Here is a 135,260-nt window from a genome sequence, read left to right as displayed (position 1 = left end):
AAGTAGAAGCAAAGAGGTTTTGCCTTCTGATCACTCCATTCCTGTGCATCCCCAGATCATAAAGGCCAGATCATGCTGCCTGCTGGAAGATCTCTCTTGATCTGCCCCTGTATTATGTTAACTTAAAGATCCAACAATGAGGCAATAAACTGAGAAAATAAAGATTAAAGGAATTACAGAGGAATTTAGCATTTGGAAGGCAGCATAGCATGTTCAGATGAGGTCTGATCAAATAATAGTAATGAAAGGATTAAAACATTTGTGAGAGCTTTTGAAAAATCAAGTACACACAACTCTGCACTTGCAGGCAAATAAAAGCACTGGCGTGTAGAATCATGCCTGGAAGATTAAAACTTCTGGTGGCAGCTTTAGAGATTTCAGTCAGCTGCATTTGAACAGGCAGCCAGGTTATCCAGGGAGACATTCTGTGGCATGCTGTGAAAGCAGCTGGAGAAATGCAGCTGGGAGCCCCCAGGAGCAGCCCCAGGTGACACAGCAAACACAAGGAGCAGTCAGAAAATGACCTGTAAGGGCAGAGTGGTCACTGGGCACTGCAGCCCAGCAGCAGAGCTGGGACTAAGGGTGATCATCCAGGGTACATCACATGCAGGTGGAAATTCTCCTCAGGGCAGGAGGAGTTTCTGTCCCAAGGCAAACACAGCAGTCAAACACTCCAATGTTCAGAGCACAAGCCTTGGAGCCCAATTCTTGCTTTCCTCCCACATTACATATCCTTCACCCAGCATTCCTTAATTCCTTGCAGGGCTTGGATTCCATTGTCCACAAGGAGCACCTTTACTATCACAGACAGATAAAGGAATCAAACTACTGCTCTGTAAGCCCAAATGAATGAATGAGGAGCACAAGCTGCAGAATTTTCTTCCTGGAGAAACACAAAAGTCCTTTCCTTCCTGTTCTAAACATTTCTGTGCAAACACTTTGGAGCAAAGTCAGTTCCATGCAAGTTCCAGAAAGCATCACATAGATCCTGTTGACTGAAACTGGTCATTAATGACAACCTTTCATTTACAACATATAATTTCCTCAAGGCAAGGATAAATCAGGCTTCCCTTGTGAAACACAATACCATGAAAATACAAAAAATCTGCCAAAGAAATACAATACATTATGATTGTATTTCATAAATCATAATGAGATGCATGAAGTCAAGAGAATTTAGAAAAGACACAGAAGAAAAACCCAACAACCACGTCCCATTTCCCACCCTCAATCTCTTCAGATCTGTTCAACAGCTGCAATAATGATCTGCACAAATCAATAATCCTGCTGAAGCCTTGGGAGCTCGGTTCCTTGGCTGCTGGGTGAGGAGACAGAGAAGGAGGATGCACACAGGAGTGTGGGACAGCCCCCAGAGCTCACACTAAATGTGCTCTGAGTGTGCAGCCCCAGCCTTGGTGTTTGCTCTGTTACACAGCAGGCAATGGGTTCAGCTCCTCACTGGCAGAATCATTTCCCCAAGATGCTGATGCCAGGAGGAGCAAGTCCTTTCCAGCAGGAGGTCTGGATGTGTTTTGCTGCCGTTTGTGGCTGTGTGACAATCTGTGTCTGAGGTTCCTCGGGCAGCCAGCCCTGCCTGTGCCTGCCCAGGCTCCAAACTGCCTCGTGCTCAGCTCCAGGAAAGCCACAAGGGAACAGGAGTGAAACAAGGAATGAGGCAAACCAAGAGAAATAAAAACCATTCTGAGCATTTCAACCTTCGGGAGCAGCACAGGCAGAGACCCTCACAGCCCTTCTACCACCAACACTCTCATTTTGTCCCTAAGGTCACTCCTTGTGTCCTCTGCCCCGCTGTTACTGCCAGCTCTGCCCCTGTCCAGCGGGACAGGCACATCCTGAGAGGGACTATTGCAGCAAGGTGGTAAGAAAAGAACAACAAACACTGACAAAACCTTTGGGACCGGAGGCTGCATTTGGGAATGCTAAAGCTGCTGGTTCGCATCACTGTGAGGCTGCCGTCAATCAGCTCAAATGTCAGGGCAATCAGAGCAGGTTCTTGATGACTGGAAAAAAGCCAAATGCCGTGTTCAGCTCCCAGAAGGCTGAGGAGGAGGAACTGCAGCATGTTCAGCCTAATCTCGGTCCCAACAAAAACGACACAGGCACACAGACGGACACACGGACGGACACACGGACGGACAGACACACGTCCTGCATGCCTGCTCCTGACAGCACGGGGCAATCCTTGCAGGTGTGCCCGAGCAGGCCCAGCCCAGCCCAGCCCAGGAGTGAAATCCCCGGGCAGAATTCCTCCCTGCGCGTTCCCTGAGGCACAAAACCAGGGGCGGGCACGCCACGCTCACACCTGCCCGTCTTTTCCCAGCCGTATTGACACACGGACTGCGACAAAATGAATGCTCTGAAGCCCAGAAATATCTGCACTGACTATAAATATATTATGAAAGGGCTTTAAACTCTGCCCTAAAGCAGTTCCCATTGGCTGCCTGTGATGTCACACAGCCCGGAGCCGGGGAAGCGCCGGGCTGGGCAGGATCCGCTCCGAGCGCCGGCCGCGGGAGCGCGCACACGGGGGCGAGTGCGCGTGGGCGCGGAGTGACCGGAGTGGAACCGGAGTGGAACCAGAGTGGAACCAGAGTGGAACCAGAGTGGAACCGCGGTGTAACCGCACTGTGTAACCAACGCGTAACCGCGGTGTAACCAGAGATGCCTAAAGGGCGCAGGAACTCAGCCTTCGGGTATTACAGACACACTGAGCCCGTGCAGAACCAGCAGCTCGGTGTTCCCCCACAGTGCTGATCTTACATTTCAAGGCAAAGGTGAGCTCAGCACCCTTCCCTGTCCCAACAGGAACCTGCCCTTCAGTCCTTTGGAATCAAGTGCTATGGGAGTGAGGAGCATTTTACACAAACCCCAACAATACCGCTGTCCAACCCGGCCTTGGGCACTTCCAGGGATGGGCAGCCTGTGCCAGGGCATCACCACACTCGCAGCAAAGAATTTCTTCCCAACGTCCCATCTACCATTCCCCTCCAGCCATTGCCCCTTCTCCTGTCACTCCAGGCCCTTTCAAACAGCCCCTTCCCATCTTTCTTGTTGGCACCTTCAGGTGGAGGCTGCATGTTTTTATCCACAGTTGCTCCCTCTGTCTTTCTTTGCGGTTTCATATTAAAGACAAATGTACTAAAATCAGTCATAGGAAAAAAAAAAAAAGAAAAAAAAAAAACAAAAAAAAAAACACAAAACCACAAGCTCAGTATCTAAAAACCTCCCGCTTTCCTCGATTACTCCTAAAGGATCTCTTGACCGCTGAACCCAGCGCATACCACGGGTTACTTTGGGTGGAACAAGCCCATTAACTTGTAGCCTCTCCTGGGAGGCAGCGGCAGCCCGGCTCCAGCGGAGCCGCAGTCCGTGTGCTCGTACCGCAGCAAAACCGGGACTGCTGAGCAAAGACTCCTCACGGGAGCGAGAGGAGGAGCCCGAGCTCACCCCGCCACGAACTCGGGGCTGGCGGGTTTTCCTCACACCCCGCGCCCGCTCCCCACCCAGCGCAGAGGCACCTGTGCGAACCGGGCTGCTCGGAGCTGCCGCCTGCGAACGGCAGCGCTGGGAAACGGGAAAAAGCAGCGGGGCCGGGCGTGCGGAGCGCGGGGAGGCGCGGGGAGCGCGGGGTGTGAGCACAGGGATGCGGAGGGATGCGCGGCTGGACACAGGGATGCGCGGGTGAGCGCGGGGAGGCGCGGTGAGCGCGGGGATGTGAGCACAGGGATGCGCAGGAATGCGCGGGGATGCGCGGGTGAGCGCAGGGATGTGCAGCTGGACACAGGGATGCGCGGTGAGCACAGGGATGCGCGGTGAGCCCAGGGATGCGCGGGTGAGCACAGGGATGCGCAGGGATGCGCGGGGGCGCTCAGGGATGTGCAGCTGGACACAGGGATGCGCGGTGAGCACAGGGATGCGCGGGGAGCACAGGGATGCGTGGATGAACACAGGAATGTACAGGTGAGCCCAGGGATGCGCGGTGAGCCCAGGGATGCGCGGTGAGCACAGGAATGTACAGGTGAGCCCAGGGATGCGCGGGAGAACACAGGGATGTGCGGGGATGCGCGGGTGAACGCAGGGATGCGCGGGGGCGCTCAGGGATGTGCAGCTGGACACAGGGATGCGCGGTGAGCCCAGGGATGCGCGGGTGAACGCAGGGATGCGCGGGGGCGCTCAGGGATGTGCAGCTGGACACAGGGATGCGCGGTGAGCACAGGGATGCGCGGGTGAACACAGGGATGTACAGGTGAGCCCAGGGATGCGCGGTGAGCCCAGGGATGCGCAGGGATGCGCGGGGACGCTCAGGGGCGCACACGGAGCTGCCGCTGCTGCACAACGAAGCCCCTTTCCCGGAACACCGCGACATCAGCCCAGAGAGCCCGAGGCCAAGGGACCAGTGATGGAATGTGCTTCATTTTGGGAAACAGGCATGGGTTAAATTCATTCTTTTCCTAAATTAGGTTTGCAGTACAACCCCCTTCGCACTCCCTGGGAAACTAAGGAAGATCAATACCTTGCCCCAAAAGTCACACACGGCTGAAAAAGGGGCTTTTGCAGGACATTGATGCACAAACACCTGAGCACAAGGCATTCTTCAGACTGAAAAACATTTCACCTGGTCCCAGATCCTTCATCCTCCACACTCGGCCCTTTTACTGCCAGTCCAGCTCTCCTCTGCACAAAGGAGCCCAGGTGTTTCTTGAATTCACTTTGCCTTTCCAACCCTTCTCTCATTCCATATTAATGAAACCCATATGGTTAAGTATTACTGCCCTCCCTGTTTTCCTCGAGGCTCTTTTCCAGAGATTTGAATTCACTTTATGAGCAGCTTTCCCTGCACTACAAGAAGTAGCAGAGGTTTTATGAACACCTTTCATGATTCTGAAGGCTACTATAAAACAGCTTATATACTTGAGCCTATCTGGACACAAGGAACCAAAGATGAGTCTCCTATTTTCAAAAGTATCCTGGTCCAAGATCACCCCTTTTACAGCTTCCCACTTAAGAGCCACTTCAAGAATTAATGTGGCAGACTGCATATATTAAACTGGAAGCTCAGAGACACAACAGCTTGCATGAAGACAGCTGCAGTGATTTTCAACCCCAAATGAATCCTGAGCATAAATTATGAACTTGTTTTTATAAAGTAAAATGTTTGTAAACAGATAATTTTATGGCTTTTTTTTCTCCTGTGCAGAAATAAAAATAGGAACAGAATAAACACAGCAATTTTTGCTTTTGTCACACTGAGACCACAGTTTCCACAGACATTCCTCTGATGGGACACCATTCCAAAAGTATCCATTACATGGTTACAGAGTAAGGAGAGGAACATAAAATGTTTGGAGTCAATAATCCACAGAATTATGGTAAAACAAAGTTCCCAACACGCTCACCACAACTATGGCTGGCAAGACCAGGAATTCTCAGTGCACTAAAATCCATTTGAAATGTTTAACCCCAACATCACACAGGATGTTCCCTCATCTCAGCTGGAATGTAATGTGTAGCTGGTAGAGCACAGACCCAGAAAAGCAGTATAACCACAGAAACCCTGAAACAGGAAACAGCATCAGCTTCCCTGGTAAATCTAATATTTAGTTCCTTTCTCTTAACAGCAGCTGTGTAAAGGGCACACAGTAACAAAGTTAACCAAGTTCCAGCCCAGGTTTATGGGGAGGAGCCCTGAGCCACGAGTATTTCACACACCTTCTTTTGTAACCGAGCACACCCAGCCTGCCTGACGGTGCAAATGTGGCACTGAGCCTGCACTGCAGACAGAACTGCAAGTACAGACAGCAAAGCTGCTGCAGCTGCAGCCACCCCTGCCCCAGCAGCCAGGCCTGCAGAGCTGCAGTGGAACCTGCAACACTTCCATTGGTGTGAGCAGGGAACACACCAACACTTCCATCGGTGTGAGCAGGGAACACACCAACACTTCCATAGGTGTCAGCAGGGAACACACCAACACTTCCATAGGTGTGAGCAGGGAACACACACAGACACACATTTCCATCCCAGTCTGAGCAGTGGACACACAGACACTTCCATCCCAGTGTGAGCAGGGAACACACACACACACTTCCATCCCAGTGTGAGCAGGGAACACACAGACACTTCCATCCCAGTGTGAGCAGGGAACACACACACACACATTTCCATCCCAGTGTGAGCAGGGAACACACACACACATTTCCATCCCAGTCTGAGCAGTGAACACACACACACACACACACACATTTCCCTCCCAGTCTGAGCAGGGAACACACAGACACTTCCATCCCAGTCTGAGCAGTGAACACACACACACACACACACACACACACACACACACACATTTCCATCCCAGTCTGAGCAGTGGACACACAGACACTTCCATCCCAGTCTGAGCAGGGAACACACACACATTTCCATCCCAGTGTGAGCAGGGAACACACACACATTTCCATCCCAGTCTGAGCAGCAGCTCTGCTCCTGGGTTCCTGTCAGGGGCTGGGGTGAGGAGACAGTTCCTGCACTGGCTGGCAGCAGTACCTGCTCTGTAAGTAATTCTCTTTAACTCTGCAGGGGCAGTGTTATGTAAAACGCTGCCTAAGGAAGATTTTTGCTGCTTTCCAAGAGCAAGCATTAGAGCCAGCACCGTGTGCTGCAGAGTGCATTTCAAGCTGAACTAACCAATAGTCCCTGGCACTGACACGGGGGAGGAGCTCTGCTTCCTATTTTCTGGCACAGATCAGACCAGCTCACAGAAAGGCAGCATTTTACAAATCTTTACGTATGTAGCCAGAAGCTTTTGTCAGTGAGATCCAATTATAGCTTAAAAACAATTCCTATGATAGAAAAGAGACGAGAGCTCTAATGAAGGTGCCTCTCTGACAAATCAAGTTTTTTCTGGTTGTTTTTGTTCATTCATTTGATCTCAGTACTGGAATTTTGTAACAAGAACTGGCTCAGTATCTTTCAAAACATAAAGGACCTAATCCCTCCCATTAGAGAACAGGAAGTCAGAAGCCAATCTTAGCACTGACTAAAAAAAGGAATCTGGATTGTTATTTTAACTTCTTTGTGGCACATAAACGAGACCATTTTTTCCCCTGCTGCCATTGCAGGATGATGGCTCAATCCAAAGCTGATTCTTCCCAAAAAGTGGCACCTGTTTCCAGAGAGCTTTGCCCCAGGTGCAGCTTATTAAAAATATGGCCTGTAGTACTCAGCACTTGAAAATTAATGAGTTTTAAATATGAACATAGTACACCCCCAGTTTTGAAATATTCTGCTCTATTTTCCCTCCTCTCATCTTTCCCATCTGATATGGTTTAGTATTAATTTAACAAATATTTTTCCTCAAGGCAGTCAGAAAAATCTCATAGCACTTTGAAAACACCAAATATTATCTTGTGAGGTAAATTAGGACATTAAAAGTAGCATGACATACATGTGATCACACATTGTCAGTGGCAAAGAACAACAGAAATTGCAATATGTGCTGCTCCAGAGCCTACAAAAAGAGAAACTGCTGATACACAGCAAAGAGTGAGGCTGGCACCTCCCTCGAGTTACATTTGAAGGATGATCTGCAAAAGTCCAAAAGTCAATAAAGAGAGCAAACCTCACCTCAGAGGAGCAGCTGCTGGTCTGCAGATTGCAATATTTGCACAGGTAAAAACCCTCCAGAACAATTATCTAATGAATGTGCACTTTTTCTTCACACCAGAAGCAGGAGATTTTTTTGGAGGTTATATTTTATAGGTCTGCAATTATACAAAGGTTAAAAAATACTTTTAAAAGAAATATTTGACAAGATTCTCAGCCAATGCCATTGAAAGCAAATTTCCAGCTTTAACAACACAACAGGTATTACAAGCTGAAAACAGCAAGAGTTGCTAAAGTGCAGCTTTCTTCCATCAGAAGAGATGAGTGGTTTCTTTAAACTCCACGTGCTGAAGTTCTCTAAAATAGATTTCCTGTCCTTTCTCTAAGACTGCTGCACCCCATTCAGCCAGGGCACAGATAACATCTCTGAATAAAAATGTCTGAAATCAGTTTCTCCCAGTCCAAGTTCAAGGTTTACAGCAGAAAAGCTTTTCTGCCACAGAGCTGCAGACTTCCCAAGAGAAGGTTCCTTGCCCTGTTCTGTTCCCTCTGGAGGTGTTTTATTCTTACAGCCCAGAAGACTTTCCCAGCCATGTTTGTAATTTATATTTAGTACAAGGTCCTTTCTGTCCAGCCCACCTCTGGATCTTCCAAACACAGAGTGAATCCTGATAACTCACTTTTCTCCTAGGGATTAGATTCCTTTCTCTTTTTTTTTTTCACTAATGTCATCATTCCAAGGTGCCTGCAAGCATGAATACACCATTATGCAAAATTTCAATATTTTTCTTTAAAAAAAAGCTAAAAAATGGAAGCACTATATTTGTTCAAGCCCAGCTCAAGGAAGTTTCTGTGTTTCCAGCCTGGCCTTTGTGTTCTGCTGGTGTCCCAGTTACACAACTTTGTTTGTATGGGCAGCCCAGCCCTGCAGAACCTCCAGCTTTGATCTTTTCTCCAGATTGGGTATTTGCTGCAGGTTTAACAACTTTGGAAAGTTTTAGGGAATAAAACCAAATCAATTCAGATAATGAAATTAAGGAAAAGTATGTGTTGTTTAGCTCTTTGGAAAAGCCCTAATGCCTTCACAAGCTACAGCAGAGATTTTAAATTGGCAGAAAACTACCCTCATCTGGGACATATTTTCCCATTTCCAGGAAAATATGATCAAATCTGGCCAAGTTACAATTCTTTACTGAATTCTTTACTCTGTATAAACTGTGTTCTCCTGAGCTGAGGATGAAATCAGTGTGCACCATCTCCTGCCCACACCACTCTGAACAGCCACTGTCGCTTTGGGCAGCTCCTCTTTGCCCTGGACCCACAGGAACTGAATGAATTCTGAATTTGTGCAGGGGCACCCAGTGAATGGAAGGGCTGCCAGGAGCTGAAAGTCTTCTTTAAGCACACAGGAAAGAGTGAGGATCTTTCAGAGAGAACCTGGCACCAGGCTCATAGTGCAGGGAATTCTTTGGGCATTTCCAGATATTTAATCTAGAATCTCAAATAAAGCATAAATGACTGCTGCAGGTCATTTAATCCATGGATCAAGCTTTATAAACTCCAGCAGGTACTTGTACATTTTACTGATTTACTTGTACATTTTAATCCAACAGGTACTTGTACATTTTTACTTCCTAAAAAAAGCAAAGACAAAAATGAATCATGTTTTTCACAAAATGTGACTCATTTGTGTCTTTGCTTTTTTTAGGTAGCTGTGCTTTTAACAACTGAATATAAACAGCACAATATAATATATAATTACTCCTAGTAAGATCTGAGTGTATTTTTATTAGCAGAAGGAGTAGATCAATGCAGGCATACTGATATTTCCTAATGTTAAATCAAAATACAGAATTAATACAGAATGGGGGACATGAGGCAGATTGATTTCAGGTTTGTTCTACTGAATTATTTTGGGGCAGGAAAATCTTCCTCTATCATAACACACATGTGAAGAACAGATTGGTGGGTTGGGTCAGGCTCATATTCAGGTGAACTACACCAGATTAAAATTTGAGCCTGGAATTTCCCAAGGTAAGGTACAAACTTCTAACACTGATGTCAGAAAGGAGCAGGGAAAAGCCACACAGAGTGCTGCTGTAATTGAAATGATAACTGCTGCAACTCTGAACAAGAGCTTGGAACAGAGCCAGGGAGATGGTGCACAAACAAAGGATAACGGCAGAGCTGACAAGAAACAAATTCAAACCACCTTTCTTTGGGGGTAAAAGAGCCAAGAGAGCTGCTGTTGCAGCAGCAGCCTGTGCTGGAAGGAAAGAAATGCAAATTTGATTGCAGAGTGGCTGTGCACAGCCTGCAGAGGCACAGCCAGGTTCTACAGGAGTCAGCAGTGACAAAGGGAAGGGATGCTCTGGGTGCAGCCACTGAAACCCACACCATGAAACAGCATCAATCCCCTTGGGCTGTGTACTTCGTTTTGTCTTACTGAAGATTTACTCAGCACAAACACCAGGGCACAAGAGTCCTTGGGAAAAAAATGTTTCTGTTCCTAGATTTTGCTGTGCTAATTGAAGGAGGGAAGTTTTGACTGAGCTTTATCTTCAAATCAGAAAGATTAAGTTTTGTAGCTGCAGAGGATGGCTGGAGGATCAACACATGCATTTAAAAAAACCAAACAGTATTATCAATTCAAGCAGAGATTTTGTAGCTCTCTGTACATCCTCTTCAAGGACTGGGGAGCCCAGGAAATGGAAATTTCCACATGTAACTAAAGCAGCTGTGCATGTCTGAGTAGACACCTTTTCCAATCATGCTTTAACACAAAACTCCTGTCTCAAAAGGCAACCAGCACTTACCCATGGAAACAGTAAGGGAACAGCAGATACAAGAGCTGGGGTAGGAAAGCCTGGCAAGAGAAGGTTCACAAGAGAATCAAAACTTGTGGGACCCATCTGAACAAAGCTGCCACCTTCCCTTCCCTGGAGCTGCAAATGTGATGGCCCAGGGCACAAGGAACAGAAAAAATCTTAGTGAGTGAACTAAGAGTGAATCAGGCAGGATGGAGTCAGCAGAGCAGAGCTGCTGATCCCACCTGTGCCTCAGAGCAGGTGTGCCCTCACAGAGCCACCAGCACCTTCTGGGAACAACTCCGGGGACTTGTGGAAAAGAAACCAACTCTTCTAAGCCAGGGCAGATGAAATGTGCCGGGCTCCTGGGCATCTGCAGGGGGTGCAGGCCTTTCCAGGGGTCTATGGGGTGTGCAGGTCCACAGGTGTTTGTAGGGCTGTGCTGGGGTGTGTAGGAGTGTTATTTGTGAGGTTCATAGGGGTTTATTTGCAGGGCTGTGTCGGGGTCTGTACCTGTCTGTGGGTGTTTATAGGGCTGTGTCGGGGTCTGTACCTGTTTGCAGGGCCATGTCAGGGTTCAGAGGAGTATTTATAAGGATATTTGTAGGGCCCATAGGTGTTTACAGGGCTCTGTCGGGATGTATAAGGGTAGTTGTAGGTGTTCATTGGTGCTGTTAATCTGGGGGTCTGTACAGGTGTTTACAGGGCTCTGTACCTGTCCCTGTTTGTAGGGCCCATGGGTGTTTACAGGGCTCTGTACCTGTCCCCATCTGTAGGGCCGGTAGGTGCTTACAGGGCTGTGTCGTGCTCTGCACCTGTCCGTAGGTGTTTGTAGGGCCGTGCGGGGCGCAGAGCGCTGTTTTTGGGGTGTTTTTGGGGTGTTTGTAAGGATATTTCAGTGTGTTTATTGCGGGCCCCGCCGCTCCCCTCAGGCAACCGCGCGCGCCCCGGCGCCACCTGGCGGCTGCGGGCCCGCGGCAAGATGGCGGCGGAGGCCTGGAGGGAGCAGGGCTGGGGACAGAGGGGACAGAGCCGGGGACAGACGGGACAGAGCCGGGGACAGAGCCGGGGACAGACGGGACAGAGCCGGGGACAGAGCCCGGGGAAAGAGGGGACTAAGCCGGGGACAGAGCCGGGGACAGAGCCGGGGACAGAGCCGGGGACAGAGCCGGGGACAGAGCCGGGGACAGACGGGACAGAGCCCGGGACAGAGCCCGGGACAGAGCCCGGGACAGAACCCTGGGGACAGCCGGGCCGGGAGGGGACAGAGCCCGGGGACAGAGCCCGGGGACAGAGCCGGGAACAGAGCCCGGGGACAGAGCCCGGGGACAGAGCCCTGGGGACAGAGCCGGGGACAGAGCCCGGGGACAGAGCCCGGGGACAGAGCCCTGGGGACAGAGCCCTGGGGACAGAGCCCTGGGGACAGCCGGGCCGGGAGGGGACAGAGCCGGGGACAGAGCCGGGGACAGCCGGGCCGGGAGGGGACAGAGCCGGGGACAGAGCCCGGGGACAGAGCCCGGGGACAGAGCCCGGGGACAGAGCCCGGGACAGAGCCCGGGACAGAGCCGGGGACAGAGCCGGGGACAGAGCCCGGGGACAGAGCCCGGGACAGAGCCCGGGACAGAGCCGGGGACAGAGCCGGGGACAGAGCCGGGGACAGAGCCCTGGGGACAGAGCCCGGGGACAGAGCCGGGGACAGAGCCCTGGGGACAGCCGGGCCGGGAGGGGACAGAGCCGGGGACAGAGCCCGGGACAGAGCCCGGGGACAGAGCCGGGGACAGAGCCCGGGGACAGAGCCCGGGGACAGAGCCGGGGACAGAGCCCGGGGACAGAGCCCGGGGACAGCCGGGGACAGAGCCCGGGACAGAGCCCGGGGACAGAGCCGGGGACAGAGCCGGGAACAGCCGGGCCGGGAGGGGACAGAGCCGGGGACAGAGCCCGGGGACAGAGCCAGGGACAGAGCCGGGGACAGAGCCCGGGACAGAGCCCGGGGACAGAGCCCGGGGACAGAGCCGGGGGACAGAGCCCGGGACAGAGCCCGGGGACAGCCGGGCCGGGAGGGGACAGAGCCGAGAACAGCCGGGCCGGGAGGGGACAGAGCCGGGGACAGAACCCGAGGACAGAACCCTGGGTAGAGCCGGGCCGAGAGGGGACAGAACCCGGTACAGAGCGCTGGGCACAGCCAGGCTGTGAGGGCAGAGAACCCTGGCTACAGCCGGGCCGGGAGAGGACAGAACTCGGGTACAGAACCCGGGCCATGGGGGGTACACAACATTACGAACTTTCCATCACCACCAGGCTCAGGTGGGATATCGGCTTCCTGCAGGTCACACGGGGAACACTCCCAAGTGCTCCCCACTTTGGGGCTTGGAGCCTTCCTCTCTTTTTTTGGTAGTGGTGGGGAAGTGTCTCAGCCTACGAAGGACAATTCAAAATCTCTGTCTTTGCCTTGAGGGATCCCAGGCATGTCCCGTTCCTTACCAGTGGAGCTCAGAGCTGGAGGGGAGCTGGCTGCACCTCGGATCCTCAAACTGCACATGGTCCCACTGAGTCACACCGGCAGGCTTCAATCCTACAAACCAAATAACCAGGACCAGGCACAGTGGTTGACAAGGGAAAAAGTTCTAAACAAAAGCGTGCAAGCTGAGTAAAGCAGCTCAGCTTTACCCAGCGCTGCATCCCAGCCAGGGGAGTCCCGCAGACCCGTCTGTGCGAACACCGGGAGCTCCCGGAGCATCGGAATATTCCCGGGCGCTCCCCGGTGCGCGCATATTCCCGAGCGCTCCCCGGTGCGCGCATATTCCCGAGCGCTCCCGGTGCGCGCATATTCCCGAGCGCTCCCGGTGCGCGCATATTCCCGGGCGCTCCCCGGTGCGCGCATATTCCCGAGCGCTCCCGGTGCGCGCATATTCCCGAGCGCTCCCGGTGCGCGCATATTCCCGAGCGCTCCCGGTGCGCGCATATTCCCGAGCGCTCCCGGTGCGCGCATATTCCCGAGCGCTCCCCGGTGCGCGCATATTCCCGAGCGCTCCCGGTGCGCGCATATTCCCGAGCGCTCCCGGTGCGCGCATATTCCCGAGCGCTCCCGGTGCGCGCATATTCCCGAGCGCTCCCCGGTGCGCGCATATTCCCGAGCGCTCCCGGTGCGCGCATATTCCCGAGCGCTCCCCGGTGCGCGCATATTCCCGAGCGCTCCCCGGTGCGCGCATATTCCCGGGCGTTCCCCGGTACTCGCATATTCCCGAGCGCTCCCGGTGCGCGCATATTCTCGAGCGCTCCCGGTGCGCGCATATTCCCGAGCGCTCCCGGTGCGCGCATATTCCCGAGCGCTCCTGGTGCGCGCATATTCCCGGGCGCTCCCCGGTGCGCGCATATTCCCGAGCGCTCCCGGTGCGCGCATATTCCCGAGCGCTCCCGGTGCGCGCATATTCCCGAGCGCTCCCGGTGCGCGCATATTCCCGAGCGCTCCCCGGTGCGCGCATATTCCCAGCGGGTGCTTTCCCAGCGCTCCGGGTGCGCTCCGGGCCCGGCTGAGCTCAGCGCACCGAGCGCGGCCCCCGGCGGAGCGGGGCGGGCTCGGCGCTGGTTTTAATCACCGTGAAATTAAAGGGCTGCAGAGGAAAATGCAGCTCTAAGGTGCTCGAAACTTCTCTGTCCCCATTTGTGGGTATTGAAAGGATTTAAAGTTAGAGACATACCTAGCTCACAACTAGGTTTTGTCCTTACAAAAGAAATTCCAGTGTCTCACGAGAACACTCTTCTCATGCCTAGAATTTACTGCCACGGCTGTGAGGGTCTAAAGGCACCAGGCTTGCAGTTAAAGTGAGGATCTTTTCTTTGACCTTTTCTTATACAGCTTAATGGAATAGACAAACCTGTTGCAGAATTACGTTTTCCTTTCTGCAGTGTGCTGGGACTCTCACCTCCTTCATCAGCCCATCTCCCATTTGTTTCCCACTCTTTACTTTTATCTCCCTTTTCTCCTGCAGCTGTGAGTAGTGATGCCACTGATTCGGACAGGACAGACCGTGACACACACCAGCTTTGTGTGTGGTAAGCACAGCAAGCAAATGTCATTTACAAAAGCACAACCCCTGCACTGGGTGGCGTCCCTACCTTCTCTGGCTCCTTCCCCATCAGCTGCTGTTGTCTGTTCCTCAGTTCTGAGCACAATCCATTTGTGATTACACAAAAGCCATTATCAGAACCTGGGCATTGCCAGGTGCTCACGAGAGCACTCTGGAGAAGTCACTGCACCACCCAGGACAAGAACCATGGTCTGATGTGGGGACAATAAATACACTCATACACCTTCTTAAACATAACACCACAGAGCCTGAAACAAGTCTCTCACTGATGAAATGCAAGGTATTTCCTTATGCTATCAGGTAATAAAATAGTAGTTCAATAGAAAGGAATGTTAATTGGAAATGATATCTTATTAGCAACACCACTGAATCTGGGATAAGAACTGCTGGTTTAATAGCACAGCACTTCTTTAATGGCTTTGTGCTTCATGCCTCTAAAGCACTTTTAAATCAAGCACACGACATTAAGTCCCCAGAGACAAATTTATCTCCTGTGAGAGGAAAAGTACACAAGTGATCTGTCAGAGCTGCACAAGGAGTCTGAATTCCTACATCTTGGCTGCAGTCTCGCCTCCCCAAGGACCAGCTGTGCCATTTCCTGCATACCTCTACAGCATCCAAGGATATTGTCACCATCCAACACACCTTCCCTCGTGTTTGCATTGGCAGCCATGTATGAAGCTTAAAGCTGGTTTTTCCTCTCCAGCATTACCACACAGCTACATCCCAGAATCCGAGTGTGACACTTGCATTGCAAGGAACATGTGCTCAGAAGACTTCTGGAAAGTCTGTAACTAGAATGTCACAGATCATTTGAAGATAAGAAAAAAAACTTCAAAGAGGCATTTAGCACTAAATTAGTCTAAATTAGTCTAAACCTTTCTCCTGTTGGTATACCAGGGAGAGTAGGATTTTTACTTGATTACTTATGAAAATCCTGCATCTGTAAGCACCCATGAGTTTTCAATTTCATAAAATAACCCAAGTCCTAATGCCTTGTTAGGAGCTCACCTTGAGCAGTTAAATGCTGCTGGGTTTAAAGGACAGATACAGTTAACAGCTGCATTCCTTCCTCAAGGAGGCAGCAGTAGGGAAAGTTAAGAGTCTTACTTTAAGTAAGTTTCTCAGTTTTCAGGAAACTACTCTAAGGATGAGGGCTCTGTAGAAGCAGCATTGCTGACCTGTGTGAGTGCACCTCGTTCCCTGGTGTGCAGAGCCAGCCCTCTCACCCTCTCCTCAGACACAGGCATTCCCTAAGGAGTTCCTCAGTGGGTGACACCACAGCCCGAGCCAGAGAACACTGCAGAGAGCTCACACCATTCCAGGAATGTCTGATTCCAGCATTCCTTCCAAGTGTCCTGTGCAAAGAGAGGAGAGGAGAACTCCCCCAGCTGCAAGACACACACAGACACACAAACCAGTCCTGCAGCCACGAGGGAACTGTAGCAGAACATGGAAAGCACTGAGCACACACACAGACCAGTCCTGCAGACACAGGGAGGGCAGAGCAGAACATGGAAAGCACTGAGCACACACACAGACCAGTCCTGCAGCCACAGGGAGGGCAGAGCAGAACATGGAAAGCACTGAGCACACACACAGACCAGTCCTGCAGCCACAGGGAGGGCAGAACATGGAAAGCACTGAGCACACACACAGACCAGTCCTGCAGCCACAGGGAGGGCAGAGCAGAACATGGAAAGCACTGAGCACACACAGACCAGTCCTGCAGCCACAGGGAGGGCAGAGCAGAACATGGAAAGCACTGAGCACACACACAGACCAGTCCTGCAGCCACAGGGAGGGCAGAGCAGAACATGGAAAGCACTGAGCACACACAGACCAGTCCTGCAGCCACAGGGAGGGCAGAGCAGAACATGGAAAGCACTGAGCACACACACAGACCAGTCCTGCAGACACAGGGAGGGCAGAGCAGAACTCTGCTCAGCCCCAGAGCAGCAGGACACAAGGCACACGCAGAGGGCTGAGCACAGCCCCAGTCTCTCCTCCCTGGGTAAATGTTTACAGGGGCTGCCAAGGCAAAAGAGGTGGCAGAAAACATTTGCAAGTGAAATGTGTTTGAGCTCAGGCTGTCCCACGGACACTTGCAGATACTCACAGCAGCAGTGACAGCTCCCCAGCAGCTCCTGGTGCAGTGACAGCAGAGGGACCTGAGCCTGGCCCAGCAGCAGTGCAGGGGTCCTGCTGCAGGCAGGGACAGGGCCACCAGGAGAGCACTGCAGGAAAACAGCCTGGTGTGCTGGCCAGGAGAGAAAAACTACACCCACCTGTTGTCACACTTGAGAAAAAGGATACACTCTTCCTCAGTTTGATTTATCTGATGAAGTAGTTGAGAAAAAAAATTTTATTTCTATATCCATTTATTATTTTGGTCTGTAAAAATATAAGACTAATATACAACTACATCTAGCTTGATTTTTGTAAAATCAATCTTCATTCAGTGAGATACCAATGTACATTATACATTAAAGTTGTAAGAAAAATACTGATATTTGACATTTTAAACAAGTTCATTCATGTAAAAATCACATTGCAAGTAAAATTTAATTAGAAAATACATAATATTCACAAAAATACACATGTTAAAGACAGCTTGTGAGAACATTGTCCTAAATTTAATTCAGGTGTGGAAAAAAACATATGATTCACAGTTAGGCTTGACTTCTCCAGTACCATCTCAGAACTTAAAAGTAAATGCATCTTAATTCTATTAAGAATTTGTTCTTCCTATTAAGGTGCACTTAGATCTCCCAGTCACCACGGAGGAATCACCTTCCCCCTCTGTGCATGTACACAACATGTAACACTAGTCAAAGGAAATTTAGTTTTTCACTCCATTCTGAAATAATTTGGAATATCTCATAAATTTATAAAATCTGAATTGAAGATACAATGACACACACAGGATACACAGATTACACCGATAGCAGCGGAATATTGTCACTCATGTGCAGCATCCTCACAGCACTTCTGCATTTTCTTCTCCTCTTTTTAGCTATAGATAAAATCTATATAAAACAGTCAAGCCTTTAAGTATTGTCTTCCAGGGAGAAAACAGTATAGATGTTAAAAATTTAGGAGGTAGTGAATGAAAGGCTAACAACATCAGCATATTTTAAAAAATCTTATACTGAACCCCAGTATTATTTATATATAAAATTAAATTTAGCCACTCATAATCAACCATTAATCATCCTGAAGTAGCAATTTAAAAATCTTTTGTAATTAACAGTGTTTGTATTAGTAAGATATGGAAGAACTTTAGAAACTTTATGGTAACTGCAGCATTAAGCAATTACATGCTGTGCAGTCTGTCACTGTAACTGTAAATACACGCTTTTTAGATTTATTCTTTAAAGTTTTTATCAAGTCCCAAATGCTTAGTTTTACTACATGTCACCAAATTTCTGTGAAACAGAACATGATCTATGTCCAAAAGAACATGGTCTCATGTTTAGATTACTCAGTTTGCAGGAAGGGTCCTAGAGATGAAGTCTCATGCAGTTTAGAGTAGGACCCCAGCTCAATTTCTCCAAGTCCTTAATACTGGCATTAACAAACTCAAACTAGCCGTGCCTGTGCCTGGCAGCACAGCAGCCCCAGGGGGACCTGCCCAGCTCCTGGCCACACCCAGCCCCCCAGGCCAGTCCATCCTCGTGCACCACAGCAGCCCCAGAGTGGATCTGCAGGGAGTGAAAATGTCACACCTGCCTGAAGTGCACTACCAGCTCATTCTCTGTACCTCTGCACCTCTCTTCTCTCCATCCAAGTGCCTTTATTCCTTTGATTATTCACAATACATTCAAGTAAACCAAAGGCACAGAAGTGCAAACTAGCAGAATAATGATTCTCACCCTCCACTGGTGATTTCATACAGGAAGGAAAGTCTTTTGACAAAGGAAAATAAAAAAGATATTTTCAAAGTAAACAATCTTCCATAAAGAAAGGAAGTGTAGAGCAGCGCTGAGAGAAAACATGTACAGGTAAAGTCTCCATGGTGCAGAATGAACATTTCTTTTGCTCACTTTGCACTAAGTGGATGTAGTTACTTCATTTTTAATAATTATTAGCAAAACAAGTGAAACACTTAAAAGATGTTGCTCTTGTAAAAGATTCCAGGGCTCTCCACACACACACAAAGAAACCATAAATAAGTGTGACAAAGGAGCCCCTCACCTGCATTTGCAGAGTACCACTGCCTGCTGTGCCTATCCTCCATAAATCCTAAGGGGGATGAGTGCCTCTCTTGGCATTGAAGGCTTGAGAAAACTACTGCCCATCAGACACTAATTTCAAATGTGCACTTTGTAACATCAAACAGCAGGGATTTGTTTCTGCAGCAGTGTTTGCATCATCACAAAAACCTGAAACAAACACAGGTTTAGCCTCTGATAGTCTGTGACGACTTTTACAGATGCCCTAACATTAAACTTACAGTTGGTCTCCTGTTAGTGAAGTTACCAGAGGTAGATTTTCCTCAAATAGACTGAGGGAAAAAAAGAAAGGGGTCAGTCTCCCTTCCCACTCATCACATCTTCCCAGAGGGTGGAACATTCCCAAGCACCTGGCTGCTGCTCAGGGGAGCACAGGACACACCTGGCAGCACCCCACTCCTCCTGACAGAGGCACAGCATCCCTGGGGAATCCTTCTCCAGTCCTGGCAGTCCCCAGCTCATTCTCCTGCCACAACTTCTGTTCCAGAGGAGGGTCAGGTTGGGAAACAAGGGCCAAAGGGGTAAAGGAAGAGATACAAAAAGGGAAGGGATAAAAACAATGCCAGAAGCCTCCCCTGCAGCTATCCCAGTGAGTGCAGTGTTACACACACACACCTTTGCTCTTGCAGCATCAGGACTTGTCATCAGTGTTTTCACACAGAACAACACTGTAATACCCACAACACCCAGCCAGGGGCACACAGCCATCTGCATTTACAGAGCAGCTCCTAAGAATGAATCAGTTAGTATCACATGGCTCAAACAAGGTCTAGTAAAGCCTCATTCTGATTTAAAACTCTTTAATCCAGGGATTTAACTTGGACTGTTCTAACTTGTTCAGGTTTGAAGGAAGTCACTTTTATATAATCCAGACTCTTTCCAACAAACCTTTGCTAGTAGAAATCTTTACAGTTTCTACTAGGACTGCAATTGTAACAGAGATTACCTCATGCTATTTCCATAGCATTAAGTTTACACTTGATTTGTTTGCAATTTACTGGGATTAGTAACTAAATCCAATGATATTCTTAAATATGGCAAGCTAGAATGAGAACAGGTCTTTGATGCATTAGTGTTAAGACTTTCACATTTGAATTTCAAAATCAGAGTCATTAAAAGCAGTAATGGTGCCTGACTAACGAGCCTGTGGTTGCACATTCACTCAGGAAGAACAGTGCCCTCCAAAGCCCCAGTGCAGGTGCTGCCACACAGCCCTGCTGTCCCTGTGTCACCACCCCCAGCTCTGGCTCTCTCCCAGTTTCCCCTTGCCCAGAGCCCACGCACAGCTCTGGCAGAGGAGCAGCAGCCAGGACAGCAGTGAGGGGGCTGCAGCAGCTCCAGCACACGAGAGCAGCACTTAGAGGAACAGCAGGTGAAAGCACAGTCCATGAGACAGCCAGCCTCACACACGAGGAGGTTCACTTCTATAGAACCAGTAGTGTACAGCATTAAAAAAAACAATAAAAATCAAGTACCTTTAGAAGAAAGCTCACAGCCATCTCTTAGCTATCCTTCATTCTCAATTTAAATCCTCCTCATTCAATTTCAGCTATTTATCAATTATCACCCAGCTTTGTGAATTATTTACATTGAAGTGCAGAATTAATGAAGTTAGTCAACTTATGTGATTTTGAATTTCTTGTATTTACTTTTTTCCCTCCTTTTAATCTAACTGCAGTGCTTGGTAGATGGAGAGGTATAAAATGTGTTACATATCAAGCCCAATTAAAACATGTATGGCATCCTTACTTATCTGAAGTACACCAATGTCATTTCATAGTGTTATTATAGTTCCATCTTCTTCTAAGGACTTTCGGCCCTGCTCTGGTACTTCACACTCCATGCTAATGCTGCCTGCTGAGTGACTCAAGTTCTCACTGGAAGGAAGGAACCCATTTTGTGAGGACTCGTGGAGGAGTTCAATTTGTGACAAGGACTCTATGCTTTCGCTGGTGGGCGCAGCCTTAGGGATCTGCTGTGGCTCACCACTGTCTTCAATAATAATGTCCTCCTCGTCACTCTCCTCCTCTCCCTGCAGGGTGCCCAGGATGTTGGGGGTGCTGCTGGGCAGGCTGGACTCGGTGGACTGGCCGGAGCTGCCCGAAGTCCGACTGTTCCTCACCACGTTGTTCCTCTGGTTGGCGGGTCTGACGGTGATGATCAGGTTGCGGCTGTTTGCGATCATCATGTCTGTAACTTGATCCAGGCTTTTTCCTGACACCTCGATGCCGTTCACCTCCAGCACCTCGTCATTGACAGCCAGCAGCCCGGTGCTCTGGGCCAGCCCCCCGGGGACCAGCCTGGAGATGAAGATGCCGGGCACCTTCTCCAGGCCGTGCGGGGTGACCCTGACGCTGGAGCCGTCGCGGATGTAGAAGCCCAGCGGTTTGTCGGTGCCGTACTTGTAGAGCCGCACCCGCCGGTGCGTCTCGGGCAGGATGTCCACGTCGATGATGGAGGACACGGGCCTGAAGTCCTGGGGCATGCTGATGACAATGTGGGGCTTCTTCCTGTGGTTGTCTGGGCGCAGCACGTTGGATAAGACGTTCTTCTTCCTGGTCATGGTGTCCGTCCCGAAGGCACTGTAGTCTGCATCTTCTGTAAGACAGAGCACAGGGGGTCAGAGCAGGCACAGGGCACACTCTGCCATGGCAGCTCAGCTAGAAGCTGTTAGCCTCACTGTCACAGAAACCCTGCACAGAAACACCCTCTCCACTCTGAAACAAAAGCTTTAACCTTATGAGATTCAAAGTTTGGAATACTTTTGGTTTTCTTCTACCGAAGGAAAGAGTGTGCACAAAAGAAACTAAAGCAAGTTAGCAGCAGCAGACACAAAGAGCTACAGCTGCCTGAGAAAGGGTAGAATGGAAAGAGTGAGTGCATTCCTAGAAACATTTTAATTTTATTCAGAGTAATTCCACTTGCTAGTTTTCTCTCCTCAGGTTTCAGATCATTGGAAAAGAAAGAATGAAAAAGGGAAAGCAGCCAGTGTGCCTATTATTGCCTAGTTACTGGGAGCCAGCCAAGTGACCTGGATTCAAACTCCAGAAAGCTTATTCCATTCTGCACTCTTCCCTGCCCCCACGCCATGTAGGTAAAATGGCTGTGGAGCAGAAACAAAGAGACCTTGCACACAAATACTTCAAGCAAAACTGTTCATGCAAGCAATGCTGTAACTGCCACAACTTGATGCAGGAATAGGCAAATAGCTTAGAGCTTAGAAAAAACCCCAAAAGAAAACATATTAGTCCTACAACTATTTGTAAGGGACGAGAAAACGTGTTCTGTGAAAGCAATACTGATTTCTGAAATGCTTATTTACCAAAGGTTCCAGTTTTCTCTTTAATATGCAGTAACTCACCAAAAACAATGAGCCTAAATACATTCAGATCTGCTCTTCCTCAGATTTACACTTGTACTCGTTGCACACATCTTTGTTCTGCTGGGGAAAACCCCCAGTAATCACACAGAACTGGACTGCACTAACCCTAGCACCCAGGGAAGTTGGGATTTCTTTGTTTTATCCATTCAGAGGCCATTGGTACAGCCAAGGAAGTGGAAGAATGGCTATACATTTCATCTGTGCACTGGGCTGACTGGCAATGCTGCCCTGGTGGCATTTCAGGACAGCTGCCAGCTGCTGAGGAAATCAATGACTGCACTTGTTCCTCAGGCTGAGAGATACAGACATGAACCCCTCAGATTTGGACTCCTCAGATGCTTTAAGCAAAACAGAACAGATAAAGTATTCCTGGAGCAACAGGCAAGCACTACTGCAGTATGCAACACCAACTCCTTCCTTCCCAGCCTTCAGGGCTGGGAAACAACAACAGTCCTGGCTGCTCTAGGAAGGCAGTCTTGGGCCTGCTACTCTGAAAGATAAAGGACAAGAGGAAAAGAAACAAATTTAAATTAGCCCACAAAAAACCTCAAAGGGATTTATTGTCAACTCCTGGCATGTGTGTACACAATAGTTCATCAACATGTTATAGAAAAATGTGTCCTGATGATGGCCTCATTTACATTTCTTTTTTATTTCCTTTGATTAAAAAAAATAATTACACCATAAGGAAGGCAAAGCTCTTGCTTAGCTGTTTGCTAAACACAGAACTTCTTTTGCACTGATGTTTACAGCTAAAGTTGTTAAACAATTTAATTCACACAATCAGGAGTTATTTCTGAAGACACCTGATTGACACAGCCCTACTACAGCCTGAAGTCACTTCCATAGCAATCTCAGTTATGTTGCAATTGAAGGCTTAATTAATATAACATCAGGTCTTAACATCAAGCACAAAGGCTTTTAAAATAGCCTAAAAACTGATCTTCACATGTCTAAGAGTGTTAGGTCAGTTGTGTTGAAGAGTTGGTGCACTAAAACACAATTTAACCTCCCCAACCAAAGCATTTTAACAGGTGACCTGTGTCTGCAGTGAAACACTTACAAAAATGCAAACTCATTTTCTCTTAGAAGGCCCTTTGGGATGTCTAAGATCAGCTGGTTAAACCCTGCACTCCACTGCTGACAAACTAACATGCTGACTCTTCAGCCAACACGGAGCAACTCTTTTCATGTTTGCTAAAAATTTATGATCAAAGAAAAAAGTGAGAGAAGTTTTCCCCTTATCTCTCCTGACAACCCATCCAACCAGTTTCCAGTTAGACATCTGGTGTTTCATTGAAAAGATTTTTGCAATTCAATGAGGTGCAATAATGTCTCTTTTTTTATTTAGAACTACAATTGTTTACAAAACAACCTGGAAAGAACAAATGTGAAATCAGATCCTAGACAGGTCTGGCTTTAAATTCAAGGTAACACTTGCACTCATTCCTGCTCAAGTGCAGGGTGCTTGGTCCCACAGGTGGTGCCAGCCAGGCCCTCTGCTCTGCTGCTCTCAGTGCAACAGCTGCTTTAGGAGAAGACACCAGAGAACAGCACAGCAAAGCTTGGTCAGGATCCATTTTCTCACAAGTGCTCTCCCACGTGCACTGCAACATTAATATGAATTCAATTGGTGGGGTTTTCTCCCAAAATTCAAAGTGCACAAATCCAGAGAATCAGACAGACTGGTATTTTATCCATTCTGTCAGATCAAATATGCCAAGCATTCACTGATCCCTGTAAGGCTTCTTCACCTTCATGGCAAGGCACACACCCTGCAGGAAGTCTGGCACAAACGGGATATACAAACACACATTTATTACAGCCAAGGAGAGCTATCATTTCTTGTAAATGATCAAAGACAGTTCGTGCTCTTTACTCAAGTTAGACTTAGAACTGCTCCCAACTTTCTTCACAGAAATCACCTCCCAGCCTGCCTTCCACAACTATCAGCTGGTAACTTCTGTCCAAATCAATTTTTCCAGGTAGCAGAGAAACATGAAAATCAGCTCCAACAGGACTGCTTTGAAAGAAAAACTATGGAAATGTCTGTATGTGAAATAACAGATTCAAAAGGGTTTTTTAAACAAAAACTAAGAGCAGAATAACATTTATTGGAAAAGAAAGGAAATTTAAGATTCTCTTTCAGAAGACAAATATACAATCAGAAATCTTAAATTGAGCAGGTGCTTTTCTTTTTAGCAACTTTAAGTTACAAAACACATGGCTGAAATAAAAGCATCCCAAAAAACTGCAAGCCAGATGTCAAAACATTTAAGAAACTCTGACACACCAGAGGGTAAGGCTTTTTTCATTATAATGCTCTTAATAATTCAGAACTAGCAGGAACCTTAAGATAGACAGTTAAGGTTAGAGAATTTGTGAGGAAAAAAAACCAGTGAAAGGTTGATAAGCTCATCTCCCCAAATCTCACCAGAACAGCACACTCTGGGTAACCTCTCCTGCACTGTGAACAAGCTCTCTAAAGCAATACTCTCAAGTACAAAGGCATCTTTGTTCTGGCACCTCACTAATCAGTTTAAAGCCCCAGCGAAAAATATTTTGGCCTGAAGCCAAAGGACAAGGTGTTAACTGCAGACAGTGTGAAGGAGAAGGAGCACACGGTGCAGGAAGGATTTCTCCCTCCAGCAGCTTCAAGCTCAAGGTGGCACCAATCTGTACAGACTTATTACATGAAATTGAAAACAAAAGGCCACAAATGCCAAATCTGGTTGCAATTTAACATTATTGAAGACAGATTTAAAAAATATTTTCCTGAACCATTTGCAAATCAATGTAGAATTACCCCTTGAGAATTAAATTTCATAGCCCCCAAAGTAGTTAGTGTATTTTAACAGAGATGCAATTTAGCATTTTTTAAATACAACCCAACAAATCTCCTCTTATTTAATCACAAAATATAACAAAATATGGTTTTAGGAAACCAACCTGTGCTTCTAGCTAGGCTAGTCCACAAAGAGCTGCTTTTAAAGCCAACTGCTCTTACTTCTCACCAAAGCAAAGCTTCTCAGTGACAAAGTCTCTCTCAAGAGGCACAAGTGGATTAATCAAAGAACCCACTTCTCACTAAATACAGCCACACATCCATGCAGAACTTGCAGGAGTTGGATATTGCAATTTAGATTCCTGCAAGGGACTGTTAGGGATATTATAATGAAATGTATCTTCTGTTATCTCCACTGTTCTCCTATTTACAATGCAAAGTTCCCCACATCAAGCTGCCCTGCAGCCTGTGCAGATTGCTCCCCTCCATTTTCTCTTAGAAAGGTTTTTCTCACAGACAGAGTGACTCCCATACATCTGGATTTCATCACAATACATCAGTTTAACCTTTAAATACCAGATGTCAACAGTACCTGTTAATCTGTTAAACTGCAGAATGAAATTCCAGCGAGGAATGTTTTCTGCAAGCTGACAGCCAATCCTGACTTGGGCAACATCAAGGCCCAGTTTAGATATAGCACTGGAGCAGTTTATAAAGTATTTTAAAGGAATTTGGTGAAATACAATTAGAGGAGTCTAAGGTGAATGATATGATTTCATTACAGAATCTCTAGGTTTTTTACTACATCAACCAATGTGACAGAACTTTCAGAAATGGGGAACCAAAATCAAACAGGAGAGAAAAGAGTTCTTACTCTGGCATAACATTTCCCAAATTCTGGAGTCCCATTATCACAACCATTGCTTATTAATAAAAGTAAAACCACCTTGCAGCTCCCATTTCAAGTCCTCAAGGTGTTCCTTGGATGCAATACACTAAGAACACTATTTACATTAGATTTCACTGCAGCCTGCTCATACCTCAGATTAGCTTTGCACAAATTACATGTACTTTCTAAATAGTGAAGACAGAATTATAAAAATTTCATATATTACAAGGCATCAAACACTTTCTTCCCCACAGTGGCTTTTTGTCAAAGAACTTCAATTCCCAACTACTGCTGCTGGAAATGTAAAAGTCAAAGTTCTATTACAAAACCCACAAAAACTTTTCAGCTGATTTAAGAGAATGCATGAAAGCCACAAGCAGTCTCACAGGTGGAAAAGTAACTTGTGTCTCTTATAGTTCCAAACCAGCCCAGATGAAAGCAGCCCCATCAACAGCAGGTATTTGCTCAGGCATTTCTTTTCCATTCCAGAGGCAGTAAGGTTTCTGCAATCCAGGAATTAAGCACACTTAAATCATGTTGCACAAAATATTACCCATCTCCAACTCCACCAATCCAGCTGTGGTTACAGGCAAATCATCACAAATAAAATAGAGAACAAGTTATTTCTGTATTTTCCATGAAACAAATATCTACTCTATACAGCAAAGATGCCAGTGAAGGCAAAGCCCCAGTTTCATCAGCAGATGAGATCAGTGTGATCATAACTAATTCCCAACAAAGTGCAGTGGGGACTGTGGTGCCAGCCTGGGCTCTTTATTCCCTCAAACTCCACAGGCAGAAGGCTCTTGTGTCCAAGGAAAGGCACTGACACCTGGTACTTTCTACACAGCTTTTCCTGCTCATCCATTCTTGTTCTGATAACTAAAATGGATTAATCTTCTACTTTTGTGCATTACATCAACTCCTGGCACCAGAGTAATAACAAATAATCCACCTGGATCAAATCAAGGGAAAAGATGGTAGGAAACTAAAAAGCATTACAAATGTAACACTGGAACAGGCAACATCAGACCTGTCACACCAGGAACAATCTAAAAACATATGGTGTTAAAATATAAACTCAATAATCCCAGTCTGACAAAGTGGCTTATCCCTTCCTGTCATATGGCTACTGTAGGGGATTAGATGGAATCACAGGCCTTGTCTCCCTCCAGGTTGTGCTACAGCAAATGGTTCATGCCTTTGGCATTCCAGCACTGGGAACACAGGCCTTACCATCAACACCAACAAAACAAATGTGTGCCAGCACTCAGCCCCTGCCAAGCAGCCACACTGGTCATGAACATTGGGTTTGTGTCAGGCTCTTGTGGAGCTGTTTAATTTTTGGAGTGGGAGTGGATAAAAGGTTCTGATGCCCAAGCATTTTCAAAGGAAAAGATGCCTGCCTAAGCAACAACCAGGAACAACACCACAAAAACAAATACAAACTTCTAATTGGATTTTTTTCCCTTCATAAACAAAAGCAGATAATAGGAACACACAACCAGAGAAGACAAACTACTTTTAAAGGGAAACCAACAAAGCAAGCAGCCCTCACTCCTGAGATTTGCTAACTGAAATAAGCTTGTCAACTGAAAATTTCAGGATGTTTTATTAGGAAAGTGTGATAAGAGTAGCATATTAAAGTCAGTTCTGAATTTATACTTTAATATTGCATTTAATACTTCATGCAATAACATTTTTAATATTACTTTCCATCCTGTAATGGTTTCTCTTCTTGTCTGGTCAAGATTAGAATTTTAAGTGAAAAGTATGCAACACACAGACTAGAAACCCTTAGAGGTTAAAAGTTTATTTTGATTTGCTTAAATAAAACTAGGAAGAAGCATTTGCTAGAGATTTAACTTGACTTTAACTCAACTAAATATCAGCAAAAAATCACAAAGTATAAATAGGTTACCTGAGGAAGCCCTTGCAAGAGAGACAAGTTGTGAATACCTCTCATGCCCCATAATTATTACAGAATTTGACATGATGAAATAGGACTGAAGGGTTTTTTCCTCCATACATCACACTGTAACTGGACAAACAGATGGTTCACATTCTTCAAGTGCTCTTACCTTTTCTCTGAATGAAAATCCTGAGCAGAGGATTGGCTGTAGAAACTGCTTTGTGATAATTGTCATCATTGTTGATGGGCAGCAGGTCCCCGTGAATGTCGGTGTATCCCACCAGAACATCCACGTTGGGGATCTTGTGCACGTGCTGCAGTAATCCATAGAACTCCTCAAACTTGCCAGGCTTGGACCTCTCCAGAGAAAATCGTCGAAATTCTGCCCCAAACTACAACAAAACATATCTTACATCAGGAATATGGAAGCCACAGAATTATTCTATGTTAAAACAGAAACGTTATGAAATTAAAAGTGCTTTAAAAACTACAACAAACTATTTTGATGTGGTATAAAACAGTCAGTTAAAAGCTGGTTTTCTTCCCCCAAAGTTCTAAAGTTCTAACTAGTTTTGTACCTGGTAAAGGTGTACCTCTGAGCCTGCCAAGGCTGTTTGATTGTTCCATTTAATGGGAGCTCACCAGCAATAGGGTGACAAACCCAAACTGTGAAGGATTCCTGCAGATTGTCACAGGCTCATGGAGCAACCATGCTGGGCAAGGGACAAATGGAGGCAGCACTGCTGTGGTGGCTCAAACAGCACAGTGATTAACATCCTGTGGTATGTGACTACCTGGAATTTGGTTCCAAGAACTAGCAGTGCCCTTGAGAACAGTGTGGAGAGATGGTTGCACAACTGTGGCTCACCCAGCAAGGCTGAGCAGCCCTCACACCCCTGTTTGGGCAGGATGTGAAAATGCCACTGGCACGGGAAGACCACAAAGAGCTGCTGCTGCTTTCAGTACAGCCCAGCTCTGGGGAGTGATCTCAATCCACTCTGCTCCTACCTAGAGAGAGGTAACACAGACAAACAGCCACCACCTCCTAGAGCACTCAGAAGATTCACTTGCATAAGCAAGGCTCAAAACTTGACTGCAACAGTCTTTTAAATCAGGGCTCTATCCAGGGTACAGAACGTGGATTTTCTGAATCTGGCAAAGTTCAGAAAACACAAAAAAATTAGTCACTGACACTTCTTTCAGGGGTAGGGTTTGCTTGTAGTCAACAAAATCATTCAACAAAAAACCCAGCTCACAAATCCACTCAAGCTCAGACTCCTAAACCATCTCTAAAGCAAACACTTATTAAAACATATTGCTTATTAAGGCAATGATACAGTGGGGGCAGGCAGGAGACTGAACCGAATGCCAAGAAAAGGATGAGCATTAGATGTAGACGAGACAAACTGTGATTTTTACCACACGTAGCTAGTGAAGTGTTGGTGTTCTGCCTAAAAAGGACATGACCCAAAGCAAACAGAATATTGGATAAAAATTACTCCAAATCCTCCACAGCAGGCACATACACAACATACCAGAGATGTCAAAAGGAATTCAGAGATAGCAGCAGCCAGGTTACAAAAACCAGAACAGACTGCAAATGAGTCAAAAGGAAAATAAGCTAGTAATTCAAAAAAACCTCAGCTGGCTGCTTTTTTTGTGTGTGTGAATTCTACTTCTGACCCACAGTGAAAATAAAGACTTTAAATAATTTCTTTAGCAAGTTTAGTTTTAAGCAGAGCAGAAGGACACGTGGAACAAAACGCTCTGAGTGCAAGTTGGAGCCTCAGTATCACATACTTTGGTGTGTGTTACACACAGGAGGTGTGGAGGTGCACCTTACCTCACACCTGATTGCAAACTTCTGCAGAATAAAAGCCTTGGAGCTCTCACACACAAAGGACTGGAAATCAGGAGACAAGGACCCCGTTGTTAGCACATCAGCAACGTGCTAACTCAAAACAAGCTACACCTTCAACACCCCGCCTTCCTCCAAAAGATCCAAATAAAGGAATTATCTGGGAACATTCCTGCTCCAAAACACCTGCAATTACCCTGCCATTAACTAATAAAGCAGAAGGGATGATTCATACCTGCTTACAAACAAAAGCCCAGCCCACAGGAGGAACTCCCATCACGTCAGAGGCAGCACAGCTCAATCATGACATCAGAGCAGGACTTTATCCTGTCTCAGATCCTTCCCCACCACGCAGGGCAACAATCAAAATTGTTTGGCTTTCAAGGATTACATAGTTTAAACATAATTCAGTAATAAAAGTTTAAAAAGCCAACAGCCTCACCCTCAGGTTGGAATAAATGTTGAATCTCACCACAACAAGCAAAGGGCCAGATTTTCAAATGTGTGATTTTTTCCCCCATGTTATTTCATACATATTTGGTGCAAATCCGAGAGACTCAATAACCCACTCATACTTCCTAACAGTTTGCTCAGTAATATTAGAAAGCAGGTAAAACACAAGTCCAACTGTGCAATTCCATTATGTGAATCCCTGAAATGCCTGCACCTTCCATCAGATGCTGCCCTCCATCCCATGACAGGCCTGCACTCCATGTTCTGGAGGAGATGAGACACTGGAGGAGTAACTCAAGCAGAGAAGGCTCCTTGCCACCTGAGCTCTTTCCAAGCCCATGCTGTTCCCCTGTAACTCCCCTGGGAGAGGCAGGGGAGCCATGGCAGCACACCAGGAAGGCACAGGGGATGCTCACTTAACACTCATTTATGGATCACATCTTTAAATCCTCTGAAACACAGCATAGAGCTGCTCTATGCAAGTCCCCATCTCTGACAGGATATGAGCTGCAGTGGCCTTCTCTGGCTTACCAGTTACTAAGATTTTACTCAGAAAAAAAATTATTCCAAGTCGTGAGAAAGAGGGAAAATTTGAACATATAGGGAACTAGAAGCTTATTCCATTACCAGGAACTCTAGTCTGGGGTATAAAGTTTTATTCCCTATGACAAGAAAATGGGCTGACTGGAATTCAAGTACCATGGGGAATCGCCAGGGCAAGCTCAGAGCAGTTACCCAAACTGAATAACCTAAACTAACAAAAGGATTGTGCTCATGTAACTGCAACCACAGTTGGGCTGTGCTGGCCCAGCCTCGTCAGCTGAGGCACAATTATTGATCTGGGATATCTAAATAAAGAGCTGTACATCACTAAGCCTTCAAAGCCCAGGCCACTCCACAAGAATGGCTCCCTCCACATCCCACACAGACCTTTCTTCTTTCTCTTCAGAATTGCTCATTTTCATACAAGGAAGATGACTCCTCTGCGATATTAAATTGAGGTGCTATTAAATAATGCATTAGCAGCAAGTAGTTCTAGGAATGCCTTGAATCCTGCTCTGTAATATGCACTTGAGGGACAGTCCTCATTCATTAGGATTGCTTTGTACAAACACCAGGAACACATCACATGGCTGACTCCCTAGAATATTTTAAATCAAAGAAAACACACAGTGGGGAAACAGTGAACCTAGAGTTTTGGGCTGAGGAAAAAAGTTATTTGGGTTTGTAAGCACATCATACTGGTCATTTTCAACCTTATAAGAGCATAAATAAAATATTTCACCATCACAGTACATACTTTAGTGGTATGTGAAATAACAGCTACCACATATCCCTGTGCTTGCTGGTTTAAACCACGTGAAAAATGAACACTGTAAAGAAATCATCCTCACTCCAGCTGTAGAGACCAACCACACACTCCCCAGAAGTTCCAGCACTATGATGTGTTATTCTTAAACATCCACAGAGCTCAGGTCCTGACTGCTCCACCTCACCAGCAGCAAAGGAGGGGACAGAACACACAGAGGCTGCTCCCCACTTCAAAAAACAACCCAAGAGATCCACGTGTCCACCAATGGAAAACACATTCCCATGTGGATGCACTTACAATCTGCCTAGGCAATGAAAAAGGGGATTTAACTCAACATTTATTTAACTAACACTGAGACTCCATGCTGTACATCCAGCAGTTTTACAATTGGAAATTATTACAAATATAAAGCAGAACAAAAAAAAATCTAATTTCTCTCAGAATATCAAAGCTTTGTCAGAAAAGCTTTGCCTAGCAAGCAAATAAAAATTAAAAATAGAAAACTGGATACACACGGGAGAATTTACAGAGGAAAGCTGTGAGCACCCGACACGGGTGATCTCCGCAGGAACACGCAGGTACACACTCCTGAAACACCGCCAGGGTAAAAGTCTCTCGGGGCTCCAAGAGAAGGCAAACTCCACTGTCGGACAAGCTAGCCAGGCTCACCTCTACTGTAAACCTATGCTTACCCCACACAAAGCTACAGAAAGACGTAATCGTTAAGGGAAAAAAGGTAACTACAGAAACAGTTACTAACAAACGCACTCACTGCAATTCGGACGAAGAGCGGGTTTTGATGCTTGTGGATTATCACAGAATTGTCAGGGCTGGAAGGGACCTCTGGAGATCACATATTCCACTCCCCAAGGATGACTTTAAACACCTCCTTTGGCCCAGCAATCTCACACCATCCCATAACACGAATTTCTCTATACGTGTCCAGAAACTTACGGGCCAACTCCACTTACCTGTTTTTTTTTTTAAACCACTGACATTCTCCGCCCGCACCCAGCAGACCCCAGCGGGCTGCGCGGGGCAGGTGCAGCGGGCCCGCCCGCCCGAGCCCGGGCCTGCGGAGCGCTCAGGCCCGGCGGGGCCGTGCCCGGGCCCCTCGGGCAGGTGAGTCAGCAGCTGTCCCCGTCCCTGTCCCCGCAGCGACACCGCCCCACGGCTCCGCAGGGCCGGCCCGATCCTTCCCCCGCGCCCGCGGCCCTCAGGCGGCGGCAGCTCCCACCTTGCTCTTCACCTCCATGGTGCCCAGGCCGCGGCTGCCCGCGGCCCCGCGCTGAGCCCGGTTCATGCCGAGCTGCGTCCGCTGCTCTCGCTGCTCAGTCGGCCGGAGCGCTGCGGGACGGGCAGCGGCGCGGCCCAGCCAAGAGCCCCCGGGAGCCGCGGCCGCTCCGCCGCCTCCGCCCTCAGCGCGGCCGGGCCGGGGCGGGGCCGCGCGCCTCCGGCACCTGCCGGGCACCGGGGCGGGGCCGCGCCTGCGCCGCCTCCGCGGGGCCGCGCACGGGCGGGGCCGCGCACCTGCGGCCGCGCCGCAAGATGGAGGCGGCGGTGCGGGAGCGGTGCGGAGCCGTGCGGGGCTCCCTGCGGGGCTCCCTGCGGGGCTCCCTGCGGGGCTCCCTGCGGGGCTCCCTGCGGGGCTCTGCTCCTGTCCCCCCGCAGGTGCGGGCTGCACCTCGCCGCCGTTGTCCCGCAGCGGTCGGGGCTGGAGCGCGGCTCGGCTCCCGCTGCCTCCTCAGGCACCTCCCCGGGGACCCGCCATCCCGCACCGCGCCTCCTCCCGCGGCCCTCAGGAGCCTCCATGCTGCGCTCCGCTCCTCCACAGCCGTAACCCTAACCCTTCCATAGCCCTCGGGAGCCTCCATGCTGAACTCCGGCTCTTGCACAGCCCTGAGGAGCCAAGCCTGACACTAATCCTTCCACAGTCCCCAGGAGCATCCATACTGAACTGCTCTTGCACAGCCCTGAGGAATGAACCCTGACTGTAACCTTAACCTTTCCACAGCCCTCAGGAGCGTCCATGCCACGCTCCTGCTCTTGCACAGTCCTCAGGAGCTAACCCTGACACTAAGCCTTTGTCAGCCCTCAGGAGCCTCCATGCTGAACTCCCACTCTTGCACAGCCCTGAGGAGCCAAACCTGACCCTGACCCTGACTCTGACCCTGACCCACCCACAGCCCTCAGGGGCCTCCATGCTCTGCTCTCCACTCCTGCACAGCCCCGAGGAGCCAGCCCTGACACTAACCTTGTCCCTGACCCTGACCCTGACCCACCCACAGCCCTCAGGAGCCCCCATGCTCTGCTCTCCACTCCTGCACAGCCCCGAGGAGCCAGCCCTGCCCCTAGCCCTTGCACAGCCCTGGGGAGCCGCCATCCATCCCACAGCCTTCACCCCTCCCAGCCCCGGTCAGCCCGCCCTGAAGGCTCAGACCCCTCGGACACCGAGCTTGGGGATGGACTGAAGCATCTCCAGACAAAGATCTCCCCTTCCAACCCCAGCGATTCGGTGGTTCAGGGTCCCACGGATGTAACACACAAACCTCACCAGTGTTAGTTGGTGTTTGCACATTACATAAACAAACCTTGGTGAGGACAAAAGTCTCCCGCTCAGGAGTCCTCTGTGTCCATCCTGAACATAAAGGTGTTCATGGAGCTTGTTTTCATTTTAGTCACAAATAAAATTGCAGGGTCTGGTAATGCCAGAGCTTCCCTGTTGTATTAATGCTGAGATAAATTCTTTTCATTTAAAGGCCAGTTAGCTACCCTGACAAAAGTGCAAAATCCATGAGAGAAGAGACTGTAAACTGTCTGGACAAAAAAAAAAAAGGACTTCTCACGTGTGTATGGGCAAGAACATGTACATTGATCTCATTATGTCAACAGACCTTTGAATTACTAATCTCTCTATAATCTATAAACCTGAAGAAGAGAAGCCGGTGTGAAGTTTCCTCATGCAGGTCTTGTGTGGATGGCTGTGACGGGAGCTCAAACAATGCCCTGCAATTGAGGAAAAGCCATGGGTGTCTAGTCAGTTCTCAAGTCTCAGCTGGTAATCAGTAATTAAATAAAAAGCATCCAGTGCTGAATCACTTCTAAGTCAGTGCTGATTTTTGTACAGTTGATCTTCCTCCCATCACGCCAAAGGAATTGCAGCTCTCACTCGAGCCAAGACAAGCTGTAATTAGCACAGAGGATATTGTTAATAGTTAAGTATAGTCTGCTGCCAGACGGTGTCTAGGCTGATTCAAGTCTTCTCCTTTACCCAGCATGTTTTGGTTTACATTGCAGAAGGATAAGTGGAGAATTCAGCCTGTAAATTCAGATAGAATCTGTGATCCTGGTGCACTAGAATAGATCACAGCTATGTGAGCAAGAACAGGATAAAACCTCTTATTGTAATTATAACATTGAAGAGTTTAGACTCTGCTTTCCATATCTGTCTTCTACAGCTCTGTGTAATGAGCTGAGCTTGGAGAGGAGTGCAAGAGACAAGGGAACAGTGATTTCTCTGGGGCTTTAAAGCTTTTGGGTTGGCTCTTTTCTCCTGGAGAGAGGGAGGAAAAACCTCCTGAAGCTGGTCTCTGCTTGGAGCCCTTGTGCAGTTAATTTTATTGCTATAGATTTATGAGGTATCGCCTAAGATAATTTGTTTTCTATTGTGCATTCCTAGCATGGCTGGAGTGCCAGGCAGTGGGTGTGGGAGCAAGCCTGAGGAGTCAGGGCAAATTCATTTCAAGTCACTGGAACCAACCTAATAAAATGTATTAATCACTGGCTGGCTTTCATCACAAGGAGCTGACGTATGAGGAAGGAATGTGATGAACAATTTGATCTCAGATAAAGGTGGGCAGTGAGGCAGGCTCTCTGTGCCTGCTGGAAGGGAAGCTTACTGAGCTATTTTAGTCCCAAGTTCTGTACAAGCTGTGATTCAGACTGATCGAGCTATTCGTGGCACGTTCAGTTTCTGTGAAGTTGAAAGACAGGTTGGGTTTCCTGATCTCTGAGCTGCTGGGGAAGTTTTTTTGGGAGGCCTTTTTTTTTTTTTCTTTGTTTGTTTTGGTGTAGAAATTCCATCACTTAGGTCCATCATGCAGTGTAGTGAGATTCTGCTGTGATGTTGCTTTTCTACCCCAGATTTCCCACATTTGGAGAGAATGGCATTCCATACATCCCTCCTGGGAGTTCACAGAGTACCAAGAATAAAGCACTGAAAATTTCTGTCAGCATAGGTTGACTTTGCTATTGATACGACCTAATCTTTTATTGCACTGTTCAGGGCTTATGCTGATTTCATATTTAACATAAAGTAGTCTTTATTTACACTGTCAGTGCCAGCTCAAAGGAGTGATTGTTAGATGCACTAGATTGTAATCTGGTCTTGTCTTGGAATTGATGAGAGACTGGAGAGTTGTTTTTTTTTTTGATGGGTGGAGAAAACTAAAAGGGAAAAAGAGAAGCTTTATTTTCAAAATGATAATAAAAAGGCCTTGCTTTCTTTAAAAAATAAATTCTGTACTTACAGACTTTCTTTTTGCTACCTTCTGCAATTTTGATACATTAATCATGTCCCAGTTACATTTCCCTACAAAGGTGTTTTCAACAGCAGTGCACGCACTTGGATTCTCCATTTTCAGAATATTAGGGACCAGTGTGACCTCAAATTGCTTTTGCCTTCCCCTTGATAAGTGAGTGGTGCAGACAAACCAGTGTTCTCATGGCACTGCTTCCAGTCCCCATGCACCCAGGGAAATGCTTTCCATACCTTTTGCTGATCCTGGGGCAGAATCTGGGAATTCACAAATGCTGCCCCAGAGAGGAGGAATCTGACAAGGGGAGCTTGTTGTATTTAATCTCCATGGAACACCCTCCATACCAACAGCTCTCCACAAACACAGGAGCAGAGTCAGCAGGGAAACCCCAGTGCGTGGCGACTCAGCTGCTTTATTAATAACAGGACTATCCAAATAGCACTCCTGTAATAAAAATGTAATTTCTTACCCTGAAATTGTGACAGTTATAGGATTTTAATTTTGGGATGGTTTTTTTGTTTATTTGTTTGAGTTTTTAAAATTTTATTTTATTGAGGTGGAAACCAATGCTTGGGTTAGTAATGGGTTTTTGTGTTCTGTTTCTGCCTTTGCTTTCTTTTCTGCTGTCAGCAAATCTAGCAGCATTTTTTTCTTCCCCACTCCTCCTCCAGGAACCTTTAGTTGTTACTTTGAGGCAATATTTACTTACCTGTCTGTGACAAAATGAATTGATTGTATTTAAAGTTCATATATGAGATTATTTCCAATAAAATAGTTATAGTTTCCTGGAGTTGGGTTTTTTCTTTCATTTTGCACTTCTGTTTTTTCTGGCTTTGTGGGAAGGGTTCATACCATGTGGGAAGCCTTCATACCATGCTGCCTGTCAAAGAAACATTTGTTTCAGGTGTGTTATAAATCCAGTTATAAACTCAGTCCAGTGATAAACTCTTGAAGTTTTCTGAAAATACTTTCCTAGCAAGTCAAAAGCCAATACTGATACATTAAACTCTCTGAGGTTTCTAACTAAAATAATGAAAAGCTTTTAAAACTTTTTCTTCCCCTTCATCTAGTAATCCATTTGTGTCCAATGACTCTGAATCACTTTGGAATTCCCCCTGTTTAATCAGGGAAGTTCTGACACCTCAGACTGGCTCTCGTGTGTGGGTTTAATGATTTACCTCTCCTGCCCCAGGAAGCCAGGCTGGTGCTGACCTGTCCAGCTCCATAGGTAACAATTCTGGGGTTCTTTACACCAAGGAATTCCTGAACATTTCTGGTTTGCTTTTTCACTACTCACTGAGTATTCCTGGTCCAGAATTTTGGGGGGAAAAAAGGGCAAATCAAATAAATAATTTATACTAGACATTGTTTGGTGCAGATTGAGATTTTACTTTTGTCATATTCTTTGATACAAAGCTCTGCCTAATAAACCTTTTAGAATAAAAGCTTTGCTGTTACCTGGAAAACATGTTATGGCTATTTGTGAAGAAAGCTCTGCCCTCTGCTAGAGACTGTCACCCTGCAAATGTGACATGTGAGGCTTTTAAGTGCCAGCTCTGAATAAGGAGCACTTGTGCCTTTTGCCACAAATGAACATTTTTACACGAGCAGTGCTTGATAGACCTCAAAGTCAAAGTGAAGGAGCCTCTGTGGAGTCTCAGTTTAAATTTTTATAAACTCCAGCTCCTGTTCCACAGTGCCTGTCCCCCAGCTGGTGTGACCTGTGCTGTGCACTATCCCCTGTCCCCCAGGTGCTGGCTGAACACGGGGTTATTCCAACCTCCCTTTGTGAGTCTGTCTTGTGCTCTCCTGCCCAAATCCCTCCTGCCACACGTTTTTGCAGGTGCTGTTCCAGAAACATCATCAAGGCCTTTTCCTGAGCTCCCAAGTTTTGTGTCTGCCTTCTTTCAGAGCTGCTCTAATGAGTTTGTGCCCTGCATTTCTGGGGCAGAAACGCGTGAAGAGGGGAGCTCGTGGCAGGGACTGAGACAATGAATTCATTCCTGCATCCGGTTGCAAAAATAACGCTAGCTTTTATAAAACAGTGAACTATTGCTTGTTGAGATGGAATTATTGTTGGATGCCGCGCCAGTCACGCAGGAGTGCTCCCACAGGCTGAGAGCAGGGGCTGTGCTTGAGAGGCAGAGGGGGATCGCACACCTGATTGGAATTTTGAAGGGAATCCCTGGGGATTGGCCGTTTCCTTGGCTCGCCGCTGTCGCCGCTGTCGCGACTGTCGCCGCTTTCTCGCGGGTGCAGCGGGAGCCGCCGCCGCCAGAGGGCGCTGAGCCCGCGCCGTTCCTGTCACCCGGGGCTGCAGCGACCGGAGCGGCGTCCGCTAATTACACCATCAATTACACCATTAATTACATCATTAATTACACCATCAATTACACCATTAATTACATTAATTACATTAATGTAATTAGCTACAACAGCGGCCTTGCTGCAGCAGACTGCCAGGACAGAACTGCCCCCAGAGCCTTACCTGTGTTTGTAATGGCTGTACCACATCACTCTTACCGTGCCTTAAAATGTCATTCATAAAATCACAGAAGGGCTCGGCTTGGAAGGGACCTTAAGGCTCATCCCATTCCACCCCCTGCCACGGACAATTTCCACTGTCTCAGATTGCTCCAAGCCCCATCCAAGCTGGTCTTGGACGTTTCCAGGGATGCAGCACTCCCAGGGATGGTGCACACTCATTTGATTTCTTTGATTTGCCACAGACTTCTTGTTGTAATCATAAGATGAAGTTACCAAGATTTTAGGAAAATGTAAAACCATTATTAGGAATGATTTAGGGAAATATGAAACTTTTATTGTAATTAGACAACCAGGTTAATTTAGGCTTTTTGGTCTCAGTGTTTTTTGTGTCCATCCACACAAGCCAACCCCCTGTGAGACCCTGGAGTGTGAACACATTAATGCAATAGAAGTGCCCCTGTTTATTAACCAGATAGTGCTGGTGCAGTGGTCATAAGTAAAACTACAGAAGTACAAGCCAAGGAATCTTGAAAAGTAATTCAATTTTTCCATGCATGTCACATTTGGAAAGACTGAATCCTGTGAGTTCAGCCACTGTCCCAGTTGTGTTGAGGTTTTAGAAGATACTCTGCTTCTGTTGGCAGGTCTCTCAGTTTCCCTCCTGAGTTATAATACCAGGGGCTAAAACCTCCAGCACAGATAGATGCACAAAGAGGGAAAAACAATCATGTGCTTGGGGATGTGTATTTAGAGTTTAATCTCACTATAGCCCCTCCTCAGAGGAATGCTCTGTGCAGGGATGGTTTGCTGAACATGTTCTGCAGTTTGTTGTGTTACAGAAATGAGAGTGCCTGGTCCATATATCGATAGACTGAGAGATAATCCACTTCTATGCAGATTACTCCACATTATGGAGATGTGAGGAGCATCCTAAAATTAAAAAAATACAAACTAGACAAGGGTGGGGTGCAGCCACAGGCAAATGTTGGCATACATATTGCTTGCATTAAGAGCAGCAAGAATGATTGTGTCTCCAAGTCAGCCTGGTGCAAAGGATCACAGTAATAGGCCCAGCTACTGAGTTATTAGCTCTTGCTTTTATAAACAGAGTTATGGTTTACAGCAGCCTTTCTAAAAGTCAGTTTAGTCTGGATCTTCCTGAGAAGGCTGGGCTGGGCTGCTCGCAGGGCTGGCTGCCTGTAATCCAGTCCACAAACAAAACCTACAAACAAAACCTATAAACACTAAAGTTATGATTAATCTGATGATGCCAGAACCCTGCTGATGCTGAAACACTGGATGTGTAAAGTTGTTGCAAGCACGGTGAATGCTTTGTTGCAAAATGATCTTTGTGTGTCATTGGCTTGTACTGATGGATGGTGAGTGGCTGGATTTGGGAAGGGTTTTTGTGAAGCGCTCTGAGATCTTGGAGGAAACATGCTGGCATTTTTTTTGTGTCCCTTAAAGTCTGAGACACATCAGAGTGTGTTTTATTTTTTAGCTGTAAATATTATCGTGGTGCCAGCACTGCAGAATTTACTGCTTTTCATATGCGTGAGAATACTAAACATATGTATTTCTAAAGGAAATTCCAGAAGAATGTGAAACTAGCTTGTAGCAATAATTTGTAGGTTTGTGTCCATTGTTTTCAGGAATATGTAAATTGTTACATTATAGAACTCACTTTGAACCCAGCTTCATAATTAGCTGCACTAAACATCAGTATTCAATTTGGGAAATCTGTAGCCAAGTGTTTTATTAGAATTTCGTGGAAAAGGAGAATGTGAACAAAACCATAGAGCAAATGATCTGAAATGCAGTTAAAAATAATGAAAACCAAGCACCAGCCACATAAACACACCAGATGAAGACACAGCAAATGAAGATCATAAAAAAGAAACTGGAATAAAAACACATAAAGCCATTCCTCAGCTGAAGTAAATGGGGACATCTGCACCAGGAGTGAGGGAACCTTGGTCATTGGTGTTTGCTGAGGGGCTGCTCTGTGAATTCTGTTAAAAGGCTCATGGTCAGGAGGAAATGGCATTAACAGTAGTGGCTTTTTGGGCAGCTGGCTGCACAGGGCTCCTGCAGAGATTTGGTGTTGTGACAAATGCCCTCCTGCAAATCCAGCTGATTTCAGCTTGTCCCAGTGTGCCCCAGCCTGCTGTGGGGCCAGCGCTGGGGACAGGGACCTGCTGCAGTGGCAGCTGTGTCCCAGCCCTGTGCTGAGCTGCAGGAGCTGTGCCCGGGGCTGGGGCACACAGCCACTGCTGCCAGCCTGGAGAACCCACAGAGCAGCAGGACAGCTGCAGCTGCATCTGCTGGGGGGGATTCTTCCCCCCCAAAACACCAGGAAAACCAAGCTAAGAGTTAGTGGAGTTAGGATGGTTGGGATGTCACGTACTCACCTGTACAAACCCATGGACTTGCATCTCCTTGCTTGGTTTGCCAGGTACCCAGCTGTGCCATCACTGCCCTCTGCAGTGCTCCCAGCCATTCTGAACACCTGCTGTGAACCCCACTTTTCTTGCATCTTGCACCGTTCTTTCTAACACAAATGAAACCCACAGTGCTTGAATTGATGGCTCAGGCAACTCCATCTGCCCATCTGGTTTTGTGTCTTGCTGCTCTCACTTTCATGTGTGTCGGTTCCCTCAAGCTGTGCAAGAGATGTTCCTCTGCCTCCTTCAAAGCTTTCCTTTAAATATGTGCACAGCAAAATCCCAATCCTGACCATCTTCATAAAGAACTGTGAAAGAAAACAGTAACCCTGCCCTGAGAGGTTCTTGTAGGGGATCTCTGACCAACAGGAGCTTTGAGAGCTTCCCTGTGTGTCTGCAGTGGGGTGGGTTTGAGGATGTGTGTGCTGGATGCTGCAGAGCCTGGTCCAAAGGCAAGCAAACACCATTGCTAACCAAGTTGTGCTAAGGGCATGGCCAGATTCCTTGCAGTCTGCTCATCTTCCCGGGGAGTGTCCTGTGCTGTCCTCAGCACGGGGAAGTGCTGCTAGAAACCAGGGGCAAGAGGAAGGTGGGTGAGCCAAGCAGGAGGGGCTGTGCCCGGGCAGGGACATGTTCGTGTGTGGCGTTTGCAGAAGGCCCGGGCAGGCATTGTTCAGGAGAGGTGTGGGTGTGGGTGGGCACGGGCTGAGACAGGAGCAGGAGATCCCAGCCGGCTTTCCATGGCAGCTTCACCTTCTGCCGGCATTACCTGACAGGTGACTCGGGGCTGGCCGAAAGGAGCTCGTTCTGAGGAGCTGTACCTGCCCCAGCAGCGAGGAGCTCAGTGGTGGGTGCAGCAGGGAGGACTCGAGCAGGATTTGGCCAACAGAGCATCCAAGAGAACAAATTACATCTCCTCAGTGCCAGAAACCTACGGAAGGGCGGGATGGGGAAAGGCAGGAGGCGATGAGTGGAAGGTGGTGATGATGATGATGGTGATGATGATGATGATGATGATGATGATGATGATGATGATGATGAGTAGCGCTGCAAGAGGAGGGAATCTCTAAAGGGATGGTGAAGGGCAATGTGGGGTAAGGGCAGAGGAGGAGGGAGCAGTGGATGGGGAAGGTGGGGAAGGCGGGATCTGGGCAGGCAGCGAAGGTCTGAGCAGGAGGGGTAAGAGCTGGGGGGAATCAGCGGCGGGGCAGGGCCGGTGTCCTGTGGGCTGTGCCGGACTGTCGCTGTCGCTGTCGCTGTCGCTGCCGCTGCCCCGCCGGAGCGAGCAGGGAGCGCCGGGGATGCTCCTGACGAACAGCAGAGGGTCCGGGCCGTGACCGCCCGCTCGGCATGTGCTGGAGCCGCGGCGATCCCAGCCCCCCTGCCAGCACCAGGGGGGTCGGGGGGGGAGCGAGGGAAGGAGGGAGGGAAGGAGGGAGGGAGGGAGAAGGGAAGCAGCGAGCGGGACGGAGCCCGCGGCATCCAGCGGCAAAGCAGCGCTCCGGAGCCGCGGCTTCCTGGAAGCGGAGCCCGGCTGGGCGGCGATAAGCGGCGATAAGCGGCGGCTGTCGGGGCCCTCCCGAGCGCCCGGACCCGCCGCGACAGCCGCGACAGCCGCGACAGCCGCCACGGCAGCGGAGCCGAGCCGCGCTGCGCGCCCGCCGGGCTGAGCGCAGGTGGGCACAGGTACGGACACACCTGGGCACGGCGGGGACAGGGACCGACGGGATGGGGACACCGAGCCGGGACCCGGTCACCTGCGGGGATACGGTCACCTCTGGGGGGATAAAGTCACTTCTGGGGGATACGGTCACATCTGGGGGATGTGGTCACCTCTGGGGGGATATGGTCACATCTGGGGGATGTGGTCACCTCTGGGGGATGCGGTCCCCTGTGGGGCAGCGAGCATCCTAAGTGGGCAATCCTCAAAGGATGCCGGCACTCCTCAGAGGCTGCAGCCTCGCAGAGAGGCTCGGGAGGTTTTTTTCCGGGGTTGAGGCGTTCCCGGCAGGAAACACCCCGAACCCCGGCAGGACAGAACCTGGCTGGAGCAGGTGGGACAGCGAGGGGAGCAGGATGAGGTTCGTGCCATCCTGTAGAGTTTGCCTTTTGGAGGTGTCGTTGTATGAGCTGGTTGTATTTTAGTTAACTCTTTTCGTCTGTGCAAAGATTACATCTTATTTGCTTTTTTTTAATTTTATTGCTTATTAGTGTAAATACAAGTTGAGGTTTTGAGTCACAGCCCAGTTACATTTTGATTCAGACAGAGTTTAATTTCCCCCTTTAAAAAGTGTTTTAAATAAGTTGGGCCATATGGAAGTAGGGTTGTTCATCAACCAAAGAAACTTGAAGGAATTTGAAAAATAAGGTTATAAATTTCTGGAGCCATTTCTTGGGTATTGAACCAGCACCAGTACTCAAACTCTTGATTCAGTCATTTCCTTTGTTGGGATCAAGACTTAATCTGTCCTTACCTGTGTTTTCACAGCTGCAAAATGGGAGTTACACCTATTGATGAGGTGCTTTACATTTTATTTTTTTTGAGAGCACTTAATTAAAAACAAGAAAAGCAGAGGAAGATAATTTGCAAGGGTAGTAAACAATGCAAAATGTGTCTGAGGTAATATTGCATGTTGAGTGGAGAGACACACCTGAGAGATGCTGAGGCTAAAGGAGTGTGCAGTGGGGAACTCCCTCCCTGCTGGATTCCTGTGCCCTGCCCTCCATCCCTCCCTCCCCACAGCAGTGACACAAGCACCACGTGCAGCAGGGCAGGAAAAGCTGCACAAACCCTGCCAAAGGGCTGGGGCTGCTGTGGGGTGGCAGGAACAGCCTCTTTGTGCCCCAGGTCTGGAGAGAAACGTGTGAGCAACGAGCCTTCAGCATCTCCTCCAGCCAGAGCCTGGGCAGCCCTGCAGGGATGGAAGGGCTCCCTGGGCTGGCAGATCCTGGATCCTGAGCCCCATCCTGGGGGCTGCAGAGGGTCTGTCACAGCCCAGAGCAGAGAGGCCCAGCAGGGAGCTGTGTCTGGGCTCCCCAGGGGTGGGGAAGGGTGGGATGGGTTCCTCCTGTCAGGACAAAGAGCAGCTGCACTGTTGCTCTGCAGTGCTCTCCCAAGCCCTGGGCTCCTGAGGAGCAGCCCAGGCTGGGAGCTGGGTCCTGTAACAGCACACTCTCTGTCACTTCATTCACTTTAATGTCATTTTATTCACTTTAATGTCACTTCATTCACTTTAATGTCACTTCTGCAGCCAATTCCTTCACAAATTCACTTTAATGTCACTTTATTCCCTCCTGCAGCCCATTCCTTCACAAATGCTCCTTTTCCTCATAAAGGGTCAGAAGTGGAATAGAACCACTCTGCTGAGAAAGGGGAGCCAGGCTCAGGCTCTGGGAGGGGAAAGTTTTGATGCTCATGTGTCACAGCCCCAGGAGTGACAATGTGGGGTTGCAGAGCAGCAGGACAATGCACAGGTTCTGGCTGTGGAAAGTTATCCAAGATAAAGCAAGAGAAGGGGAACTGTCTTGGAAGGGTTATTAATTTGTTCCATTTGGATGAAATAAATAGAAATACTGGAAATGAAGGAGGCAATTTGTGTCAAATGGTAGGTTTAATATTATTTTAATCTAAGACTTGATCTTGGCCAAAAGGCTGAGAAAGAGGGAACAGACAGAGTTGAATGATCCAGGCTTGTTGGCCAGCACTGGATTTTGGAAGGTGATTGGCTGGTGACAGTCCAAAATCTCAGCCAGTGAGTCGTGCAGAGGACATCAGGCAGCCTTTAATGGCTACAGGTGCTCAGGGCCTGGCTCCAGCTCCCACCCTCAGATGCTGCCTCAGGAAGCACAAAAGGGACACACATATTTATTAAATACCAGCTTTTATCCACTTTTTTTTCCCCCAACTTTTCCATTTCTGCTGCCAGTTTATTCTCCCTGAGGACAGACTGCTTTAAACCAGTATGTCTTCAAAGACAGAATGCCTGAAAATGATCATTTTTAGTCCATTCAACTTTTTAGGGCAAAATCTTGGTTTTTCAGACAGACAAGGCATTTAATCACCAGTAGTTTAGAAGATCAGAACACTAAGATGATCTTGTCATTAATACAGAAATACTCTAAGTGTAGTTAGCAAACAGATTTTTATATAACTGCTCTAGATGTGAATTTAGCTGTTTCAAATTAAAGAATAAAAACTGTTTTATGGAGAACATATGCAATTATTATTGGGACAGTAACTGTGTCAGTGGCATTTTATTGCTCATCAGATATGTTCTTTCCATGAATCCACCCCTGATCTGCTTGATGAAGTAGCAAAAATCTACTTCCATATTTTCCATAATGTGAAATCTAGTGGTGCAGCCCAGGGCTGCATGTTTGGGGAGAGTTTTTTCACTGAAAGGGTTCTCAGGGCTTGGCAGGGAGGTTTGTGTCCCAGGAAGGGCTGCAGGTGGCACTCAGAGCTGGGGACAGGGTGGGGGTCAGGCACAGCTTGGCTGTTCTGGGAGGATTTTCCAGCTTTAATGATTCTGTGGTTCTGGGAGGGGTGACTCCTCAGGGCAGCTGAGCTTTACAGACCTGGGGGCTCAGCTCCCCTGAGAGATGGTGGCAGTGCAGTCACTGTGCACAGCAGTGCTTGGGCAGAGCTGGCAGGTCAGAAATCAGCTCCATCCCACGGGGACAGTCATGGCAGGATCAGGGAATGAACCTCGCTCCCCTTGGCTGGATCATTTCTTTATTTCACACAGAGGAGCGGCAGTAGCAAAGCACTCATAGTTTTATTTTTACAAACCCCTGGCTTGTGGATGGGAGCTCTCTCTAAGCATTGCTGGAATGCTCCAAAACTCCCAGTTTGAGCTGCCCAAATGCCCCTGGCTGGTGCTGTGTGCCTGGCAGGGCAGGAGATGTGTGCTCAGATCTCTGTTCACGTTCCTGCAGACAGAACAACAAAACTTTCTTCTTTCAGGATAGTTAATGTTCTGGCCCACAACTACAGCACCAGATGTGTTGCCACAGAAACCATTTAAAGGGAGAAGGAATTGTGAGCAAATTGTCTTTCTTGTGGAAAATGTTGAGAGCCTCTGCTTGGTTTCCCTGTTTCTATCTGTGTGTGTGCACAGCAGAGAATGAGGGACAACTTTGCTTTTGTTTTGTACATCTGCTAGTGGTTTAAAATTCTCTGTACAGGGTTGAAAATTGAAAAATATTCTATTATGGGCATGACTTGCTTACCTCAGAGACATTTTTTATTAAATCCTGATTCATTTTTAGAAACTTTTTTTCCTTCAAAAATGTGCTGTGTGCTAGCTGATTTACTTACCTCCACTTGCAACATGCTTTGGAAAATATTTGCAGTCACAGTTGTTTCTGTGAAAGTAAGAAAACATTTGAGTTTATGAAGTTATCCCAGATTTTGATGCTGAGAACTAGGATCACATTCTCCTTACTACAACTGACATGCTGATGAAAAGAGAGAATGTTTACAGGAAATATTTTGATTTAATCTTGCCTAGGAAGCCTTAAAGTAGCCCAAGCCCTTGACTTTAGCATTTCTTTTTCTCAAAACAGTGGATGCTCTATTCAACACATTCTTTACTCTTAGGAAAATATTTTTCTGAACAAAATGCAATGTGAATTACCTTAATATGTCCTTTTGACATTTTTGACCACAGCACAGCATTTTGTCCTACAGGTTTGAATTCTGTTTGGGGGGAGTGATGAGAGGAACACCCAGGAAAGTCCCAGCCTTGGCTGAATTCCCAAAGGCCACATGAAGAGCCTCATTCCCACAGCTCTCTGTGCCTTTGGGAGGTCTTTGTCCTGCACATTTTGAAATCCTGCTGGAAGGGCCATAGCTGGTTCATCTCACCAAAAGCCAAGGTGAACTTTGGGTCTCTCTGCAGTGATGAAGGATTTTGCCCTCTGCGGTTGTGTGCAGGGTGCTGCCCGTGGTTTGGGAGGGAATGGACACCCAGGGTGATCCTGAGGAACCTCCTGACCTTATTTGTGTCTTTTGTATTCCCCTCTCTGAGATTTATGATTATTAAATCTATTTTCTCATAGCCAGTCTTTCAAATGCCCCTGAGTCTGGACATACACAATTTATTCCCTTTTTAACTCGTTCTTATCCAGATCTGGGAACTTCCCTTTTCCTTTGATGGAAATAGTTTGTAACAGAAATACATCCAGGTATCCCCGAGTTTGGGGCAGTTGCTTATGCTTCAGAAAGCAGCTTTACCTCACTCCAAGGGTCCTGCCAGGGCTCTGGGTTGAAATCCCTGGAGCTAGGCTGCATGCCATGTCCCAGTTGGAGTTCTGGCAGCTCCACAGGCATCACATCACCCAGCAAGATCTGCCAGGCCGATAAGAAGCTCATTTCTGCCTTGCATTCCTTCTGCAGGCTCAGCTCCAGCCCTGGGTGTGGGAGGAATGCAGGGCTGGAGCTGTGTCTGCCCAGGGTAGATGTGAAATGAGGCTCAGAGCTGGGACACCTCAGCCCAAAGCACCCAGGGCTCTGCTCTGGGAGCCCTTGGGTGGAACCAGGCTGATCTTAATGGGTTCCCATCTCTGCTTTGATCCCAGGGAGCAGCTCAGTCCTTCCTCAGGCACCAGAGCTTTCCCAGACAGGCACTGTAAGCTGGAAATATAGGTACTTGTGATTTTCTTAAAAACCTCCTTTGGGCCTGAAATGTCTTGTGCTTGGTTTCAATCCAGTATTGACTAAGACTGGAAAGTGTGAATAATGTCAGTTCAGCTCTATTGGAGTTATTCAGATGAATTTTAAAACTATGTGCTTTCCACTTATATTTTTCCATAATTCTCTGCACTTACATAACCTCTGTTTTATTATTGAAATTGCTACAGATTTGAAGAGGGAAATATAATTTTCCAGTACTGGGTCTGAACAGATAAACAGGGAGGCAATTCCAAGGCCTCAGTGTACTTTAAAATCTGAATGTTTGCTGTTTAATGTGAATAGGTTTGTACTTTTACTAGTGCAGAGGAAACACCACCTCAATAACCTTCAGTTTCCCTATGCACTGAATTTCTGAAAAGTTTCACTGTGTCATTGAAATCTCACAGAAAGAGTTCAGAAGATTTCTCCAGGTTATAAGGAAGGATTTTGTTTGATGAGATCTGTAAAGCTAAAATGGGATTTTCCAAGGGGATATTCCAAAAGCAGCTGTTGGAGCAATCATTGCTCCAGTGCATGGATGTGGCTGAGACTTGGTCTGTGCAGAAAGTTCATTCAACACTTTTCTGGAGTGCTGAAGGTCTGTAGCAGGTTGGAGGGCTGGTTTTGTACAGAGAGGAGCATTTCCACTGGATGCATCCCATGGAAATTCCTGGGTTTGGGCCCTTCAGGGCTGTGTAGGTTGGTGTAAATGTAGCTGCACGTTTCTCAGTGCAGTGCCAAGTGCCCAGGCTGGGTGGAAATGTGTCTTGGTGCCTGGAGTGGAGCCCCAGCCTCTGAGCTGGAAGGTGAAGAGCCCTGACAGGAATTTCCTTCAGTCAGATCTGTCTTTGTGTGGCTCTGCTGAGGTCACTGCAGCTCCTTCCTGACTTCAGCAGCCCAGCTGTGCCTCTCCCCTTTGCTGAAGGCTTCACATGCCAATGCCTTGTGCAACAGCGTCATTTGTTAACAAATCAAGAATTTAAATAACCTTAGAGAATCAGTGTGGGCATCCCTGCAAACAGCAGAAGTGCAAAACATCTCAGCAGCAATGCAAAGTATCTGAAAACTGCTTGGGCTCGGGTTCTTCAAGAACAAACCCACAGCTGTGAGGAGAACATGCTCTGCTTTGGGTGAGAACACACACTGCACCTTCAGGGAAGGTCTCCAGTTCAGGCAGAATTCCTGTGCAGTTTTCCCCAGAGCTGCAGGAACACACAATGAATCTTTCCCCCATGTGTGTATGGATGGATTTGACAATTTTAGTTTCATTTAAAGCTGTAAGTGAGGATACTTTGACCTGTAATTGTCAAATTCTGTTTACAATACAATAAAACTGTATCTTCTTGTAAAATATCTCTCTTGGGGAAGCCAAGTCCCATGGAGCAGAGCTCATTTCTGTTAGAACCTGGAATGCACTGCCTGCCCTCGTGCTGTAGCTGTCAGAGCCTGGATTCCATTTTCTGGATTCCTTTTTTTTTTTATTTTTCTGGAATCACTTGCCAATATGTTTTGTACTGAATGGCCATTTCTGAGTTTTGAGGATGACCAGGGTGCCTTTCTGCCAGGAAGGTCCCAGCTCTGTGCTTTGCCCTGGCAGCTCTGCAGAGCATCACCAGTGGGCTCAGAACTTCACTGGCCATGGAGAGCAAACCAGCCCAGGGTCTTAGAACAGCTCCTTGTGATGCTGAAAAATAGGAAACACTGAGCAGATGTGGTAGTTGCAGTAAAAGCTTTGGGTCCTCAGGGAACAAACAATTGGGTTCAGAGTCTTTGAAGAAGTCTGAGACAGAGAGCTGATTGATTTTTTTTGTGCACAAAGCTGAAATGCATTTCCATGAGTGACTCTGGTGTTTGTTGATGGTATTCATAACATTTCAAGGGACCTTAAATTACATTAGCCTTTGGCCTAAACCTTTAAGTGGTTTGATCTTGACTGATCCTGCTGAGCAACTTCTGCTTAGCACTTCCAGTAGTGTCTGCCTTTCTTTCCAGTGAGCAGCTCTCGTGCTGGGCTGGGTGTTCTGGGGGCCCTGACATTTCCAGGAATTTGTTATCTCTGGCAGAGGCTCCTCACTGTCAGTCACTGATAAGTGGGAAAGTAAAAACATGTTGCTGATGAGACAGTGCTCCTTCAGTGGCTGAGCACCAGTCTGATTTCACTGCACACTGTGGTTCTCCAGAGAAAAATTCTTCTACCCCTCATTGCCTTTTAAAATAGTCTTTATGGTATGATTTTTGTTATAACTTATCTATTTCTTGCTCCCTTTTAATGTATGTTTTAATGTTTTAATGGTTTTTCTCTTGTTTACAAATTTCAGTCAAGTCAGAACCATCACTTCCTAGTCTTGCTAGAAAAACTTCTGAAATAAGTGTGGCAACGATTTAACCTCTAATGGAAATGAAAAGGGAGTTTTCCCATGAGCAAACAGATCCTTTCTGTTTGCTGCCTGAGAAATGCTTGGATTCAGCAGCAGGGCTGAAGGAAGGGCAGGCAGATCTCAGAGCCTCTCACCCTCCTGGGGAGATTGCTGCCAGAACTGGTTTTGTGAGCCCTCCCTGCCAGCCTGGCAGGAAAAGAGCAGCTCAGGAAAAGCCCCTTGAGACAGCCTTGCTGGATGTGTCCTTCAGGCTGGGGGGATTTCAGGGACACTCCAGGGAGCTGCAGCCACAGGAGGTTCTGGAGAGTTTCCTGGGCAAAGTCAGCACACAGGTTTGCCTCCTCTGATTTTATAACCTTCCAGAGAGGATTCTGCAATTCTGTTTAGGCTTGAACCAACCCAAAGCTCTCTTCTAGGCAGGGCCAGACTGGCTAAACTTGAATATCTGGTTTAAAAGTAAATGTAGTCCAGTTCAGACTGCATTTTCCTCAGCTGCTCGCTGCACCATTTGTATCCTAATGCTCATTAGTCTTTCAGCTCTTTCCAAAGCCATCTCCCTTTGAATGTTTAATATCTAAGAACCAATTAGTTCCATTTTGTTTTCTTTGGATAGTTTGCAATTAAACATTCTTTCAAGTGGGCTTTATTTAGCTAATTCCATCACAAAAATAAGCTCTAAGGGAATGAAGAGAAGTTCAAGCTAGCCAATGTTTATTTTTATTATTAATAATTTATATTATGGGAGTCCCCAGGGGAACTAGGGCCCCACTAAACCCAGTTTTCTCTGCATGTAATGACTGAGTCTCACAAGGCTTTATTCAGCAGAAAATTCCTTTTTGCTGCTGTGGCTCAGTGCAAGGGACCTGCTCCACACTGCAGGAAAGAACTGATGAGGAACACACAAAAACAAATAAAAAATCATTGCTTTAAAGAAGCTCAAGCTAGGCACCAGAGGGAGAATCTGATGCATCTTTTCTAAAAAAGAAAAAAAAAAGCCACACTTATGTATTTTTCCAGTTTGAGTTCCAAATCATGGCCTCCAAGGTCCTGTTGATCATCTCTGAAGTGATGGCAATGCTCCCAGTGACTCTGATGGGAGCAGCACTGGCAGAGAAGTGATGGTCCTAAAAACCTTCTCTCTCCCTGAACTAGCAGAAGAGGACTCTTTACATTTTAAAAACACACTGATGGGCAAAGATAGTTTAAAAAAATCTTTTTGTTTAGTCAGATTTCTCTGACTAGAAGTGATGGTTTCCACAGCATGGGATCCTCAAGAATTGGTGAAATTATGTTTTACAGAAGCCTTGAGAGGAGGAATTGAGAGTCCCTTCAGAGCTGCTGAATGCAGAGGTGCCCCAGAGGCAGCCCCAGGGCTTGGGCAAGGGTGGGACAGAGCCAGAGCAGCTCCATCCCTGGGGATGGGTAAAGGGCAGAGGGATTTTGGGATGAGCAGGGCTGGGGGTGCAGGTGCCTCTGAGCAAGTGCAGATTTTCCTCCTGGGGGAATCACCATCCTCCTGGGGGAATTATCAAATTATCATCCTCCTGGGGGAATTATCATCCTCCTGGAGGAATTATCAAATTATCATCCTCCTGGAGAAATTATCATCCTCCTGAAGGAATCACCCTCCTCCTGGAGGAATCACCATCCTCCTGGAGAAATTATCATCCTCCTGGGGGAATTATCAAATTATCATCCTCCTGGAGGAATTATCATCCTCCTGGGGGAATCACCATCCTCCTGGGGGAATCACCATCCTCCTGGGGGAATTATCATCCTTCTGGGGGAATTATCATCCTCCTGAAGGATTCACCATCCTCCTCCCTCTCCCTTCTGTGGAAGCAGCAGGCTTTGCTCCCTTTCCATAATTCCAAAGGCCAGGCCTAGGCAGGAGCTCCCTGCCCACACCCCTGTCCTCATTAGCTCTGTTAAAGGGGGTCAGACATCTGGTTCCAAGCACAGCTCTGTGGTTAGCATGGAGGGCTTTTTCTCTCCACAGAAAAATCACTAAATCTGGTCATTTAAGGCACAGATTTTATAGGAGCTGGAGCTGGGCTGTGCAAAGTTCACCTCATTAAAAACAAGCCCAAAGCAAATAAAAGCAGAGAGTAACCAAATAAAAAATGTGGGCCATGAATGTCAGAGCATGTGTCTTAGGAATTGGTAAGAAGTGAAGGGAAAAGTACAGATATACCCACATGCATTCAATGTTCTTGGTTTTTTCCACAATATTTGGCTTTAAAGCACAAACCTTTTGTCCCTTCTATTTCTCTCTTCTATCAAATTTTATATATTTTCCCCTTTTTCCAGTGTTCTTTGGGATACTGATCCTAACTTAGCAACTTCTTTATTTCTGGGGCACAAATTATCCTGTTAACATTTGTGGGACAAACCATGGTTGCCACAGGAAGGGGCTGGATGGTTCAGTTCTTAGCAAAGGGACAATTTTCCTGCTCAGGCAGGTCAATGACACAGGGTTTGTCCCATGCAGAAGCAGCAGGACATTGTGAATCACAGCACTCAGTTCTGAAGAGAACAAATTACACCCCCATGCTGTTGGACATCAGATTTCCCTTTTGCTGGGAGTTTGTCTGATTTGGTTAAATACTCTTCTCAGTGTAATAATCAAGGTATTTATCTGAACATCATGGTGCTGCTGTTGAAACTTGGCCTTGGGACTTTGCAGAGCCCTGAGCTGAGGTGAGGGACCTTCCCCATGCCCTGGCTAACCTGGGATGGGCTCCTGATGAGTCTGGCTGGAGTCAGGATCACACTGAGGAGTGTTTGTGGCACTCAGGACAGTGAGGTCTGTGTCACAGAGACTGATCTTGGGGCTCAGCATTCATGAGGAGGAGTCTCCCAAGGCCAGAGCTGCTGGGATCCAGTTCCTTGCTGCCAGGCAAGTTTTCCTTTGTCCCATACTGTGCATCCCTTGTGAGCTGCCCCTCCCTGGAGCCCTGACAGCCCTGCAGGGTGTCAGCAAGCTGGAAACTGGAGCCAGAGGAGCACAGAGGGTCCTGTGCTCACACATCAGCTGGGAATGGGTGAACTGTGCCTCCCCCAGGAGGGCAGCAGGTCCAGAGGGCTCCCAGCACCTGGGGAGCTGAGATGGGGATGATGCAGGGCAGGGCTGGCTGGGGGCAAGCACTGGGGCTTTTCCTAGCCCAAGGCTGCCCAAAGGCCACAGGGGTTTCCAGGCAGCACTGACCCTGTGCCACATTTCCCTGGGGGAAAGGGGAACAGTCCCTGGGGTGATCCATGCTGAGCCCCCCAGAGCTCCCTGGCACCACAGCTTGGAAAATCATTTCCAGCCCATTAACCAGGTCAGGTCAGCTCCTGCTGCTGGATTCTGCTGGGAATCTGGAATAAATGGCTGATGGATTTCCTCTGGATATGAGGGAAAGTGATTGGAATTACAGGAACATTGGGGTGCAGGCTTGGAGAGCAGCTGGCTCTGGACTTGAAATCTGAGTCCTGTGTTCAAAGAGCCCCAGAAATGGAGCATCAGAGCTGACCTCCAGCATGGGATGAGCTGTCTGGGAGCACTGCCTGTGGTATTCACATTTACTGCAGCCTAGGAAGCCTGGACTCCAAAATGCCATTTCCAGAAGCTGGCATGAGGCTACAGGAGAGACTAATGAGTAAAGCAATAACTTGGATCAAAGCTGTTTATCTGATTTTCTTTTAATGGCTTAAGTATGGCTAGGAGGAAAGTATGTCAGTATTTAAATATATATTCAAGGGTTGAATCTGCATAGATAAAATCTGCAAAAGTACCAAAATTAGTTACACACTGAAGTCCTGTCTTTCTAAATAATGCAAGCTCTGAATGCAGTTCCTATTAAAAATCAATTGAAGTAGCTGTTAAGAGCCTAAAGCACCTGTGAGAGTGGGATTATATTCCTGAATCATTTGACATTTTCAAAACAGGACCTGGCAGATGTAAGAGGTGCAGAGTGAAGGGCCCATCTCATAATCTGGGTTACACAGGTCAGGGAGTTCTGTGGAACACGTGCAGCTCCAGAGGGGAGCAGAAGCTTCCACCTGCAGCAGAATGTGATGTAATGGCTCACACTGCTCAATCTTAGCCCAGCAGAAATGTCTGATGAACGGGTGGAAGCTGTTTGTGACCCTTCTGTCCCTTTTCACAAATCTGTTTGACCAGATAAAACTCCATCTCAGGCACACAGGCTCTCCCCTGTGTGTGGGGCAGCCCCAGCAGATCCCAGCAAGGACAGGCACAGGGAATTACCCCAAATCCCTGTGCTGGGACTCCTGCCACAGGCTGGATTTGTCTGAAGCAAAGATCCCTCTTTGGCTGTGATGTTGTTAAAATACCCATTTTGAGATGTATTCTGAGAACTCTGTGTCTCCCTAATTCAGATAGTATTTCTTCTTTTGAAAGAGAAACCTTTTTAGTTCTGCCCATAAATAGAATGTTTGTCAAACCACTTAAGCTGCAAGGGGTCTGGATGATAAATTTGGAATGTTTATGTAGCACAGTAGACATTGCTCCTGAGGTCAATGGTTTTCCTGAGGAATGCTGGAGAGCAGAGGATAAACTCAGAGTGGATTTTCCCAGTGGATTCAGCCCGGGGCTGTGCCCAGAGGGTCACTTCACCCCTGCTTCACCCAGCCTTCATCAGACCCTCATCAGACCCTCATCTCAGCCTTTTTCCAGCCTTCATCCCCCCAGGGTGCCAGGGCTGAGGCACACATCATCACCTCTCACTCATTCCAGCCCTGGGCTCCTCACACATCCAGCCCTGCCAAGGCTCAGACATCCCCACCTGTTCCACACTGCATTGACATGTGACAGGGCTGTAATCAGGGTGGTGATCTGAATTGTTTTCTTTATCAGCATCAGGAAAGACAAATCCCATTGTCTGCTGTGATACCACCCTCAGCAGCACCCAGAAGGGTTAAATCAGTTACATCCTTTGTCCCTGTGTTTTGAAGAAGGAAAATAATTGTGATTACATCAATGTGATGGTAGGCAAACATAGCCCAGTTTGCAGAATCTGTCTTGAATTTAATTTATGCTAAAGATTTTTGGTGTAATTGGGATAGGGTTGTTTTCCACCCATGAAGTCTACAGTAGATATTTCTTTCAGCTAAAACCCTGATCCTCAGGCAGTTGTAGCAGCAAACTCTTATTCTGTTAGAATTGATAATGAATTTGAGGAAGCAGAATGAAAACCATCAGCTTTGACTGACTTTCTCTTGAAACAGCTGATGATCAGCTGGAATCACAGCTCATCCCTGAAGTCCAGAGAAGGTCTCAGCAGGCCCTGAATGTTCCTGCCCTGAATCACTGCAGTGACAGCTGAGTTCCAGCAGAGATGGTGCAGAACCAGCACAGCCCAATTCACCTCTGTCTGGCTGTCATTAATTTTATAAAACCATGCTATAAAAGACATCAATTCCAGGTGGTAACTCTGCAATAAGCTTGCTCTGCTGTGCACAAATCCACCAGGAATCTCCTGGAAGGCACAAATCCAAGCCCCAGATTTTGGCAGGAAGGCTCCAGCCCCTCCAATAAACTGTTGGGTTCCCAGATACTGAATCAAGTATTGTGTTGTGATAATCCAAAATGAAATCAGCTCTGGTTCCCACAACTAGAAGATAAAAGAGCTCTCTTGTCTTTCCAAGTAAAGTGAGTGCAATATTTACAAATGAAATTAGGTGTAAGAATAACAAGGGTCTAAAAATGGAAGGAGAAGGTTTGCACCAGGGGAAGGTGAATTATCCTGATCACCAAATTTATCCACAATCACAAAGCTGAGCCTCAGCACTGAAGTTGTTCACAGCTGAGGTCTGTCAGTAATTGTGTTTATTTTCCACAGTGATTTGCTTGGTCTCAGCCTGGCTGAGGAGCCAGTGAGGAGCAGCAGTGCCCAGTGGGGAGGTCTGGTCTGGAGCCCTGTCCAGGCTGACAGACAGACAGACAGACAGTGCAGGAACACAGCCAGGAGAAAGTGTCTGCTGCCCACTGCCCATCCCAGCTGGGACATTACAAACTTCAGGGAGACAGGAACCTCCCCCAGCCAGGCTCACCTCTCAGAGATGCTAACACAAAAACATGGCACTGGCTTAAAGCACACAGCACCAGCAGGAACATTTTGCAAGAAGTCAGTGAGTCACATTTTCCTCATAAAGCTGTTGAAACCATTGTGCCCAGAAACAATTAAAGATGTGAGTAGGGCTGGAAAAGTTTAGCCATAAACACAAACAGCAGTGTTTTGTTTGTGGAAGGTCACTTGGCTGGAGGAGCACCCTCAGCTAGAGAGGGAGCAGAAGGTGCAGTTTGTGTGTCCCCAGCTGCCTGGGCACACCAGAGCTGAAACACCAAAATCATGGCAAATGTGCCACTGAAACAGGCCCAAACCAACCTACCCATTTCACCTGAGAAAAAAATTCTGCTTTGACTTAAAGATGCATTTCTGAGACCTGGAGTGTCAATTGTATAAATCACCAGTTGTGTTAAACCTCCCAGCCAGTGAGTCCCTGGCAGCTGGAGGTGTGCCCAAGGCTCTCAAGGCTTTTAGGACTCCATGGATGTTCCAGCAGTTTGGTTCTCCAGTGCCCCTGGCAATAGACTCCTTGATTTTCTCCTGTTATTCTTGTGCTCTGCACCTGCAGCCCCTGGCTCACTGCTGTGGGGGGAGCAGTAGAAGGGAGGGAGCTCCTCTGCCTTTAGGAGCTTTGGACACCCTGCCCAGCAGAGGTTTCAGGCTGGAAGGCACATTTGAACTGAGCTTTCCAGGGCTCCTTCTCTCATTTATTTCTGCCCTAAAGGGAGGGTAGAGTTTGAGAAGTGTCCAGATGCTTTTTCTCAGGGGCACTTGTGTAGCTCAGCACTTTTGCACAGACACTCCATCTAGCAAACCCTCTGTTTAAACAACTGCATTTATAAGTCTTTCTTACAAATGAAATGTCTTATTGACATCCAGCTTATGGCCTTCTGCTCAGGAGTGTGAAATGAGCCACAAGATTTCTAGGTCACAACAAAAAATCCATAAGCAAGTGTGCATCAAGAGGCATGGGCTCTGTTGGCATTGTTTTGAAGTGATAACCCTTTGAATGGTGCTGTAATGAATTCTCTGCATTCTTAGGGAGTTGGGAAGATGAAGTTTTGGGAGGAGCAGTGCAGGGTCAGTGGCCTTGGGGACTGAGCTTTGGGAAGTCACAGAAAGCAAATGACCCCAGAGGGGCTGAAATGCTTCTGGCCATGCCCAAAGCATCTCTGCTTCTGCTGAATTGCAGCAGTGCAAATCCAGAATTACCCTGGGTTTATAAACACACGTGGCCAGGTCCAGGCAATCTGGGCAATTTAGGAGTTTTGGGGCTCTATGCATTTCCCACATAGTCCTTCAATCTAGAATTCAGTCCCACAGGTTTTACTTCAGGATCCTTCTCATAATTTTCCACTTTCTGCTCCCTGCCAGGGCTCTGCCTGGTTGTGTTTGTTCCCTATCTGTGTGCTCCAAAGCTTTCAGTGTCAGCTGCTCTTGCACTTTCCTCCTCCCTTATACCCATGAACTGAGTTTCCCAGGTTAAAGAGCTGGAAAACAGATCCTGGGAATCTGGCTTAGCCTTGATGAGGGATGTGGTCAATAACCACAAGGCTATTCCTTTAATTTCTTCCTTTAGCAGCTTGTTATGCAATTACATTTTTCAGTAAGTTGCATGCTTTCTTCAGGCTAATGATCCTTTTGATGGGGTGACAGTTCACAGAGTTACAAACATCTGAAAACTAGAGGGGGAAATGGAAAATATTTTGAAATTTCAGCTGTGATATGATGCAAGTCTGAGCTCTGATTATGGGTGTTAAGGGAGATCTCTTCAAAGCAGGACAAAGTAAGGGCTGTGTGGTTTGTGTGGGAAGAGGCACCTGAATTTTCTGTGTCAGAGATTTCTGTGGATCCTCCTGGGGCTGTGCAGTGCTGGGGGCTCTGCTGCTCTGAGCAGTGAAATTCCTGTGCCCAGCACCTCTGCACAGTGCAGGTGTCTGCTGGGTTTATCACTGTCACATCTTGTCCTGCACTGTTCTCCCTGCTTCCCCAGGTTATTCCTGAGCTTGGCTCAGAGAACAGGCAGGAGAGGGGAGCTCAAACCTCAGCCCAGGGAATGCCTGAGAGCCTTCTGGACAGGCAGGATCTCTGCTCCTGGAAATCCAGGACAGCTCTTGCTCCTGCTTTAGGTGGCCACTGGCACTAACTCCCTGTGCTTGTAGAGTAGCCCAGAGTTGGAAAATACTCTCAAATCCCCTCCTCCTGGGGAGTCTTGAACCCCCAGCTCCTTACAGGCAGGGAGGGGGCTGCTCTCCAAGTTAGTGGCAGAGCCAGGAAAGTCTGACACTGACATTTCTGGGCTTGCAGTGTGGCCAGTGGTAGCCAGGCCAAGGGACAGTGTCAGGGCTGAGGGCAGAGCTGCTCTCCAGCATCCCCCTGATGGACTGAGTGCTCTTCAGAGCACCTTCCACAATGTGGGACAAGGGCTGCATGGAGCCTTCAGAGCTCCTCCTTGGAGTTTGTACTTCTCCCTCCAAACACATCCTCCAGCTTTTTGTTATACCCAGATTTACTCACTTGTGGTGTTTACATTACACCAGCTTGAGGGGGGAAGGAAGGGAATTTTTCTGTATATGAACTGTCTGGGTGATTTTCTACAGCTGCTTTGAAGGATGTGTCTGTTACTTATATTGGGACTTGGATTCTGTAGACATATGGCAGAGAACACAATTCTCCAAAAAGCCAAAGAGTTTGACTGATGGAAAACAAGAGAGCAATCCAAGAGAAACCCTGCCAGAGGAGGAGCATGAACCTGAAATTTGCTGTAGAAACCAGACTTCTGCCTTGGGCTTAAGCAGCAGTTCAGCATGGACTGCAGTGTGCTCTGCACAGATGCAAGGAGCTGCTTTTGGACCTGGCTGAGTCTGGAGTTAAGCATTCTTCTGGCACCCCCCCTGCTTTGGAAATGCTCAGGCTGGCCTGCACTCCTGCAGCTCTGGGACAATTACAGGGATTTTAAGAAGTCAGAAATGCAGAGAGCCTCTGAACTGAGGCTATTCTGGCTTTTGCACAGTGAGTTTGTAAAATCAATCAGAAATGGAAGAGGGCATGAGAGATTTCATTTTAGGCTGTTCAATCCCTTATTAATTGCACTGTGGATGGCAACACAGGAAACAGGAATTGCAGACAAACCTTTTTTCCAATTTATCCTACTGTGTGCTGTTTTGGCTTCCCACTCCCAGGCAGCTCACCCCTCTCAGCACACCAGAGCTGCCAGGAAGGTTTGGCCTGATGTGTTTTTGTGTTTTTTTGTTTTTTTGTGCTTTGTTGCAGGAGGCAGCCCTCAGTGCCTGGGAGCCATGTCGGTGAAGCTCACATTTGTGTCCCCTGGGGACGGGGGTGGCATCAGCAGGAGCTGCTCCTTCACTGGGTTCAGCACTGTGCAGAGCAGGAAACTGGGGTGAGTGACACCTGGGCAGGGCTGGGAGGGACCCAGCACCTGAGGCAGCTCTGTGCTGCTCTGCACTCCCCCTGGACATGGAGTGGGCAGCAGGAGCAGGGAGATCATTCACCTGTACCTGGCACAGGTGAGGTCACACCCTGTGCTAAGTTCTGTCCCCTCAGTTTAGGGAGGACATTGAGACACCTGAGCGTGTCCAGAGGAGGGAACAATTCTGGTGAGGGGCTGGAACACAAACCTGTGAGGAACAGCTGAGGGAGCTGGGGGTGTTTGTCCTGGAGAAAAGGAGACTCAGAGTGACCTGGTCACTCTTGCAGCCCCCTGGAAGGTGGCTGTGCTCAGGTGGGGCTGGTCTCCTTCTCCAGGCAGCACTGACAGAACCAGAGGGCACAGCCTTGAGCTGTGCCAGGGGAGATATGGGTTGGGTATTAGGAAAAAGTTTTTTACAGAAAGAATAATGAAGTATTGGAATGCTTTGCCTGGGGAGGTGGTGGAGTCACCACCCCTGGATGTTTTAAAAAAAAACCCAGACTGGATGTGGCACTTGGTGCTGTGGTTTAGTTGAGGTTTTAGGGCTGGGTTGGACTTGATGGTCTTGGAGGTCTCTTCTAACCTGGTGATTCTGTGGAAATGCAGCCCAGAATTCCATCTCCAGCTGCCTCTGGAGCTGCTGTGCCATCCTGCACTGCTGATCCCCTCTGGCTTTCCATAACTCCAGGACAGCACTGCTCTGTGCAGTAACTGCAGCTTTTCCACCAAAAATCCTGTGCTGTTTGTGAATCCAGCAATCCCTGTAAATCCCTGGAAATCTTGAGTGTCTTTAGAAGTGATGACCTATAAATGGGAAATTAATACAATCTCTGAGTGCCAGTCATGCTAGAGCAATAACAAAGTGAATCACTTAGCAGAAACTTATAGAAGCATTGGGAAGTGTGCCTCAGGAGAATTGTACTCAAAACCACCCTGTTGTGTATCAGCAAAATACCTGACTCATGAAATGAAATATCCTTTCAAAGAACCAGATGGCTGAATGAAACTTTTGGTTAAACACAGCATGGTAGAGCATGACCAAGAAATGAAATCCCTGCATGATGCAATTGAGGAGTCTTCAATTTGAATAAATTAATTTGTTGGTGAAAATTCATGTCACCCCTAGCAAAGATCAGGTATCTAAAATCACACCCAGTGCTAAGATCTGGATAAAAACTCAGTTTATAGAGACAGGCTGGAGCTGCAGCCCAGGGTGGGTCCTTGCAGGGAGAGGATCTACAGGAGCAGTTCTGAGCAGCTGCTTCTGCAACAGTCCCAGGGCTCAGAATAACAATTCCCATTTCTCTTTGGGTTATCCCCTCACTTCTGGCTGCAGAGCTTTCCTTTGTGCCTCTCTTCATGCACTTTCATGAGGCTGCTGTTCAATATTTGAGTGTTTAGACAGACAGCTTTGTTCAGGGATCACTGCAGTAAGGAAGATTTCTGTCCCAGGCACTCAGTCACAGCCCAGTGAAAATGAGAGCCTGCCCTGGCATAGGCAAGAACTGTTTGAATCACCCTTTCCTGACTTATCTCCCCTCAGGCACTGTTGCAAAACCCAGCAGGAGCTGGCAGGGGCCCTGTGCAAGGTCTGTCCAAGGATGACACAAATCAGCCCCACATGGGCATTCTGCAGCAGATGTTAAATGTACTTTTGCTTTTCTTTAGCAGCTTCCCCTTGGGTGTCTCAGCCAGGCACAATTCTGTATTTCCCCACCGTGGTCTCCACAGGAAGTAAATGTTATTGCTGTTATCTGTAAAGTGAGAACTCTGGTCCCCAAAGCATCAGGTTCACAAGGGAAAGCAGCATGAGAACCTCCAGCTTTTATCTCCTGGCCTCTGGATGGGATGGGTGGGAATGGGAGTCCACTCACTGGAATTCCTGCAGCAGCCAGGGGAGATGCTGAGGAGAAGGGGAGAAATCCCACCCCTGTGTGCAGAACTGAGGTGCTGTGCAAGGGAAATCATCTCCAGAACTTGGGAAAATTCACTCCAAAAATCTGAAGGCAAATTCCAAAATGGAACAAAACCCAGGAGTAGTTTGGGCTTTTAATTTCAAAAGAGAATTATCTTGTCTCTTCTATTTGGTATCTTGCTAATTAGATTTCTCCAGAGCCTGAAATTAGATTCTTCTTAGCATGAAAGAATTTTAAGCAGTGAGCATTCTAGGAAATTCTTTCAGCTCTTGTTGGTCACACTGCCCCTTCCAGTGTTATTCCTGTGGAAATTCTCTCACTTTGCATGGAACACCCAAAGATACATTATCATAATAAAGATAAGTCACATTAATGAAGGTTCTAATTTAACAGATAACCTGAGCTCCAAATGGTTTGGTTAATTAATATTTTCCATTAAGGCATCATAATAACCCAAGGTAATCAGTGGTGTGAGGAAATTAAGTATCCAGAAATGTTTGGCAACACCTAGTTCATCAGATTTTTTGCAGAACAGGTGTTAAAAACTGGAGTTAAGTGGAAATTTAGGACAAGAATAATTGGAGTAGGTGCTCAAAGGATTCTCTAATTGGAGCTGGGGCAGCTCTCAGGTGTGCTGGGCTCTCATCACCCAGCACAAGGATCTCCCAGGGCCCAGTTACAAGCTGGAACTGAAACCAGCCACTGCTGAGCCTGGTGGAGCTCATCCTTCCTCCAGGTGAGCAGAATTTAAGAGGGAAATTGCAGAGGAGGTAGAAATCTTTTCAGAGAGTCACTGCCTGGTTTGGCTTGCTGTGGGAGATGGGAAACTTCTCTAGGTAATGTTATTTTAGAGGTTTTACTTATAGGGATGATTACAAAAATGATTATTATTAATGGGGTTATTATTAAAATCATTTAATGTTTATTAAAAAAATAGCCATGACTTAGGGGAGGGTACAGAGAGGGGTAAGCCAGGCAGGAATTCTTTGCAGAGAATTTTTCTGCTTTAGAGGTGTCTCTAACTGATAGTTCAGGGTGTTCTAACTCCTTAGGCTGGCACAAAAAATTCTATGTGGGAGACTTCTGGTAGAAACAATATTTAATTTTGATTTTGAAGGTAATTATCTGGGTACAAGCAGCAGCACTGTGCCCAAAACCGTGGTGATTTTGGGTGGGTGTGCATGGGATTGGGTGGAACTGAACCCTGTGGCATCTCCCAGGTGATGGGCTCTGCACCTGCCCTGAATTTCTATTTTCTTCCCACAGCAAGTCCCTCAGCAGAAGCTCAGTGAGATCAAGGATGTCACTGAAACCCCCCAAGGCCTATAATTCCCTGCAGAAGGGAGCTCTCATCTGGGATCCAAAGCCACTGCAGGTGAAGAAAATTTTTGAAGCTTTGAAGAAAGGACTTAAGTAAGGACTTTTCAATATTGTGATTTCCTTGCCTGGTCTGCTGCCTCAGCCTGTGTCACTGTGCTCTGTCCCCACCTCTGAACCTGGGGTGACCTCCCCTCACCTGGGGAACGAGTTTATTCCTTCTCAGCCTGTTTGCAAAGTGATGTTTCTGTTTATTCAGTTTATTGCACTGTGAAATGGCAGTGGCAGGGAGAACTCTGAGAAATTGTTTTGGGAATCAGTGGAGGTTTTTAGGATGGGGTGGCAGGGTAGGGGTGGGACAGGCAGACCTGGGGAGTGATTGGCAAAAACTTCTGGAGAGGGAACTGTGTGGAGCTAGCTTTGACTCAAAAAGCTTAAACTCTGCTTAAACTGAGTCTGAAAATGAGGGTGTGCCCTGCAAAGGTTCTTCAGGGACTCCTCTCCTCCTTGTGCTAATTCCTGAGCACTTACAGACTGAGCTGTTCTAGATGCTGTCAGGATGGATTTCTTTATTTTCTTCCCTCTTTTAATAAAAATAAACTCTGAAGTTCAAAATTACTCTGTGATCTCCAGGTGTCTTGTAAGGCAAAGCTCTAACCAGGTTCACCTAAAAACTTCAGCTTTTTGATTTCCCATAATATTCTGAGTCTGTCATCACAGGAACTTCATTTACACCCTGCAGCTGCTATCAGAAGATAAAATCCCTTTCCCTGGATTTTAAACCCTGCATCTCTTTCTGCTCCTGACAGTTCCTGCAGGATGTCACTGCTCTCCTCCACGTTTTGCCACTGTTCATTTTGGCCACAGTTTGTTTTCTTCAGCAAAGAACATAAATGCACTCCAGTAACACTTTATAAAATCACGTTTTTAGTCCAATAAAAGACTATGAAGTCTTCACCCTAAAAATACCCACCAATGTCTAAGTAAGGGATTTAGATTTAAAAGAAACAAGGAAACCAAATGTTTTTGCAGAGCTGAGAATTTATCTGGGCTTAGGGAGGAGAAACCATAAAGTGGATCAGAATTTGTTGCCAGTTTTGCAGCCAGTGCCACATGATCAGCCTCCTGCCAAAAGTGAGTGGCTGACTAATTGACTGAAGTAACCTACAGAAAACAACTGTATCAGATAGCACTGCAAAGGCCAAATTTTAAGTAAGTGCAGGCTAAGCCCACTCGGTGCTGGAGTGACTTGAATTTTTAGTGCAGAACATATTTTACATGCCTGGTTCTTTATAGCTATAGAAAATAACTCTTTATTCTGTTACCCATCTGGCTGCCATTCCATCAGGCTGATAATTCCAACATGCTAAAAGTTAAAAGTGGTGGAGCTTTTGTGAAAGGTGGGTGAATGCTTTTCTGCCTCCAGCCTTGGCTGCTCCTGGGCAGGGGTTGAGTGCTGGAGATGTGGGATGTCTGGGGGGAGCTGCTCTTGGAACAGGGGGAAAATGAAATGCATCAGAGCAAATGTGAGGAAGTGTAGCTGCCTAAAATGAAGTTATTTTGGCTGCCCAGAGACTGTGTCTAAGAATGTGGTGTTTACCAGGTGGCTCTGGTTCCCTTTCAAACACGAGAGGAAAAAGTTACCCAAGCCTGCTCCGTGTTAAAAGCAAAGCTGGAAGAGTCTCAGCTGGGAAGGTTTAAAGCCCAGCCCATGTGTGCAAGCAGCTCTAGAGAGGAAAACTGGCACCAAGTGCTTCCCACCTTGCAGAATCCTCAGCCTGGAAAAGGAGGAGCTGCATTCAGGAGGTGCCTGGGCAGGGTTTGCCCAAAGCCCGAGTGGAACCTGCCCCAGCTGGGTTTGCAGTGCAGGTGCTCGTGTGCAGCTCTCTGCTGGGAGCTCCTTTGGTCAGCAGAGCCCTTTGGAGCAGAGATTTCCCCAGCAGATGAACTGTTCTGCTGCCCTGCAGATGGGGCAGGGAGGAGCAGAGCTGTGGTGTGTGTGGTAGAGCTGGGTGTGCTCCTCCTGCAGCTCTCTGTGAACAGCACAGGGTCTGACCTGGGCTGCTTTTCTTGCAGTGAGTACCTGCAGGCACACCAGGCTGAGCTGGATTATCTCTCTGGTCGCCACAAAGACACCAAGAGGAACTCTAGATTGGTAAGGTGTTTTTCAATGTTAAATACTTCAATAAAAATCACAAAAATAGCTGTTTTCTCCCACCTGGGGCTGTCAGTTAAAACACTGAGGTGGGATCCAGCAAAGCAGCACAATCAGAAATTTCCCAAGCCAGGTTTAAGTTAAAATTCCTTATTTTCAATAGCCAGCAGTGCTCCTCAGATTGTTTCTTTACTGGGCTGGATCTCCTTGTGTCTGCTCAGTGATCAGTGTTTGTAGCATTGATTTAGTGCCAGTTAGGTGTCCTATGAGCCCTGCAGTACCTGGAGGATGATGGATGGTACAAACCCTGGTGCTCTCCTCCTCAGCCTGTGCCATTTCTCTTTCAGGCTTTCTACTACGACCTGGATAAGGTAAGGCTGCTGGGGATGGGATGGAATGTTGCAAATAGTGGAAAATGGGTGATTTTCTGTCTGCTGTGTGACCTAATGGCACGTTTAGGAAACAATTTCTTACATCCCTTTCTCTCTCTCTGCTCTCCTCAAAAGCAAATCCGCTCTGTGGAGAGGTACATCAGGAAACTGGAGTTCCACATCAGCAAGGTAAGGGGTTTGTTCCTGCAAGGCTCTGCTCTGTAAGTGATCTATCCACATGGAAAACACTCTGATTTTAATTCATCTGAAGGGGAGAATGCTGGGGGCTTGCTGAAAGCTGCAGCCACTCTTTTTATGGGAGGAGGGGATTTTTATTTATTTATTTTCCTGAATGGTTCTATTCAGGCTGAATGTTTGGCACGACCCAACCTGAGTTTTCCTGTGAAAGCAGTTTGCATTTTCTGCCAGTTTACTCAGAAAATGCTGCTCTGGGAAGCCTGATGTGTTCTCCTTCCCCCAGGGGCAGTTCTGTGTCTGCCAGGGCTGAGCCTCTCCTCTGGCACTGCAGGGTTTCTCTGGGCTCAGGGAATTGCTTTCCTGCTCTGCAGTTCTTGTGAGCAAAGTTTGACTTCTTGTCTTCTACTCTGGAAAAAGCAGAGCTGGTTGTATTCCTGAAAAATGCTTAAAAAATAAAGAATTGAGGAGTAAACTGCTGCACTGTGAGATGCAGGATCTGCAGCACTCTGCAGTGCTCTGTTTGGGATTTTGGGATTTGCTTTGGTTCTTGGGTTTTTTGCCAGGAAACACTGCTGATGTTCCTTTCCAAAACTCCTGAGCCATGCCAGGGTAATTCCAGTTCCTCCTTTCCCTTGTCCCAAAGGTGGAAGAGCTCTATGAGGCTTATTGCATCCAGTGCAGGCTGAGGGATGGGGCCACCAACATGAAACAAGCCTTCTCCCTGTCCCCTTCCACCAAAGCCTCCAGGGAGAGCCTGCTGGAGCTCTACAGGAACGTCCAGGAGTGCACAGAGGTAGCAAATCCTTCACAAAATGCACTGGCAGCTGCTGCTGGCTTTGTTTTCAATGGGTTAAAGAAGTGTGTGAATAAAATGCAGGTACACTGTATGGAAAATCCTGAGTGCTGGGGTCTCCTTTGTGGGTGAGAGTTGGAGGGATGAGCTGTGCTATTTTACAAAACCAGTGATGGAAGTAACTGGCAGGGATGACCTCAAGGATTTCCACTCTTCTGTGGAAGATTTTCTGTTTTACAGAACCATTCATGTTACTGGTCTGCCTTTACTGGTGAAAAATGTTTGTTTAAAAAATGAAAGGAATGAAATCCTTTGAAGGAAATAGGATGTGTGGGGAAGCAGCTGCTCTGCAGGGCTGGTGACTGCAGCCTCTCTTTCAGGACATGTGCTTTATAGAGGGGGCTCTGGAGGTCCACCTGGGAGAGTTCCATGTCAAGATGAAGGGTAAGTTCCTTTCTCCTTTCCTTCAGGGCTCCTTGACTTGGGGTTTTATTGATTCGGGGTTCCTGGGGAGCAATCTGAGCCACTGAGAGTCCAGTTATTCAGAGACCTTTTGTAAAACCTTGGTTTGTGCTCAGTGCTATCAAACAGACCTGCCATGGGATTTTATATTTGAATACAAAGCTGACAAAATTTCTTTTTTCAGCTCAATTAAATGCTGTCCTTTTCAGAGTGTGCTGGGCAGGTGGTGCAGCTGAGGGCAAGAGGGGAGTGTCCCCCTTGATTTGCTGAGGTGTTGGGGGCTTTGTAGGGCTCTGCAGACTTTGGGACTTTTCTTCTCTTTGCAGGGCTGGTGGGCTTTGCTCGTCTCTGCCCAGGAGACCAGTACGAGGTGCAGTACACAACTTCTGTGCATTTTGTCCTTGCTTTCCCTGCAGTGGGAGGGCAGGGTGGAAGATGCAGGAGGAGATCAAACTGTGATACAAGCAGCAGAGCACTGTGCCCTGGGAGGGATGGGGGGCTGGGTGTGGTTTGGGTGCTGTGGGAGGGTTTAAGTGATGCCAGAGGGTGTCTGTCCTGTCCAGCCCAGCTGCCAGGGCTTGGCCTTCAGAGGCAAAGCAGTCCTGCCTTTTTCCTGGGAGCCTGCCCTGGGCAGGGTGTGGATGCACAGTGCCCCCTGCTCCAGCTCTCCCAGTGAGCCCAGCCTGGCTCAGCACCCCAGGGCAGGGCAGGGCAGAGTGCCTGGGCTCCCCTCCAGGGCTGGACGTGGCTTTGGGGCTCAGACCTGCTCCCCATCCCTGCCCTGTGGGCTGGAGGGATGCTCTGGGCTGTGCTGGCCCTGCATCCCCTCCCCTGTGCTCTGCAGGTCTTTGTGCGACTGGGGCGCCAGAAATGGAGGCTGAGAGGCAAAATTGAGACTGATGACAGCCAGACATGGGATGAGGAGGAGAAGATTTTTATACCCAACCTGCACGAGAAGTTTGAGATCAAGGTGTGGTGTGCAGTGGCTGGGGTGGAAGCAGTGGGGTTAGCAGGGCTCTGCTTCCCTCTCAGGCTGCCAAGGCTGCCTCAAAATTCCTCAATGGATTTTTTTCCTAGCCATGTAAAAAATGGCAGTTAGTCCTTGCTGTGCCTGTGGAAGGACATTGCTCCTGATTTCCCTTTTGTCCTGGCACTAGTGACTGTGTCAGTGCATCTGCTTTCCCAGGTTCTGGGTGTGTGGTTGTGTTGGGGGTTTTTTGTTTCCTTATTTTTTAAAGAACTCCCAGATCAATATCTGGCAATTTCTAGGCTGCAGCCTGGATGTGGAGACACAGATATCTTATTATTTAGATATTATTCTTCTTTCCCATATAACATTGAGTGCCTGCAGTGCTGCTCTATCAGAGGAGAGAAATTCCAGTATGGAAATGCCAGGCCTGCCCTGGCAGCACTCACAGGCTGGCAGGATCCTGTCCTGCAGGGCAGCCCTGCCCTGGCAGCAGGAGCTGGCTCACACAGGGCACTCTCTTGAGGTTATTTTTTACTTTCACTGCACAATGGGGTCAGGTGAGAGGCTAATTCAGATCCCTGTTTTACCATAACTGTAAAAACTCCTATCATTTGTGAGGCAGTGACAGTTTTACTCTTCTTCTCACTGACCCTCCTGTCTGCACTCAGTGCTCAGTAATCCCTGCCAGTAGGAGCACACAGCAGGTTTAGGATGAGTAAATGCTGCACATCTGGGTGTGCACATCTGGGTGTGCACCCTGCCCTCTGAGCAGCCTCCTGGGGTCCCCTGCTGGGGACAGGGGCTCTCAGCTCTGCCCTGGGCCAGGGCTGCCTGCTGAGCTGGCCTGGGCGTGCTTGTGTCCCTGCAGGTGACAGAGCTGAGGGGCCTGGCCACCATCCTGGTGGGGGTGGTGACCTGTGACAGCATCAGCTTCTTCACCACCAAGCCCCAGGCCATCGTGGTGGACATCACTGAGCTGGGCACCATCAAGCTGAGGCTGGAGGTCCTCTGGAAGTAAGTACAGCCCTGGGCAGAGACAGCCAAAAAAACCATTGGGAATTATTGGTGGGTCCTGAGCTGAGTGTCCCCCTCTTTGTGTCTGAGAGCAGGGTGGAGAGCAGCCCTGTGCTCCCTCACAGCCAGCCCTGGGCAGGAGCTGATGGTGGCAGCAGGCAGGGCAAGGGGCTGGAGCTGCTGCTGTGACCTCCCAGCTGCTCCTCTGGAGCCACCACAGCTGGGCCACCTCACCTGTGAGCTCCCAGCTCCTCACCAGGAGCATCCAACCCACCTCCAGGCAATCATGTGTGTCTGCAAAGCACTGAAAAGAATCCTGCAGGTGGTGAAATGGAGCTGAAATTAACAGTTTCTGGACACTATGGGAAATACACAGCTGAAGTTCTAGGACAGTGGTTGTTACCAAGATCTGATCTGTTAAAAAGCAGCTTTCCCAAAGGCTTGGCACCTCTGTGTGCACTGAGTAGTTGTGGGTCCAAGGCTGTTTGTGCACTCCAGGGCAGCTGCTTGCAGATGTGTTTTAAATAGCTGAGCATTGTCGTGGTGCCTGTGATTTGTTAAATTTTATATTTTAAATCTGTCATTTGGTTTTTGTAGTGGACTACTGCTGTTATTAAAAGTAAATTCTCACTGTTGTGGATGGTGCACTGGCACTCACTCCTCCCTCCAGGCTCACCACACAGGGGTTTGGGGTGATTTTGTTATTTCTGCTTTATGGCACTGCTGTCACACAGAGATCTGTCTCCAGCAAATCAAGGCTTTTCAACCTGATTGCATTGTCCAGGGTGGCAGCAGCCCCAGGGATGTCCATGGAGCAGGGGACACTGCCCAGGTCCCTCTGCACCTCTGGGCTCCTCCCAGCCCTCTGAGCCCCCTGTGACCTGTGCAGGCTCCCCCAGGAAAACCAGAAACAGCTCTGCTTCCATGCTGGGCTGGAAGGAGCAGCTTTACTGACCCAATGCCATTTTCTGAGTGTCCCTCGTGGTTCTTGACACTTGTACCTGCAGCTGGGCTGGGAAATGTGACCCAGCCACAGCCCCTGAATATGATTTTCAAACACTGAAGTCAGTAAGAAATAAACTCACCTTGGCAGAGTTTTGCCTGCTCCTGTTTATGGTGCTTTTTCCTCCTGAGTGTGGCCCAGTCTGTGGAGTTTATGGTCTGGAGGAAATCACTTCTGCAGTTTGTGACCCCCAGCACAGAGTCCTTCGTGCACATCTGCTCCCTTCCTGCCCTCACTGTCAGGAGCTCAGAATGAATCGAGCACAAAAGAACTGGAGGAGGAACCCCCCCTGCTCTGGGCTGTTGCACAGCTCCTCACGACCTGAACCTCCACAGCAAATTGTACTTGGGGCAGAACTTTGTGGAGAGCTCCCAGAGCTGCTGAGCCCAGCGTGGTCCCAGCTCAGCAGCTTTGGGCTGGCAGAGGCTGTGGGGCAGCATCTCCCAGCCCCTGGAGCTGGCACAGGGCTGCTGTCACCCTCTGCTGTGGGAGGTAATCCCCCTTGGGCTTTCCCAGCCCCTGGAGCTGGCACAGGGCTGCTGTCACCCTCTGCTGTGGGAGGTAATCCCCCCTGGGCTTCCCCAGCCCCTGGAGCTGGCACAGGGCTGCTGTCACCCTCTGCTGTGGGAGGTAATCCCCCCTTGGGCTTCCCCAGCCCCCAGAGCCCAGCTCTGTCTCTGCTGTGTCTGAGTTCCCTGAGCTGTGCTGGGTCCCACAGGTGATTGTGCAGAGCTGGCCTCCCCTCCCTGGCAGGCTGCTGAGGCTGTTTACAGAGCAGAGGGGCTGTGTGGGGATAACTGGGGTGTTTCTGTTTTCAGAGACAGAGCACTCATAACCACAGCTGCTTTTTTCCTCTGCTCTGAGAATAACTAAACAAATCCATCTGATTTCCCCAAAGTTCCCTGAGAGGCAAGCTTCCAGTCTAGACCTGCTTTGTAAGAAATCCAAATGGAGATCTCTCTTTTGCTTCTAAATGTACACTTTCTTTAAATAGGCCTCTGGTCTTCTGGGCTCTAACAAAAGTTCCTTCAGCTCCTTTATAGGTTGTGCCATGAGGAGTGTGAATGAGCTGGGGCCGTTGCAGAACAGCTTTGTTGGCCAGTTTGGCAAAAGGCTTTGGGTTTTTCTGCCAACCTAAACAGCAGTCTGAGCTCTGTGTCTCTCATGCAGGATAAAGGGAGAGCTGTATTCTCTTTTCAGAGCTCCAGTGGTGCCCTGCACTGGGATCCAGGGGCACCATCCACTCAGAGCCACTCTGGGCAGGCTGGCCTGGCTCTCAGGAGCAGCAGCACAAACCTGAAGGGAGAGGAAGAAAGGAAGGTCTGGTTTTTATTTTGGGATGTCTGCTGCCAGTCCTGCTCTTCCAGATGCAGTTCCTCCTGCAGGCAGTGGTGCCCTGGTGCAGCTCTCTGCTCTCACAGCTGCTGCTGGGCCAAGCTGGGCACCCTGGGGGCCCAACAAGCCCCTCCCTGCTAAATTCCATGGGCATTTCCCTGGGCTTGGTGGGGGAAAGAAAAATCTCATTATTAACAGCAAGTCCAGTTCACTTGACTTGAATTGGCTTTTTTTGGGATGCTAATGTAAGCCTGGAATTTCACAATTCCATCCACACTTCTGGTCTGGGGGTATTGAATCCATGGAGTGGCTGGACAGGAGGGGAGTGACTGGGGCACAGAATGAGGGCAACAAAGATGATCAGATTTGTGGGTCATTTTAGATTTTATTTTACTTTTTTTAAATAGAGTTTTTCAGTCCTGAAAAGCTGTTGCTGGATAATCCTGTGCAGGCATGTGGATGTTGGCTGGGAAATGTGGACAGGAAATGTGGAGCCACTCTTTCTCTCAGTTCAGCCACAGCCACCCCACACCCCCATCCAAGGACTGGCTGCACAGTTTAAGGTTAAACAAAGACATTCCTGCAAAGCTCTTACCTAGGCAGAGGTTTTATGTCAATGATTTCAGGAAGTGACTAAACAAACTGAGGAAAAGCCAGTGACAATTAAAGACAATAGTCTGCTTGCAGAGTCTGCTGCCTGACAGATCCCAGCTCTGGCTGGCCCAAGGTGCAGCCTGTGCCTGGGGAAATCCCTCCCCAGGATCCCTCCTCCTGCCTGAATTCCTCTGCTTTGCCTGGAATATCCCCCCTGGCTTCTGTCTGTGTCAGAGGGCTGGGAGGGATGGATCCATGTGTGAGGATGGATCCGTGGAGCTGTCCCAGTGTGAGGATGGATCCGTGGGGCTGTGTCTGTGTGAGGATGGATCCGTGGGGCTGTGTCTGTGTGAGGATGGATCCGTGGAGCTGTCCCAGTGTGAGGATGGATCCGTGGGGCTGTCCCAGTGTGAGGATGGATCCGTGGGGCTGTGTCTGTGTGAGGATGGATCCGTGGAGCTGTCCCAGTGTGAGGATGGATCCGTGGAGCTGTGTCTGTGTGAGGATGGATCCGTGGGGCTGTGTCTGTGTGAGGGATGGATCCGTGGGGCTGTCCCAGTGTGAGGATGGATCCGTGGGGCTGTGTCTGTGTGAGGATGGATCCGTGGGGCTGTCCCAGTGTGAGGATGGATCCGTGGGGCTGTCCCAGTGTGAGGATGGATCCGTGGGGCTGTCCCAGTGTGAGGATGGATCCGTGGGGCTGTCCCAGTGTGAGGATGGATCCGTGGGGCTGTGTCTGTGTGAGGATGGATCCGTGGGGCTGTGTCTGTGTGAGGATGGATCCGTGGGGCTGTGTCTGTGTGAGGATGGATCCGTGGGGCTGTGTCTGTGTGAGGATGGATCCGTGGGGCTGTGTCTGTGTGAGGGATGGATCCGTGGGGCTGTGTCTGTGTGAGGATGGATCCGTGGGGCTGTCCCAGTGTGAGGATGGATCCGTGGGGCTGTGTCTGTGTGAGGATGGATCCGTGGAGCTCTCCCAGTGTGAGGATGGATCCGTGGAGCTCTCCCAGTGTGAGGGATGGATCCGTGGGGCTGTCCCTGTGTGAGGATGGATCCGTGGAGCTGTCCCTGTGTGAGGATGAATCCGTGGAGCTGTGTCTGTGTGAGGATGGATCCGTGGAGCTGTGTCTGTGTGAGGGATGGATCCGTGGGGCTGTCCCTGTGTGAGGGATGGATCCGTGGGGCTGTCCCTGTGTGAGGGATGGATCCGTGGGGCTGTCCCTGTGTGAGGGATGGATCCGTGGGGCTGTCCCTGTGTGAGGGATGGATCCGTGGGGCTGTCCCTGTGTGAGGGATGGATCCGTGGGGCTGTCCCTGTGTGAGGGATGGATCCGTGGGGCTGTCCCTGTGTGAGGGATGGATCCGTGGGGCTGTCCCTGTGTGAGGGATGGATCCGTGGAGCTGTCCCTGTGTGAGGATGGATCCGTGGAGCTGTCCCTGTGTGAGGATGGATCCGTGGAGCTGTCCCTGTGTGAGGATGGATCCGTGGAGCTGTCCCTGTGTGAGGATGGATCCGTGGAGCTGTGTCTGTGTGAGGGTTTGTTTGCTGGGGAGATGTGGAGGGAGATGCTGGATGGAGCTCAGAGCAGAACCCATCCTTGCTGCACCCCTCTGCTCTCAGTCATTCCCTGCAGGAGCAGGAGTTGTCTGGAGCCAGCTGAGGAGCTGCATTTTGCTGGAGGCTTTCAGGAATTGTAAAAGGGCAGAGCAGACTTTGTTTGTTCTTGTTCCTTTCCTAGAAGTGTCACTTTGCATCACAGTATTAAAAGCTAAAAATGAAAAATCTGAGGAATGGATCCCTGTGACTTTTGTTGAGAATGCCATGGGTAGGAGTAATTTGCTTTCACCAGTAAACACAGCAGGCTTTGGCTGCAAGGCTGTTGCTGTCAGAAACCCGATTTATTCCTGCCCCTGAGTCAGAGCAGATGTTGCTCCCCTGTGATGGAGCCCAGCTGTGATGGAGCTGGGTGACCCTGCCTCACTCAGCCACTCACCTGGGTCAGGGGAGCTCCAGAGCACTGCTGAGCTCGGAGGAGCAGAGTGCTGCTCTGCAGAGCCTCTTGAGCCACCCCAGGAGCCACAGAGGGCTGGGACTCTGCTCTTCAGCTTTTGCTTCAGAGCAGGAATTCATTTCCCTGCCCTTGATCAGTCCCCGTTTTCACTCCTGCAATGCACACCTGCGTTCAGCTGATTTTATCCTGCTCTCTGGTTGTTATATTCCATCACTGAAGCTGCAGATTTGTTGCAAACAATTCAGTTTTTTCAAAATGCCAGTACTCAAGTGGAAAAACCAACTTTCTTTTGGAGCCATAAGGCATCTCAGTAGGCAACAAAAAGTAACACATACAGAAACCAAACTTGCTTTGCTCAACTTGAAATGTGTTTTCCATCTCCTGGTTAGCTGAGTTGCATCCCAGGGGATCATTCATGGGATCCTTAGGCTGCTTTGCAAAGAGGTTGAGATGAAGTAGGTAATTAGGAAGTCTGGAGCAGCACTTGCCAAACCCTTGCAGACCACAGCCAGTGTCCTCTGGGGCTGTAATGGCTCACCCGTGCCAGGATGAAGCACTGCACAGGCTTCCCTGCCAGCCCCAGGAGCTGGTGATTCATAGGTGAAGGATCATGAGCGTTTATTGGTTTTTCCAGGTGCCGTGTGCTCTGCAGGAGGGGAGTTGGCAGCTCTCCTCTATTGCACGTGTTGTGTTTCCTTCCTCCGTGGTTTGTGCCAGGGCAGGCACAGGGGGACAGAGCACTTCAGCCTTGGGGACCTCGGGCTGCTCTTCCAAAGGCTCTGGCACAGATTTGTGTCTAAAGGGTGTGGAGAATCCTGTGTGAACCCACAGCCTTTTTGCCTGTGTCTTTCTCTGCTGGAGCAATCACAGACTCTGGCAGAGAGGCAGTTTCTGTTTCAGTTTATTCTCTGTGCTGACTGAACGTCCCTGCTCAAACCCTCCCGGCCCTGAACCCCTCTGTGCTCCCACTGACACCTTTGTTTTCTGCTGCAGCCCCTTTGACACTGAGAACCTGTTTCTGTCGCCTGGAAGCACTGCCAAGTTCTCTGTGGGCAGCAGGAAGAGCTCTTTGTACAACTGGACCCCCCCAAACACACCCAGCTTCAGGGAGAGGTATTACCTGGTGAGTACAAGGAGGGCAGCAGAGGCAGAGCACAGACCTGGGGCTTGGGTTTGGATTTTGGGCTGCTCAGGAGCACACTCAGAAACGTGAAAACAGCACTCTGGCACCTTTGCAGTTTATTTTGGGGCTTTGTTAAATTTTTCTTTTAACCCCTAATCTTTTGAGTTCTGTTTTAGACTTTGTAAAACACTTTTTAAAACCCTTCCCGGGGCTCTGCTCAGCAGCCTGTGCTGGGAATCCAGCTGGGAGCCCGGGAAGCAGAGTCCCTGTCCCAGGTGGGGCTCTGCAGGGCCCAGCTCACCTGGGCTGTCCTGGCAGTCTGTCCTGCAGCAGAGGCAGAGCCCGGCGCAGGCAGGGGAGGAGGCTCAGCCCCCCAGCATCCTGAGCTACCTGGCTGCCTGCGATTTCCACGTCCCCGGGAGGAGCAAAGCCCAGAACCCCGCGGAGACGAGCGAGGGAGACTCGCTGAGCTGGGAGGATCAGAAGGGGGCGGATTCCCGGAGCGCGACCCCAGCGCTGGAGCCGCGGGCGCTGCTGATGGTCCCGGAGGAGCTGCAGCATCCCGCCCCCGGCCACAGCACGCTGGACATCCTGAAGAAAACCCCCTGCGTGGAGGGGCTCCCCTGCAGCCCCCCCGGCTTTCCCAGCCACAGGGGCAGCACAGGCTCCTTCAGCCGGGCCCGGAGCCGCCTGGCAGAGCAGGAGAGCATCAGCCAGAGGAGCTGGAACGCTGCCCAGGAGCTCAGAGCAGAGGGCCGAGCCAAGCCCTTGGACAGGACTCTGCAGGAATTGTCACACCTGCTGAGGCCGCGGGGTGAGGGGCAAGCCCAGCTGGAGAGGCTGGAGGGCCAGCTTTCCTCCCTGAGGGATAAACTGAAGGTACGGCTGTGTTTGTTGTATTCCCCCTCGGCTGTGTTTTATCCTCTCTGGCGCTCCGGCATCGCCCCGGCAGCGCAGTTTGGCCACCAGAGGTCAGGAGGGGCTCGGGGATCGGCGGAGCCCGGAGCGCAGGGAGCGGGGATGGCGTGGGATGGGGGAAAGGGGGAAAGGGAAAGGGAACGGGGATAGGAAAGGGGAAAGGAAAGGGGATGGGGATGGAGAAAGGAGAGGGAAGGAGATGGGGATGGGGATGGAGAAAGGAGAGGAGAAGGAGATGGGGATGGGGATGGAGAAAGGAGAGGGAAGGAGATGGGGATGGGGATGGAGAAAGGAGGGGGAAGGAGATGGGGATGGGGAAAGGAAAGGAGATGGGGATGGGGAAAGGGAAGGAGATGGGGATGGGGAAAGGAGAGGGAAGGAGATGGGGATGGGGATGGAGAAAGGAGAGGGAGGAGATGGGGATGGGGAAAGGGAAGGAGATGGGGATGGGGAAAGGAAAGGAGAGGGAAGGAGATGGGATGGGGAAAGGAAAGGAGAGGGAAGGAGATGGCGATGGGGAAAGGAAAGGAGAGGGAAGGAGATGGCGATGGGGAAAGGAAAAGAGAAATGAAAGCCAAAGGAAAAGAGAGGAAAGGAAAGATGAAAAGGGAAAGGAAAAGGGAACCACAGCCCCGGTGGGAGCTCTGCTGAGCAGAGCCCGGGCTGGGTGTCTGTGCCTCTGCCTTTGGGCTGGTTTGGGATCTTTTTCCGAGCTCGAGGTGAGTGCAGCAGCTCAGCCCAGCCCTGTCTGTGCAGCTCCCCCAGCTCCTGGCTGGTCACAGGTTCTGGGCATTGCTTTCCTTGGAGGAAAGGTCCTGCAGAGGAGCAGGCAGGGGCTGGCTGCAGGTGTGGGAGCAGGAACACCAGGGCTGGGGAGGGATCCAGGCTGGAGTGAGAGCTGATGGTAGCACAAGTGCCCTGACCTCCTGTCCCAGTGGAACCCCTGGAAAAGCAGAATTTAACCCAAACCAAGTACCCTGAGAGCAGCCTTTCCAAGGAGGACAGGGGGATGACTCCATGAAATTCATTACTGATATGAAGCCCTTGGGTGCTGTGCTGGAATGCAGCAGCCCCCAGGGTTGGTGCTTTGAGCTCAGAAACAGGGATTGGGTGAAAGGTGTGTTAGTGACAGAAGATGCAGAGAATATCAGCTCTCACCAGCCTTAGCAGGAATGGAGATTAAGAGATTAAAATATTGAAACCTGTTTTGATTTAACTAGCAGCATTATTTTGGGGTCAGAGTGCTGCACCAAGAGCGGAGTCTCCTGATGTGCTAAGAATGAAATCAGAAAAGCAAAGTGATTTATTATTAGGAATGACTTCAAAACCATAAAAGAACAACTACAGAATGGCTGGCCAACTACAAATAACAGTATTCCTGCTTCCATTTCACCCACAGCTAAAGACACTCCACAAGCATTCCTCTGTGGAGAGTTTAATGGTGGAGACAGTGCTGGAGAGTTTTGATTTCCTGAACGCTGACTGCAGTGCTGACGAGCTGTCCCTGTTTGGGAGTGTGAGGACAGGCAGTGTCAGGTATGTGCTGCTGCTCGTGGGGCTGGGAAACAGCTGGGCTGTCACAGCCAGCACAGAACATCCACTGTGCTTTTAGAGAGGGTTATAAATGCAATTAAAGAACATGCTGCTTTCTGTTCCGTGCCACCTGGTTTCTTCCACAGCTCCCTGTTGAGACATCCTCAATGCTGTTTAGTGATGAGACCTTAAACTCTTTTCCCCTCATCTCACAGCACGTGCAATGACAATGTGCTGCAGTCCCTGAGCTGTGACACCAGAGCAGAAGCACGGGATGTAACCACTGGGGATGACAACCTGGACATGCTGTTGATAACACACCTGAGGCTGTGCAAAGGTCTCCTGCAGGTACAGAGAGCCTGGGGGTTTCCAGGGCATGCCTGGCACTGCTGATTCTGATTACAGCAGGGTTTGATATGTTCTGTTTGTTTTATAACAGCAGAGAGGCTCAGGATGGAAATTGGGTGCAATAATGCAGAGTGTGTGCACACAGAACATGGCATCCAAACCTCTGCACACAGAACGTGCCATCCAAACCCCTGCACACAGAACGTGCCATCCAAACCCGTGCACACAGAACATGCCATCCAAACCTGTGCACACAGAACATGCCATCCAAACCTGTGCACACAGAACATGCCATCCAAACCTGTGCACACAGAACGTGCCATCCAAACCTGTGCACACAGAACGTGCCATCCAAACCCGTGCACACAGAACATGCCATCCAAACCTGTGCACACAGAACATGCCATCCAAACCCCTGCACACAGAACATGCCATCCAAACCTGTGCACACAGAACATGCCATCCAAACCTGTGCCCACAGAACGTGCCATCCAAACCTGTGCCCACAGAACATGCCATCCAAACCTGTGCCCACAGAACGTGCCATCCAAACCCGTGCACACAGAACGTGCCATCCAAACCCGTGCACACAGAACGTGCCATCCAAACCCGTGCACACAGAACATGCCATCCAAACCTGTGCACACAGAACATGCCATCCAAACCCCTGCACACAGAACGTGCCATCCAAACCCCTGCACACAGAACGTGCCATCCAAACCTGTGCCCACAGAACATGCCATCCAAACCTGTGCCCACAGAACATGCCATCCAAACCTGTGCCCACAGAACGTGCCATCCAAACCCGTGCACACAGAACGTGCCATCCAAACCTGTGCACACAGAACGTGCCATCCAAACCCGTGCACACAGAACGTGCCATCCAAACCTGTGCACACAGAACGTGCCATCCCAACCTCTGCACACAGAACATGCCATCCAAACCTGTGCACACAGAACATGCCATCCAAACCCCTGCACACAGAACGTGCCATCCAAACCTGTGCACACAGAACATGCCATCCAAAACCCTGCACACAGAACATGCCATCCAAACCTGTGCCCACAGAACATGCCATCCAAACCTCTGCACACAGAACATGCCATCCAAACCTGTGCCCACAGAACATGCCATCCAAAACCCTGCACACAGAACATGTCATCCAAACCCCTGCACACAGAACATGCCATCCAAACCTGTGCACACAGAACGTGCCATCCAAACCTGTGCACACAGAACATGCCATCCAAACCTCTGCACACAGAACATGCCATCCAAACCTCTGCTGCCTCTTCTCAGGCTCTGGGCTCTGCTGAAGCTCTAGGCAATGCCTCAGTGCCCAAAGCAGGCTGCAAATGCTCAGGCTTGGCTTGGGTGATGTTTAATGAATGAAGAACTGCTACAGCAGAGAGCAGGTGTCTGATGGGCAGGGGATCTTCTGGGAGCAGCTGGGCTTTTCTCACTTGTCTCAAAAGTTGGATTTTAAGACACAAATCCTCATTTATCTGGAGCTGGATCCCGCCCTGATTTCAGCTCCTGAGTTGTCTGTTGCATTTCAGAAACTGAGGACACCAAATGTGGCCCAGGTGGTCCAGGAGAGCATTTTGGAAGAAGTGTCAGAGCAGACACGAGTCCTGGGGGATGTCCTGGATCTGTCTGTTGAGAAAAGTGAGTACCTTCCTTACTCCAAGGTGTGCAGGGATGGGAGAGCTGCACCCCTGCTGTGTCTGCTCAAACCTCCCCAGAACCAGGGGTAAATTCCTTGCAGACACTGACATCATTAAACCTGCTCTTTTATCTGGATTCTTAGGAAAAACAGGGCTCATTCTTTGGTTCATTTTTTTCTTCTACACAGAAGAAAAAAAATTGGAGAAGGTGGTCTCAGAGTAGCTGAATTGGGATGTCTTAAACAGGGATGTTGTAGATGGTGGAGTTTACAGAGAGCAGCAGAGCAGGCTAAAGAAAATCCTCTTTTATATCTGCTTTTCCTTGCTGAGCAAACAGCCCAGATTCTGTGCCCGCTTGCCAGAACAGTTTGGTGGGCACAGAATTCTATCTCAGGTCTTCCCACTACAAAATTCTTCCCTTGGCTGTTGGACAGGACAAAGTGATAAAGCACAATGAGAGGCTTGGAAGGCTTTTGTTCTCATCTTGGTAAATACAGCAGGAAGAATGCAAATTTCAGCTGGAAGCATTTGCTGCCAGATTTTATTCTGGAGGATGTGAGAATAAAGTGTTCCCTGGAGCAGAGCTGCAGAGGGGCTGGGACAGTGTGACAGGGAAGTGTGGGAGGCTGAACTGCAGGAGCTCAGTGCCTGGAGGTGAAAGTGAGGGATGAAGGGTCTGGATGAGGAACCACAGCGAGTTATTGCTGTGCTCTTGTGAAGGGTTTGAGAGCCCCGAGGTCTGCCCTGGGCTAGGAACAGAGGCAGGATCCCAAAAACCCAGGGGCACCTCCTTGGCTGCCAGGAGGGAAACCACTTAAACTCCCAGAATGTTCTGGAAGTGACTCAGGTGCTGGGATAAAGAGAACAATAAGAGGCAGAAGAGCTGCTAATGGCAGTTTAGCAGATCAGCGCTTGCAGGTGTGAACATCTGGGCAGCAAATGTCCCGTTTTTAACAAAACCATCTCTAAAGCAAATACAAGTTAGTGCTGCCCTGTCCAGCCAGGCCATCTGCTGCCTGATTTCTCATGTAAAGTCCCAAATCTGCTAGAGCTCGCTGACTTTTAAAAATGTTGTGTTTCAGTTATTCAGAAGGTTAAGAAGAAGAAGCAGTATCTGAAAATCTGGAGTGATCTGGCAGAGCCCGGCAGCAGCATCCTGGTGACCTCAGCAGAAAGGTTCTGCCATGCACTGAAATACACCATGATGCTCAAAGTGAAGGAGAAGTACCCCAGCCACCTGGAGACAGGTACCAGGAGCACCAGGCCACGCTGAATCAGCTCAGTGCAGTGCTGAAAATTGTCCTCGTGCATTAAAAACCCCAAACCCAAACCTCTCACCTGTTCCAGCAGCTTCCCTGTAACCATCCTGCTGTCCCCTCTGTCCTCCTGTTCCCTGCAGTGCTGCAGAGGCTGCTGGAGCAGATCCTCACCTGTGATGGGCTGCTCCCCTGCTCACGTCTCCAGACAGAACCGGTGACTTTATTCCAGTTTTATCGGTACCTGGAGAGGCACCACATTGGCAGCCTGGAGAAGCACCTGGCCAGGCTGGCTAAGGAAGGTACTGGCAGAGCTGGGCTCCTCCTGCAGGTTCTGCCCTGAGTCCTGCTCAAGGTCCAGCTCAGAGCAGGAAACAGCCCAGCCCTCGCACCCACAGCTTGTAGCCGTTTTCATTCCTCTTGTGACCGGGTGGTTTTGATCAGGACAGGAAAAGTGTGCTTGACTCCCATATCTGATCATGGCAAACAAACCCCGTGTGAAGGATGGGCTTGTCCTCAGAGCCCTGAGGAGTGGGCTCTGGGATATTCCAAAGCTAAAGCAGGCACAAAGGATTCCAGGGACTGAGGGCAGTCTGTGCCTTGGGCTCACTGTTGCAGCTGGACTCAGACACAGAAATGAGCAATAAAATTGCAGAGATTACTAATGTGCATTTTGTAGCCTGAGGTAGCCAGTGCCTCACTTGTCCAACTCGTAAAGCTTCTCCAAAACTTTCTCTGCATTAGAAAAGAATTATTTAAATATAATCCCGGTATTGTCTGCATCCTCAGGCTTGTGCTGATGCAGAGGACTCGTGGAGGGGGCTGAGAGTTTGTTTGAGCTCTGCTCTGCTGTCCCGGGCTGGGCACTGGGACAGGGACAGTGACAGGGCAGGGGGTGGCTGTCCCCGCCGGGTTGGTGCCCTGGCTGAGCCCGTCCTCCCTCCCTCCCTCCCCGGCAGTGATGCTGATCGAGGAGCTGCAGTGCCCCGGGAGGCTGAAGACGCTGAAGAGGCTGAAGGGGAAGAGGCTGAGCCGGCTGCAGCCGCTGCCCGGGACGCTGCGGCTGCTGGGGACGCTGCAGCTGGACGAGAACCACCGAGTCAGCAAAGCGGCCACGGCGTGCCTGGCCCGGGCCGGCGGCGGCTCCCTGCGGGCACGGGTGAGGGGGGACAGCGGGGGGACAGAGGGGACAATGGGGACAGTGGGGACAATGGGGACAGAGGGGGGACAGTGGGGAAAATGGGGACAGCGGGAAATGGGGGGGGAAACGGGGGGACAATGGAGACAGTGGGGACAGTGGGGGGACAATGGGGACAGCGAGGGGATAATGGGGACAATGGGGACAGCGGGGAATGGGGGGGGAAACGGGGGGACAATGGGGACAGAGGGGAGACAGTGGGGACAGCAGGGGGGCAATGGGGACAGCGAGGGGACAATGGGGACAATGAGGAATGCGGGAATGGGGTGGGAAAACGGGGAGACAATGGGGAAAGCGGGGAATGGTGAGGCTCACCCCCACAGGCTGGTGAGCGGCTGGAACACAAACCCTGGATGTGGCACTGGGTGCCATGGGTTAGTTGAGGTGTTAGGGCTGGGTTGGACTTGATGATGTTGGAGATCTCTTCCAACACAGCTATACTGTGAATATAGTGTGACTATGCTGTGAATGCAGGGGGACAGTGGGGACACTGGGAACGGCAGGGGGACAGCAGGGACACGCAGGAGCTTCCCCCAGTCCAGCACCACTTTCCTCACCTTGTTCCAGCTGGGAAGGAGCCCCTAAACCCCTCAGTGCTCCCCTGCATTGAACTTTGTTCATTCACGGGGTAAAACTGCTCCTGTCCCTCGGCTTTGGCTGCTTGCTTACCCCCTGACTTTCTGTTTTCCCTGTTTCTGCAGGCTGTGCTGTTTTACACTGATGTTCTGTCTGACTGTGATGCCAGGCTGCAGCAGGCTGCGTGTTTGGCTCTGAAGAACCTCAGGGTGAGCTCCTGGCTCTGCCCCAAGGCAGAGATCAGAGTGTGTCCAGCTGGGTTTGGCCTGCCAGGGTCACTGGGACTGGGAAATACCGAATTGTCTGCCACAGTTCCCAACTGTTGATGGCATTATTGCAGGGAATGGAGAGGGAGCTGTGGCACCTGGCAGTGTCTGACCTGCCAGGCACAGCACGAGGGATGTGTGAGCCCTGTGATAGTGGGGAAGGGCATGTCTGACTTGATGAATGAGCAACATTTCTGTATCAGTCAGTGCTAAACATTTAACTAACATTTAACTGAAGTTAAATCAGGGGGTATCTTTAACAATAGCTAAATAAAGTTAGAAAATGAAAGTAATATTTGCATTGCTGTTCTAAGAAACTGCAGAGATTTAAACCTTCCCAAGAGCCTCAAGTTTGCACACAAATAGTGAACCAATGTCTGCAAACAGGTGCTCACACAACAGCAAACCAGGGCCTTGAAGTCGCTTTGCAAAGCACCAGCTGGGATGAACCTTCTCAGTGAAGGTCCTTGTTGGGTGACACTAGTTTAATAATCCCACACCCCTGACCTGTACCCTGGAACTATTACACTTTCTGATGCCTTAGAATAGGAGAGAAGGAAACAGGTGAGATCATGTCAGGAAATGTAACTGCATCCCAGTATGTTGGGGAAAAGGAAGGTCCTGGTGGAATTTGGATGTCAGAGGAGATGGCAGTTTGTGTGTCTGTGTTTGCTTTGTAAAAAATGTCCACCAAACTGCTGAAAAGTTGCTGAAGTAAATTCTTCTTTTCTCCAACAGGCTGTGGAGAGCATTGAGCAGGTTGCCCACCTGTGCCAGTCTGAAACAGAGGAAGTCAGGAATGCAGCCAGGGAAACCACACTGTCCTTTGGTAAGGCTTTTGTACAGCTTTAAAACGGTCTGAGAGAATCCTGGGAAATAGTGCAGGACCAGGAGGGGCCTCAAGTTCAGCCAGAACACATCCAGGACAAGGAACAGCTGTTTCATGAACATCTGTTTCATACCATGAAGATAAACTTTACATCACATGTAACAGCTAAGAGCTGATGAAGTTTATAGAACCAGACCAAGGAGAACCTGAAGGATTAAGTGCTTTAGGAACCACTGAACCTTTTGAAAAGCTCACAGATAAGGACTGAAGGCTTTATGCTGGTTCATTACTTGTTACTTCACTGCAATACAAGTGACAAGTGACTGAGAGTGGAGTCAGTGCTCCCCATCTCCTACTGGCCAGTATTTGTGCTTTTCCTCAACAGCTGGAATGCTGCCAGAGCATGGCCAGCTCATGCAGGAGACAACCACTCCCCTGTTCTGTTCTCCAAAGCCCACTCTGAGCCAGGCTTAGCTCTGGGGATCTCCAGCCTTGGCAGGATTTCCACCTGTGCTAATCATGGAAATCCCAGCAGGAGCCCTGATTTTCCATGGTGGCTTCCAGCTGGTTTTGGAAAACTATTCCCTGAGGGGTGTGTTTGTCACCCCTGAGTCCTTCCTCCCAAGCAGGGCTGTGACAGGAGTTCCCTCAGGCTGTTCCTGGCCCTCAGCAGGGGCTGTTTTCTCTCCACAGGGGAACGGGGCCGACAAGCCTTTGAGAAGATGGACAGGATCTGCTGTGAGCTGAGGGAATCGGCTCAGGAGGCTGAGATTGAAATCACAGTGTTTTAGCAGTGGGCTGGGAGCAGCTGGATCCCCACAGCCACACGGGTACCTGGGGTTTGGTTTTGTCTGGTTTCCTTCTGTTCTGTCCCTGCTGCCTCCTGCCCCAGGACAGGTTTATCTCCAAAGGGGGCAGTTTGTGAGCTCCATGGTGCAGCCTGGAATGTGTTTTCTGTCTCTCAGCACATGAGGAAGTACCAAGTGCTGGATAAATGAAAACTGGGATCTCTCAGAATGTGGATCCAGGTCTTAACTGGAGTTTAAATCCCCATCTTGCTGGAATGAGCTGCCCCTGCTCCAACTCTGTCCCATATGATCTATTATCCCAGGAACTGATTTATTAATTTGGCATTCTCCAAGGAGAGAAATGATCACTCCCAGTCCATCAACTGCCCTATTAGAACAAATCCAGCACCTTTGTTTGGTGGTTTCTTTTGCTTGGGCAATTTATCTGCAGAAGGAAAACCTGGTGCTCCCAAAGTCACTTTGTTTAAGATTGCTGCAGCTCAGGCCAGGCCCAGCAGGGCTCAGGGGATCTGCCTCGTGCAGCTCTGACTGAGGGAGGGACAGGTTTGTTTTTTTTTAAATTCTGACTTTAGTCACAGACCAAGACTTCTCCTCCTGCTCCAGCCCTGGTGGGGCTCATCCCCAGCCCTGGCTGGCAGGGTGCCCACAGGGAGCAGCCTGGCTTCAGGGGCAATACTTGAAAGGGTTGGGCTTGTGTGTACATATTTTTATATATATATATATATACACATAAAACTTTTCTATTTGGTATTTATTTGTTGGATTTCATACTGTTTTCTGAAGTTGTAATAAACCATTTGAGACAAGTTGCTGGGAGTGTTTCCTACTGCTGTGCTTGCAGCCCTGGGGACAGGCAAGAGGCACTAAACCCCCAAAGGTGAGGGCCCTGTCCTGCTCCACTTTGGTGAACTCTCTCCTCCAGCTGTAGGTTTCCTTAAAAACATAAACCAAAGGTAAGCACAGGAATTCAAACAGCAGGATCAGCATCAGCTCCTGCAGAAACCAACCTGGGTGCTTGAGTCCTGCACTTCTTACCCTTAAAATGTAACTGTTCAACCTGAAGGACCAGAACAGGGAAATGGAGGTGGCAGGCAGAGATGGGGATCCTCTACTCTGTTACTGGAGCTCTGCCTCCAGGAAATACTTACAGTAACATTTAAATCTCTCTACAAACCCAGCCCCCCTGCCCTCATGTGCCTGTGGCTCAAGCAGGAGCTCATGGATCCAGCCCAGAAGCAACAACACACCCAAGTGAGTTCTTTAAAAAAAGTTTTATTGTTACAACTAAAATGAGAACTGAAAACTTGTATGGGAGATTGAAAAACTGTACAGTTGTACTCTAACCTGGGAGGCCCAGCAGCGCTTACACAAAAGACAAGATACCTGAAACTGTATCATACCAAAACATTCAGCTTTTTTGTCGAGTTTTTACATTTTTTTTTATAAAAGTTTATTCTATGGCAATCTGTAAAAAAGAAAGACCTGATGAGTAAATATTTGCTTAAGGCAGATAGCAGAGCAGCTCACTAACTTTCTAACGAGTCTAACATGGATGTTTGTCCATTTCCAAGAACAGGTTACCCAACACCCCACTGTGCTACGGTATATACACCCCCCAACTACCACAGACAGTACAGGACAGCAAACAAAATGGGCACAGCTCAGGCTTGCCAGCCCTGCCCACACCTCCCTGGGCCCTGGGCACTGCCACTGGGGCCCAGACAGGGTCAGAGCCTGGACCACAGGAAAGAAACAGGCAGGCAGAGGATGCTCAAAGCTCTTCTGTCATTGGCAGGAGCTTTATTGGCAGAATCATTTATAAGTGAATAACTCTGTGTTCAGAGGAAGGATCCTTTCCCTTCCTGCCATACCTCAGATTTCAAATCCTCCCTCTTGGGAGGGTGGCCAGAGGTGGGTTGGGTTTGTTTCTTTCCCCAAGTGTCCCAGAGGCAGGGGAGGTGGGGAAGGGCTGCCTGAGCTCTCTGGAATGTCTGTACTACACTCACTCAGCTGAAAGGAACATGCAGCACCGGGCACACGGAGCACACGGGACCCCACGGGAAGTCATGCCAAGGACTGGGCGAGTACATGGGCTCTGAAAAACACCAACAGTGCTGAACAGAGAGACTCTGCAACACCCTCTGAACCACAGCCACTAAGGATCAGGTCATGCAAATATCATTTGGGCACATCAGGAAGCAGGAATATAAGTTCTGTCACCTTTCAAGCACGTGGTGTTTCATCGGGACACCGCAGACTTCACATGCACTTTAATACACAGGGGTACAAATGGTGCCTAGGGCAGGGTCCTGCCCAGCTGCAGAGAACAGTGGGGACAAAGCAATCACAGAATGTATCTTAAATACACAGATGAGCCATTATATATTACCATTTGTCTATACTCATTTTTTTCCTGTTTCCAATAATATAACTAAATATTGACTGATTACAACATTCCTCCTTTCAAGTACTGGTCTGACCAACAGTCTCACAGGTAAAGGATTGATTCCCAGTACTACCTGAGGATTTATTATTGTACTCTTGAAAAGCCCTTGATGCAAGCTTAACAAAACACAAAAGAGAAGGAACTCCCACCCCCTCCCACCCCTTCACCTACTCACCCACTGAAGGAAGAGCTACACCTACAGCCAGCTTGGCAAAAATAAATAGGGAGTGAAGGGGCTGCCCTGGGCCCCTCCACAGCTAGGGCTGCACTGAGGGTGGCTAAGTGCTATCAATCTAGAAAGACTTGAGAAATAAAACAAATCAGTAACACTGCTGCAGATCAGCTGTCGTGGGGCAGTTCCATCTTTACAGCTCCCAGGAGCGAGGTTGCTCCTGGCCTCTGCACCACGACACAAGCAAAGGAATCTTTGCCATTGTTGTAGAAACTCTCAATAATTTGGTATTTCCCCAAGGAGCAGCCCTGGGTGCTCGGTGCAATGCTGCCTTCCAGTGCCAGCCCTCCCTGTGCACCCCACTCCTCCCCAGCAGCACTTCACCCCTGAGCCCTGTGGGGCCCCAGGGGCTGAGCAGAGCCAGGGATCTCTGGGATCTCTGCTTTCTCCAAAGCAGGACACACCAACGCTGCCAGCAGCAGCAAGGGCTTTGTCCAGAGCCCAGCATGGCTCCTGCTCCTGCCTCAGGGAAGCTGCTCTGGGTCCCCCCAGCACCTCCATGCTCAGGAAGCCACTCTGGGGTGTGCAGAGTGAAACTGCATTTTACATTCCAAATGCTGAGGTTTAAGGACTGGTCCTTCCAAGGGCCACAGACATGGACCCACTGCTGGTGGACATGGTTTGGTTGAATTCCCCTTCCTGATTCTCTCCCTCCCCTCGACCTCTCCCAGAATATAAAAGTAAAAACAGCTTCAGAAAGGATGGTGCAATGTAAAGAGGCATATGTGCAAGTAGAGTGCAACAAAAGTCAATGAGGAGATACACTTAGTAAAGAAAAAAAAAGGAAAAAAAATCAAAGAGCTGGATGTGTTGGGATACCCTGAGCAAATGCAGAAGCCTGGTTCTATCAACACAAGTAAAACAATCAGCTCTTTAAGAACAGTTATGCCAAGATTAAATATATCAATACCACAGGCACTGCCCACAACTCAGTCTTTAAAGATGAAGCAAGTTTAAAAAAAAAAAAAAAGACAAAAAAACAAACCAAAAACCAACCACAAACACACCTCCCCTTCCAAAAGTTTACATTCTTCAGGTATGTGGGTTTCTTTTTCTTTTTTTGGGAACTTGTCAATGTAAGTCATGTATTTGGTTACAACACTTGGAGAGTACAAGCAAGTTTCACTTGTGCCTAGTTTTTCTGAAACAAAAGAAAATGAACTGGCTTTTTAAAAAAGGCTAAAAACAACAATGTGTTGTAATTCTATTATTTAGTTTAAAAAAAAAAAAAAAAAAGAAAACAAAAAAGGAAAACAGACTATTTGGCATTTTCTCTGCTTACTCCTGAATATTTCAAGGCCCTGAGATTACAATATTATGTTCTTGGGACCACAGGGCTGGATAAAACCCTAGTGCATCGATTCTCTCATGAAGCCCTACCCAAAGTTCTGGCCTTTCCCCTAAATCTAGCTGCTGTGAGCCAAGGCTGCCCTGCCTGGAGGGGCTGCGAGGAGCCCAGCACGAGCCGGGAGCGCCCAGGCCACGGGTCAATGGAAACACACCCTGTAGCAGAGATAAGCTCCTGCTGTCAGGAAGGTGAACATGCAGATATTCACTAGGAAGGGCTTCCAGGTGGTCACCACGTTCTCATCCTCCTCCTCCGAGCTCTCCTTGCCGGGCTCCTCCTTGCGGGGCGAGAGCCGCGCGCTCTCACCGACAGTTCTCCTCCGGGCTCCAGTGTCGAGACTAGTGCTGGGGACAGAGGAGCCACACCCAGCAGTGAATATTCCAGGCTGGATTGGCCATGCAGGAGAGAAGGGCAGGGACACCACAGAGATGGAAACCTCTTGGAGCTGCAGCAGCCACCAAAGCACAGCCTGTCTCCAGTTAGGACACATCTGGCTGTTCAACAGAGGTTTAGCAAGAGCATGGGAGGATTCTGTGCCCTTTAAAGAAGAAGCTTTAAGCAGCACCTGCTTTCACTGCTCATCACAAATCTGCACCAAGACAGGCAGTGAGTGAACCCAGCTCACACCCACAGCAGGTCAGGGGACACCAAAGGTCTAAACTCAGGCACCTGCCCAGAAAGCCAGACAGGGATGGAATGTGGCTGCTCCTTCAGCCCTAGCTCCCAAAGAGCAGCTCAAGGTGGAGCTGAGCATCTCCTCCCCTGTGCCATCCCAGCCCGTGGCCCTGTGCCCAGGGGGGCTGAGAGCTTTACCTGTCTGTGCTGGGGGGCACAGCTGGCCGGGCTCTGCCGTCCGGAGCCGTCTCCTCAGCGCTGCTGACTGAGCTCCTGCTCTCCTCCTCCTCTGCCTGCTGCCTGGGCAGGAACTCGGGGTGCTCGTGCATCCTCCCGTTGTGCATCTCTGAGGTTCTCTTGGGGGGCCTGGGAGGTGGGGGGGTGTGTTCAGGGGGTGGCTCCAGGTCTTCATTGGAGAGCTCTTTCCACTGCTCCTGCAGGGAAGGACAAGCCCTGTTAAGCTTTTCTCTTTTATGTAAGTTGCTCTAACTTTAAACTTTACCATGGCAGAATCTTTATATTCTACCTTTTAGTTAACTCTTAAAGTGGCTCTTCATTTGCATTGAGAAAAAAAAGGAAGAAAAACCAGACACAAGAACTCCAAGCCCAAGCTACATCTACTACACAAAACATATTGGCCATAAAAGCAAGAAATTCCAATCTGATTCTAAAAAACTTAAGCAGAACTAAAAAAAAATCTATTTTGCTAGAGTTCTGCTTACAATAAAAAAACCCTGATGAATTTTATCATGACACTTAAACTTCAAGCACATGAGAAAACTTGCTCTGTGTGAAATGCCAGGGGAGGCTGATGCAGCAGCTCCACCCCAGGCACTGTGCAAGAAAGCACAGGAGACACCTGCTACATAACAGGTACTTTTGGGAGGAAATAAAATACAGCACTTTAGGCTTTGACAGACTGTAAAGCACTGTGCCTAAAGATCCCATGATATAAACATGTACTGAAGCTGAAGCAAGCACCAAATCTGAAGCTCTTTCCATCCTGTTCCTCCCACCCACGTGCTGCAGTTCCCTGGCAGCTGCCAGGAGCACTCACTTGCACTGAAGCATCTCCCATGATGAATTTTGCCCCCTCAATAACAGCTAGGTAGGAGAAGCGGAGCTGATCTGCAGTCTGGATGAGCCCCATCCTGTATTTCCTCATTTCCAGGAGAACCTGCTTGACATCCACGGAAGAAGGATCTTTCCGTTTGTCCATCTGCAGATAAAAATGTGAAACATGTTTTCTGCTGAGGTTCACTGCAGTGACTCATTCTGTGGTAGGGCCTTCATACCACGCTCCACATTACAGAATGAACAAACTCACACGCAGCTGGGAGCGGCAGCTCAGTACTGGGTCTCCAAAAACACAGAGGGGAAAACACTGAGCCTCAAAAATACTGCTTTCCCTGAAGGCAAAACCTGTCCTCATGAATCACTCTGAAAACTGAGACTTCTCTTCCTCAGACTCAAAATGGCCACTCAGGAATGAGTGGGGTACACTCCCAAAACATGGAGTAAAACTGTGGGAGTCCAGGGAACTTCCCTGGCTCCTCTGGGGATGCAAGGACCCCCCTGGCAGACCCCTCTGAGACCCCCGAGGGATGCCCAAGAGCCTCAGGGGCTGGATTTAGCTCCTTGGGAAAATCTACCAACACTGTGGGAAGAGATGCAAGCCCTGAAGATAAGTAAAGTGCAAATTAGAGTGTTAGGGTGTAGAATAAGTAGTATTGTTTATATCACGGGCCACGTGGTCAAGATGAAGGATTTGGGGTGTGGTGGGCTTCCTCCTCCTTCTCCTTCATGTTATCCATGTTGGGGTTGCATTCTGGGAACCACAGATTGGATGGGGAAAGAACCGGACACTGTAATGAGACTGCATGGTATTGGAAAGTGATTGTAAATATGGAAGACATAGTTTAGGGTATAAAAGATATGGCTCTGCCTCCCCAGAGGGAACTTTTGTCATGGTTGCTTTGTAGAGCAGGCCTGTGTCAGCCTGGCTGGGACACTCTATAGATAATATAAAATAAACAGCCTTGAGACAGCAGCAGATCGTCTCCAGCAGTTTCTGGCCGGTGATTCAGGAAAACCCTGAATCCCAACCCAGCTGCATGTCCCTTCTGGGGAGATCTCACGCCTAAAGAGAGCCTGAGACAGAGACACAAAGCAGCCCCTTACCAGCAGCAGGCAGGTGTCCACCAGGCAGAAGGTGCCCGAGCGGCCGATGCCGGCGCTGCAGTGCACCACGGCCGGGCCCTGGCCGGGCCGCAGCGAGCCCGACTCGCGCACCTTGAACAGGAAGTTCAGGAACGACGCCGGCGACTCCGGCACGCCGAAATCCGGCCAGGTGGTGTAGTGAAAGTGCAGGATCTCTCGAGTTTCCTGGCTCTGCAAACAACAGCGTTGGGGAATTCTCTTAGTTCGGGTACATGGTCAGAAGGATGGGGAGCAGCTGAGTGTAATTCCAGAGACAAAGTTTCACCAGTCTGAGGGAGATTTTAAAGCTGCACAGGCAAGAAATGAATTACAAGTAGTGGTGTCTTGTGAAGGTCTCCACTGGGAGCAAAGGGAATTGCTAAGTCACAGAATCACAGAATAATGAGGTTGGAAGAGACCTCTAAGACCACTGAGTCCAACCTATGTCCTAACACCTCAACTCAGAGTCTAGACTATAGCACCAAGTGCCATGTCCAGCCTTTTCTTAAACACATCCAGAGATGATGATTCCACCACCTCTCTAGAAGAGCATTCCAGTACTTTATTATTCAATTATACTTTACTAGTCAATTTACTTATTTAGAATTTAGTTATTTCAATACAGTTCTTGTGTCACTCTGGGCACGGCTGAGACATGAAACTGCCTGGAGGGTCCCCAGGTACATCTCATAAACATCCAAGAGTTTCACTTCCACCACATCTCATGCAGAATCATCAAATCCAGGATAATTCACGACCACCCTTGTTGGTGAGGAGCTGAATTGCACCCCAAGGAGAACAAGGACAGGCACTGGATGAGATCTGGTACTCACAGTTAGGTTTTCCAATTCCAGCTGTCGTACTGTGTAGTAGGATTTTATATCTTCAGATATCAATGTTAGTTTCAAGTTTGTATCTTCAAAAAACATTTCTTTATCCTCCTTTCGTGGCCAGTACTGTGCACACTTTATCTAAAACCAAACATGGAATAACAATGCTAAACCAGCAGCAGGCTCAAGACTAAGATGATTTCTGACAGCATTTCAATAAATAGAAAACCCCTTCAGCATTTTCTTCATAGGTAGACAAACAGTGGTTTTGCTCAAACTAATTCTAGTTTATTTTGAAAATACATCCTCTTGGTCATCAGGGTGTAGAATGCAGTTAAAATTCTCTGCACTTTTTTCTGGATTTGTATTAATGTTAAAGTTGTAGCAATTGCCTTTGTGTCTAATTTCTCCATAATGTGTCTGTAAACCATATTTTGTTGTGCTCTATTCTAAGTCTTCCACTGCTGTTTGCTGAGGAGTGTAAGCACTGCCCTAAGGGATCAGAGTAATTTGTTTTGTTCAAAACTACAGCAGTGAAGAGAGGGAGCAGGAATGGTTGGAAAGGAAGAAACTATTGAAAAATATGGTTACTGAATCTCTTTTGAAGATTAAATTTCACTTGTAGTACAAAACCCAGAAAAACACTGAAAAATCCAGACTGCAGAACACAACTCACTGCCCAAGAATTTTCCTGATTATTGGGAATGTTTTCCTGATGATGCAAAAGCATGTACCACCCAGTTATCACTGGTGGATACCCAATACACTCACTGCCCTCCTCTAAATATCTTTGTACATTATTACATTTCATTCTGTACAACAGCGACACTGGAGGGGACAGTGCATGATCAGAGCTCATTGTGTGATGGAAACTTGGTGCCCCAGAGAGCTCTGAGAGGTGCAGTCTGTGTACTGAGAACAACTCCAGACCCCCTGGTTAGCAGCAGAGATTTCCATTTGTGTGGAATCATGTGTTTGGTTTTATTTCAGCCAAATTCAGGATAAATTAGAACCTCCAATTACAAACCAAGTGATCTTCTCACTGCAGTAAGATCAGCTCACCAGGTACTCAACTCCAGGCACAATTTCTTAGATAAAACTACCTGCAGTCATCCCATCCCATTCTTTGGGTTGGTTTAACTTGGGTTTTTTATTACAGAAACCATACATGTGATGAACACACAGCCAGAACTGGGGGAGTACTCACGGATCCCTTCTCCATCACTCTGTTCAACATGACAACACCACGGCTTTTCTGTTCCCAAACCATCTCCCAAAAGTGACCACAAGTATTTGGCAAAGGTCCCTGCAGAGACAGAATCCCCAGAAATAAGCATTATTTTCTGTAAATGTCAGTGCATTCTTCCCCAGTGGAAGTCCCTGCACAAGGCAACAGATTGAAACAAGTAACAAGCAACTTCTCATTTAAAACTGTAAAAAAATGCAGTGAGACAGCTTTGAGTTCCATGTCATGATTTTACCCATGAAAGCATGGTTAATCTTTTCCCCCCATACATAAGAGGAAGAAAGACACAGTCTCATCTGTGAGAACAGAACTGGGAGTGAAAGATGCTGCATTTTCTTAGGAAACGTATACAGGGGTCATGGGGAAATAAACCCCACTGAGTAAAAGCAAAAATAACATCTGTGTCAAACTGCTCTGCAATCCCTCATCCTTATTCATGATACTTGAAAATTACTTGACTAAATGATAGCATCCAAAAGATTGAAAGGATGCAGAATCAGTAACAAATTAAATGTTTTTTCAGAATCTTCTCAGATTTGCTTTGGTACTGAATGAAATTGTGACTCCTTTTAAAGACAATCCATTCCCAAAGTAGATTTCCTTATAACCTCCTCTATTTCTGCTATGTTCCTTTGCTATTTTCTACTCTAAAGCTATTGCTCTGAAGTCTGGGGTTGACCCAGTCCTGTGCTCAAACAGAACAGTAGGTCCTCAGAAAATAAATAAAGCCATTAAATTTGGATCAGGACAGTAACCAGTACCAGTCAGCTGCACTATTTTTATTTGACTATTCCACACTGAGTTCACCCCTGTGATCAACCCCCCCATCCTGAGTAAGGGCAACTGCTCTTACACTGCTCTGCCCATTTCTTCCTGAGAAGATTTATCTTTATTCTTTAGAAACAGGAAGGAAGAGCTGTCACTTGAAAATAATAATCCCAGTCCACCTTTATCTAAAGTGTGGGAGGAAGGGGTAAAAAAAAAAAAGCCAAGATTAGAGATCAGGACAGTTTCCAGGGAACTGAACTCAGGACAAACAAGAAGCTTGGCACAGTTGCTGGCTCTCAGAATAAGACCACAGGGTATGTGGGTACTTTCAAATTTGTTATACAGATAGGTGTGGAACTGACACCTTCAGGGAAGAGCAGGTGTTTGTATGCACTTGAGTAGCTTTACAATAAAGAAAACAAACAGAAAACCCATGAAAGTAACTCCAGCCACTGTAAGATTTTGTTATCCACTGCCAGCAATTACCTGGGTAAGGATGTAGCTCCTTTGGGCCTCTTCCATTTTTATCAAGCTAGCATTGATATAGTCATTGTCTCCTTGGTTTAGCTTAATTCGACTGTGGTCAACTGCAGCACAAGGAGAAAACACTGGTTAAGTGATGCAATTAGGATTTTAATGGCCTTGCACCTTGTATGAAATCCTGAGTATGAACACAGCACAGTGCAAGAACTGAGCTGAGCAGAGCAGTGAGCACAGCTCACACCTCACACACTGCAGCAGTGAAGGGTTTATCTGAAATGAAATAATCCCCACTGCAATCTGCAAACCAGACCACACTGACCTATTTATACACTTATCAAGTTGCTAGTTTTAAATAAATCTAATTGCACAACTGCTTATCTTTTCAGCTGAAACATTCAAATACAGCTTGTTCAAGGTTGTTAAAGGTTTGTCTAAACATATATTGGGCAAACAGGACAGAGACCTTTTATTCTTACTGACATTTAGTTACTGTTCCCAACCCAACCACCCTTTCATGTACACAAAAAATAATCAAAATTCAAGAAATACTGCAAATGGAAATTATTTGCTCTTTTGTTACTCACTTGCTTGACTTGGGACTAAAGAAACCAAACCACCAACTAAAAAATCTCAATACACACAAGGGTTCCCACAATTTGCAAGAAAGCAAACAGGCTGGGAACAGGATTATCTGAAGGCAAGAAGGAATTTGTTACTCACAATCTCAAATATTAGAACTGCTTAGTGAAGCAAACTGTGTGCAACATTTCTGCTCTGGTCAACTGCCCCAAAGGCTTCAGCAGCTTTTAAGCACCAAGGCAGAAGTTCTGTGCCACAGAGCAGCACTCTGGCCAGGGACAGCACTGGACACCTGGCCTGGGACAGCACTGCTGCCACCTGTGCTGCCTGGCAGAAGGCTCTGCCAGGTGAGAACTGCACACAAACCACCCCTGCAACTTCAGCCACCGTTCTTCTCTAGCAGAACTCAAAGGTAAAGCAAGTTTCTTTCTTCAGATTTCATACAGACTCTACTGTGTGCTGCTCTAGTAAAACCCTATGGATGCAAAAGCATGCTGTGACACCAATCTCACAAATAAATAAATTAAAACCAAAGTGAGTTGTCTTGGATGCTTATCCACCTAACAGAATCTGTCCTTACAAAGAACATTTAGCTGTGAGAAGTTACTAGAGGTCAAGTCTTACAAACAATGGAAAAGAAAGTGTACTTACAGGGGCTGACATCTCTGTACCTATTTCTATTTTTGTTTCTGGGATGTTTGGCCACTTTACATGGAAAATCACTGGCTTCATGCTTGATGTCCTGAAATAAAAAAACCCAACCCTGTTAGGTATGAATCCATCTCATTTCATACCATGAGCTATTTTAAGACAAATACCCATTTGATTTCACATCTCCATGTGAGGGAATTCTGGACAGAAAGCACTTTGGGCCTTAAATTAAGAATCAAGTTTAAATTTCTCAGAACACATCACTAACATTACTTATTAAAATAATATTACTTTGCATAATAAAGTAGCACAGCATTCATCAGACATTATGCCCTCCAGCTCCTGAAGGAGCAGGGCCTCTGCCCCAAAGCACTTCCACTTAAACTGCCCTAAGCCCTTGTTTGCAGCATCAGTGAAAATATCAACCTGCAGTGAAAACTTTCACTGTGGTAGGAAAGAACTTGTCTACCCCCCTTGGCACCACACACACAGAGGTGGTTTGTCTAAGATCACTTCCATCATTATCTTGAGTTATCAGTAAGATGTCACAAAGCTTTTTTAGATGCATGTAATAGTTGAGCTGAGACAATTTCAGAAGTTAAAATAAAAAGAATTCTGCTGTCCTTGGACATTAGTCCCAATTTGCTGAAACAGAATTTCACTTTGCAAATACTGTGTAAGTACAGTTCTGCATATAAAGAATCATGTACAATGCTCAAGATTTTTTCAAGTGGGCCATCCACTGCAGCACATTACCTGTTTATCTCTTCTGCTGCATTATTCAGGTATGTACCAATTTACCCTGAATGTCAGGAGAAGAGTTCTGATTTACATAAAGCTGCCCAAAATTAGCACAGTATTCTGAAACTGAAATAAGGGCTGACATCAGCTGCCAGCTTTTTATAACTGAACACATGGCTGCCAGTATTTCTGCTTATGAAGAATGCAGTCTGGAGAATATGATCTGGACTGCCACAGCCTAATATCTCAAACATGAGGCAGCTAAAATGGGTGTTTTCAGAAATTTGTCTCTGATACTAGGTTGGTGACTTGTACTTTACAGGGATTTATTCTGTACTGATTGTACAGGATTAACAAGAGAAAAAAAATGCCAGGAAACTAGGAAGATGGTTGTCTAGATCACTAACCACATTTCCCAAATGTGCTGAAAATCCCTAACGCCCAAAACCAACACCACTCCCTCCCACTTAGGATTCATATTATAAAAGCATCAAAATTCAAACCAAACCAAGATCCCCAAGGAATTTTTCTGTAAATACTGGGCTATTTTAGCAGCAGCACTAATACACAGTTTCATTTCACAGCATTAACAGATTGAAAAAAAGCTGTCTCTTTTATAACTAAATGAATCAAGTGTTTCTTTACAGAAATTGAATTATACAAAGGAACTCTAATACAAAAATATTACACTGAAGCATCCACATGTATGTGCACACACAAAGCACAGCCAGTCCCCAGGAGTTCCACAGATTCAAACACCAACATCAAGTATTTCAGGAATTGAAAGTGGCAATTTATTGTGCAGGGAATAGAGAGCTGGCTATTACCTCACCAGCAAATATCAGATCTTTTTCAAGATGCCATGGTGCCTAAAGGTACTTGGAGAATAATGGAGTTCTAGGAGATGCTGAACTCCCACAGGCACACAGAAAATGGAAAGAAAGAAGTGGCTCGTGTGCCTGCAGCAGACTATTTAAAAACAGCAGTGTATTTCTGGAGCATGTTTCAAGAAACAGGAAAAACCACGGGGTGGGGGTGGGATGGTAACAAAAGAGGATGGAGATATGGCAAGAGGCAAATTTGTGTGAAAAGCCAGGCAGCACCCAGCACTCCCCTGTGGAGTGTGATGGACAGGGTGAAGCAGAAAATCCTGGACAGCAGGCATGCCTGCACATCAGACAGGGCACACTCAGCAACTGGGAGGAAAGTGCCTTGGAGCTTTTTGGGTGGGTTTTTTTTTGGATACAGAAGTTGCTAGAACATCTACAGTGACCAAAGAAAACTTCTCATCCAAGGTCACTTCCAGGATGTGAAGTTTACTTTGGTGGAAACACAATTGCTTTCCCTGGAGAAAATGGCTGGAGAGGAACATGGGAGTTACCCACAGGAGCTGTGCCGGGGGTTGAGCTTGTCAAACACTGCTGGTCCTGGTCACTGCAGCCACAGCATCACTGACACCACCCCACTGCTGTCAGGGTGGGTGCAGAACATAACAGCATCACAAGGCTGGAGGAACCAGACTCATCCACAGCAGGGGATTATTGTGCTCTGGGAACTTGAAGCTAGCGATGTCACGAGAACTGAAGGTAGTGGATGAAGGCAGGGAGTTACAAAACACCTTCTTGAATCACACCCAGTCACACTGCAGAGATCCTGCCTGTCAGAAAGGAAGCTCGGCATTTCATTTCAAAGGTCGTGCAACATAAAACTTTAAAGAGGAAGGGCTAGAACTGAAGTCAGTTTTCCAGAGTCAAATGCTTTGGGTTTGAAGCATGAGTCACTTCATGCCACTCATCTCCTGGTTTTGAGCCCTGTCCCCCAAATATTTCAGGGGTGGAAAGAGGAAGTCCTGCTGAAGCCCTCTTCTTCTAAAGGGAAGTTCTGCAGCCCTGAGCACAGCAGCACACTGGGCTACACTTTCCCCATCCTGTTCAGACACCAGCAGGAGATAAGAAAGAGAAGATGCACCCCAAAATCTCCAAGTAAATCTTGTGTAAGACCATAGGAATAGGTGGCCATGCCAACAGCCACTCAAGCAGCCTGTGTAGATTTGTGTATCAGCATTTAGAACAGAAACCAAAGGTACAGTCTCAGCTTCAGCAGGCACTCTGGGAAGCCTTGCAGCAGGGCTCAGTCTGATCACACTGTTTAATTGCACATAAACCCTGGAGCAGCTCAGACTCACAGATAACAATTTACTGTCATTTCAGCAGCTCTGTCCTACGGGAAGCAGCAAATGCCAAGATCTTATCAGGGGCTACAGAATTGCTGCTAATCCATCTACTGAGGCACTCACACTAAGGAGAGCAATTCACAAAAATTATACAGAGGCTTATATAAAAAAGTAATCTTAGCTTAAAAAACAGCTTTCCTCTTAAAGCTGCCACTGAAAAAAGTGATGACACAATACTGCTGGAAAAGGAGGAAGCGTAAAAATTTACAATAAAGTCAAGTGGAAGGTGCTCTTTCCCCAAGATGTCACTCCAGCCTGGTTCCATAATGGAAATACCCCTACAGACCAATGAGGTTGCAAAGACCTGTAGAGAAGAGCACAAGAAAAGCAGCAAGTACCAAGAGATCCACAACAAACATCTAATTTACACAAATGGGAAAAGGTCTCCAGAGTCAGCATGGGAGAGAGCAACTTGAACTCACTCCCCAACAAAAGAACTTCATGAAGACATAAAGCACACAACTTCTCGTGTAACCCACTCTGAGAAGGAAGATTTGATTTCTTATCCTACATTAAGCTTTACATCAGGATATTTGGGCAAGAACAAGAATGAGGATGTAACTTGTAGGTAAGAGGAAGGTCATCTAAAGATCAGATAAATGAACAGACAGCTGCATTACACAACATAAATCTCAACAAGCTGCTGCAGAATTTTAGCCAGCTAAGTGAAATCAATGTGGATTTTAATACCCTTTAAAAACATTTTATCTGGTTTCCTAGTTCTGCTTTCAACTAAGATATGGTAGTATCGATTTGCTTACTAATCTCCCTCAAAAACAAAAAAGAAACCAGTTGCCTGCTATGTCAAGCTTCTCCCTGAGGTTGAGCAGCACACAGAGTAAAGGACAGGCTTGTTTAAAGTTCAACACCACTATAACAGGAGGTTAAAATAAACAAATAAATAAGAAATCACACACTTGCAACACAGTTTCCTAGAAAGCCCCCTGCTAATTCAGCAGTGCCCGGGCACTTGGAGCAGGCTGTGGCAGAGGGTTTGTGACACCAGTCAGCTGCTGGGAGCACGGAAATAACCCCCCAGGAGAATGTAAACTGGCCATGACTGCCCTATTAAATCATGTCAACACGTGGCAAAGTGGGCTCATTTTTCCCAGGCCCATATTTATCACAGCCAGCAGGTATTACAGATTGTCTCTCACCACTGACCAGCTCCAACACGCCTCACTGGATGTTTCTGACAGCAAACCCTGCCGTCCTGTATTACTGCACTTCAGCAGGGAGATAGATAACTGCACACTGTGAATGCTCAGGTTAACACCTGCACCTGAGTGGCTGTCAGGGCTGGCTGTGCTTCCAGAAGGGACAAAGCCACAGACTTGGGTCACTTCAAACTTTACCAGTGCTTTTATTTTGCATGTTCCCAGAAGGAAGGCACTGCTGTCAATAAACCACAGCAACACTGCACAATTCAGCTGCTCAGATTGCTTCAATGTCACCTGCAATGGGCAAAAACTGATTTCTCAGCTCTGGTTCTTTTGAATGTTGCAGCAGAGACAGGGAAATCAAAGAGCTAAACTTTAGTATCAGGTTAAAGAATTACATGAGACTTCTCAAATTTCAGTAAGTTCAAAATATAGTTTGTCCTTGAAATTTATGACCCATAACAGAAGAAGTTCAGAGCTGCTGGCAGGAACACTCTACTTCTGCTGTTTTGTAGCCATGTACTCACTGCCAAAACAGGAAACAACTGAATGGAGTGTCAGAGTAAGAAAACAACTCAAGTTCCCTTCTTCTTCTTCTTCACATCCATCCCTATTTTTCCTCCCAGATAGTCAATCAGCTCCAGAAGTGCATCTTGGACATTATTGGAAGGATAGAGACATTTGAGAATGTGAAATGGCTTTTTTCTTGACAGCTGCTGTGCAAAAGCAAAGCTTTGCTATCTGTATCATCAAACAAAGTCAGTGCCAGGAAATAAACCACACTCTCATTAAAGTGTCAAGAGGTTCTAACTCAGTTGCTCTTCTTCTGTAAGAAAAATAACCACCGAGATGAGATCCAGATCTTGGTTTGCCCAAACATTAGGGGTCTCTACATAGAGAGTTTTGGTCTAACCTCATCTCAAACAGACTGGTGCATCCCACAGACCAGATATCCACATAACTCCTAAAGGAATTTAGTCTGCATAGCAAATCCAGACCTTAATTTGTATGGGTTTTGTGTGAGTTTAAAAATGTATCATTGCTGGCCTGTAGGGTATTCCAGGCTTCACAGACTGACAAGTGTGGTTATAAACAGTCCTGTTTTCCTAGTTACCTAATATTTTCATTCTGACATCTCACAAGCTGTCTAAGAGCATTATAGCTTTTACAGAGCTACCACCACCACAAAAAAACATGAACAAAACCCAAGGCTTTGGAGGCTTCAGAGGAGAAAAAGAGACATGAACCCTGCAAATGCTAGAATGTAAAGGAGGGATAAGAAACACTCCTCACACCTTTCCATGTGCTCATAACCAAGGTAATTTCTAGAACTTAGACAAGCTGCAAATGGCATGGTTCAAACTGGAAACAAAAGGACAGGAAGTGCCCTCCACTGCAGACAGTTCCTCAAGGGGATCTCTGGCTTCATGAAATAGGAACCATGGAATAATTTACCATGGAGTTTTTACCTATACTCACTCAGAGTCCTCTACTCTCCTTCAGAGATACGGTGCTGACAACCTGAGTTCATGTTAAGAAAGCAAGACTCTACTATCTCCCCCAAATCTTTTATAATCCATTATCACCATTCCCCCAAACCTTGCACAATCCATCACCACCATGTAACTTAAAATAAATGAACGGAATTGATTAATAAGGAAATAAGATAATCAAATGTAAGTCTTGCTTCCTCACCAGGTAACACATTCAAGGTCTTACCAGTTCAAAGCTGAACAGCTCTTTACAGGTTCTTTTTCCTTTTCTCCCATTTTTGATCCCAGCGTCTGCCCCAAGGCTCTTGGCTCTGGAACATCCTGCTCTTCTATTCAGGTGGGCATGCTGGCACAGTGCCCACTGAAAGAATACACATGTGCAGAATATCTGCCATTACCTACAGCTGAGGAGGAATCTGAAAGCCACTGCAGAACCAGATGTTGTACCTGCAGAGAAGGACATTGTCACCTTCTGCCTGAAGAGATTCCAGGCCAGTGTTTAGTGCTGGATCTACTGTCACAGTTGAAGGCCCATAAATTGGTTGGGAAGATCATTAACACATTCATCTAATGAACTGTGCCAGCACCACTGCAATGAGCAGGGGCACACAGACAAAACATGTGGGCTCCATGAGTAATATCACAAGTGAGTTTGAAAGCAACCAGCCCATAGTATCTGAGTTCCACTCTTCCTACTCAGCCTCTATGAAGTTTTTAGAAACTTCACTTCAGATTATGCCGTGCACTTCACATGCACTGAGCTCCGACCGAAACTCGTCTGTGGTGTTTGTGTCCTTTCACCTTTTCCTGGAAAGTGTGTTGACTAAAAGCCAAACAAACAGCACAGCACTTTAGCTGCTTAACAGACAAACACTGCAGTCATTTCACTCAGGACAAATATTTTAAAGAAACAAAATAAGATTGCAAATGTTCGATTCATTTTTCAAAAAAGAAATCCAACATTTGTGTAGTTGTCTCATCAGCAGTTCACACTCACACAGTTGCAGAACTACCACAGCATTATTTTTAATCCTTTTGGAGATTACATGAGTTTAACATGTCTAGGTTACCAACTGGTATCTCAAAAACGCTGGTCACAATAACAGATAATTAGACAAGTCCAGTATTCCCCATCCACAGCCACATCTGTGACGTGCACATTTCACTAAAATACCAAAACTGTCAAAGAAAAAAGGCCAGTTTACAATTCCCAAGTGACCTTAGCCTTGTAGAGATCATTTCCAACACAAGGTTCTGTATGTGAGAGAGCTCCTTGCCTGGAACCCACCATGCCCAGAAGGTGCAGAGAAAACCAAACCCACCTGAGCAGAGCAGGGGTGGCCAGAGGCAGCTGCATTCCCACAGCCCTGCTGCTGGGCTGTGAGGTTATCCATGAAAGCCAAACACAGCCCAGAGCTGCCAAGCAGAGGGTGGTGCCCCAGAGCTGCCATGATCCATCACCTTCCCTCCCCAGCACAGAGCCACTGCTGAACCCCAGCCCTCTCCTGGGACAGGAACAGCGAAAGGAAAATGTTCCCAAATGTTCCCAAAGCACTCCCAAAACACCACCACACCTTCCTGGGAGCACAGCCTCACCAACTCATTAGCTTTCCCTTTCGTCCCTAATTGAGACTAATTAGGGAGCAGCCAGGAAGCAGCAGGGAGCTGAGTCAGGAGCAAGGCTGTCACTCCCTCAGGGACAGGTACAGCACCTACAAATGCACACGACCTGCAGCACCTCTGGTGAGGCTAAAACTTCCAGATATTACAAAGTCATCACCTCTCCTAAATCCATCACTTTTGCTTATCCAGTAGAGATAAATTATTTGTCAAGTTTTGGGACATTCTATAGTTCTAATCCTCAAGGCAATCCTAACAAGTCAGAAAAAGAGAAGGTTTTTAAAATGGTCTCCTAGTGGTGACGTTGGTGTTTTTTTAGTTTGATTTTATACCCCTACAATTAGCACCATGACAATTCCTTGGAAGGCATGTGATTCCCTGAATAAGATCACAAGGACTTTTAACCCTGGATTTAGCAAACAGGACAATGCTTCTCACATTTCTCAGCCCATTCTATAGCACTGGTTCTGTCACAGAGAGATAAGGAGGTTCCAGCAGAAGAAAACAGACCTCTCCTGAAAGGTGACTGCATTAAAGGGGTTACCAGTAATGAAGACCAAAGAAGTTTACATTACCACTTGTCAACAGGAAATAATCTGACCTCAGAAATTCTGGTGGGTGATCAAAATAAGTATTACAAACTTGTCTGCACAGAGACAATACGAGAGCAAAAAACTTCACTGATGTCAGAGAGGCCTTACAGAACCCCATGTGCCTGAAAACAGCAAATCTGAGTTGCCAGAGCTCCACACTTCCCATATTTACTTATCAAGCTCTTTACAAATTCAACAGCTTGACTTGGCACCTTACAACAGCTCCCAAAACCACAGGACAGGCAGTGAGTAACAGGGGAAGCAGGAGGCTTTGTACACTCCAAGACTTATCATCAATTCCTTTCTGTTGTGCTGTTAACACACCATCAGCATTTGCTGCAAAGGGGAAACATGGGCTGGCTCTGAGAACATAATACACACATAATACTTTGCTCATCAGAGACTCAGAGCTACAAAAACACAGTTCTAGGGTTTACAGAGCAAAATACCACACATTTTTTCACTGCTATTGTCCTTTGAATACCCTAATGTCAAGTTTGTTGTCATTACATTCCAAAATAAACATCTCTGTCTTCTTGGTCTGCTGAAACGTTGAAGGGTTTCAGTGAGAACCTTACTCCAGAGCAGGGATTTTGATCTGCACTCTCTGCTCCAAACAGCCACGGGTGTCCCCCTGAGGAAGGGTGCCCCAGGACAGTCCCCAGGCAGGAGACACCTCCTGCTTTGTAAGGGATGCTGCTTGTGCTCTCCAAGAGGATTAGCTCCCAGCTGGGATGCTCCAACCCCTCCGTTTCTAACTTAGGAGTCAGTGCTCCTCACCACCATGCCAGGAATCCAGCCTTGGCTGGATCCAGCCCAGCAGCTGTGCTGGGACAGCTCTGCACTCTCCTTTCAGGAGCGAGGCCATTTCTCTGGGCAGCTTTTTAGGCTCTTGCAAGAAGGCTTTTTCTTCCCTGGTTCCTGGAGGCAAGGCAAGAAAGCTTTAGATGAGCTCCCTGCCCATGATGAGCACTGTGGAAAAAAGAAGTGGCCCTGGAAGGGAGCACAGCCCTGGGAATCCTGCATTCCTCTGGCATTTCTGCTGAGAAACTCCTTTAAATACAAAAGCACTTCTAGATTAGCTCTCAATGGCACATTTCCTGTGATGACACAATGCCAGAAACAAAAGGATTCTTCCCTAGGAATCAGAACTTCTGGAGTTTGTCTCACTTTTATTTTCTTGATTTGAGTTGGTTTGAAAGTCTCTTACCAACATGGAAACAGGATTTTGTGAAAACTGAGTAAATTTGTGAGCCTCATTTTCTACCCCCCAATACCAACTAAAACTAAACTCAGATCTTTATCTATAATAATTTACAGGATAAAGTAAGCAAGCTATTGGTGTTCACAGACGAAAATATGAATTATGGTGCTTTTTCTTTAATACTTATCTGGAGTCAAACAAGTTATATATGCATTTAGAAAGTACAGCCAGTTAAAGTACTTTTAGACACCAGCTTGCCATATGCTATGTTAAAATTAGACTGTTTCTTTTTAAAAGCAACAAATTTATGCATGAAGTAGGTCTATTCAGTACACTCAGATTTTGAGGAATGCTTCTTCTCATTCAGTAATCTTTGCAGAAAGTTCCAAACAAAGCTTAGCAGGAAAAAGAAACTAGTTGAGAATGTGATTTTGAAGCTATCTTCACAGTATCTCACAGAACTGCAAACACTTTGTTTGATTTAAAAAGTAATGGACTGGTTGCACTAAAAATGCTCATTGTCAGGGTGATAAGTACATAACAATATAATTTTTAGAAGTAATAGCATGGGTATCATTGAAAACTAGAGACCTTGTAAGATGACTAAAAATAGTAATTTGAATTCCTAGCTTAGTCAGCTTGGCCAGAAACAGCTGTGTTCACTGTAACCTCTCATTAGTTTGCATATTATAAGAGCCCCAAAGATTCTTTCCCTCTCCAAAACCTCCTAAATTATACTATCATACTGAATCAACCTTCACAGCACAATGCTGTTACCACACCAGATGCAACAGAATATTCAGACTTTAGTGACTTCCCACTACTCTTTCTGTATTGTTTCATTTATTAAGTCAAATGTTCTCATTTGATAAGGCAAAGGCCAACTCCCTCTACCTGGAGCCTGCCTTGAAAGGAAAAGACAAGGTCCAGTTCCCAGCTGCTTCAGATGAGAAAGAAAAGTAAACTGCTCATTACTTTGAAACACTGAGCAGGCAAAGTCAGAATTTAAAGCAAATTCTCTTCCCTCATGGCTAAGGGGTGTTCTTGTGCATAAACAATTTCATTCACACTGGGTACTCCAATGTGGATCTAAAAGCTAAAGTGAACTTTCTAACGTCTATGCACATGTTAATGAAACAGTGACTCCATGACTACAGTGGGGCACATGTTCAGACCATGTCAGTGCTGATTTTCAATTCAGAATCCTATGGGACAAGCAACAGCCATATGTCCAACTTTCTACTAATTCCATCAAAATTCTCCAAGTTATAAGCCTGTAGAGGAAGTACTAAAACACACCAGAAAGGGAGTGGAGGAATTGTTTCATAGGAAATTGTGAACTCTGTTTTACCTTTAAAAAAATATCATCATCTACATCTTATTCAGTGGCAAACTTCATTTCCTTGAAGATGTTTGTCCTGTGTTTTGCTTTCCTGGCTTTCTTGAGATGCAGTCTTTAAATCAGATGCATGAAGGGGAAAACTGAATTTAGTGTCAAGGAAGCCCATGCATTCAAAATTATGAACCATATATTACACAGGTAATGGTGGCAGTGGGTCTCCCCCCTGCATTCTGTTTGTTCCCTACAATTAAGGGTGTAAAACAAAACTCCAGCAAGTTCTAATCTATGGCAGAAGAATGTTTCACCATTAGTAAGTAGACAGGCAATGGAACTGCAGATTCATTTTACCAAATCATGCTCATTACACTGTAAATAAAAGCTTTCTATCACTTCTAACCTAACAAGATTCCAAGAGTTTAAAGAGAATGTACAGTGACCAGGATTGCGCAATGCAGGTTCATGCCTCTGCATGCAGGGAAAGGTCAAACTCGAGCTGTGCTCCTACAGCAACACCAGCAGCCAGCCCTGCTCTCAGCAGCTCTGGCTCTCAGCACACTGCCCAAATCCCTCCTGGGGAACTTGAGGTGGCTGTAACTGCTTAACCACCATTTCCAGAAAGAAGGTTTAAATATCTTTTCTTAAGAAAGACTTTGGGACAGCAATGAAAGGAACTTGCTGGATTAAAATTTGCATGAACAGCTTGCTTGAGTTGGGATCTGTTTAACGTGGTGGTTGCAGTTATAATCACAGATGCCCACTTCACTGTACTTAGAATATTCAAATTTGGAAATGAAAATCGTAGTGATGATTAAAACCATACTGAATTCACTGAATGGTGCAACCTACAGGTTGCCAAGCTACTGCAATGCACACAAAAACCTGCTGAGAACAAACAGTACTGCTGAAAACAGATGTTAGATAAAGCAGAATTAGGATACTCCTGGTTTTCCACATGACTGTCTAATTTGTGTTTAGGAAAGCAATGTAACTAAGCTAGGTTAATATTAAACCTTACAGCATTCTGAACCTGAGCTGCTCAGCTCAAGTTCATGGCCCACCCAGAGTTTGGGGTAAGTCAGACACCTCAGGGCTTTCCCATCCAGCCCTGTGTCACTGGCCAGGGTAAGGTGGCAGGGATGGGACAGCAGTGTGACAGGGATGGGGACAGCAGTGTGACAGGGATGGGACAGCTGTGTGACAGGGATGGGGACAGCAGTGTGGCAGGGATGGGGACAGCTGTGTGACAGGGATGGGATAGCTGTGTGGCAGGGATGGGACAGCTGTGTGACAGGGATGGGACAGCAGTGTGGCAGGGATGGGGACAGCAGTGTGGCAGGGATGGGACAGCAGTGTGGCAGGGATGGGACAGCAGTGTGGCAGGGATGGGACAGCTGTGTGACAGGGATGGGACAGCAGTGTGGCAGGGATGGGACAGCTGTGTGACAGGGATGGGACAGCAGTGTGACAGGGATGGGGACAGCAGTGTGACAGGGATGGGACAGCAGTGTGACAGGGATGGGATAGCTGTGTGGCAGGGATGGGACAGCAGTGTGGCAGGGATGGGGACAGCAGTGTGGCAGGGATGAGGACAGCTGTGTGGCAGGGATGGGGACAGCTGTGTGGCAGGGATGGGGACAGCAGTGTGGCAGGGATGGGACAGCAGTGTGACAGGGATGGGACAGCTGTGTGACAGGGATGGGGACAGCAGTGTGGCAGGGATGGGACAGCAGTGTGGCAGGGATGGGGACAGCAGTGTGGCAGGGATGGGGACAGCAGTGTGACAGGGATGGGACAGCAGTGTGACAGGGATGGGACAGCTGTATGACAGGGATGGGACAGCTGTGTGGCAGGGATGGGACAGAAGTGTGGCAGGGATGGGACAGCTGTATGACAGGGATGGGGACAGCTGTGTGGCAGGGATGGGACAGCTGTGTGACAGGGATGGGACAGCAGTGTGACAGGGATGGGACAGCTGTGTGGCAGGGATGGGACAGAAGTGTGGCAGGGATGGGACAGCTGTGTGGCAGGGATGGGACAGAAGTGTGGCAGGGATGGGGACAGCAGTGTGACAGGGATGGGACAGCAATGTGGCAGGGATGGGACAGCTGTGTGACAGGGATGGGACAGCAGTGTGACAGGGATGGGACAGCTGTGTGGCAGGGATGGGACAGAAGTGTGGCAGGGATGGGACAGCTGTGTGGCAGGGATGGGACAGAAGTGTGGCAGGGATGGGGACAGCAGTGTGACAGGGATGGGGACAGCAGTGTGGCAGGGATGGGGACAGCAGTGTGGCAGGGATGGGACAGCTGTGTGACAGGGATGGGACAGCAGTGTGGCAGGGATGGGGACAGCAGTGTGGCAGGGATGGGACAGCAATGTGGCAGGGATGGGACAGCAGTGTGACAGGGATGGGACAGCTGTGTGGCAGGGATGGGACAGAAGTGTGGCAGGGATGGGACAGCTGTGTGGCAGGGATGGGACAGAAGTGTGGCAGGGATGGGGACAGCAGTGTGGCAGGGATGGGACAGCTGTGTGGCAGGGATGGGACAGCAATGTGGCAGGGATGGGGACAGCTGTGTGGCAGGGATGGGACAGAAGTGTGGCAGGGATGGGGACAGCAGTGTGGCAGGGATGGGACAGCAGTGTGGCAGGGATGGGGACAGCAGTGTGGCAGGGATGGGACAGCAGTGTGGCAGGGATGGGGACAGCAGTGTGACAGGGATGGGGACAGCAGTGTGACAGGGAGGGGACAGCAGTGTGGCAGGGATGGGACAGCAGTGTGGCAGGGATGGGACAGCAGTGTGGCAGGGATGGGGACAGCAGTGTGACAGGGATGGGGACAGCAGTGTGGCAGGGATGGGGACAGCTGTGTGGCAGGGATGGGGACAGCAGTGTGACAGGGATGGGGACAGCAGTGTGACAGGGATGGGACAGCAGTGTGGCAGGGATGGGACAGCTGTGTGACAGGGATGGGGACAGCAGTGTGACAGGGATGGGACAGCAGTGTGACAGGGATGGGACAGCAGTGTGGCAGGGATGGGGACAGCAGTGTGGCAGGGATGGGACAGCTGTGTGACAGGGATGGGGACAGCAGTGTGGCAGGGATGGGGACAGCAGTGTGACAGGGATGGGGACAGCAATGTGACAGGGATGGGACAGCTGTGTGACAGGGATGGGACAGCAGTGTGACAGGGATGGGGACAGCAGTGTGACAGGGATGGGGACAGCAATGTGACAGGGATGGGACAGCTGTGTGACAGGGATGGGACAGCAGTGTGACAGGGATGGGGACAGCAGTGTGACAGGGATGGGGACAGCTGTGTGGCAGGGATGGGACAGCAGTGTGACAGGGATGGGGACAGCAGTGTGGCAGGGATGGGACAGCTGTGTGGCAGGGATGGGACAGCAGTGTGGCAGGGATGGGACAGCTGTGTGGCAGGGATGGGACAGCAATGTGGCAGGGATGGGGACACCAAGGACTGTCCAGCCCCCACTGGCTCTGGGGCAGGATGCCTGCACACCTCTGTTCTGCACCAAGCTTTAACAGAAGTTGCACATAAAGGCACAATGTTGGTGCAACAACTTCCAGAGTAGTAAACTGCTCAGAGGGTCATGCAGAAAAAGCCAATATCCTTTTATAAAAGGAAACTTAACCCTTAAATATAGCAGAGATGCAAATGTGTAAGAAAATCCACCTATGGCAAACAAGCCTGGGAGCTGGCATAAAGACAACCCCTCCCATAACCCCAAACCACCCAGACCTTACAAGCTAAAATGTATTTGGTATTTATAGTTCTCCAAGCTGCAAAGCAATGCTTCAAGGCACTGACAGAAGCAATCCCGTGTTATTGGAGGATGTTTTCACTGTCACTGCAGGGACAGAGAGCTTTCATGCCCAGCTGTAGAGGACGTCTTCTCATCTGAAAGCAACTGAGAGTTTACAAAAACAAATGTCAATGTTAAACAGGGACATCACATCATCGAGGTAAGTGCTCACAGACATCCTAATGCAGGACAGATTAGCACTCTGCTCTCCAGCACATGAAAAAGACTGCAAAACTTGACAAGCCAGGCCTTCAAAGGACTGCTGAGTGCTCCCCATGCTAATGAAACAGACTGCAGTGAGAGCCATTTGTGTGCATCAGATGAGATAAACAGTTCTGCCACCTCATACATCTACTCATCCTGCTAGTTTACAATAATTAATTCTGAGAACTGAACCAGCTGATTTAGCAAAGCCAAGCAACCCTCACAACTTCTAGCTCCTGGAGTGGCAGTATCCTCTCTGGAAACACATGACTCCTATTACTTCCAGCACTCCCTGCCAGCCCAGACAGTGCAGCACTGAGCCCACCACACCCCAGGCTCCACCAGACTCTTGCTCAGACTCTTGCTCATCGTGTTCCACTTCCTGCCAGCCAAAGCCAGTTATCAGCTGTGACTAAACATGCTTTATCACTTGATGTCTACCTCAAATCCTCATTTGCAGCTGCAGAACAGATCTGGAACACTTACAGAAAAAAAAAATACTAAAAAATGCAGTAAATATCACATCCCTTTCCAAACCCCTCCCCCAAAAGACAGCTACACCAAAGGCTCTGAGCAGTGATCCACAAATAGAGGTTATAAACTATCAGAATCACACACAAATGCCTCCTTTCACATCGACAATGCTGAGAGCAAAGCATTTTTAAATTGTATTATTCTTCTGTAAGTATTTCAAGACACAGTTTTGCCTGCAGAGAGTTTAATATGCAGAACACATTGTCAGCAAAGACTTTGGTACAAGAAAACCCAAAAGATGTAGAATGTTATCACATAATAGCAATCAATGTTTGAGTGCCTGCTGTTAACTGGGTAGCAATATTAACTTATTTAGCTAAGATAATAAGCACATAACAGTTTTACCACCCCAAATTTTATGTGGTAGGGAACTCAGCAGGCAGAGCAGCTCAGAAGGAATTTCCTGCTGTCAGGCAGTCACTGAGTATCCTGTACTCTGGATTGTGTGGGCGACCACGCAAAGCCCTGTCTGACGGGCTGGGCTCCCAGCAGAGGCTCCTGATGGTCAGCTTTACACAAATGATAAACATGAAATCAATGACAAGTAAACCATAAGTCAGGAGTTTCCATGAAACCTTTCTGCTCTGTCTGCTTCCTGACAGGCTCTAAGAAGTCTGCTAAGATTAGACCTGTCCACTAATGCTCTCATGTGGGCTAATAAATCCAGCAACTTAACAGCTCTAAAGATTTCACATATTTTCAACCTCCTGTTCCAGTCTTTCACCTCTACTGAGCCCCAGGCGAGTCTGAGGGGCACAGGACAAAGAACTCCAGAAGCTGGGGACCCCCTGAAAACAGCCTGAGCTTTTCTCCAGAGAAGGGCTGAGCACTGTGGGCTTTGTGCCTCCAAGTGCTCAGAGCTCCCCTGTCCCCAGGCCAAGGCAGCACAGCCGTGCCCTGCTGCTCCCAGCATGAGCCCGGCTGTCACTGCTCTCCTGGTTTATCTGTCACCAGGTGTGGCACTTATCAGGGACTGCTGCACAGCAGAGGGAAATCGTCCATGAGCCAGGCAGGTGAGGCTGCTCAGAGCCAGGGAGCAGTGCCCCAGTGCTCACACCAAGCCCAGCCCTGCTCTGCCAACACCACAGAACGTGCAGAGGAAGGATGGGGTGGTTCCCAATACACACTGCCCTGCACACATTCCCTACAGGCGCCTTCAGACAGCACCAGGGCACATCTGCTCTGCTCGAGAAACACTTGAGGCCAGTTCTGAGAAGGTTTCAGTACTGGGAATGAAAAAAAGAGTACAGGCTGAAACACAATTCTTGTTCATGACATCCCACAGACCACGGAGTTCTAGGTAGCAACTGCGATTTACTCTGAAAATTCTCCACTGGCAGAAGTTCAAAAAAAGAAGTGACAGTGTTGATTTCCAGTTTCATTAAACTCTTAATGAAGAAAATAAAAACATGTTCCAGAGTTGGGTAGCTGTCCACCCCCACTCCTTCACTAGGCAAAATCCCCCATATCTCTTCCACTTCTGGAAATATTCGGAAATCCTGTCAAATGTCTCAATATGTATTTTAGCAGTTTACTAAGCTATGTAGTATTTTTCCAGTTCTTGCTCCAATGACCCACCCTTTCCTTCTTTCCAGAAGAAGTTCCTCTTACTAAAACCGACCTCTTGCTTATGTCAGAGTTGTGTTTTTCCTGTAGCCCCCATCTTTAGTCACTGCTGGCTGTGCAAATGGGAAGAAAGGAGATTCAATCCCACATGAGCATGGCAGAGGTTTAGTCCAACTTCAAGCAGATGCAATGACTGTACAGAAGACAGTGGAAAAAACAGGCCCCACACAGTAAAATTGAATTGAGATCTTCTGAAGGAGCATGGGTTATTTTTCCTGTCAGAAAAAGGAAGTATCCTCTTCCTTAGTCAAAGATGCATTTTTAAAATAGATTTCACATTTTACTTCCTGCCATCGCATTAAAAGGTCACGCTGTTTATGTTTCTGTAACCTGTTACTGTGGGATCAGGAATGGTATAAACAAGCAATTCTCACTGAACTGTACAAGGGAAGAAGGTTATGAGAACATTCCTCTTTATGTGTAGGACATTTGTTCCATATAAATAGAAAAATCTGAGAAACAGAGTGTCTTTTGTAGGATGGCTCTCAGCATCAAGTACTTGACAGATCAAGTACTTGACAGAAGCAGCATAAAATTCTGGGAACTTCAGATACAAGCAAAAGCACCTGACAGATAACAAATACAACAGCTGCTTTAAGTTCAGAATAGTACTGTGTAGTAGCATTTTGAGTAGCAATTATTTTATTTTAGTACATTAAGTGCAGAGAGCTTTCAGCCCAGAGGGGAGGGTTTCCCCTGCCTGCAGAGCTCTGCCCAGCTCCACACTCACCCCTTACTCCACAGAGCTCTTTCTGTAACTGCCTAAACTGGCAGAATGAAAACCTGCTGTATTGGAGCTTAATTTTCTATTTCTATTGACATAGAAACTGTTTTAACCTTCTAAGGAGAAGGACAAGACTGCACAGAAATCTGGTTAAATAATCTCTTCATCATTAGTGAAACAGGTAAATCTTCACCACTGATCTGTTCACCCTCAGTGCTGAAGGTGACTTTTGACCCCTTAACTACATGTTCCTAAAGCATCCACAACAACCAAGAGCTGAGACAACTGTAAACATGGAAAGTGTACAGAATTAAAAATAAGAAAAAATAGAACTAAAAATATTTCTGAAAGTTTCATATTATGCCAGCTCATTTTCCTCCCCAACCAGGATATAAATTTTTCGCTACTGTTCTGTGAACTTGCTTTCTTAAATGCATAAAATACAACCCAGTGTGAAAGTTGATCAGCTATCACTATTAGCAGAATCACATGCATTTCCAAGAATCACTTTTACCAGTTTTTCTTGGTATAATATGACAGGCAAGCTGCTGAATCTTAGCTGTATTCTGCGTGGGTGAGAGAAAAAGCACATCTGAATTCACAGGGTTTGGTAGAAAATGAATTGGCACTTGTACTACACGATCTACAAAGTGAACACACAAAGGCATTTGGATGCTCTATCAAAGTGCCTCTCCCAGTCCAACCAGCAAGGGCATGTCTCCTGGCACCCGAGAGAAATAAACCACCTCTTCTGCAAATCAACATGAAACAAGTTGACCAATGACTAAAAAAAAGAAACCAGAAAACCTCAGTGGTAAGCGCTGCAGACATCCAAGCTCAGAGATCAGATGGAGCCTGTGTTTGTTGTGAGGAGAGAAACAATCACTTGGAAAGGAATCACTGAGTACCTGCAGGCATTTAATGGAGCTAAATTCACAACCCAAACAGATACTTGGGTCATGCAAGTGACACTGATCTAAAACCTGGTAATTTTCATGTTTACAAGAAAGTAGCTGTGATAAGCCACATCTTATAAAGTCTTAACTAAAGGGAACCTTAGAGAAAGTCCATTTGCAAAGCAAGTATTACAGGAAAACATTTAATTTTAATGCTTAGTTAACTATAGGATGGACTGTTATTTCAAACCTACCCAGCATATTTAAAAAGTTATTTTAGTTTGAAAAAGATTTGGTCTACCACTACCACATTTTATTCTCTGCTTACAAGGGCTATTTCTATTTGGATTTACCATCATTTGGCATGTGGCCAACCCTGCTTTCTCCTTAACAGTTTCCTTCCATACATCTGTGCTTCCAGCACACAGAAGGAGGCAACAGTACCATGTGGAAGAACTAACACCATAAAACCCTCCCAAAAATGCTCAGAAGCAGGTCAGCACTGTGCACACATTGTATGATTTCTAAATTTTTAGGAAATGATAACCATAACAGGCTCCATTTTTCCATGCTCTGCTTCCAGAAGCTCTGCGTTGAAGTATTTAGATTTTTAGCTCTGTAGAAAAAAGCAAGGGTAAGTGGCTCAGTAGCTTTATATAATGGGACTTCCCCAATCTCAGATCTGCCAGCAGCACACACAACTGGTCTGCTCTGGAAAAGGCAGCAGTTAAACCCAACTCAGGCAGCAGAGTGCCCTGAGCCAGCCCCAATGGCACAAAACAGCCAAACAGCAGCTGTGGCTTTTGAGACACTTTGCTTCTCCATCACCAACCCTGCACACACAAGTAGGAAGACTCTGTACAGCACAGGAAACATGGAATATCTTCAGCTTATTGCAGGAAGAGAGACTCCCTGCAACCCTGAGCTCTAAACCAGCTTTCCACTACCAGAGCCAATTATGCTGAGCCTCGAATGAATCAACAGAGCACAAATTAAGCAGTGGCAAGGCACTGCATGCAGAGACCTGCAGCTACAACTGGCAGAATAAAGCACAAAGATGCATTTATAAAAGTCAAGTTCATGCCACAATTTATCTGCTGCTCAGCACCCAAGCAAAGCAGTAACCCAAATGCTTCCAGGCTGCAGCTCCTGCTGCAGCTTGTAAACCAACAGCACTTGGAGGGCTTCCTGTCCATGGACTTTAAATACACAGCACAGCCACACTGTTACAAGTCTTCAGGGTCAACCATTCCACAGTTTACTTTCAGCATTAAAAACCATCCACATATTCTACGAATATTTTTTCCAGAGACAGTGAACACCTAAAAACTTCCCATGCCTTTTCCCTCTTGACAGAGGGATATTCAAAATGCCCATGATGCCTTTCTGTCTTCCTCCCATAGTCTGAATGAAGTTCATTAATTCTCATAATTGGTAGTATTTTAGTTCAGCTTAGAGAGGTTTGAATATTAATAAATTAATATTTGGTTAAAAGACCCTCAAAAATTAACAAAGAAACTGAGAACATCTATTTACAGGCCTCAAACCCAACTCTTTCAAGAGATAAGTAGTTCTGTTTTCAGGATACTCACTTCCAAACATGCTGGAAAATCTAAACTATATCCAGTTCTTTCTTATTATATATTCCACTAACTATAAAAACTAGAAAAGAGTGCACATTTTTGTTTCATTTTGTTACCTCCACATGGAAAACTCTGCATGAGCTGTCCCCAAATGTCAGCTCTGCCTCCATCCATAGTGAATGGAATCCCCAGTTGAATGGTACATCAGTAAATAATTCAGAGGTGTTTTTACTGCTCCTGATAAGCACAACAAAGTTAATATCATTGGCCAACATGCTGAAGTCAACATATCTGGTTTATATAAACACAAGAAGCAACTCTACCTGCATTTGAGGGTTGTGTTTTTAAGATAGTATCACGTTCTATCACCCTGTGCAAGAAGTTAGAAAAAAAAAAATATCTCCTAAAGTTCTGAAAGACTTCTGCATGTAAAATTACTATGAAAATCTGATATTGCCCTCACTGTGAGCAAATGACAATCCAGTGTTGCTTTGATATTCTGCACAAATATCTACTTTTCTTCGCTGCTCTAAAAGCCTCAACTGTGCTTTCCTTAGCTTTGGGGTATGGGTTTTTTTGTTGTGACATCTCCAGAGTGAATGCTTTTCATTCCAATAGATGCTTCTAATGGTGTTTCTGCAGGGTGCATATCATTCACTCACCCTTAAGCATTTGTTTCGTGTTGCACACCTTTACCACAGCTAGCACATGGTAAAGCTCACATTCCTCTAACTTATTGTTTTATGAAGGAGGATTTTAATTCCAATGTGCCTTTCTTCTGCTTATGTTTCTCTAAAATACAAGCAACAGCCACAACCTGAGCAATTCCTTTTCTCACTTGGGTCCCTGAACAACTTCCACAGGATTTCATGGCTCATAGTTCTTGTATCAAGTAAATCTAGAGGAAAGTAAGGGACAGAAATAGACATTCAAAAAAAACCCAGACTAGCAAAACACAAAGAACTTCATCACTGTTCACCCTGCTCTGACCAGCTGCACAGAGAATGGTCCCACTATTGTGCAGTGCCCAAGACATTGTCACAAAATCACCTACACAAGGTCTTCATTTTGAAATGTTGGTGTTCCCATCCTGTGATTACTTCTGCTGAAAAAAAGAAGGTAATCTAAATTCTATTCTTCCACAACTCTACTATCATAGATGAACACGGCTTCCGCTCCTCCAAAAAAAAAAAGAAGCATGGACAATTTTAACCCTTCCAAGTCATGTGGCACCCAGACAAGCCTCCCTCAGCCACACCTCCCTGACTACTGCCCATTCCTCCTGGAGGTGCTGGGCTGTATCTCCAGATTAGACTGACACAAGGAACAGGAGCAAGCTGCAGTGCTTCACTGGACTCTGGTGAGCATTTCTGGATTCCAGCAGCTACAAGCTGAACACTGAGGTACCAGGAGCCTCTGGTACCATTACCCTGGGGGAAGATGTTTTTCTGCACCAATCACATACATTGTTCTACTTACTGCATTCTCCAAGCAAGAGCCAGCATTGGAGGAAAACTGCTTTGTTAATGTCACAGCTCAGACACCAAAAGCACAGATTATATATAGAAAAGTACACTGTTCTTCCACAGGTACATGACCTGCCAAAATGCCATTTCCAACAGCTTATTTAAAAGCAGGATGCCATTGAGAAACTGAATTTCATGACATAGATACACATATTTACTAATCAATCAGGGAGGAAAAAAGAGTATAAACCCGCCCCCTGTGCTATCAATAGCTGAATGCAAATCAAAGAGTCACTTTAGTCCTTTTTTAAATTGAATTTTAGTCCTCAATCAAAGCTCATGCTGTGCCAGTTTGAGCAGACCACTGAGTCATATCATTGAAAGAGAGCAGGACAAAAATATCACTGACTGCTGATCCCTCATTGAAAATGGGCCATTCCCCCATTCTACTTAGATATTTCACTTCTGTTATTAAATTGTACCTGTAGAAATGTACCACTTCAATTAGAAAACTCTATTACTCAAAATCATTTCCTGAGCACTAAGCCTGCAACACACCAAATCACCCAGAACAGTTCAGCAAAAACATAACGTCATATATCCACATGACTTTCAACTGATACAGTCAGCAAGCAGTGACACTCGGCAGGGAAGGGAAATGTAGGAAATGGACCTTCTGAAAAGCAGGCTCAACATTTCATGCTTATTCTCTGAATGCCAGACAACTGAAGATGTTCGCTCTGCAAGCTATAGCTGTTAAAACTTGCCTGCTGTGATTCTGAAACTGAAGTCCATTTATTTCACTTTTATACAACTCCTCTCACTGGTCTATTGCCAGAGAAATTCATACTGAAAGAAGAGAAGCTCAATGTCTGTTGCAAACGTGAACTTCAAGTCATTCATTTATGCAATATCCCAGCTTAAACATTCAAATGGATGTTACAGCAATGTTGCCTGATCTGACTGAACACATCCACCCAGTCATTCATGTATTTCAGCTTCTCTTAAACTTCATTTCAGATAAACGTGTGAAGAACTTTTAAAGATAAAAGCACTAACTCCTGTGGCTTGTACGTGAAGCCAGATGCAGAAGGCAAATACTACAGCAAGCATTCACGTATGCCACAGAGTTGTTTTAAGTATCACCAAAAATCTAAATGCAGTAAAGGACACAATAAAAACCCAGTACCAGCTAGCTGCACAAGTATTGCCAGCACGCTGCTCCAGGCTCTGTTCTGCCATTAAGGTGACTGAAAAGCTAAATGCATTTTGATGCCCCCTTGGCTGCTTGTCTGAGAAAAAGCAGAAACGCGATGGGTTCGCTGCCCGCGGCTCGGGAGGGGCAGTTTGAACAGCTCCTGCGGGGATGTGTCCCTGGTCGGGGATGTGCTTCTGGATGAGGATGTGCCCATAGCCGAGGATATGCCCGTGGCCGGGGATGTGCCCGTGGCCGGGGATGTGCCCCTGGCCGGGGATGTGCCCGTGGATGAGGTTGTGCCCCTGGCCGGGGATGTGCCCGTGGATGAGGATGCGCCCACGGCCGGGGATGTGCCCCTAGATGAGGATGTGCCCCCAGCCAGGAATGTGCCCGTGGATGAGGCTGCACCCATAGCCGGGGATGTGCCCCTGGCCGAGGATGCGCCCCGGCCGCTCCTCCCGCGCCGACAGGGCAGTACCGAGCGGGGTTCCCCGCCGGGCCCGCGGCCCCCGCCCCGCTCCGCTGTGCCCGGGGTCCCTGAGCCGGGGAGCGAGCGGTGCCGGGCAGGGCAGAGCAGGGGAGGGCAGGGCAGAGCTGGGCAGGGCAGGACTGGCCCTCGGGGCCGGGGCAGCGCCGGCAACATCGCGGGCAGCGGGAGGAGCGGGAGGCAAGCGGAACCGGGGGGAAGCAGCGGGAAGCAGCGCTCCCCGCCGGGCCGGGCGCTGCCCCTCACCTGGTAGATGCTGGCCCAGCTGGCGGCCTGGTCGAGCCGCTGGAACTCCTTCTCGATCTCCATGGCGGGGGCCTGGCGCCCCGCGCCGCTCCGGCAGCTCCGGCTGCAGCTGCTGCCGAGGCCGCGGCGGCTCTGCCCGGCCCCCGCCCTCCCGCTGCCGCCGGAACTGCGCACCCGCCCCGCCGACGCCAATTCCGGGGCGGTGGGAGCGGGGTCGGAGCCGCGCCCGCCTCGCGGCCCGGGGGCTGAGGGAGCAGCGGGGACAGTGAGGGCTGAGGGCGCTGAAGGGGCAGCGAGGGCTGAGGGGGCAGTGAGGGCTGAGGGGGCAGCGAGGGCTGAGGGGGCAGTGAGGGCTGAGGGCGCTGAGGGGGCAGCGGGGGCTGAGGGGGCAGTGGGGGCTGAGGGGGCAGCGAGGGCTGAGGGGGCAGCGGGGGCTGAGGGGGCAGCGAGGGCCGAGGGGGCTGAGGGGGCAGCGGGGGCCGAGGGGGCAGCGGGGGCTGAGGGGGCAGCGAGGGCCGAGGGGGCAGCGAGGGCCGAGGGGGCAGCGGGGGCCGAGGGGGCAGCGAGGGCTGAGGGGGCAGCGGGGGCTGAGGGGGCAGCGGGGGCTGAGGGAGCAGCGAGGGCCGAGGGGGCAGCGGGGGCCGAGGGGGCAGCGGGGGCCGAGGGGGCAGCGGGGGCCGAGGGGGCTGTGAGGGCTGAGGGGGCAGCGGGGGCTGAGGGGGCAGCGGGGGCTGAGGGGGCAGTGAGGGCTCCCAGCCCCGCCCGGGTCCCCGCGGCCCCGCCGGCTCGGAGCGGGGCAGGCCCGGAGCTGCCCCCGGCCCGGCCCCGCAGGGCGGCGGCGGCGGCAGCGAGGACACGGCGGAGCGGGGCCATTCTGCCCCCGGGCTGCGCTGCCCGGGCCGCTAGATCTGCTCGGGTCCCGTGCAGGAGGAGGGCCCGCAGTCCCGGCGTTCTGCTGCGGCCGATCGGGGGCACAGGAGGGCGCTGGGCACCGGAGCGGTGCTGGTGCCGGTCCATGTGCTCACAGGCAGCACGTTCTCGTGCTGCGGTCAGAAGATGGAGAGGGTTTTCCCTCTTAGTCTGCAGAAAGAAATGTGCTTCTGTCAGTTGCCCCGTCGATTTTGATCTAAGAAATTCAACGAGCTCCCGACGGTGTTTGGTCATCTGTTCTCAGCAGTGGCCCGCAGCCCGGCCAGCAGTGGCCCGCAGCCCGGCCAGCAGTGGCCCCAGCCCGGCCAGCAGTGCCCCCAGCATGGGCAGCAGTGCCCCCAGCCCGGCCAGCAGTGCCCCCAGCCCGGCCAGCAGTGCCACCAGCCCGGCCAGCAGTGCCCCCAGCCCGGCCAGCAGTGCCACCAGCACGGGCAGTGTCCCCAGCACGGGCAGTGGCCCCCAGCATGGGCAGCAGTGCCCCCAGCACGGGCAGTGCCCCCAGCCCGGCCAGCAGTGCCCCCAGCCCGGCCAGCAGTGCCCCCAGCCCGGCCAGCAGTGCCCCCAGCATGGGCAGCAGTGCCCCCAGCACGGGCAGTGGCCCCCAGCCCGGGCAGCAGTGCCCCCAGCATGGGCAGTGCCCCCAGCCCGGCCAGCAGTGCCCCCAGCCCGGGCAGCAGTGCCCCCAGCATGGGCAGTGCCCCCAGCCCGGCCAGCAGTGCCCCCAGCCCGGGCAGTGCCCCCAGCCCGGCCAGCAGTGCCCCCAGCCCGGGCAGCAGTGCCCCCAGCCCGGGCAGCAGTGCCCCCAGCCCGGGCAGCAGTGCCCCCAGCATGGGCAGTGCCCCCAGCCCGGCCAGCAGTGCCCCCAGCCCGGCCAGCAGTGCCCCCAGCCCGGCCAGCAGTGGCCCCAGCCCGGCCAGCAGTGCCCCCAGCCCGGCCAGCAGTGGCCCCAGCCCGGCCAGCAGTGCCCCCAGCACGGGCAGTGCCCCCAGCCCGGCCAGCAGTGCCCCCAGCCCGGCCAGCAGTGCCCCCAGCACGGGCAGCAGTGCCCCCAGCCCGGCCAGCAGTGCCCCCAGCCCGGCCAGCAGTGCCCCCAGCATGGGCAGCAGTGCCCCCAGCTCGGGCAGCAGTGCCCCCAGCCCGGCCAGCAGTGCCCCCAGCCCGGCCAGCAGTGCCCCCAGCCCGGGCAGTGCCGCAGCTCTGGCAGGAGCCGCTGGGTGTCACTCCTCCACCGGGAGCGCTGCGAGCAGCGAGCGCAGCGCCGCAGCCAAGCCCCGCTCGCCGCCCGCGCCTCCTTCAGTCGGGTGCGGCTGGGCAGAGCTCTCATTCAAGAGAGTTTTTATCATTTCTTCCCATTCCTCATTATGAAGGTGTATTTCTCCACTGGCAGAATATTTCAGTTTAAAATGCTTCTGTGGGGAAAATTGGTTCTGGCGTAGTTTGGCTTGTTTTGTAAGATATTTGTTTGGTGGCTTGTGAACTCTTCTTAGTAGGAAGCGGCAAAAAACAAACAAACAACCCCCACAAAACAAACAAAGCAAAACAAACAAAAACCTTACAATACAATTTAGTGATAATTGGGATGGAAAAGGAAAGGCAATAGGAATGTCTGGATTGGAATTGTTACAGGAAGGTCTGTTTTCATGACATTTCCAGTCCTGGCTTGCAATGGAAAAAGGGTAAATTAATCTCTGGATTTATGACTTCAGCTGATGCCGGGGGGGGGCAATACCTGTTTACCCCAGTGCTGAATTGGACTCAAGTGGCTCCACACTTTTGGGAGCCTGTCCCAGTAGAGCTGAAGGTCTGAAATATATTCCAAGAATATGGGCTTGAATCAGATGTTTGTGCCCTACAAACATGTTCACCCTTTAATGGATATTTAATCCTCAAATTGTGCCTCCACACAAATGCAGAGCAGCAAAAAATTTCCTAACAGCCTTTATGAAATTTATGATCTACCTTACAAAATACTAAAAGTTGCAAAATCTGTAAAGCATTGCAGGAAAAAAAAAAACCACAGAAGAGATTAAAAGTATTATTGGTGACTTAGATCCATATAATAAAGGAGGATTAGGTAAATGAAAATATTCTGTGGGCTCAGGACACAACCCTTCTTGCACTCTGCACAGAGGAAGGCAGTCCCTTCCCAAAATAATTCCAACCTGTATAACTTGAGGCATATTGCTTTTTCACCCCAGTATATGATTCAGAGTTTTTAGTTTTCAAACTGTCTTCCAGAGCCTGGCCTTTGAAATGACAGTGAGCATCCAAGGAAAGGGTTGGATCATGCTACTTATTTCTACTTCATAAAAAGGCAAGTGCTTGCCCAAACTCAATCCTACATTTCATCTCTTTATCCTCCACCGTTCAAAGCAACTTGATGGACAAAGTTGCAAGGACACAAATTCACAAACTACACTGTGGAGTGGCAGGATGTGTGTGGACTCCTCAGGGCTCCCTGCTCTGGCAGGCTTCAGCTTTTGGGAAACAAGTCCTGGGTGGGGTGGGATGGGATGGGATGGGATGGGATGGGATGGGATGGGATGGGATGGGATAACTTGAATGCTGTAATCAAGACTAGGATATCAAAAAGTCTGTTCCTGCCTCTGTTAAAGGAGAGTAAGAATCACTCTGTGTGTGTGTGCCTTCATTTAGAGCCTCCATGGCTTTGCAGGTGTTTCATCCCCTGCTGTGGCAGGAGCAGACAGAGGCAGAAATCTTTAATCCAAGCTGTTAATGACTGTCTCACCGTTGGATGGCACTCCAGTCCTTACTGCTCGTGGTGATCACAGCCTGGATTTTACTTGTGCACAGGATTTTTAAGTCAAGTAGTAATGATTAGGAAAACTATTAGGAATTCAATTTTTTATTGCTAATGTGATAATAGAGTAAAATCACACTTGCAGAGCTGGCTTTAGTTTCACAGCATTAGGCTTTAGGAGGTCTGTGTTGAAATCTTGTCAAATCTGTTTATTTAGTTTTCTAAATAAAGATTTCTAAATGCAGTTTGTTCTGTCATAAGGGACTCAGGTGTGATTTACCCTCTGGTGTCAGAAGAGATGTGTGTGTGTGTTTATGACTGTAAGGTAATTCATCCCCAGGCTTTCAGTCACTGTTCTATGCTTTGTGCAGTGGTTTAGATTAATGGGAGAATGTTTTCAGCAACCCTTTCCTGAAGTGATCCTTTTTCCTTGCAGCAGATCCCTGAGTCTGGAATCACCTTCACCTCTGCTTCCCAGGGCTGCAGAATGATGAGTGCTCCACTCTGCACATCTGTAGTCTGGTAAGCAGAAATATTTTTCCCTCACACTAAAGACACAAATGTTCAAGGGAAGGTCTGAATTTCATTCAAAGTTGTGGCTGATGTTTTCACAAATGCAAGGGAATTTCAGCTCAAATGTGAGTTACTGGTACAGCACTGGTTCCTACTGGACTGTCTGGTGTGTCCCTGGTGTCACTGCATGTCCCTGGTGAGCAGCATGGCATTGGGGCAAGCAAGCCAGCTGCAGACTTCCCTGGGATTTACCAGCAGCCTTAGCTTGGAGCAGAGTGAGCTCTGTTTCTGCTTTGACTGTTATGTCTGCACTTGAAGCTGGCTGTCCAAGGCAGAGTGTGTGGCAGTGATATCAACCCAGCCTCCCTCCTTTGCCACCTGCTGCTGGTTTCTGTGGTATCCCACCCCTGCAGTTCTGCCAGCCCAGTGTTTATGCAGCTGCACTTGGGAATGGAGTTGGGAACACAGCTACTTAAAAAAACCCAACCAAAATCCCCCCAGAACCACCACCACCACCAAAATACCACACCCCACACACTGAAGGAAAAAAAAAATCTTCTGGATTAGTTTTAAGCAAAGTTAGGTCTCTAGTACAGTGAACCATATGGCACATAAACAATATTTCTAGATCAACAGAACACATTGATGCTGGGGCAGGAAAAGAACAGAAGATAAGTACCGTAAACCATTATTACCACTCAGGACTCCATCCTGAGACACCCCAGCTAATTCTACATTTTCAGTGATCCACAGTAAATTGTGTTTTAAAATGTTATTATTTGTAGTAGTAGTAGTATCCAAATTATTATTATTGTTGTTGTTGTTGTTGTTATTGTTATATTTGTGATGAAATCCATGCCAGCCATAAGTAAGACTGTAGTTACAACAAATATCTTGTGTGGAAAGAAGAGCCTGAAATGTTTTTTGTCTAGGAGGAGAACAAAAGCCTTCTCATTTCAGGTAAGCCTTTAAGTGGAAAAAATAGTGATAGGAAAATAAAAGCTTATCAATTTTAACCAGTATTTCCTTGGAACAAATGTGACTATTTTTATATTGTCCCCTAAAGAGCAGTTATTTCTGGAGGCACAGCTTAGTACTTTTACAGTGTGAGAGTTTTATCACTCTTTATTTATTTGCCATAAAGGAAGAGGAGCTCAGATCAAGTCCCTTTTGCTGAGTCCGAGGGGCTCAATAAAACTGCTTGGGAAGCTACCACCACATTTGGGATGGCAGCAGGGAAATTTACACATTGTATTTCCCCAGCACTGTATATAAACAAGGATCTTTCAGCTGAAACATTTTTTCCAAGCGAGATACAGTAAAAATTTCAAATCTGGCCTGGTTTGAAAAGTAAACGAGACAGAAAAATCCTTCTGGGGCAGGGCAAAGCAACCTCAGTGCACGGCTGGCCTTGGTGACCACCTGCCAGGAGAAGAGGGACCTGTGGAACTTTCTTCTAATGGGTTATCAGAACCTTATCTGCTCAAACACTTCAGAGTTCAGGACAAGCAGCCAAAGTCAATTTCTGCTTACAGTGTTCAAAACGAAAAATAAACAGAAGGGAGAAGTTGTGCGTGTGCAGGAGGAGGCGTTGGGGTGGAGCATGGGCAGGGAGGTGGGACTGGGCAGGGAATGGCTGAACCACACTGGCTCCTCTGAAATCCGCTTGGATCTGTCCATTGTTTTCTCAAATGACAACGAAATTGCACAATCTGTAATTGTGGTGGTGGAGAGCTGCTGGTGCTCTCTCTGACCTGCCAGGTAGGTGCAACAATTGTCAGTGTAAATTAGAGAGCAACGGTGTCATTATTCGAGGACACTTATCTGATTCTGCAAAGCCTGGAAAATGCCTTCTCAAATGTGTGGAACAGAAACAGAGCTTTCAGGTTTTTGTTAATATTCTAAAGTACTAAAAACCCCAAACCAAAGCCCTTCACAGTGTGCACTGCCTGGTGATCGAGATACCTGCTCTGTGCCTCCACCCTACCACCTGAACCAGGTGTTCTCATCCCGGACATCAAGCTAGCTTAATGCAGAATGGAAATGAAAATGGTTTCACCTGTCATTTCTCTTTCAGCCTATTATCACCTTATTTATCGAATGTAAGGCCTTGTGGTCTTTGCTGACCTATCACCACTGGCTTTTAGAGCTGCCCTGTTCCAAAGGAAGCTCCAAGAATGATTGTACCCTTAGTTTCTTTATAAATCAGTTACTTTCTCTGTCTGTGGCATCAGGCACAGCACATATGAATCCCCTCTGAGTGCTCGTGATAAAGAACTGAATCACAAGCCTTTCTTTATAAAGAAAACCCTTCCAGCAGAAATGAATCTCTCTTTTGTAGCTGATAAAATAGGAGAAAATTTAACCAAACTGATTTATTCTGGTTCCTATGAAAAATATTGTCTGTGAAAACATGGAACACTTACAAAATATCAACATTTCACCCCTATCTGCATGTAGATCAATATGAATGGGTCACAGTGACCTCTCAGGGAGGAGGTGTGCATGGCAACCAAAACTAATATGTATTTTAAGGACTAAGGCCCTTAAAAAAACAGAAACTACCTTTATCCACAGAAGATCTCTTCCCAACAGAATAATTTCTATATTATTTTACAGTTGGTTTCAGGGTCATTTTAGCTTTTTATTGTTATTGTTGTTGTTTTCCCCACAAGGAGCTTTTAAGATTGAACAAGGGATTTAATTTTTGCTACAGCAAAGCATTTTCAGTGCTTTCAATTAGAACATCTTGTTTTATGAAGTGAAAAATCTCTGCTGCCAGAGTCAGTTTGAAGTGCAGGAAAAGGCGGTGTCTTCACAGCAAATTGCAGCTTTTCAGTGAAGCAGCAGCTCTGGAATTCATTCCACCATGCAACACTTCAGTGAATCACAATAGTCTGGGGTTCAAGGTTTAGTTTCCTTATCTGAAATGGAAATATGTATTTGAGCTTGGAGGGGCAGGGATTGAGCACTGGTTGGGAATGTTTTAGCAAAGCATCCTTTGTCTAAAAATGCTGTTTTTGGAAAACACTTGTGGATGTGTACTTTATACAAAAAACATCTGAGCCTCAGGTGGAATTTGTAGCCAGAGGAAGAGAATTTGAGGGACCCTCACATTCTGCAAGATGGAGAGGTGCCCAGTGCTGGCATCCCAGCTTTGCTTGTGCCTCCTGGGACTCAGGGAAGTGTCTGAAAAATTGGCTGTTTGAGATTTGTCTGCCTGATACAAGGGTTATGTGCTCGTGTTCTCCTCTTGGAAAAGACTTGGAAGGTCTTTAGTTTGTTCCAGTTTGGAAAGCAGCCAGGTTCTGATACTCCAGGATGTTTCTCAGGTATTTATTCCTGCCCAGCCCCAAGTGGCTCAAGCAGTTACACCCTTTTAGCCTTCCTGCAGTCTCACTGTGCATCTTTTTCACTCCTCCTCTTTGGAAGTGCACCCTGCTTGTCCTGCATGTGTTGCCCAGATGAGCAGAGCCATGGGATGCGTGATCCACCTCGTGGCCTGGAATTCTGGCACCCAGTCCCTGCTTGGAATAGGTGGGGCTATGCACACCCAAAACCAAAATTGTGTGTTGGGACAATAAGACAGTTGGGGCTTGTTTGTGTTTAGGTTTGCACATTCTGCACATAAGCCATTGATCCCCAGTAAATAATGAACAAGAGGAAATCCATTAAATAAGTTATTCAAAATATCATAGAACTTGTCAAATTAATGATTTCACAAGAGGCATCCAACCAATTGTTTTTGCAATACAGCAGTTTTTTAGGGATTAGAGAAAATCCAAGCTGTTGGCAAGCAAAACCCATCTGAGGTGAGATCAAAATTTTGCATTAGAGCTTGAAAGTATGGAAAATATTAAATTGAATAATTATCAATTTTTTTTAATTATTTTTTTTTTCTCATGAGGCAGCTTTTATCAATGCAGAGCCAGGCATGGGAGAAGGATGGATATCTGAGCCTGAGGGCAGTTGCTGTTGACCAAAGAGTGGTAAATGCTCAGTAATGAAGCTTTGGTCAAAGAGAAGTGGCTCAGTGAGATGTGAAGCTAGCAGAGCATCCATTACAAATTAAGAGATAAATCTGTGGCTACTTTGAAAATATTCTTTATTGCTCAAACCAAGAGCAGTCAATAAGAACAACTTACAAAGGCAATGGAAAAAAATAATGTTACAATTATGGTTGAATTGTTATAAGATTAGAAAACTGAAATGACTTCTAATTCAGTCATTATGAAAAAATGTCACATTGATAGGCAATATTTTCTCCATGTTGGGGTTTTAACTCAAACTAACATTTCTGAAGCCATGATAACCTTCCAGTGATAATGTGACTTGACCAAAATTCCCTTTCATTTTTCCAGGCACAGATGTGGTAGGTGCAGCTTGCAGTTCACTGCAGACACTGTCCCATGGCATCCCAGCAGTGCTCAGTGTTAGCATTAATTATTAATTAATGTCATTATTAACATGATTATACTGCTGCTGATGATGAGCAGGTACTGGATAATGAGGTGACCAAGGCCTGGGAGGTTTGTTAGACACTGGCAGCCCAGTTAAAGCTCCCATGAACAGATATGTGGGCTTGGGCAGGGCATTTTTCCATGCAGAGTGGGGATGCTATTGTCCAGATTTGTCTCATTTCAGCTTAAATAGTTCCAGATTTCAATGAAACACAATGTTTGTGAACTTTTTCCGCTTTGTACGTCCCTGATGACTGGGTATACTGAGCTGAAAAGGGATTTGGACCCTCCACTCACTGATGCTGTGAGTCTGATGGCCTGGCCAAAAGGGATTGCTGAAATTGCCTTGCAATGACATGGGGTATTCGTGACTCTAGCTTAGCCTTACACTCTGGAAGGAAGTGCACAGCTCATTTCCCAAGATCTCCTTCCTGCCTGAAGTGGGCAGGAGCACAGCCCTTGAAGAGGCACTGAAATTCAGAGAGTGGTTTGGTGGCATTTGCTGAGCAGCCTCAGATTCCAGAGTAACTGGAACTCAGCATTTTCTGTGAGGAGCCCAAGAACTCCAACAAACAGGAAGGTGATGGACTTCTTCAGAAGATTTTATTGAGGATTACATTTTAAATTACTGGCATAAACATTTGTTTCCAAAATTAATTTCATTATAAACTACCATAAGATTCACAGTTCAGGAATTTTCAGCCATAAACTTCTATAAGTCAATGGCTGCAATGCTACAGTGTGGGTATCAGTGATGGAGCTCTGTAAATCTGGCATTCTAAATTCATATCAGCAACACCCATTGCAGTTGTTGCTATTCAAATATTTCCTAGTCTTTTTTATATTTATTATTATTATTATTTTATTTCTGTGCTTGGTAGTTGGTTTGGAAGCTTGTTGGTCTTTGTTTTTTACCCAGCACCTTAATTATGGTTATGAAGGGACTTAAAAGATTGCTTTTCTGTCCTTAAACCACCTTCTGGGTTTTGTGTACTAACACTGCAAAATCTCTACTTAAAGACCTGATTAATATTTAACTCAAATAAACAGGACAAAGATTTAAAAAATACAAATCTATTGCAGATCAAAAAAGAAATATTTGGATTATTGTTTTTCAAATGACTTTAAATAAAAAAGCAAGAAGGAACAGACCTTTTGGAGCACTTCAGCAAATGCTGCAAAGGGTAGAATGGGAAGTATTAAGTACTTGAGGACATCTTTTTGCTGTGTGCTTTGTTAGTAAGATTGGTGCTTTGGAGTAGTAACCTAAGGTGCTGTGCAGAAAAACAAAAACAAAATATTGGACCTGACAGAGTTCATTGACTTTTCTGCTGATTTTCCCTCAGCCTCATTCTCTCAACTCCCTCTTCCCAGCCAGGGTGATAAGTTTCTACTTGTTGCTGTTTTTTTCCATGGCAGAACTCTTGTCCCAGTGCCAGCACATTATGTTCCTGGTTAGAGCCATGACGTCAAATGGCACCTGGCTCCAGGCCAGGGAATGCTGCTGGGAAGGAGTGAATGAATGAATGGATTTTTCAACTCACATTGTAGCTGCCTCTCTCAGAGCCAGGAATCCTGTGTAACGTTCAGCCAGCTGGGCAATGCACATTTATCACTGCTGCTTAACAGAGCTGAGGAACTCCAGTGGGGATTCACAATATGGGCAGCAATTCGGGGAAAATGTTGGGATAAACTTCGGGATCAGAGCTGGGTACAGCAGGAGAAGCATGAAGGAAGAGAGATGTGATTCAGTGCAAAGTGGCTGCTAAATTCTAAATATAGTAAGTGGAACAATCTTGAGCCTGGAACAGTCACTGTGTAGTGCTCAGAAACTGAAACAGAACCACACATTCCAAATGTAAACATTCCTGTGAGCTAACATAGTCTGCTTTTCTTTTTAAAATAATGTCCTTATCTCTTCATGACAATGCACTTCTGTTACCTGTACATTTGCAAAACACAGGGATCCAAATTATCAAAATTCAAAGCAGCATTCGCCATCACTGTCTGTGTGAAGTTTTAGTTACTGCAATCAGTTTCCATTTCCATTCCATCCATCCTCTGCAATGCCCAGCCCTGCATGGAATGATGATTTTCCTGAGACAATGTTGTACCTCCTTGCCTTCAGCTTCATTGTCTGGAGCTCTTCCACAGCTGCTTGCACAGAAAGAGTGAATGGAACGTTTAGGGCACCCTCAGAAGTTAGCTACTGCTCAGGTTTGGCAGGGGAACAGAGCACAGTCCTGGATTTCTAAGGGATGAGGGATCCACAGATGGAAGCTGCACGGATGGATGATGTGGCACAGCGTGACAGCTGGGCCCTTGAGATGTGCAAAACCAGGAGCTGCTGAATTTGGGGCTCTCTAGCCATACTCAGAGTTCTTCATGACACTCAGTAAGGAAAGCATTGAACAAGTCTGTGCACTCAGAGTATTATAATCAATGTTTTACTGTTTCATAATTAAAAGTCACGTAATCCAGAGTGAAGAAGAATTCACACTTCTAAATTAATTTTGCTAATTGCTGCTACTCTTCCATGAATATAAAGGTGCACTTCTAAATCTTTCACTCAGTAGGAAGCAGTATAACAATTAGAACTATTCTGGCATCCAAGAGATGCACAATACCCTGTTGTAGAAAAATACCTGTATTCTTGGACATATTTATATGTTTCTTTGAAAGGATTCTCATCTCAGAGTAAGTGTGACTTCCTGAGTATTGCATAAAGTGAAAAATACGTTTTTCATGGCAGATCAATCCAAAGACACATAAAACTCATTGTTCCACCTAAGTGACTGCATTGTCTCATTAAGGCATAAAGCATATTTATGTGTGTGCTTGCCTCCCTCACTTGGGCCACGCTCTTGAAATGGGGAGTATTTGTAGTAGAGTTAAGGACACACGAGGATCTGCAGCAGTCAGCTGCAAAAGCCTGGGTTTAAACAGGAGCCTTGAAAACCATGGTCCTGCTCTATCCATTGATTAGTCAGGACAATGGAGGGAAAAGCTTTTTTGTGATCCTTTTTTCTAATTCGGATGACAAAAGGATAAAAACGAGGAGAGCCCAGGGCTCTTCACTGCTTTGCTTTTCCCTCGTGGGCTCCACCAAGCTCTTCTCATGCCCCTCTTCCCACCTCTCACCTCCTCAGAGGCTCCTCTGCTCAGACTGAGCAGCTCCTTTATTCCCACAGAAGTAAAGGGAGCAGTGGTGGCTGTGGGAATTTTGTCATGGAGACCTCAAAACTTCATCTTTTATTTGGGTTAGCTCCCCAAATTTCCATGCTGCTGTCCCAACCAGTTCAAACCGTTTTGCTCAGCTGATAATAGGGCTGGGCTATATGGTGGCACTTTGGAGTCCAGACAGTGTCACAAGACACAACTACAAAGAGGTAAAAAATGACAATTAACTGGACTTCCTTGAACCTTCCCAGAAATATTCTGATTTATTCATAGCAAAGGTTCAGAGCAGCTCATGTTTTAACTGAACCACTTCACTCATCCCTAAATGAAAACAGTTGCAAACAGTGTCCAACGTACATAGCCCCGGGCACTGTAAAACAATCAGATGAAAAGACTTTTCTTTGTCTTGTTTATTTACTTGAAGCTAAAGAAAATGCCAAAATTCTGCCCTTGAATAAATCACCACTTTTTACATGCCTTACCCCAGGCACAAGTTCCAGTTCTTTCTTAACTTATGAGTTGTTTTTGTTTGTATTTGTGTTTGTGTATTTTTTACATCTGAGTTGTTTACTTTTCCTGCTTCTTAAAATTGTCTCTTCTCTTTAGAAGTAGGGGAGTAGGAAAGAAATTGAGGTGAAACCACAATATGTTTTCATTTTCATGTAACAAACAGATCTTTTTTCACGAGCTTCTTGAGGCACTAAATACCAAATATGGCTTGAGACAATAAATTATAATATTCTTCAGAGAATGCAGGGCTGGGAAAAGAAGAAATTGAAGTGTTTGCAACATACTTTAAGAGAGATAGCTGACTGAGATTTCATTAACTCTACGCTGTCTCATCATTTCTATTTGTAAAAGATACTCGTAGTGCTTTTTATCCTTTTTCTGCTCACTTTCAGTGGGACAGAATACTTACAAGTGTATGTACCATTATTTCTGTTCTTCAAATGCATCTCTTACAAATTTAGCGAAATCCCCACGAAGTTGAGCTGACATTCAGGATGAATGTCCAGTGTCAGTCTGCACTGCTGGCACTTGGTGAAGGCTTCTGCTGTCCCTCCAGTGTGAGGAGCAGCAATCAGTCTGAGCCATCCAAGGGAAGGCTCTGCAGAAATGAAGTGATGCAAGGGGGTCTCAGTGTAAGGAGACAGAGTTTGGGTTGTTTGATTAGTAAATTACTCTGTGTGTACCTTCTGTGAGCATCTTTAGACACCTTCACATCAGGATTAGGTTTAATTTCCTACAGTCTCTGCTCTGCAGGAAATTCTCCAGCAGAGCAGCCAGAGGAGCTTGATCCCAGTGTGCCCATGTCCTGCAGGGACCCTCTCAGAGCCCAGGGACCCAGCAGAAGCAATTTAGTTTCTCCACCCTGGGTTCTGTCACTGTGTCCTTCCTGGCTTCACCTCCAAAGTAGAATTCTTTCCTTCCTTGATCATTCAGTGTAACATTCATTTCTTATCACCACAGGAACCTCACATACCTATGTGCTCAAACAAGCAAAAATCAGCTGGGCAGGTCCTGCAAAAGACCAAAGCATTTAATGTGTCCTGCTTTAACGACCTCCACTGAAAAATGTGAATGTCATTGATAATGAGATGATGAATGAGATAGGGAATGATTCCTGTCTTATACCTCCTCCTGCTGCTGTAGAAACTCAGAGGGAAATTCTGCATGTTTGTCCTGAGAAAAATGAACACTGAAAGGGAAATGCTTGTTTGTTAGGTGAATTTGCTTTATCAAGGACTGCACTCATTATTTTAATTATGAATGGAAAAAAAAAAACAGTCTTCTGCCTTTGGAGGTCTGAAGTGGCTAAAATTGTGAACTAATTTTATATGAGACCTTTATAGATTAGACCACGTGCCTGAAATGTGTCACAACCTCTCTGAAATGTCACAACCTCCTCTAACTCCTTCTGATGGCAGATGCTGCTTCAGATTGAAAAGCTGACTCTGTTAAGCCAGATCAGCATCAAGGGAACCCAAGCAGAGCATTGCTGTGACCTTGATGGGATAACTCCCTGGTTCTCTGGAATAGGTTCTAGCAGGAGCAGAGGAGTGGGTGTCAGGGCTCTTGGCAGCCTCATTCCTCTCGGTGCTGACGAACGGGACGTGGAGTTTTTGAGGAAATGCACGAACTCGGTGACCCTTGTCAGCAATGTCCCCAACAGGCACTGGCAGCTGGCAGCTGCACAGGCTGTACCTGGAGCTCAGGCACCCCGGGATGATTGTTTGCTCTGCTGTTCTATCTCAGGGGCTGTGCAGGCGTGTCCCTCCAGCCTGGGCAGATAGTGGAGGGCGGGGGCTGCCAGGGAGGGAATGTTTAAAAAGTAGGATGAGAATGAGCAGAGTGCTGCCTTGGGAAGATTTGACTGAGCCCCAAGTGATTTTAAAAGCCGTGGCAAGGGTTTGCAGGGCTGAGCAGAGCAGCTGGGTGCTTTGAGGTTAGCTGCAAAGTGAACTCACAGTGTTCAAATACCCACATATATCATTATGGTAATTGTGGAGTATTGTAGTAATAGGGGGTTTTGCCTATGCAAAGTGCAAGTAATGGGATTTACAACACAGCTAGCCTTGAGAGAGGGAAAAATGCAGCTGCCTCAGAGCAGATGGGAGATGTCAGTAGCTGGAGCACGTGGTTTTAGACTCCCCAGGTTTTACTGAAATCAGGCTGCGCCCCACTGCCCACCTGATTTGGGGCTGGCACATTGGCACATGAATATTTCTGTCTATTGACACATGAACATTTGGGGTTTTCTTCAAGATGTCAGTTTATCTGGGAGACTAACAGAGGCACTGCTTGCAGGAGCCTTTACTGGAAACTTGTTCAAACTTTTGCTGGGAACAGGGCGAGCTGGGTCACTGCAGTGTGTAATTCAGAGTCAGGAGTCACTGTCCAGCTGAGAGTCTGTTTGACAGTGCTGGGTGGGAGCTGAGCTTTAATTTGCATGAGTACAAACCCATTCTGACTGATAAAATTCCCTGGGGACTTTATAGTTGCTTTTTGCCATGGAAGAAGTATAAGCAGTGCTTCTGTCACTTGAGACAGAGCTGTCAGTTCAGACAAAGATTTCTACTCTAAACTATATAAATTGAAAAGTCCTTTGTTTACAAGCAGTTACAAATTGTGAGGAATTGTTTTCCAGTCACTTCTGCTGCGTTTCTACATGTATTGCTTCAGCTGCTTCTTTGAAGCCACCCTCATTTACACCTCTATAAATGAGAGGAGAAATGAGCAGCTTTGATTGCTTGGAAAATTTACCATGAAATGTTGAGATTGTCTACAAGGGTGTTCAGTGTCTGCAGGCAGAAGTGATGCTACAATAGACATAAAAGAAATTTTAAAAAATAGTGCTAAAACCCTGCATTTATGCAAAATGCAAGACTGGTTCTAGACTAAATTCGAGAAAACTCCCTTGACTCTCTACTCACAGCATGGAATACTTCAGGTGTGCCAGCATGGTGGGGAGCAGGCCATGATCCAGCTGAGCACACCCCAAGTGGTGACACTTCCTTTTCCACTACAAATTGTGGATATTTGCATTGAGGAGATAATTTTTGCTGGTATGGATGAAACAACAGTGAAAACACTTCTGTAGGATCCTGGGATGGAGGGTTTTGCCAGTTCATAAATGCATGCAATGGAAACAATGCTTCTGAATAAAATCAAAATGCTAAATGAGCTGTTCATCATCTCACTATTTCCATTTGGAATGCTGAATAAAGAGCCCTATTTCTAATCCAAGGCAGTTTTTATTAGCTCTTAGTGCATTTAGCACAAGCACAGACCAGTTCTGGAATCAGCCAGGGTACAGCTTGGATAAGAGAGAAGTTATTTTCTGCACAAACACTAGATTTATTAAGGCCTATTTATTTTTTTCTCTCATGAAAGACTAGTTGCAACTAGTCTGAGGAAGCCATCAGAACAGTTTATACACCTCAGGATCTCTGAGGAACAAAGGTGGGTTGGCAGCACTGCACAAACAGTGCTGCATCCAGAGCTGGTATATGTTCCACAGAATTCCAGGGAATCCTGCTCTGGATCATCCATCCTGCAGAACTGATCCAACACTGGGATCGTGCCATGTGAAAGTCCAGCCTGAAAAGTCAGGCTAAAGGTGGACAAGTTCCCGGCTTTCCAAAAGGGAGATTGTTTCTACTTTATTGTCCATCTCACCCGTCCGAGGGCACTCCTGGCACTGCAGGGCAGTGTGGGTGCTCTGCACCAATGCTTTTGTTAATTACCCGCTAATTGACTTGCTGCTGTCACACCACGGGACTCAGTGCAGGCACAGAAACGGGAGATGCATCCAACTCCACTCATCTTCATGCTCCTCAATAAAATATCATCTTTCTGTTGATCCCTCTCTGGGGGCTGTTTAATGTTTCACACAGTACAGGAAAGCTGCAGCGAAGGTCTCACTGCAGAGCCAACATCCACTGTGACCTTGTGCTTGCAGCACAGCTTTGGGAGGGTGACTTTGCTTTCTCCAGGAGCTGCAGCAGCTTCCTGCACTTGGCTGTCCTCATTGGTTTTATGTTTCTTAAAGTCACCTTGATTTCCACACAATTTTCTGCTGTTCTGTGAGGGTGGAAAAAAAAAGAAAAAAATTATTTAGATATTTAATTATTTAGATTTTTTTATTCCTGGTTTTTATTAGCTGAAGCAAGACTATGAAGTATTTGCATATATTTTTCCCAAGACTTGTGAATTAATTTGGTTTGATCATTAAATGTCTTTCAGTTGTTTGGTTTGATCATTAAATGTCTTTCAGTTGGTTGGTTTATGCTTATTCAGTAAGGGTTCCTGAGAAGA

The 135,260-nt window shown here is 47.7% G+C and overlaps 3 protein-coding genes across 7 annotated transcripts; 1 reads left to right on the top strand and 2 right to left on the bottom strand.

The window, feature by feature from the left end:
• Positions 1–17,028: 17,028 nt before the first annotated feature.
• PARD6B (par-6 family cell polarity regulator beta) lies at positions 17,029–32,779 on the bottom strand. The gene is made up of 3 exons (XM_056507598.1): positions 32,573–32,779; positions 27,882–28,104; positions 17,029–21,342 (listed from the first exon to the last, which is right to left on the bottom strand). Exons 1-3 carry the CDS (start codon positions 32,636–32,638, stop codon positions 20,519–20,521), a joined length of 1,113 nt encoding a protein of 370 aa, XP_056363573.1. The 5' UTR covers positions 32,639–32,779; the 3' UTR covers positions 17,029–20,518.
• Positions 32,780–42,049: 9,270 nt separating this feature from the next.
• RIPOR3 (RIPOR family member 3) lies at positions 42,050–84,832 on the top strand. Of its 5 annotated transcripts, none has more exons than XM_056507645.1 (22): positions 42,050–42,490; positions 59,206–59,332; positions 62,545–62,691; positions 64,672–64,750; positions 65,098–65,121; positions 65,257–65,310; positions 65,963–66,112; positions 66,493–66,556; positions 66,901–66,944; positions 67,419–67,544; positions 68,413–68,558; positions 74,496–74,625; positions 74,944–75,504; positions 76,943–77,079; positions 77,292–77,424; positions 78,985–79,093; positions 80,175–80,339; positions 80,492–80,650; positions 81,308–81,507; positions 82,248–82,331; positions 83,127–83,217; positions 83,911–84,832. In XM_056507645.1, exons 2-22 carry the CDS (start codon positions 59,232–59,234, stop codon positions 84,006–84,008), a joined length of 2,802 nt encoding a protein of 933 aa, XP_056363620.1. In that variant the 5' UTR covers positions 42,050–42,490; positions 59,206–59,231; the 3' UTR covers positions 84,009–84,832. The 5 variants fall into 5 exon arrangements, with proteins under 5 accessions (XP_056363620.1, XP_056363624.1, XP_056363623.1 ...); XM_056507648.1 differs by lacking the exon at positions 42,050–42,490 and adding an exon at positions 49,628–49,706 and having other exon boundaries at positions 59,206–59,459; XM_056507647.1 differs by lacking the exon at positions 42,050–42,490 and adding an exon at positions 49,631–49,706.
• A 446-nt stretch (positions 84,833–85,278) lies between these two features.
• PTPN1 (protein tyrosine phosphatase non-receptor type 1) lies at positions 85,279–118,751 on the bottom strand. Its single transcript, XM_056507597.1, has 9 exons — positions 118,599–118,751; positions 95,424–95,514; positions 94,197–94,297; positions 92,904–93,002; positions 91,700–91,837; positions 90,849–91,058; positions 89,725–89,886; positions 88,866–89,101; positions 85,279–88,396 (listed from the first exon to the last, which is right to left on the bottom strand). The coding sequence occupies exons 1-9, from the start codon at positions 118,659–118,661 to the stop codon at positions 88,192–88,194; spliced, it is 1,305 nt and encodes a 434-aa protein (XP_056363572.1). The 5' UTR covers positions 118,662–118,751; the 3' UTR covers positions 85,279–88,191.
• Between the last annotated feature and the right edge of the window lie 16,509 nt (positions 118,752–135,260).

This window comes from Oenanthe melanoleuca, chromosome 20, assembly GCF_029582105.1.
Source record: "Oenanthe melanoleuca isolate GR-GAL-2019-014 chromosome 20, OMel1.0, whole genome shotgun sequence".
Taxonomy (NCBI): Eukaryota; Metazoa; Chordata; class Aves; order Passeriformes; family Muscicapidae; genus Oenanthe; species Oenanthe melanoleuca.
Note: the sequence above shows the minus strand (reverse complement) of the source record. Positions and strands in the feature narration are given on the sequence as shown.

Bases quoted from the DNA above. Each gene is read 5' to 3' on its own strand.
- PARD6B (XM_056507598.1), bottom strand. From the start codon at position 32,638: ATGAACCGGGCTCAGCGCGGGGCCGCGGGCAGCCGCGGCCTGGGCACC. The intron at 28,105-32,572 runs GTGGGAGCTGCC...GTTTTGTTGTAG, and splicing joins CCATGGAGGTGAAGAGCAAG to TTTGGGGCAGAATTTCGACG. The intron at 21,343-27,881 runs GTAAGAGCACTT...TCTGTCTTACAG, and splicing joins GATTTTCATTCAGAGAAAAG to AAGATGCAGACTACAGTGCC.
- RIPOR3 (XM_056507645.1), top strand. From the start codon at position 59,232: ATGTCGGTGAAGCTCACATTTGTGTCCCCTGGGGACGGGGGTGGCATC. The intron at 66,945-67,418 runs GTGCAGTACACA...TGTGCTCTGCAG, and splicing joins GCCCAGGAGACCAGTACGAG to GTCTTTGTGCGACTGGGGCG. The intron at 77,425-78,984 runs GTACAGAGAGCC...GTTGCATTTCAG, and splicing joins TGTGCAAAGGTCTCCTGCAG to AAACTGAGGACACCAAATGT.
- PTPN1 (XM_056507597.1), bottom strand. From the start codon at position 118,661: ATGGAGATCGAGAAGGAGTTCCAGCGGCTCGACCAGGCCGCCAGCTGG. The intron at 95,515-118,598 runs GTGAGGGGCAGC...TTTTTATTTCAG, and splicing joins GCTGGGCCAGCATCTACCAG to GACATCAAGCATGAAGCCAG. The intron at 93,003-94,196 runs GTAATTGCTGGC...CTGTCTCTGCAG, and splicing joins GGAGCTACATCCTTACCCAG to GGACCTTTGCCAAATACTTG.